At 44.0% G+C, this 136,866-nt stretch overlaps 4 protein-coding genes across 6 annotated transcripts; 2 read left to right on the top strand and 2 right to left on the bottom strand.

Annotated features, from left to right (window-relative positions):
* The first annotated feature begins 42,289 nt into the window (after positions 1-42,289).
* Positions 42,290-44,966, top strand: SP9 (Sp9 transcription factor). Its single transcript, XM_079991164.1, has 2 exons — positions 42,290-42,519; positions 43,367-44,966. Exons 1-2 carry the CDS (start codon positions 42,499-42,501, stop codon positions 44,717-44,719), a joined length of 1,374 nt encoding a protein of 457 aa, XP_079847290.1. The 5' UTR covers positions 42,290-42,498; the 3' UTR covers positions 44,720-44,966.
* Positions 44,967-56,925: 11,959 nt separating this feature from the next.
* On the bottom strand, positions 56,926-79,351 carry CIRSR (corepressor of RBPJ and splicing regulator). Its single transcript, XM_079983826.1, is given in 11 exon segments — positions 56,926-57,162; positions 57,165-57,826; positions 59,589-59,674; positions 61,728-61,834; positions 72,941-73,058; positions 73,217-73,265; positions 74,577-74,632; positions 75,155-75,166; positions 75,169-75,244; positions 76,194-76,288; positions 79,216-79,351. Coding segments are annotated over 11 exon segments (1,383 nt in total). The 5' UTR covers positions 79,288-79,351; the 3' UTR covers positions 56,926-57,112.
* Positions 79,352-79,550: 199 nt separating this feature from the next.
* Positions 79,551-101,861, top strand: SCRN3 (secernin 3). Of its 2 annotated transcripts, none has more exons than XM_079980978.1 (8): positions 79,551-79,667; positions 81,294-81,465; positions 82,092-82,273; positions 83,728-83,927; positions 85,648-85,860; positions 90,856-91,018; positions 92,364-92,544; positions 100,249-101,861. In XM_079980978.1, the coding sequence occupies exons 2-8, from the start codon at positions 81,295-81,297 to the stop codon at positions 100,402-100,404; spliced, it is 1,266 nt and encodes a 421-aa protein (XP_079837104.1). In that variant the 5' UTR covers positions 79,551-79,667; position 81,294; the 3' UTR covers positions 100,405-101,861. The 2 variants fall into 2 exon arrangements, with proteins under 2 accessions (XP_079837104.1, XP_079837105.1); XM_079980979.1 differs by lacking the exon at positions 79,551-79,667 and adding an exon at positions 79,824-80,041.
* Positions 101,862-102,059: 198 nt separating this feature from the next.
* GPR155 (G protein-coupled receptor 155) lies at positions 102,060-135,048 on the bottom strand. Of its 2 annotated transcripts, none has more exons than XM_079977732.1 (16): positions 134,898-135,047; positions 131,464-131,971; positions 123,917-124,316; positions 122,712-122,877; positions 120,250-120,405; positions 118,402-118,485; positions 117,074-117,194; positions 115,536-115,620; positions 115,352-115,442; positions 113,295-113,508; positions 112,871-112,978; positions 110,463-110,596; positions 109,249-109,344; positions 108,578-108,642; positions 107,556-107,690; positions 102,060-103,907 (listed from the first exon to the last, which is right to left on the bottom strand). In XM_079977732.1, exons 2-16 carry the CDS (start codon positions 131,933-131,935, stop codon positions 103,667-103,669), a joined length of 2,568 nt encoding a protein of 855 aa, XP_079833858.1. In that variant the 5' UTR covers positions 131,936-131,971; positions 134,898-135,047; the 3' UTR covers positions 102,060-103,666. The 2 variants fall into 2 exon arrangements, with proteins under 2 accessions (XP_079833858.1, XP_079833859.1); XM_079977733.1 differs by having other exon boundaries at positions 103,768-103,960; positions 134,898-135,048.
* Positions 135,049-136,866: the final 1,818 nt, after the last annotated feature.

Raw genomic sequence — 136,866 nt, 5'->3', positions numbered from 1 at the left:
TCTTGCTGTTATCACTGTGTTTTCACTGGAGTCCATGAAATATTATTAAAAACATTATGAAAACAATCACATATTCTAAACCAATGATTTCTCTCTCTATATATATGTATATATATATGTGTATATATATAATATTTATGTATATGTATATATATGTGTGTGTGTGTGTATAGATGTATATATGTATATATATATATGTATATATATATGTGTGTGTGTGTGTGTGTGTATATGTGTGTGTGTGTGTGTGTGTATATATATATGTGTGTGTGTGTGTGTATATATATACTGAGACAAAACAGCTGCTTAATCCAAAAAAAGAGCAAAACCAGAAGGAAGAATATGCAGGAAAAGGAAAAAATCTAAAGAAGGAGAAAGCAAGAGAGAAGGGAAAGAAAGAAAAAGCTAAAGAAAGCTAAAGTAGAATAAAAAGACTTCCGTCCCTCTGCAGCTACATATGATAGTCATTCTTTAGAATCCAACCATTCTATCTTCTATAAGCCAGCATTTTTTTTCAGTCTTCAAATACAGCTATTACAAGTTCATTTTCTCTTTCACACAAAAAGTCCATAAGGAATTTCCAGTCCTGAACAAACGCTAGTAATTATTTTTCTCTAATTAAACATGCTAAGCTTAGCCATCTCAGCTAAGTCCAATAATTTTATCATTTTGGCTGGACTGACAAGAAGAATAGGAAGAAAAGTCAGTTGAGACTGTGGTGTCTTTAAGATATATGGTTTTATTGACACACATATATGTAACTGTCAGGAGCTTGTCCTACACTCGAGTAGGACCCTGGCAGAGACACATGCCCGACTGGCATGTTCTCTCCCTCCTGGTCATTCATTCGGGAGCTTCAGAAGCTTTCTTCAGCCCAAACATCAGCGAACGATGCCAACAGACATCGGCACACTTAGGGATCCGCAGAGTCTTCGTAGCTTGCGTAACAGACCTCAGCAACTCAGCATTTTGGCTAATCTACTTTATTTACACATAAACACACACGGAGCACTGCAACATGGCTCCCTCTCTTTCTAGCAACCGACAGCAAAGAGAAAGAACAAAGGACAATAGTCCCACTTCACGGAACACAAGCATCCTGCCTCCGTCACTTCCCACTCTGTGGAGTCAAAACATACACCGTCATGTAATAGACAACAATCCTATGACTGCAATCACGGAGCAGGAATTCTAACAGTAACCTGAGCATAGGATGGAGAGACTCAGCCACATTAACTTTCTTCTCCATTAGTCACAGCTTTGGATTCAGCACAGAGCAAGACATGTCTCTGTCCCCAGCTCCTGCAGAATCGCCTCTCCAGCTTCCAGCTGACTCACACAACAGCTTTCTAGTTTAGCACTCGTTTTGTTGCCCTTTTGGTTGCTTCTCACTTAGATGCAGCTATGGCAGGCCTGTTCATCCTTTTGAAATGCTCATCGGGGGCACTAAGATGGCCAACTGGTCTTCATCATCAAATAAAGTTGCCTGACCCATTCCCCAACCTGTCCCAAACTCATAACAAGATGAACCCTATATCTCACCCTCATAAGAAGCCTGTCTTCAGCATTCTGAACCAATGGAAATTTCAAAACAGTATTTAAAGCAGCCTCAGATACAGAATAAAGTGGTGCCCCGCAAGACGAATGCCTCGCAAGATGAAAAACTCGCTAGACGAAAGAGTTTTCCGTTTTTTGAGGTGCTTCGCAAGACGAATTTCCCTATGGGCTTGCTTCGCAAGACGAAACGTCTTGCGAGTTGTTGCGAGTTTGTTTCCTTTTTCTTAAAGCCGCTAAGCTGCTAAGCCGTTAATAGCTGCTAAGCCGCTAAGCCGTTAATAGCCGCTAAGCCGCTAATAGCCGTGCTTCGCAAGACGAAAAAACCGCAAGATGAAGAGACTCGCGGAACGGATTAATTTCGTCTTGCGAGGCACCACTGTATTACAGTAACCAGTACATGTCTAAGCCATGGATGTTCAGAGATAGTTTGGAAAGTTCTAGAAAAAGATGCAGCTGATACTGTCATTGAAATTCTAATCAATAGTGATCCAGAGCAGAACCTCAATGTATAGTTAGCAGAGTAAAAACTTAAACACGTGGCAGGATTCCCAAAAAATAAACCAGAGGCAATTGCACAAATCCAGCAGAGCTTTACTGCTACTGAAGGCAAATGAGCATAATGGTCACAAATCCAATACTATCAGGATTGGCACAGTCCATAAGAAATCCAGTTGCAGCTGACTTAACTTAAACTTACAATAACTTATAACAAGACTAACCCTTAACACTATATACAGAACACCACACCAGAAGGAAAAGAGATTGAAAGAGAAACCCAGGCTCCTTCTGGCCCTCCTTTTATAGTCAGCATGACTGAAAGAGATAAGAGAACCAGTTTAAGCCAGCTGTACTCAACTTCTCTGAAGGAATAACCCAAACATCATGAACCTTCTGCTTGCTTCTTTCACACAGAGAAGCTTCCAGAAGCTTCCAGAGCCCTCTTGAATTCAATAGAATAGGAAAGATCTCTACATATCAGATCACTACATTCTGCACTAAGAAAGGCAAACTGACAGATACACCAGCTTTAATTGTGCAAAAATTCTTCTGGCTATGGAGGAGATCTGTAAATCCAGAGCTAAGGGTGAATCCAAGAGTCCCTGCCCCCAAAATGTGAAGCTGCATTTTCAAATGGAGTGCAACCTCTCCCATTGCCTGAACACCCATCCCATCAAGACACAAACCATTTATAATAATTTGATTTCAAATTATTCTAGCAACATTGAGGACAAAGTGACTCACAACAAAACAGCTCAGATAAGAATTCTTAAGCTTTCTACAGTGGTTCTAGATGATGGGTAGGCAAACTAAGGCCCGGGGGCCGGATCTGGCCCAATCACCTTCAAAATCCGGCCCACAGATGGTCTGGGAATCAGTGTGTTTTTACATGAGTAGAATGTGCTCTTTTTTTTTTAATTGCATCTCTGGGTTATTTGTGGGGCCTGTCTGGTATTTTTATATGAGTAGAATGTGTGCTTTTATTTAAAATGCATCTCTGGGTTATTGTGGGGCATAGGAATTCGTTCATTTTTTCCCCTTCAAAATATAGTCTGGCCCCCCCACAAGGTCTGAAGGACAATGGACCGGCCTCCTGCTGAAAAAGTTTGTGGACCCCTGTTCTAGATGTTCAAAGAACTGATGGACCACCTGCTCCCTTGTGTCTCCTATCTGTTGAGATCTTCTGGGAATATTCTGTTCCATATCCTGCTATTGTCTGAGGTGTGTTTGGTGAATTTGCAGGGCAAGGCTTCTTTGGTGGTGGTGCCGAAGTTCTGGAAGTCACACTCTCAAAAAACTTGTTGAGCCACAGGCTTTAAAAAAAGTTTTGTTTGGATTTGCTTTTTATACTGTCAGATCCCCAGAGGTGTTCTTTTTTATGGTGTTTGGGTAAATTATTTGTTTTTAAAACTGATTTTATGGTTACTAATTGTTTGTGGGCTAATTTTGGGGATCCCAATAAGTGACATATAAATGGGGCTTTCAAAGTAGTATAAAAATATTTAACTAAATTGTTTAATTGCTGGGGATATGCTCACTTTGTCCAACTGACAGATTTAATCTATCACTGCCCATCCTGCTCACGTACAAATGGAGAGTGAATGTGATTGTTTAATTGTTTGCTGATGTTCTGATAGCTCATAGGCTCTGTCGAGCTGAAAAGCAGCAATATTGATATAGATATTGATGAATAAGAAATAAATAAAACAGCACGCAAGACAAGGACAATGCACTGGATGAGATACAGTGGGAAACTTTAAGAAGTGTTTTTTTGTCAGATACTGACATACATCATAAGCAATTAATGAACAGATAAATTGGCTGCCACCCTAAACTAGCCTGAGGAATTTTCTATTGGGAATAATGGTTTGTTGGGGAAAACGGTAACATAAAATACATGTTTTCACCTGCTTTTTCTCCAACAGGATCTTTCAGTGCCTGACATGTCAAGTTATAATTTACAGGGCTCCTGACAACATCAAATTACACATTTGTTGTGTAGGATTTTGTTGTTGCTCTTGTTGAAATCAGAAACTCGTCGAGTGTGACCTCCTTTCTCTCCATCTATGAGGGGACAGAGCTGTCATCTGTTGGGTCATACATTTTTAACATCAGGCATCCAAAATTCTCTCTGAAATCTCTGTGGTCTATTGTCATGTCTGCTTAATGCTAGTTGGGTGGTCAGCTTAAGCAATTTTGTCAGAAGAGTTTCTTAGAATAACTGCTCTGACTCCTACCTTGCTAGCTATCTAAAATATATGTTCAGCCTAATTCGTTTCAAGTTTTAGTGCTTCAAATAGGGGGTCACTGTGGTTCAGAGCCTTAGAAACATTGCCTTTGGTTTGCATTGAAGGTAGAGCCTCGCTTCATTTCATTTTCCGAACTGTGGGTGCCTCCCCATTGATTATAATGGGGAAATAAAAAATGGCCATAACCTTTTAAAAAAAATTATAGAATTTGTAGGCATAATAGCCCAGTCATTAGCAACTTCTGACCCATGAATCCTAATCTGGGGCTGTTTTTCCCAAGCTACTGTCACCTCACCTACACTAAACATCATTTATTGTCCTGCCCCTCATAATCCATTTCTTAATTGCCTTTGACACCATCATGTACAATAAACAAGTAAATATTACTTGAAGAGACACGCACACAAAAGCAGATATCATCAAAACAATAAATTATCTTTGGAGTGCTCAGACAACTACTACACCATACAGCATCAGTTCTATTTCAAAAACCTGCCACTTCTTTTGGAAGAAGTTGCTATGTGAGTCGAAACACTGTCAGTCAATGGACCTGTGACAGCTGCTTGACATTTGCGGGGTTTCTCTACATGTGCTTAACTGGTCATGTGCAACCACCGCCATATGCAGCTTGACATGGTTCCCATGTGTTGGAATCCATGCGCAATGGGAACCCAAAGACCAGGAAAGGAAAGCTGGAGAATCAGCACCTTGGATAGCTCCAAAGTGCACCAATATAAAGTACAAAAGTTGGTGGGTGATGAAGGATTTAGAACTCCCTCCGTCCAGATTTAGCCAGGTGCCACCCAACACTTCTGAGGACAGTGTCTTCTCAAAGGGACAATTCCTGGGCCTTGAGCCAAGTGAGTCTCCACACTTTCTTTGGCTTCTTCCTTGGGTCTTTCCCTGCACCATTATGCCGGCATTGTGGAGTGGGAGGTTCGGCTCCTCTGGTTAATATTGAGGTAGGATAGCATCTTAAAAAGCAGAGACATCACCTTGCCAACAAAGGTCTGTATAGTAAAAGCCATGGTTTTCCCAGTAGTGATGTATGGAAGTGAGAGCTGGACCATAAAGAAGGCTGATAGCCAAAGAATTGATGCTTTTGAATTATGGTGCTGGAGGAGACTCTTGAGAGTCCCATGGTCTGCAAGAAGATCAAACCGATCCATTCTGAAGGAAATCAGCCCTGAGTGCTCACTGGAATGACAGATCCTGAAGCTGAGGCTCCAATACTTTCGCCACCTCATGAGAAGAGAAGAGTCCCTGGAAATGACCCTGATGTTGGGAAAGATGGAGGGCACAAGGAGAAGGGGACGACAGAGGACGAGATGATTGGACAGTGTTCTCGAAGCTACAAACATGAGTTTGACCAAACTGCAGGAGGCAGTGGAAGACAGGAGTGCCTGGCGTGCTCTGGTCCATGGGGTCATGAAGAGTTGGACACGACTAAACGACTATAACAACAACAAAAGTCTGCAAAAGTTCTGGCTCAGAGTCCACAGGCTCATATCAGATCCTTGGGTTTGGCATCACTAGCTTGCTTGTGTTCTTCAGCCCAGTGGTACTGCAAGCCTGGGTATTGCAGCCGGTTGGAGTGTGATGCTAATAACGCCAATGCTGCAGGTTCGAGCCCGGTGTGGGGCAGCTGCATATTCCTGCATTGCAGGGGTTGGACTAGATCAGGAGTCGGCAAACTTTTTCAGCAGGGGGCCAGTCCACTGTCCTTCAGACCTTGTGTGGGGGCCGGACTATATTTTTTTGGGGGGGGGGGAATGAACAAATTCCTATGCCCCACAAATAACCCTGAGATGCATTTTAAATAAAAGGACACATTCTACTCATGTAAAAGCAAGCTGATCCCTGGACCATCCGCGGGCTGGATTGAGAAGGTGATTGGGCTGGATCCGACCCCCGGGCCTTAGTTTGCCTACCCATGTACTATATGATCCTACCATACCCTTCAGCATTCCACGAATGAAAACAGGGATATCCTAAGAAAAAGCAGGACATTCAGAAACCGGGATGGCTTCTCTAAATCCAGGACTGACCCTGGAAGATAGGGGCACTTGGAGGATCTGCTTTTATGTGAACAGATACTGTTCAGAGCTTTTTAAATTATGGGAGCCTGGAAGCGAGGGTAAAGGAGATCAACTTTGATTGGGATAACTGACAGCAAGTTCTGTTTCCTCACACGTAATGGCGGCTACGTTAGCAGTTTTCTCCTCTGAGGTCAAAGGTTTGAGGTTGGTAATAGAGAGTGGGATAACAGTTGCTTTGATGCAATATCGTCCCCTGAAAGAAATCAGGAGGACGAATGTTCACTAAGCATGGCATCTGGGGAGACACCCTCAGATTTCTACATTTGATTTTGTAGAACAACCTGAGCCAGAGGATGTGTACTGGATTAAAAAAAAATTCCTCTGAGCTGAACAAGACATAGAATCATAGAACCGTAGAGTTGGATGGGCCCTTGAGGATCATCTAGTCCAACCCCCTGGTATACGGAGTTGTCCCTTATGGGAACTGAACCTGCAACCATCAGCACCATGCACTAACCAGCTGAGCTGTCATACCCACACATACCTGTCATGGACTGGCTGGATGCAGAGGAGGTGTGGGGAGAGTGTAGCTTTAGCATTTAGGGCCTCGGTTCAGTATACTTGAAGGAGCGTCTCCACCTCCATCGTTCTGCCCAGCCACTGAGGTCCAGCTCCAAGGGCCTTCTGGCGGTTCCCTTGCTGCGAGAAGCCAAGTTACAGGGAACCAGGCAGAGGGGGCCTTCTCGGTAGTGGCACCCACCCTGTGGAACGCCCTCCCATCAGATGTCAAAGAGAAAAATAACTACCAAACTTTTAGAAGACATCTGGAGGCAGCCCTGTTTAGGGAAGCTTTTAATGTTTAATAGGTTATTGTATTTTAGTGTTTTGTTGGAAGCCGCCCAGAGTGGCTGGGGAAACCCAGCCAGATGGGCGGTGTATAAATAATAAATTATTATTATTATTATGATATAGGGTCTTGATCTTATGTGCAGTATGCATACTGTTGCTCACAATATAAGACATTTTTCTTTATATATCAGCTACTTTTGCAGTAGTAGTAGTAGTAGTAATAATAATAATAATAATTTATGCCCCACCCACCTGACTGGGTTTCCCCAGCTACTCTGGGCGGCTTCCAGCAGGATATTAAAAACACAATAAAAGATCAAATATTAAAAACTTCACTACCAGGGCTGTCTTCAGATGTCTTCTAAAAGTCACATAGTTGTTTATTTCCTTGACATCTGATGGGAGGGCATTCCACAGGGTGGGCACCATTACCAAGAAGGCCCTCTGCCTGGTTCCCTGTAACCTTACTTCTCACAGTGAGGGAACTGCCAGAAGGCCCTCGGCGCTGGACCTCAGTGTCCAGGCTGAATGATGGGGGTGGAGACACTCCTTCAGGTATACAGTGGTACCTCAGGTTACATACGCTTCAGGTTACAGACTCCACTAACCCAGAAATAGTACCTTGGGTTAAGAACTTTGCTTCAGGATGAGAACAGAAATCACGCAGCAGCGGCTTAGCGGCAGCAGGATGCCCCATTAGCTAAAGTGGTGCTTCAGGTTAAGAACAGTTTCAGGTTAAAGGAATGTTAGAAGGAGGCTGGAATGAAGTTATGTGGCTTTAGCGGAAATATTATAAAGGATTAAGTAAAAATAGATTGTTAATGGATGAAAGGAGGAAAGGTAAAGTTACATTATATTAAGATAAATTATAGGATAAAAATTGGGAAAGATGGAAAGGATTTGCTGAAATAGCTAACCGAACTAGAATACAAAAAAAGGGAGGTATGAGGAGGTCAAGGAAACAAGTAAATGAAAGATAAGTTATGGGAAGGTTCGTTGTGTTTTTTAATTGTTTCTATTTTTCTGTTTTTCTGTTTTTTATAAAAAAAAAATTCTATTCTCTTCTTTCTTTATTGTGATGTGTTGTTAAGTTTTTGTTTAATTTGGAATTATCTCTTTCTCCTTTTGTAACATTTAAAACTTTAAAAATATTATTTAAAAAAAAAAGAACAGTTTCAGGTTAAGAACAGACCTCCGGAATGAATTAAGTACATAACCAGAGGTACCATTGTACTTGGCCAAGGCCATTTAGGGCTGTAAAGGTCACTTTGAAATGTGCTCTTTGAATTGTGCTCAGAAACATACTGGGAGCCAATGTAGGTCTTTCAGGACCGGTGTTATGTGGTCTTGGTGGCCACTCCCAGTCACCGCCTAGCTGCTTCATTCTGGATTAGTTGTAGTTTCTGGGTCACCTTCAAAGGTAGCCTCACACAGAGTGCATTGCAGTAGTCCAAGTGGGAGATAACCAGAGCATGTACCACTCTGGCGAGACAGTCTGTGGGCAGGTAGGGTCTCAGCCGATGTGCCAGATAGAGCTAGTAGACAGCTGCCCTGGACACAGAATTAACCTGCACCTCCATATAATGCAACCATTATATGGCATACATTTTCACCTGTTATATTCAAAGATGTTTAAATATTTTTTGAATCGGTATCTAACAATGAATTATTGCAAGGAAGAAAGACAAATGCATGATAGCATAGCTATGTCTTTTATGAATTTCATTATTATCATCATCATCATTCTTATAACACACACATTATTTTTGTGTACATGACACAGGCTGTGTGCTCTGACTGTTGCATGCACATTTGAGAAAACCCTATTATAGCTGCCTCCATTTGTTCATAGTGTATACACACACACACACACACACACACACACACACCATTATTCAAGAAATTTAAGAGCAGCAATGATGGAAAATCACACAGGAAGAAAAGGAAAGAAACATGGACTTAGTCAGAAATGAGGGCTACATTTTTCTTCAAGAGGCCCATAATGACGGAAAATCACAGTGACAGGCGCAGACAAAACAGAAATCCCATAAAGGACACGACATTTCCCCACGGGCACAAGTAGGAGAAGAGTCTCGGCGAGCACGTAAAAACAGAGAAAACAAAATTAACGAGAGAAGAGCTGAATGAGACGCCGAAGCGCAACCCAGAAACAAATTGCCGCGCGAACAGCAAAGATTAATTTCGACAAATCTACTGCCAAGGAAGCCGGGGAGACCAGGCCCATCAATATTAATGAAGCTGAAATAGAACTCCAAATGGCCGCGAACACAAAGTGGTACACAAGGCATTTTCTTTTAAATAGGTTGTAGATTGGCTCACAAGACCATCAGGAAAATGAAGGGCATCCATATAAACACACACACACACACATCATCATCACACGGCAACAAGCAGGCTCATAAACAATTACAACATAAATCTGAAAGGTAAACAGGAGAAACAGAAATTGCCCCTTCCACCTCCCCCATCCCAGCTGCTGTGAGTGAAGTGGGAATAAGCAGGGCAGGCAGAGAGGCCCTCCTCAACCCATTGACTTACTTTTGTGCTTCCCTTTCCCAACATTTAAAATGTGACTGCCTTTTTAAAGGAGTTGTGTAGCTGTCGCGTTCAGGAGCTTGATCTTAAGCCAGAAGGCATACTCATGGGAAACTCTGTTGCCCTAAAAAAAGTATTGCCCGAACTTACCAAGTGTGTTAAGTTGCCGTATTTTTCGCTCCATAAGACGCACCTGACCATAAGACGCACCTAGTTTTTAGAGGAGGAAAACAAGAAAAAAATATATTCTGAATCAAATGTTGTACTAAACTATTTAATAAACAACCAAAAGGTTTCATCAGGATTCCCTGAACCTTGAAGATACTTATATCACACACACACACACACACACACACACACACACACACACACACACACCACACACATTCAAGGAAGCTGCTAGGTAGGAGATCAGGACAGACAAAAGGAAGAACTTTGCGCAATGTATGGTTAAAAGACAGAACTTGCTACAAGACTGAGCGACAGCTACTAGCTTGGGTGACTTCAAAAGGGGATTAGACAGGGGGCGCTGCGCAGCTCTCCCTCTCTGTGCAGCGCCTCTCCAGCGAAGCGAACTTAGAAAAGCAAGAGGGATCGCTGCGCAGCGAAAGCCCACCAAGCCTCTTCAGAGCAGGGGGAGCGTTCCTCCCATTGCCCTGAAGAGGCTTCATGCAGCTATCACTGAAGTCAGAACAGCAAGAGGGATTGCCGCTTTCGCTGCACAGCGATCCCTCTTGCTGTTCTGGCTTCAGCGATAGCTGCGCAGCCTGCATTCGCTCCAAAAGACGCCCACACATTTCCCCTTACTTTTTAGGAGGGGGAAAGTGCGTCTTATAGAGCGAAAAGTACGGTATATACATAAGGAAGGTTCCATTGGACTGAATGGGACATGGGATCCTAGCGGCCGCTTGAAATGTCCACGCCTGTCTCCTCCCTGCCTGTGGCCAGCCACTGCTTGAAAAACTGCATTATGTCACAGCCATAGTGGAGAGTACCCATGCCCTCCAAGTGTCCCTATTTCCCAGGGCCATCCCTGATTTACAGAAGCTGTCCCCATTTCTAATTTGATCCCAGAATGTCCCACTTTTCCTTAGGATGTCCCTGTTTTCATCGGAGAAATGTTAGGGGATATGGAGTTATCTGAAACCCCCGAGTCATCTGAAGGCAATCCTGTACTGGGAAGTTTTTTTAATGCTTATTTTTAAAGTTTTTATATATGTTGGAAGCTGCCCACAGTGGCTGGGACAACCCAGTAAGATTTGTGTGGTATAAATAGCAAAATTTCCATGATTAGGGTTGCCATATTCCTAAAAGTGAAAATCCAGACAAAGTTTGAAGGTGGAGTTGAAGTTGGGAACACTTCCCCCAAAAAACATTTTTGGGGGGCTTTTCTTTGATTTTTAAAGAATTTTTTAAAATTAAAAAATCAACCCTACTTGCTATATGTCCGGGTCTTCCTGGACATTTTGCAGATTCAGCAAAAACCTCCCGGACACCATTTTGCTGAGTGATTCCCAGATGTATCCAGGAAAACCCAGGCGTATGGCAGCCCTATCATTATGGAATGGGAGGTCCTTATTTTCATCGGATAAATGTTGGAGGGTATACATTGATGATTATCATAATGCACACATAGAAATATGAATCTAGCATCACACGCAGAAAGCTGCTTGCACACACGGACCTCTTTTGATGAATCAGGACAATTGTGTTTACGATCCTAGACTCCTCCACCTTCCTCCTTCCGGTCGATGTACTTTTCACAATACAGTGGTACCTCAGGTTACATACACTTCAGGTTACATTCACTTCAGGTTACAGACTCCGCTAACCCAGAAATAGTGCTTCAGGTTAAGAGCTTTGCTTCAGGATGAAAACAGAAATCATGCTCTGGTGGCACGGCGGCAGCAGGAGGCCCCATTAGCTAAAGTGGTGCTTCAGGTTAAGAACAGTTTCAGGTTAAGAACGGACCTCCGGAACGAATTAAGTACTTAACTCGAGGTACCACTGTACAAAAGTTAACCCCCTTCACCACCTCATGACCAAGGGGGCAAGGGGCAGGGCTAAGAGTCTTTGTGGATACCAGGGGAATACTCTAAGGGCATCACCGAGACCACAGGAGCAATGATGGCAATCCCTGCTCTACTAGCTGTGCATACACCTGAATAATACAATTCAGCCTATCTATTTCAGCCTCTCAAACCATAAAGGCATATTCGGGAAAACCCTTCTCCTGCCTACAGATCCAGAAAGCCACAGTAATATAAATGTCCCTCACTGCCCCCCAAAACGTAGTAAAGTTTTCCCTCAAACAGTATTACGTCTGTTTAAAAAAACAAAAACCCAAAACTCTCTCATTCTAACCCTAAAACCTCTATCCCAGTTAGAGATAATGATCCTCCAGTCAATTTGCTATTTTAAAGCAAACTTTGGGGCTCTCCTCTTTTCTGAGGTAATATAATGGTTCTTTGGCTAGGACTGCTGCCAGATCAAAACTTTTAAAATAATGGATTATATACTGTAGATCTACAATAATTTTTTATTCAATACAAGATTTCATTCAGCGAAATTCTATGGAGTTGAACTGCTTGACATCTCTTAACAATACAGATTACAGAACGTGTGGCAAATCTTCCCCCCTGGTTGCGACTTGGATGTGAACAGGAGCTGCCTTCCTCATTCATTTGTGAGTAGTCTGGTCCTAGATTCCAGATAACACAGGAGGGTATGGGAGAATGTTGGGCCATACCATCTACAGAAATAGACCGGCATACCCTCTGGGGAGGAGCACATTTGACAAGAGTTAGTAGGAAACATGCATCCGGTTATCCGTAGATTCCTGCATCCTGGATTCTTTTACAGAAGGATATACAAGGTGTGACCGTAAAGTCCAGTGAATGGTGACAGAAATCGGACAGTGAGAAATATTCAGGCCTTCAAAGTAGGTCACAGGGAACCAAGCAGAGGGCCTTCTCAGTAGTGGCGCCTGCCCCGTGGAACGCCCTCCCATCAGATGTCAAGGAAATAAACAACAATCTAAATTTTAGAAGACATCTGAAGGCAGCCCTGCTTAGGGAAGTTTTTAATGTTTGATGGTTTTTTTGTGTTTTTAATATTCTGTTGGGAGCCGCCTAGAGCGGCCGGGGAAACCCAGCCAGATGGGCGGGGTATAATTAATAAGTTGTTGTTGTTGTTATTGTTGTTGTTGTTAAACTTGTTTAATTCTCCTTCCGAAGTTGTTTTGGGAATTGTGTTTGGGCAGGACGAGGCAGCTAGCAACCTCTAACAGAAAGTTGCCATCCTCCTAATCATAAGATTCCTTGTGAGAAGCTAAGCCAATTTAATAATAATAATAATAATAATAATAATAATAATAATAATAATAATAATAATGTTATTTATATCCCGCCCTCCCCAGCTGAAGCCGGGCTCAGGGCGGCTAACAATAATAAAATAGTGCAACATTCTAAAACCATTTCATTATAAAAATTAATTAAAATCAAATTGATGGCAACCATTAAGCTAAAGTTCTGTGAAGATTGCCAAAGGAGGGAGTCAGGCTGCACCCTGACCAAAGGCAGGAAATGGGGGAATCGTTTTTATTTAGAGGTGCAGCCACTATTTGATATGACAGAGTAGCAATGTCTTCCATGCCAGTCCTGGTAGTGCATTTGAGCACACAGCAAGCAAAATGGGGGCAATTTTCCTGAATGCAGATCATTTACAACTTGCTGGCTATATATAGATATAAAGTTTGTTCTTGGTATACGCTTTCGTGTGCAAGCTTGCTGGCTAGTTTCTGCATATCTACATATCAGAGCAATACATGGAAATGTGAAATGTCCCAAGAAAACAAACATCTCACTCACAACCACCCAAGTGTTGCTGGGTTGATATGCTTCCTGCATTTAGAAGTAGCATCTTGCTAAATTATCTTAGTAAAATTGGAGTGTTGGTCATCTGCAAACTACAGCGTTTAGGGTTCCACTACAATATCTGGTCAAGCACAAGGCAATTAATGGGTGTGAACAGAATATATTGGGAGAGCCTTATAGCCTGTTTCCATGGGGTGCTTAATTAAGGCAGCAGCTACTGTTTGTGGAGCAGCAGCTAAAATCCAGTGGCACCCGCCCTGTGGAACGCCCTCCCACCAGATGTCAAAGAGAAAAATAACTACCAAACTTTTAGAAGATATCTGAAGGTAGCCCTGTTTAGGGAAGCTTTTAATGTTTAATAGGTTATTGTATTTTAGTGTTTTGTTGGAAGCCGTCCAGAGTGGCTGGGGAAACCCAGCCAGATGGGCGGGGTATAAATAATGAGTTATTTTATTATTCTTATTATTTACAGGATCAGGCTTCAAGACTCGCTGCAATAACACGGAAAAAGCAAGGCTCTTCATTGTTTTTACTCCCCGAGTCCATGATGTCATCTTAGATAGGCTATTATCAATCCCCATACATTTCTGCAAGATGGCATTTAAAAACAAACCGAACTAGCAACCAAAAATAAAGCATAATTCCATGCTGTGAGCCCCTTTAAACTGTACACATCTGCTTGGCCTTATAACTATTTTCAGTCCATATGCCAACTTCATATTGATATCAATGACGGTCGCTTGCATGAATGGCTCAAATGCTGCATTTCATCCTTTGTGTAGGAATCATTATGCTATATCTGGTCAATGGGAGTGCTGCATTTGCACAATTTCAATGACAACATATTGTGCCTTCACAAAGGCCATTTTTTGTCAAATGTAATAACTAGTCAGAATTTGTTTCCGCAATAGAAGAAGCAGTTTGGTTTGGAAAAAAATTTTTTTAAGAGAACACATGTGCAATTTTACCTTTTTTAAAAATAAAATAGTCTCAAAATCTTCCCAAGAGGTTTGTTTCATATCTGATCGCTGAAGATATATCCTTGAAGATATATCAGTGAATTCTAAATTATTATTAACTGAAATTCAATCAAATAGAATATGCAATTATTCCAGTCCCTCGTTTGCTGAGTACATTTGCCTTTGGCAGAGTCCCAGGTAAGAGACTTAGGCCAATATTTAGGTCCAGATTTCTAAATTTAGGCCCTTGAAATCTCATTCCTAAAGCCAGTACTTGATTGCAGCAAAATTAACCACTGTATTAGCCGTGCTTAGAATCACAGCTTTTGACACTGCCTCTCGCCGTTCTTGTTTTATAAATCACAATCGAAGCTTCTCACTTCTCTGAAAAGTGGGTTTTCACTTTTTAGTTTATGCAAGATGGACATAGTACAATATTCAGATACAAAAATAAGATCACAGGATGGTAAAGTTGGAAGGGACCCTAAGGATCATCTAGTCTGACCCCCCTTGCAATGCAGGAATATGCATTGATACAGGGATCAAACCTGCAACCTTGGGGTTATCAGAACCATGCTCTAGCCAACTGAGCTATCCAGGTTGATTGACAGGCACAACATACTTGCTTTGTTCCTTTTAACTATTTAAACTCGTGGTCAGTACCTGAAGCCACAATTCAGTACGAACTGAAGAATGAGAATAATAATAATAATAATAATAATAATAATAATAATAATAATGAATTTTATTTATACCCCGCCCTCCCCGGCCAGAGCCAGGCTCAGGGTGGCTAACACCAGTAAAATTACAGTAAAAACGTAATAGGGAAAAAAACCAAACCAATTTAAAATACAGGTTAAAATGCAATTTAAAATGCAGCCTCATTTTAAAAGTAGCCCATAGATCAACACCATAAGGGGAGGGAAACATAAGGGTCAGATTGAGTCCAAACCAAAGGCCAGGCGGAGCAGCTCTGTCTTGCAGTCCCTGTGGAAAGATGTCAAGTCCCACAGGGCCCTAGTCTCTTGTGACAGAGCTTTCCATCAAGTCGGGGCCAGTACTGAAAAGGCCCTGGCCCTAGTTGAGACCAATCTAACCACCTTGCGACATGGGACCTCCAAAATGATGTCATTTGTGGACCTTAAGGTTCTCCGCGGGGCATACCAGGAGAGGCGGTGCCATAGGTACGTGGGTCCTAGGCTGCATTATTACTGCTATTATTGACTAATTTGTGTCCCACCTTTCTGCAAAGTATTTGGCTAGGTATGTTTACCAAAAGGAAGGAAGTCTTGCTGAATTTAGTAGACTTATTCCCAAATAAGTATGAGTAAAGCACAGTATAATGGTTAGTACTCTGCATTGTGTAAGAACTTAGCCTTACAGAGCAAGCTTACCTTTGAGTTACGCCTACTGCCTACACCTCAAAACCAGGACATCCCGTTTTTTTCACACAAGAGCACAGCAGTAATTTGGGGGCGCCCCAATCTCATGCCCCAGTCTCACCCCCCAAAAAAGCACATATTTCAGGGCCGCGATCTTGCACAGGTCACGTGACTTGCGTGGGAGAAATATCTGTGTCCCAGTTTTTCGCCTCAACGTGTTGGAGGATAGGCTTTCTCCTAATGTTTAAACCCGGACTGTCACTGTTTTGTGGGAGGCATTCAAGCACATCCCAGAAATTCAGGTCTGTGCAATTACAGTGGATTGAAGTGCTCTGTAGCTTTTGTGCAACAAACCACTTGTTGCACAGTGGTACCTCGGGTTACAGATGCTTCAGGTTACAGACGCTTCAGGTTACAGACTCTGCTAACCCAGAAATAGTACCTCGGGTTAAGAACTTTACCTCAGGATGAGAACAGAAATCGCGCGGCAGCAGCAGGAGGCCCCATTAGCTAAAGTGGTACCTCAGGTTAAGACCAGTTTCAGGTTAAGAACGGACCTCCAGAATGAATTAAGTTCTTAACCCGAGGTACCACTGTACCACCTCATGAGGAGGTTAATTCATGTCCTGATCAGCACCAGAAGCAGCATGCCTTTAAACACCAGTTCCTAGGGAGTGCAGGAAGAGAATAATCCTGTTGCACTCCTGTTCTGCTTGCAGGCGTCCCTTGGCATGGCCACAGTGAAAATGGGATGCTTGACTGACTTTTGGTCTGACCCAGCGGGCTCTTTTTATGACAAGTCTATATGGGAAAGTTCCTTGAGAAATGGAAAATGACTAATATACCATTGCATGTAAGTACTGTCAAACATCTGATGCCATTGCATGTCAGCTATCAAATACTGCCTCACATGCTAAAATATAATTTTATGTATTATTAGCTGCTTGACAGTGGAACAGATTGCCTTGGGGGGTAGTGGGCCCTCCTTTGCCGGCAGCCATCTGTCAGCGATGCTGCGGTTGTATTGAACAAGGGGTTAGACTCACCTCCCTTCCAACACTATTATTCCTGGCACCGATGATGCAAAACCTTCCGCAAATATTTGAGCAGGCAGAGAGACCTGGGTAGAAATATATACAGTGGTACCTCGGGTTAAGAACTTAATTTGTTCTGGAGGTCTATTCTTAACCTGAAACTGTTCTTAACCTGAGGTACCACTTTAGCTAATGGTGCCTCCCGCTGCCGCCATGTGATTTCTGTTCTCATCCTGAGGTAAAGTTCTTAACTTGAGGTAGTATTTCTGGGTTAGCGGAGTCTGTAACCTGAAGCGTCTGTAACCCGAGGTACCACTGTACAGTGGTACCTCGGGTTATATACGCTTCAGGTTACATACGCTTCAGGTTACACACTCTGCTAACCCAGAAATAGTGCTTCAGGTTAAGAACTTTGCTTCAGGATAAGAACAGAAATTGGGCTCTGGCAGTGCGGCAGCAGCAGGAGCCCCACTGCATCTGACATTTGCCATTTACAAATTCTTAGGAGGAAACAAGTTTCTTTTTTATGCCCAATATTTTCATTTCTGTGGGAGGAAACTAGTTTCTGTTCCAGCCAGTAGAACTCCACAAGCCCTGCTATTATACCAACATGGCAAAGCTTTGTCTTGACATCGTAGGTGGAGACAGGGGCACGATTGTGGGAGATTGCCAGAGTGGCATGAAACACACACAAGCAAGCAAGGCCCACAGAATCAGCTCTTGCCGATGTTGCATGGAGGCAGTGAGATAGTACGTTCCACGTAGGAGATGTATGTGAAATGCAAGGATGGTGCCAAAACAGTAATGATAGGGAGAAATTAAATAGAGCCATGTAGTGAAAGGTCAAAAGCACACACCATTAAAAAATCATTGGTTCTCCACCCACTAGTTATTCCCAGTGGACCAGATGGATGGCTATGACAGCACTGGTCGCTTTTTCAGGGGAAATGAAGGTGAACTGTACTATCAGGGCTGTTTGATACTCTGTGCAAGGTCCAAGGAAGCCCTACATTAGCCCCCTTTGAGGCTGAGTGTGGTTCATTTTAACCCCGCAGCTGCCACCAACAAGTTCGTAATAACGGAGGGAAGAAATCTCTACACAGAAAGGTGTGTCACAACACAGAAGGCCACAACACAGAAGGAAGACCTACTTGCCACATTCAACCTACGACGGAAACATTTGCATATATCTGAGGTTATGAATGCACAAGATTGTAACGCTGTTTAAAGAGATCAAAAACACCGATTTTTTAAAAAATCAACATTTTCATTTGGGGAGGGATGTTTCTGTCCTTTCTGGATGCACAGAAAATCTTTCGGATGTAAATAGCTCCGGTAATTAGTTCCGTTGAATATGTAGTACTGGGGAAAGTAGAGTTCATGAAATTTTCATATCAATGAGTAAACTATATTTGACACTCCCCCCCCTCCCAAATGTGAAATTATCACGTTTGTGTGCACAGAATGCAAATGGGGAAAGGAAATACAAAATTGCCCCATTCTCCGCCAGCACAATCCTAAGCCTTGCTTAAATGTATAAGTGAGAGATTAGGATGAGATGCTGGAGCAGCGCTCTACTATAGAGAGGTTCGCATCAGCCCAGAGTCGTTCAGGATTGGGTTCCACGACCAAATCATCCTCCGCTTGGTCCTAAAAGAAGATCAGATCAAAACTCTCAGGTTGAACTCCGTCATCATATTTGCATCTCTAGATAAACACAGCTGCGACGACGGTGCAAAACCTGGCTGGTTGCAATCCATTCTGAAGAGAGGGCAGATTGGGTATAGTCTCAGATACATGTTTCTAGAATTGAATCCCAGGAACACCGGTGGGACCTTCATCCAATCAATGCATTTATGGTGAAGAGGTTAGTGTCTTAGGAAACACAGCGGCAGCTGTGATGTGACCAGGGTAGCTGCATGTTCACAGTTTACATGTGTGCCCAATTCAGTTATTGAGCACGAGACACAGTCTTAGGTTTCGCAGCAAAAAGCTGTGTGTGGTTGAGGGGAGCTGAATCTTCTTCCTTTGCTTCCCTGCACTCAGGCACTCATCTCGAAACCTGGGCCCAAGAACGCTCAAGGTAAGCAGTGGCGAAGCTGCATGCTCTGCTACCGGGGGCAGGGAGAAGGCGGGGGCGTGGCATGCACCCCGGGGGCGTGGTACGCCACCTGCAAGGGTATGGCAAGCGTTCTGGGGGCATGACATGCCGCCTGTGGGGGCGTGGTGCCAGGCCCATGGGGGGGGTGCGCAGCTCGTGACCGGGGGGCCGCCACGATACCTTCACTGGTGGAGGAACGGGAGTGTGGAGGGAGCAGACTGCCCCAGCATCACTATTCCAGTAAGGGTTAGTCCTGCTGGCCACATGACCCGGAAGCTGTACGCCGGCTCCCTGGGCCAGCAAAGCGCAACCCCAGAGTCGTCTGCGACTGGACCTAATGGTCAGGGGTCCCTTTACCTTTTTAGGTAAAGGTAAAGGTAAAGGTACCCCTGCCCATACGGGCCAGTCTTGACAGACTCTGGGGTTGTGCGCCCATCTCACTTAAGAGGCCAGGGGCCAGCGCTGTCCGGAGACACTTCCGGGTCACGTGGCCAGCGTGACATTGCTGCTCTGGCGAGCCAGAGTCGCACACAGAAACGCCGTTTACCTTCCCGCTGGTAAGCGGTCCCTATTTATCTACTTGCACACGGAGGTGCTTTCGAACTGCTAGGTTGGCAGGCGCTGGGACCGAGCAGCGGGAGCGCACCCCGCCGCAGGGATTCGAACCGCCGACCTTTCGATCGGCAAGTCCTAGGCGCTGAGGCTTTAACCCACAGCGCCACCTCAGGAGTGTAAATGTGATCTGCAGGGACGCAGGTGGCCACAGAGCCTAGGACTTGCCAATCAGAAGGTCGGCGGTTCGAATCCCCGCGATGGGGTGAGCTCCCGTTGCTCAGTCCCTGCTCCTGCCAACCTAGCGGTTCGAAAGCATGTCAAAGTGCAAGTAGATAAATAGGTACCGCTCTGGCGGGAAGGTAAACGGCGTTTCCATGTGCTGCTCTGGTTCTCCAGAAGCAGCTTAGTCATGCTGGCCACATGACCCGGAAGCTGTACGCCGGCTCCCTCGGCCAATAAAGCAAGATGAGCGCGCAACCCCAGAGTCGGTCACGACTGGACCTAATGGTCAGGGGTCCCTTTACCTTTACTTAAATGTGATCTGCAGAACAATTCACAAGACACAGTGACCCCCATAAAAGTTCAGAAGTGTGGACGTTAGAATATACCGTAATTAGACTGATGACTAATGGAGAAGTTCCCTTATTGCATCGCTTTTTGGAAGAGGAGAATTCCGTGATTGGTTCTTTTTTATTTTTTTAAATAGCATGAATGAAACATATGGATTTAATCAAAGCAATATTGAGATGGTATTCCTACAAAAGGAATCCTTCTGGGTATTTATGTACACTAAATTTGGTTCAACCCTATGGTCTGAATGAAAGGCTGGCTTCAATTATTTTGTGGAACTTGTAATTAATACTTTCGGTGTTAGATCACCCTTAATCCTGCAAAGTTTTCCCTTGCAGTTTCTGGCTAGCACAACTGGGGACAATCCTGAGTTTTATCATTGCTTTATTTCATTATTTCATTTTTACTCCACCTTTATTTCATGATGAAATTCAAAGGTGGCACGTATGGGGCATCTGAGAGACAGGCACAGTCAGATTCCTTCACACCTTAGCCTTGTCACCATATAATAATAGCTGTGATTAGAATTGTTTCCTCCTATAAATCAAGGAGAACATTTTGATATAAAGATAGATAGGTTGGTAAGCAGGTAGGTCGATCTCTGCACACAGACACATAGAAGTTTGCCAGCTATTTTTTAAACAAACATGTCTCGGCCAAACTGTTTTCATCCTCAGTTTTAAGGAGGAGGAGGAGGAGGAGGAAGAAGAAGAAGAAGAAGAAGAAGAAGAATAGTAGTAGTAGTAGTAGTAGTAGTAGTAGTAGTTTGGATTTGATATCCTGCCTTTCACTCCCTTTAAGGAGTCTCAAAGCAACTAACATTCTCCTTTCCCTTCCTCTCCCACAACAAACACTCTGTGAGGTGAGTGGGGCTGAGAGACTTCAGAGAAGTGTGACTAGTCCAAGGTCACCCAGCAGCTGCATGTGGAGGAGCGGAGACGTGAACCCAGTTCCCCAGATTACGAGTCTACCGCTCTTAACCACTACACCACACTGGCTGGGCTGTTCCCCGATTGGTTAGAAACCTGTGGCCCTCCCAGTGTTATTGGCTCCAGCTCCCATCCGCTGCAGCCAGCAAGGTCAAAGTTCAGGGATGATGGGACATAGAATCCCAGAGAACAACATCTGGAAGGCTATTGGTTCCTCATCCCTGAGTCAGAGATTCTTCAAGGTGGTTCTTAAAGCAGGTGGTTTTAGTATTATTTCGTTATCATGCATAAATGTACTGTATGATAAATGTTTATTCACTCAAAACCTTCATTTTACAGTCCCTACAGCCCTGTGAGGTAGGTTACATTGAAAATGATGATGATGAAAATGATGATGATGATGATTTATTTATACCCCGCCCATCTGGCTGGGTTTCCCCAGCCACTCTGGGCAGCTCCCAACAAAATATTAATAATAAAAGCGATAAAAGATCAAACATAAGAAACTTCCCTAAACAGGACTGCTTTCTAAAAGTCAGATAGTTGTTTATTTCCTTGACCTCTGGTAGGAGGGCATTCCACAGGGTGGGTGCCACTACCAAGGCCCTCTGCCTGGTTCCCTGTAACCTCACTTCTTGCAATCAGGGAACTGCCAGAAGGCCCTGGAGCTGGACCTCAGTGTCTGGGATGAATGATAGGGGTGGGGACGCTCTTCAGGTATACTGGGCCGAGGCCATTTACCTTGATTGGCCCAAGGTAAAGTTTGTGAGGGAGTGGGGATCTGTACCAGGGCCTCTCTCTCTCCAAACTGTGATACTTAAAACTCTGATAACTTTAAAAGAGGGTTAGACAAATACTGTACATGGAGGATAAAGTTACCACAGATGGAGGTGGTTTGCTTCTGAATACCAGTTGGTGGGAACCACAAATTGAAGAGCACTGTTGCACGCAGGTCTCACTTGAGAACAGGATGCTAGACTAGATGGGCCACTTGCCTGATCCAGCTGCAATGAAACGTGTCTCTCCTGTATTGGTCTCTACAGCCGCAGCAGGCACTACGATTCCCCAGCAGTTTGGTTGGAGCACTCTTCCATCATCTCCCAAGAGAGACGGATGCCAGCAACAATTATTCACTGTTCAAAAGGAAGTTCCTTTGGGGTGTTGCAGGGCATGCTCCCAGATAGATGTGTCTCAGACTGCAATCCTATGCTCGCCTTGGAGTAAGTCCCATTGAACTCAGTGGCCTTACATCTAAGACATGTATAGGATCTGATCTCCTTGGAGAAAGTGCATTTGGAATGGGTCAGCAGATCAGTGTCCTGTTGGAGTTAAGAATGACTTTGAAGTACAGTGGTACCTCGGGTTAAGTACTTAATTCATTCCGGAGGTCCGTTCTTAACCTGAAACTGTTCTTAACTTGAAGCACCACTTTAGCTAATGGGACCTCCCACTGCTGCCACGCCGCCAGAGCACGATTTCTGTTCTCATCCTGAAGCAAATTTCTTAACCTGAAGCACTATTTCTGGGTTAGCGGAGTCTGTAACCTGAAGCGTATGTAACCTGAAGCGTATGTAATCCGAGGTACCACTGTAGTTCGAAATTAACAGCTGTTGTCTTCAGAGAGATCTGGCGCTTTGTTTTAATAACAAATACTGGGTCTTGGAGAAAAGTTTCCTCAGAAAAAAACATTTCCAAAAAGAAAGAAAGAAAGAAAGAAAGAAAGAAAGAAAGAAAGAAAGAATTGCATATTGTAATTACTAACAGAAGATAATGTGTTTTACATATTTTTCTTCTTAGAAAAATATATGTAGATAAAAATATATGTAAGATCTATTGGCAACTTGGGAGTTTTTCTATATACATCCATCATAATATTACCATTTCTGCTTAGTCTATTTTCCATAAGCTGAGGAAAGGCTTTGATAAATGTTGCTACATTTGTTCTGATTTGCATATGAAATAAAATCATACTACACTATGTAAAAATCAAATATTTTAACTTTGCCTTTAGCTAATTTAAGTTGGTATGTCAATTTTACTGCTTTAGCTTGCTTGCTTACTCCGCCAAACCTTTATTAGGCACTACAAATATAGGCCATCATAAAACACCCATATATAACATTTTAAAATATATACAAATAAACAGCCATGTAAAAATACGTAAAAACAAGGATTTTCATGGGGGTTTCTTCCTGCTAAATACTGCCCTTCACCACTCTAAGAGATACTATTGATAAAAACTCAGCCACCCTTGCAGTTAGGTAAAGGTACCCCTGCCCGTATGGGCCAGTCATGTCCGACTCTAGGGTTGTGCGCCCATCTCACTTAAGAGGCCGGGAGCCAGTGCTGTCCGCAGACACTTCCGGGTCACGTGGCCAGCGTGACGAAGCTGCTCTGGCGAGCCAGCGCAGAACACAGAAACGCCGTTTACCTTCCCGCTATAAAGCGGTACCTATTTACTTGCACTTAGGGGTGCTTTCAAACTGCTAGGTGGGCAGGAGCTGGGACTGAACAATGGGAGCTCACCCCGTCACGGGGATTCAAACCGCTGACCATGCGATCGGCAAGCCCTAGGCGCTGAGGTTTTACCCACAGCGCCACCCGTGACCCTTGCAGTTACTTCCAGGTTAATGTCAGAATCTGATAGCTGGTTGTACAATGGACAGCAGAAAAGAATATGTTCTACTGTGTCCAGCACATTCAAAGAACATCCGCAATGTCTATCACTTCTGGGGATGTATAAATAACTGCCCTGGACAAAAGCTGAGGGAGAAACATAAAGGCATTGGACTGGAATTATTAATTTTGAAATTTAAGTGACCCTGTTATCTGTTATATTTAAGCCATAGAACTTGGGGGAGTCAATGTCCAAAGTTCTGCAGTCGTCGTCCCCCCCCAAAAAAAATTCAGTTATTACTCTACAAGAGTGTGGTGTAGTGGTTAAGAGCGGTAGTCTCGTAATCTGGGGAACCGAGTTCGCGTCTCCGCTCCTCCACATGCAGCTGCTGGGTGACCTTGGGCCAGTCACACTTCTCTGAAGTCTCTCAGGCCCACTCACCTCACAGAGTGTTTGTTGTGGGGGAGGAAGGGAAAGGAGAATGTTAGCCGCTTTGAGACTCCTTCAGGCAGTGATAAAGCGGGATATCAAATCCAAACTCTTCTACAAGCTGAGATATCACTTTCTCATTTTGTTCCTCCCAATTTGTTAAAAGAACTAATGCTGATATATATTGACAGTTTTATATGTAATGTCTTCCAGTTCTGCAAACATCATATTCCAGAACTGTGATACAATAGGACATAGCCACCACATGTGAACCTTTCCGATTACAGTTTCTCCAACATTTCATATTATTTGTATCTGTTATACTTACCAGACATGCTGGTGTAACATAGTAATGATGTAATAGTTGTGAAGAGTTGTTGCAACCTTTGACCACTGCATAACATTCCTATGAAATTGTGAAGGCAGAGACTTAAAATCTCACCCATTGCATGAACTGTACAAAAATTACAATATATTGGAGACATTGTATAATATTTTCTATTATTTTATTTATAGAAGCCATGATTTCAGGGATGGGGGGTGGGAATAGGAAGAAGAAAAGGAGTCACTATTTCTATCACTGCTACAGTTACAAAAGTACCTTTGGTTAGCATCATTTTGATTTAATGAGGTTATCCTTTTCTCTCTCTGTGAAATGAAGCCCACCTCACTCCGTCCCACCTGTTTTTTTTTTTTTTATAATAATTTTTATTAATTTTCCACACAAATAATAAAGAACAATATAAAACAGTATAACTTCAAGCTCATCGGTTCATGCCCTTTTTTCTTTGACTTCCCCATACCTCCCCAACCCTGCATCCTTATTTAATAATTCTTTAGCAACCCTTAGGTCCATTGTCTTAATTCCCTTTCTTCAAAAATTTCTTAAGTTTTTTATTTACTGCTGCAATTCTTTACTTCTTACCCCCTGACATCTTAACATTCCTCAATTTTACAATTATTTTTAAGATATATTTTGAATTTCTTCCAGTCCTCTTCCATTGTCTCTTTCCCCTGGTCCCGGATTCTGCCCGTCATCTCGGCCAGTCCCATAAAGTCGATCACCTTTGTTTGCCATTCTTCCAGAGTAGGTAGTTCTTGCGTCTTCCAATACTTTGCCAGTAGAATTCTTGCTGCTGTAGTGGCATACATAAAGAAAATCCTATCCTTCCTTGGCACCATTTGGCCCACCATGCCCAAGAGGAAAGCCTCTGGTTTCTTAGGAAAAGTCCACTTAAGGACCTTCTTAATTTCATTATAGATCATTTCCCAGAAAGCTTTAACCTTTGGGCAGGTCCACCAAAGGTGGTAGAAAGTGCCTTCAGTCTCATTACATTTCCAACACTTATTATTAGGCAAATGATATATTTTTGCAAGCTTGACTGGAGTCATGTACCATCGGTAGATCATTTTCATAATATTTTCTTTTAAGGCATTACATGCAGTAAATTTAATACCGGTGGTCCATAACTGTTCCCAGTCAGCAAACATAATATCATGACCGATATCTTGTGCCCATTTAATCATAGCTGATTTCACCATTTCATCCTGTGTATTCCATTTTAACAGCAAGTTATACATTTTTGATAAGTTCTTAGTATTGGGTTCCAACAATTCTGTTTCTAGTTTTGACTTCTCTTTCTGAAATCCTATTTTCCTGTCCTGTTTAAACGTCTCATTTATCTGATGGTAATGCAACCAGTCTCGAACCTTGGGCTTTAGTTTCTCATAACTCTGAAGTTTCACCCTTTCGCCATCGTATTCTAAAATCTCATGATATTTTGGCCATTTAGAATCCATATTAAGTTTTTTTACTTCCCTAGCTTCCATTGGTGACACCCACCTAGGGGTTTTACTTTCCAACAAATCTTTATATCTGGTCCAAACGTTATACAATGCTTTCCTTACAATATGGTTTTTAAAGCTTTTATACACCTTTGCCTTGTCGTACCATAAGTATGCATGCCAACCAAAACTATTGTCGTACCCTTCCAGATCCAAAATGTCAGTGTTCTCAAGAAGTAGCCAGTGTTTCAACCAGCAGAAAGCTGCTGATTCATAATAAAGTCTTAAGTCCGGCAGGGCAAACCCCCCTCTATCCTTTGCATCAGTTAAAATCTTAAATTTAATTCTGGGCTTTTTGCCCTGCCAGACAAATTTTGATATGTCTTTCTGCCACTTCTTGAAACAGTCCATCTTGTCCACAATCTGCAACGTCTGGAATAAGAACAGCATTCTAGGCAATACATTCATCTTAATAGTAGCAATTCGGCCTAACAAGGAAAGTTTCAACCTTGACCATATTTCCAGATCCTTTTTAACTTCTGACCAACATTTTTCATAATTATCCTTAAATAAGTTCACATTCTTGGATGTTAAGTTTACCCCCAGGTACGTCCCACCTGTTTTTTTGCCCATTTCTGTACCCCACAAAAATCTGTGTCAAGTCAGTAACGCCAGTTGAAAGTTTCTCTTTCAGCAACATTGAACGACATGTGCTGTGTATCCTCCTGTCCTCTAAGGGGACAAGCCATGTAGAACTACCATAAAAGAGAGAAGCAATATGTCTCTGAAATGCACAGAGACACACTGCCTGCAGCCAAAGGCAGAGAACTAGCCACACCCTTAAACCTTGCCCCCAAAGAACCTTCCTGTTACCGCTTGCTCAGCCCCACTTCCTGTTACAGTTCTCCAAAAATACCACATTCCTCTTCCCCAATAGCTTCCCAAAAACCCCACACCCCTCTTTCACTTACAGCTCACCAATCCACCACCACTGCAGTAGCGGCTGGTGAGGTGAGGTGAGGTGGGTAGGGCTCTGTTGCTCTCTGTGCTGGTCCCAAGGGTTAACCGTGCGGCGAGGTCCGAGTCCCGTCCGAGGTCGAGGGTGTGGTATGGAGGCTGTCCATCAAGGCTGAAGCTGGGTCCAAGGCAGGGAGTCGGGTGAGGTCAGGAACTCTGGCAGAAGAGCAGGACAGGGTGCAGGTAGGAACAGGCTAACAACAATGTTGCTCCCGCAACCTGGGACTGGCTGGCTTTTATCTGCCCTGAGGCATAGGGCGGCCCCGGTCCACAGGTGACTCACCTCTCCTGGCCTGGAGGCAAGCACTCCTCCTGCGGGAACTTAGTTCCCTCCGCCTCTCTGCCCTGAGCCTCTGCAGCTCAGGAGAGGCTGGAGGGTTACTGGACCCAGAGGCAACCTCAGCTTCCTCTGACGGGGCTGAGAGTGGAGCACCTGCAGGCAATGGGTCCTCCATCACCCCAGCACAGGTGAGGACCCTTCAGGCTCAAGCCCCAGCCCCAGCTCAGCTGGTTCTGGAGGCGGGGACTCCTGTGAAGGCTGGGATTCCTCAGGTTCAGCCTCTGAGTCTGAATCCCAGGCCATCACACTCTCCTGGCTTCCCAACATTGCAGGTCATTGCCACTTGCCAAGAACGGCAAGTGTCAGGCATGGGGAGTGTAGCATATAGCAGCAGAGCCAGTCTGATGCTCCTGCTGCCATGCACTGCATAGAGCTCCTTGCCCCTCACCCCTCTCCCTCTCAATGAGCAAGCCAGAAGAACAGCTGAGTTCCACCCGTGCCACTTTACTGGGCATTATTGCACAGCTTGTCCCCCCCCCAAATCCCTCAGCTTGCCTGGGCCACCACTTTTCTCCTGATCACCCTCTGACACTTAGGGGTTTGGAGAGAGGGAGACAGTTACATCATACTGTATTTCACAGAGCCATCTGTTGGCAGCTGCGTGAACTGCAGCGTGACGACATTCTTAGATGTTTATCATATGCGTAAGATACACACATATATTAAAACATCAAAGGGAAATGCCAAACCAAATAAACACTTGGAAGTTAGTCATAGTTTCTCAGCCTAACCAACCTTTCACAGGGTTGATTTGACGCTAAGATATGGAGAGGGGAGCCATGGATCAAGTTTTGAACTCAGTGCAAGAAGGACAAAAGAATGAATTATTATCATCATCTGCTTAAAACCAGAGGCCTGATTTTGTCTTGATTTTGTCGCAAAGTTTGTTTTACATCTCTTCCCATATATTCCAATAGAAAAAGTATAATGAGAACGATTGGAAGTTTTTCACAGAAAACTTTATTGGATAAGACATGATGTTGTATAAATATGTGGTTCTTTTAATTGTCTTTTTTCCTCTTTTTTGTTACTCTTAAACCTTTTTTCAACCTTTCTGAGGTGACGAATCCCTTTTTTTCTTCTTTTTTCTTTTTTGTGCTTAATTTTGTTATACTTACCTTTACTGTATGGTTGTATTTTAAATTAATGAAGATTTATATTTTTCCAAAAAAAAAACCAGAGGCCAAGATTTTAAGATTAATCAACTTGCAGAAGTTCGCGGAAGGAACATTATCTGTCCTCCCACCACCACCTGAAACCACCTGACACTTCTCTGGTGTGTTGGGGAGGCGGCCCTCTTAAATGATGTGCTGTTAACAGCTGCTGGGAGAAAGGGAACACATGTCCTCTGTTTGCACCAAGACCTTCTTCCCTCACGCTGCTAATTTAATTGGAAAGGTGCAAGGTCTGATGCACCAGCAATTGGTGGGTTAGCCGAGAGCATTACTGCCTGCCTCTGAAAATAGTTCACTAACAGATGTAACAGATTCTGTTACGGCAAATACCAGAAAGAGATATCCTTATGGCACCTAGGAAATGAACATGTTTATTGTAGTATATAAGGGATGTGGATGGCGCTGTGGGTTAAACCACAGAGCCTAGGACTTGCCAATCAGAAGGTCGGCGGTTCGAATCCCTGCGACGGGGTGAGCTCCCGTTGCTCGGTCCCTGCTCCTGCCAACCTAGCAGTTCGAAAGCACGTCAAAGTGCAAGTAGATAAATAGGTACTGCTCCGGCGGGAAGGTAAATGGCATTTCCGTGCGCTGCTCTGGTTCACCAGAAGTGGCTTAGTCATGCTGGCCACATGACCCAGAAGCTGGACGCCTGCTCCCTTGGCCAATAAAGCGAGATGAGCGCCGCAACCCCAGAGTCGGTCACAACTGGACCTAATGGTCAGGGGTCCCTTTACCTTTACTATTGTAGTATATGGGGTGTTCTGGTAGGCCATGTGGGGGATCCCCCCTAAAATTCACACGCCTTGTGTTTGATGCCCCTGATTTAAGAGTATCAAGCAAAAAGCAGTGTTCTGGGGGTGGGGAGAAACAAAAATCCCAAGGCTGTCTCTGAAGGTGTGCCTCTCAGGTCCAGCCACAGAAACTGTGCAAAGACGCCTGCCAGGAAATCCTACCCGTGACTAATATCTTTGTGTAGCTGTCAAATCTGCCTTTTCTAGGTCAGAAGGGGCCAAAATCATTTCCAGGTCTATTTTTCTCAAAAAGCCATTTCCCTTTAATCTGTCTTTTTCCAAATGGCAAGTTTAATGAGAACTTCAGGCATATATCTCAAGCGAAAATGTGTTGGCGGCTTTCCCCCCACCACCCCACCCCACCCCACCAACTTTCCTCCCCCCTTTTCCGTTTTTCTTCCTTTCTATTCCACCTTCCCCCTCCCCTCCCCCGCCACCCCGCTTTAAGCCTCAGTGTCTATGTATTCAATTCAAATGTATTTCAAATAAGCAACAAACCTGGACACTATTGAAACACTCTTGGAGTGCCGCTGAAATAATAGGTGTATTCGCCAAGGAAAGCAGCTTTTCTTTTCAAGTGACTGTATGCATTATTGCAGCTTCTCCTGATAATGGCTCATTTAACGGCAGGGCCAAGATGCAATCAATCTTTTCTCTCTCTCTCTCTCTCTCTCCCTCCCTCCCTCCCTTCTTGGTGAATTGCTGTGCTTGGTTGCAAGTAGCTAGCAAGCTTGGAGCTGCTAAAGTTCACCAGAGGTGGAGTGGCTGCTACTTCTTGACCTCTGTTCTCTCTCTCTCAGTGTGTGTGTGTGTGTGTGTGTGTGTGTGTGTGTGTGTGTGTTTTGTTTTTTTTCTAGAAGAAAAAAGAGGGCAGTTTGCAACAGAGAGAGATCCTGGGTTATGCTAAAGTGAGCAGTTTTCTCTTCCTCTGTAATTAGACCCTCCCTGAACTCTTTACAGTTGACTTAAGTTACTCAGCCTCTCCGCTGTGGCTGCCTGATTGGCTCCCCAAATCCATTGATGAAATACTGCATCTATTCCACCACCACCACCACCCCCCCCAAAAAATAAAGGGTGGGGACAGAGATTAGTAAAAGTTCACTTGATCACAATGAGACGGTTGATCATTAAAGGGCAATGCAAGCCATATGTAACAGAAATGTCTGAGGAGGCCGGCAGGCTTGCAGCTACAGAAGGGGACATCTTCCGATCTTAAGAAGGCTGGGCACAGTTTGCCCTGTATTTCAGGTCTTCTCTTTCTCCCTCGCTCTCTGTCAAATGCATGTGTTTAAATACACGAGAGGTCATGGATTTAAGCTCTAGGTAGCCAAGCACAGCCAGATTTACAAGTGTGTGTGCGTGAGAGAGAGAAATTCCAGAATGACCACCCTGTTAGGCTGCAATTGATTGTAATGGATGGCTTTGAAGTCACTTCAGCACCAGATTGGGAGATGGAATCGCCCCCCAACAGCCCAGCTCAGCCCTGTCCTGTATTTTGCCAGAACAAAGGTGGCAGCCCTAGCTGGGCAACATTAAAGGTAAAGGTAAAGGGACCCCTGACCATTAGGTCCAGTTGTGGCCAACTCTGGGGTTGCGGCGCTCATTTTACTGGCCGAGGGAGCCGGCATACAGCTTCCGGGTCATGTGGCCAGCATGACTAAGCTGCTTCTGGCGAACCAGAGCAGTGCACGGAAACACTGTTTACCTTCCTGCTGGAATGGTACCTATTTATCTACTTGCACTTTGACATGCTTTCAAACTGCTAGGTTGGCAGGAGCAGGGACCCGAGCAACGGGAGCCTCGAACCGCCGACCTTCTGATCAGCAAGTCCTAGGCTCCACCCGTGTCCCTCCAACATCATGCCCAATGAAATATGGAGTGGAAGATACACAGGAAATACACTAGCAAGACTTTAATAGAGCTTTTCTTCTGACCTGGGGGAGGATATGCAGGATCTGTGGCCTCAATGGCACCTGGCCCTGTAACTCAAGAATGGAGAGCCTGTGCAGTCCTCCAGATGCAGCTGAACTACAACTCTCATGATCCCTAGCTCTTGGGCCATACTGACACGGACTAGTGGGAGTTGAAGTCCAATCACCCTGAAGCCAGCGCTAGTTTTCTAGGGGGGAGGAGGCACTGGAACTCACCATGAATGGCAATGGTGCCTGTGACTTTAACACATGAGAGTGCTGGAGGTGAAATAGTTAAACAAGTTACTCAATCAGAACCCAGGGGGTGGAGTCAGAGGGACTATAAAACCAGCTCTGGGAGGGGCAAAGGGAGGTTGGTTGGAGTGGGAGTGAATTGGGATAGAGTCTGTGGTAGGTTGAGTTAGTGTAGCGAAATAAGCTGAGTCAGGAACAGTTAGGGGGTAGAAAGACAAGTAAATATCTGAGAGGTGGTTTAGTGAGTGAGAGCAGGCAGTGGAAGTTATAGGTCTGGTTAGGCACCCCATGATTGTAATTGACTGATACCGTTTATGAAACCACACACTTGTTAAACTGCAATAAATAAACAGAAGTTTATGTTCCAATTTAACCCTGACTGGACTCAGTATTGTACCAGGTAGGGCCTGGGTGGTGGCAGCGAGAAATGAAGTGGTGGCACATGGATCAATAGACGGTGAAACGTCCGGGGACCCTGTGTGAATGCCACAGTGCCCACCAGTGCCAGAACTATGTTCCAGCTGAAAAAAGCCCAACCTGAAGTGTTACAGGGAATAGCTTAAAATGTTGACCAAAAGAGGGGAAAGGAAGACGGGGCCACCTCAACCTGGGTTTACACAGAAGGGGAGATAAGGGTTTTCCCACCCCTCCCATGAGCATAGAAGCTGGCTGAGAATTACAGGCTGGCTGGATCTAAAATTGGCTGAAATCAACCACAAGATAGTGATCAGTTTGCAATCAGTGTAGAGTGCATTGCCTTACCTACCAGTAATGGACCAGTCTCTCTCTCTCCCCTAACCTGGAAGAAAAGGTGGATTATAACTATAATAAACACATTCTTGAGGTATGAACTGAGGGCACCTGAGGCTGCTATCGTAACTGAAACAACATGTTACGGGTTCCATCCTGGAAGGACGGTGAGAGATAAGTTTCCAAAATAAATAAGGAAAACATGCAAGTCATACCACTACAGCATCTATCCTAAAAGGGAGCTAAAGACAGGTCTGTAAAGTGGCTTAACATAAAGGGTCTAAAAAGGAGACTGGGCAAGCCGTCACAGTCAGTGTGCAGAGGCTGTTTTGCACATGATGCACAGCAGCAAAGCCCTGTTTGCCACTGGATGTACTACACTCATCAAAAAGGGGGTTGCTGAAGGCAACCCTGTCCGAGACAAGCCTCTGCAAACACAGGCTTCTCACATTCACCTGGCAACCTTCAGGAAAGTGCAGTTCTCACAAAAGGCAGGTGAAGGGATAAAACCTGCACAGGGGCTTGAGACTGCAAGGAGCAGGAGTCCTCACAAAAAATGAAATACACTTAAAACACACACACACCTTGCACACTGAAAACTAGCTGGGGGGGGGGAGGCTTGTAGCTTTGCTGTCTCCCTAACATGCTCCTTTTCTGGAGGATTAACACACACAATTGAGTTCCAATTTGAAACAACACAATCCAGAATCAAATTGACCATTTCATCTCCTGTTGGTGATTCCTGAATTCCAAGGCAGTGGACATGAGATGTAAGCAACAACAACAAAATGCTTGGAGAGGTTGAGAGATGGTAAGGTAAAGGTAAAAGGACCCCTGACCATTAGGTCCAGTCGTGGCTGACTCTGGGGTTGCAGTGCTCATCTCGCTTTACTGGCCGAGGGAGCCGGCCGAGGGTGGCCAGCATGACTCAGCCGCTTCTGGCGAACCAGAGCAGCGCATGGAAACGCCATTTACCTTCCCGCCGGAGCGGTACCTGTTTATCTACTTGCACTTTGACATGCTTTTGAACTGCTGGGTTGGCAGGAGCAGGGACTGAGCAACGGGAGCTCACTTCGTAGCAGGGCAGGGATTCGAACCACCGACCTTCTGATCAGCAACTTCTAGGCTCTGTGGTTAAACCCACAGCGCCACCCGCGTCCTCACTGAGAGTTGGTAGTGCCCTGTAAAAGGGTCCATGCAACACCCTCCTCCCCAAGAGGTCCAATCTGGATCGAAAAGCAAACTGGTCTACTTCCACATAGTGGTGCTGTTATAAGCTTTGCTGCTTCTGGTATCATATGTAGTCTACACACAGAGAGCTCTGTTTGGACTTTGTGTTTAAATCTCGACCCAAAATAAAAATGAATATTGGCACAGGACTTACAGCATATTCCTGTATAGGTATCGTGAAAATGCTTAACCCCTTGTATTCAAGGCTGCTTAATTCCAGGTAAGGAAGGACAGTATATATTTTTCCCCTTTATGGCTTTCCATTCCACAGAACTCCCCACCGCTGAAGGAACGGCTGCCGCCAGCTCGGAGCGCGCTTTTGTGGCGTCCCCATCCGTTTCCACTTTGGAGAGTTGAAAGCGCGGTTACTTGCGTGTTTCCTTGTTTGTTTCTCTCCCGCTCCCCCTGCAGAGAGCGTCTTCGGAAACTTGGCTGCCAGTCCAGGGGATTCGCTTTGAAACTCGTCGGCCGGTCTGCCTGCTCCCTCGTTAGCTTTCGGGAAGCGCCCACGAGCCTGCGCCTTCAGGGCAGAAGAAGTCCAGCAGGGAGGGACACACACACACCCCATCATACGGAGCAGAAGAGCCCCCAGACGCCGCAAGAGGGAGGGAGTCTGGAAGCGAAGACAAGGGCCTTGCCAAAGGAAAGAGGGCGAACGCCACAAGGCCAGTCTTCCAAGGCGCTAAGTGCGCGCCCGCCAAGCATGCGCTTTTACGCAAAATGCCCTCTGTTTGGAATCTCAGGGCAGGACTTTGGGCACAACAGAGGCATAGCTCAGTTGGTTAGAGTGTGGTGCTGATAACACCAAGGTTGCAGGTTTGATCCCCAAATGAGACAGCTGCATATCCCTGCATCTCAGGGAGTTGACGACATGATCCTCAAGGTCCCTTCCCTTCCAACTCTACGATTCTGTGATGAATTTCTATTCCTTCGTGAGTTTTTGCATTGCAGTCTAAAGGGAAGTTTGGGCTCAATCCCACACGTGAAATGTTCGCGCGACACATTTAAAGCACGTGGCTTCCCCCGAAAGAATTCTGGGAACTGTAGTTTCTTAAGAGTGCTGGGAATTGTAGCTCTGTGAGGTTCTCCGGATTCTTGGGGGCGGGGATGTGTTTTCAATGTCTGGAGCGTGTAAGCAGCGTCAGAGGAAAGAAACTCAGTTGATCTCTTGCCCTCAAACGTCCTTGGTTCCCCTTCCTCTATAGAGAGGAATCCGTTTCATCTGCGTGCATATGGGAGTTGCAGACACAAAGCCAGCTGCACCGGCAGCCTTAGCAGATTCTGCAAAGGACTGCAAGGTTTCTCTTGTCGGGAGGAGAGGTTCGACGTTTCCTTTCAACAGCTCCGAAATAGGCTACGCGGGGCCTCCGAAGCATCTGCGATTTGATCTGCCTTTGAGCGTGTGAACACAAGTACACGTGGGCTCTGTATCCCTCTAAAATGTACTTTCTACGTGTCTACTGCAAAGTAGTTTCCATTGAACTCTATGGAATTCACTCCCTGGTGACTGGTTCTAGGAGAATTAGGGTGGTAGCCAACGTGAGTCCTACTCAGAGTAGTCCTACTGAAAACAATGAGTACGATTAAGTTAGGCCCATCAGTTTCAAGTGGTCTATTTAGTTGGATACGATCCATAGTCATGTGTAGGAAAACTTTTACACTCTCTCTCTCTCTCTCTCTCTCTCTCTATATATATATATTCATTGGCGAATAAACCACGCCCACACCCCAGAAGAGTTAACGTTGAAGCCGCCTCCTGATTGGTTGTAAGTGAGAAGGCAGGCCGTGGTTGGTTGGGAACTGCACCATTCGCCCTGATAGGCCAGCTTCCCTCCTTTTATCAGATGGGAAACCGAGTTTCCTTCGTTCCCGTGTCTTCTCCCAAGCCCACCATTCTGTCTAAAGGGGCCTGGTACAGAAAGATTCTGGCGTTGCAGGGGTTAAGACGAGATTACCCTCGTACTCCCTCCATAGAAGGTTTTTAAGCAGAAGTTGGATGGCCCTCTGTCATATCTGCTTGAGATTCCTGCATTGCGGGGGGGGGTGGACTAGATGACTCTGGAGGTCCCTTCCATCTCCAAAATTCAGTGATTCTAAAACTCTGGTATCTTGCAAGATGAACAATCTGGAGAGGCAGATGATTTCCCCGCCCCTCATCGTCTCTTCCCCTGGTTCCTTCCTTGTAAGTTTTCTAAACAGCCTTCTGTTGTGCAAAGCTTGATGGATGGTGTCTCTCTCTCTCGCTCCCCCCGGCTCTGGGGTGGTTTCGGGAATATTACAAAGGGTGTAAGGCGGGGGAATTGGGCAGGGAGAGAGAGGGAGGGAGAGAGAGAGAGAAAGAAAGGGACTCCTGGCCGTATAAATCATGCACATTGTTTAAGGTACATTGATCAATCTAATGGCTTGTAATAGACTCCTAATTATCAGGAGGAAAACGCTTCTGCAAACGTCCCCACCGACGGCGCAACGCTTCGTGATCGGAGGTGAAATTCACCTTAAGAAGACGGCCGAGCTTAGGGAACACGGAGTTGAGAGCAAAAAATGGGCGAGGAAGGAAGATCTGGTGTCAGGAGACAAGGTCTTCCTCACTGCTGCAGCTCATTCCACTGAGTCCTGGGGCAAATGCCGCGATGGTCCCCTGGGGTGAGCTGAGATGCTCAGCAGGTAACCCCAAGCGACTACCCCCCCAGCCAGCATGAAGGGTGCGGGAAGAGAGCTCCCTAACTCTCATCTCAACCTTCTGGGCCGTTTAATTTAAGCAAAGACCAGGACAAAAAGCTGAAATAGCGCAGCAAAACCGAGGGTAATCACAGCCCCCAAAAGTGGATCTTGGGGTCTCTATCTCTCTCGGGTTTTGAGTCCTCCGTGGAGGGCAATCTGAGAGTAAGCGGAAGGGCCAATGTCACTCCTGGAACTGGTGCGAAGCAGACGCCTCTAACCACTTCGCCACACGGCATCACCTCGCCGCCGAGGCTGGAGCAGGAACGCCAAAGGTTCGCCTCCGTTCCTCTGCCAAGGAAGGCCCAGAGGATCGGGCCCTTTGCATGCTTACTTGGGAGTAAGCCTCCTTGAAACCGCCGGAGCTCCCTTCGAAGCAACCATGTGCCCAGGGTTCAAACTCTTAACAGCGCAATCCTAGCTACGTCTACTTGGAAGTAAGTCCTAAGGACATTCGGTGAGGTCAGTGGGGTTCAGGTTGCAGCCTGGATCACCTTTAGGCATGCCCTAAACTCAGGTTTGTTTTGGGAAACCACTGGGTGGATTATCGATTTGAATACTGGGTTTTGTTCATTTCTCCTGTAGGGATGCAGATTGGCTTCCTCACGCTTCAGGGTTGGAAAGGACTGATTCTTCCCCACCCCTTCAGAGAAGGCGAATAATCCCAGGCCCTGTTGTGACCATTCCCCCTGCGCGTGGCCCGAGGCTCCACATCTGCCTTCTTCACCTACAAAATGTGGCCCGGAATTATTACATTCTACCCACGCGCGCACTGTTCCTCCAAGGAGCTCGTGGCAGCCTTTTAATCCCCACTTAAAAAAATGTCCTCCCAAGAACCTTGCGAGGTAGGCTAGGCTGGGAGGGAAGGATGGAGGAAATGCAAGCGTGTGTGGCCTTGGTCCCAAGATCAGTTAGTGAGCAGCCGGATTCGAACACGTGGCCTCTGGAAGCCCGGCGCGCAGTTCTGGAGACTGCATAGGTGGGCGGGCGTGTGTCGCAGGTAGTGGTGGGTCTGGATCCGCTTCCGGCCTGTGCTACTGAAGAATGGATTAAACCTCGCCGTCGGCACCCTGAAGCCAGCAAGTCGGTTAGACTCCCCAAAGGGCTACTAATATAGTCTTAATTATCTGCTTCTGCTACTTGGCCGCGAGTGTGGAAACAGAAGCAGCCACGACGGGCTTCTTCCTACCCTGTTCGGAGGCGATCCGGAGTGACTCCGGAGCGAGCGACTCCGAGACCCGAGGTCCTCCTCCAGCGTTTGCTGCTCGCCTTGGCGCAGAGGGAGCAGTCGGTCAAGCGCCTGGAGATCGCGACCCTGCCGCCTTTGCTCCCGGGGCCCACGCCGGGCAGGTGGCGCTGCAGCCTCGACGGCGCATCTTTATTTTTCTTCTTTTCCTTCGCCAGCGGGGTTTAAACAACCCCTTTCAGGCGATGGTCCCTTCGACGTCCTTCTCCTGGCGCTGTAAACAAGCCTAAAGACGTTTTGTTGAATAATCCCCCGTAATTGTAGTAATTAAAATCATCATCCAGTCACCTTCCTTTGACACAACAGTGTCTTCCCTTTTAATTGTTCACGTGCCTTCTGCGGAAGAGGGGAGAGGAGGAGGAGGAGGAGGAGAGACAGACAGAAAGAAAGAGAAAGAGGGGGGCGTCGGGGGCCACCCCATCCCAATCCACACAAGCTGAGATGGAGAAAAGGAAGAGCTCGTGGGTGGGTAGGGCGGCCTTCGAGGGGGCGCACATTTGGAGAGGCACTTCAGAGAGAGAACGGATCCGTCCGCTTTCCCCTCCGGAGTCGTCCGAGCGGCGCCTCCTAACTGCTGCTGCCGCTTCCCACACCAGGCAGAGATGAAAGCCCCGTCCATCAAATGCTCCCGCATTAGAGGGGCTTTATTTGCAGGGGTGGCAAGGGAAATGAGGGAGGGGGGCTGCGTTAACAAATAGAAAATGAAAGCTCAGGCCGGTGGGGGGGGTGTTGGGGAGTCCCATGATTTCCTCTTTAATTTCCAGGATCCGTTTGATCCCCGGATTGCTGCTTCTTCCTGCCCCCCCCTCCCCGCCCCGTCTGGTCCTTGTTCTTTTGAGTAAGCAAAAAAAATAGCCACGCGTCCTTCGCCTCTTCCAAACAACAAGCCCAGCGAAAGGGATTAGGCTGCCAAGGACTCTGTGCTGGGTGAACCTGGTCCTCACTGCCCTCTTCCCCCCCCCCCAACAACCCCACTCATGCAAGCTCCCTCCCCACTTTTTTTTTGTATCAAGATTAAGAGAAGCCTTTTCTTAATCGAAGTTCCTAATTCGTCCCCCCTCGGAGCGTCTCTGGTAAAATGTGGTTCTGTATCATGTAAATGAAAGGGGTAATTAAGGCAGGGAGAGGAGGGGGGAGCGTTGTTGCTTTTGGATAGGGGGGAGGAGGAGAGAGAGAGGAGGGAGGAGGATGCAATTATTTGAACAAATGTTTTGGGGCAGGCTGTGTTTTCCCCTTCTGAAAAAGAAGTACCCCTGCAGTCCCTTGCGCGCAGACCAGGACGCACCCAGCAGTCGGGCAAACTCGGTCTCTGGTATATTTGACAGCAATTGCTCTTCAGTCGATGGATTTAGAATTGCTTAAAAAGAAAGAAAGAAAAGGCCCGTCGGTGCAAAAGCGCCATTTAATCGGAAGGCTCTGGAGTGTGAACCCGCGAAGCCTTCCCCCCCTCTTCCAAATCATCTCTAATGAACCAATTGTTTGGCGCTTCTACCTCCCGAAGATTTGCAACTTTCGGAGTTGGTGCGGATCAAAGGGGCCCGTGGAAATGCGGGGAACCTCTGGGAAACTGGGTTTGCTGGAAGGAAGGAGGGCTGTTGCCTTTAATTAGCCCATTCTTCTTTATTAGTATTCATATTGAGATTTAAAGGGGGGAAGGAGGGGAGAGAGGAGAGGGAGAGATGCATGTTGATTTAAGCCCCCGTGTATTTACCATGTAAATATATTCCGAGACAAAAAAAACGTCACGGATCAATTGTAAAGGACCCGGATACATAATTTTAAAAAATCAGTTTCAGTTTATATGAGGTTCTCACCCCACTTTCGCTTCTTAGTCGGATTTGTTTATGCAGAATCGACATTTAATAGTGCTAATTGCACTCCAGTTAAATTGCCCTGATTGCAGAAAGGGAAGCAATTTTCGTGCTCTCTGTCTGGGTTTGGAAGAAATTGTTTTATATTCACCTCTTTATAAAGAAGTAGAGATAAGGCACCGAGCCTCTGCACAAATTGCACTTATGGGCTGACTGGCAGCATTCAGGCGCTATAATAGAGCATTATTTGGCCGTTTTGAATAATGTAAAGCGGTTGCTGAAAGCCATTCTCCTGAAAATTGCTTTAACTTTTAAAAGGGTGATGATTCACTCCAAACCAGGGCCCTTTGTTACATTGTCATTATCCCCCCCAAATGTTTTAAGTCAGCTCAACACTTCGGCATAACACGCTGATCTTTGTTTAAAAACTAGGGTTTTTGGAGTATGAAGAAATCTGACAGAAAACGCTTGACCCCCTCTCAAGATTTGGGAGCAGGGATTTCTCCGGCTCCTCCAAGCGCTGAGTTGATTCCCTTCTTTTCAGGCGCGCACCGTCGTCGTCCTTCCCAGCCAAAATCCCACTTTACTTTTATTTACTTGCAAAGACGCGGTGGATTAAAGACGCGCAGCAGGAGGAGACGACGCCCCTGCGCGTTGCAAAACAGGACCCGGGGAGCAATCAGCTTGGAGGATATGCGCGGGCTGCGCGTTTTGCTTGTTTAGGAGGCGCTGGGTGGGGGAATCTCTTGTGGGTGCCCACAGACGTCATCTTAAAACGAGTGATTAAAACAAAAGAAAACACCCATCCACACCCCTGCTCTGTGAATTGGCATCAATGGGGGGGGTTTGAGGGAAGAGAGGGAGAATTATTATATTTATCCTTTCGTCAGCCTTATCCTTAAAGAGAGGGTGGGAGAAAGACTCTCCCTTTCTCCTCCCCGAACTGCCCCCTGGCTAGCCAGAAACGCCTCGCCGCCACTTAGCAATCCACCTCTATTAGCAAATGCAACGGCGGCTTTTTTTCTATAAATAAACAGGGGAGCTCACCTCCCTCCCTCCCTCCAGATACGGGTGCAGGAGGCTGTGTCACCTGTTGGATGAAGGATTCTGGCTACGTGGCCCTCTGGGGCTCCCCCCCCTACCCCACCCCCTGCTACAGCTTTGCTGGGAGGCTGGATTTCCACCCCAAGTGCACACACACACGCACAATCGTTTTTCCATAGCTGCCCACCTCTAGCGCTTAAACGCTCCTCTTTGGCAGTCTTGGGATAAGCTTCCCTGGCGCACCTTTTTGCTGTACGGGCACCCCCAATGCCTCTGCACTGGGGGCAGCAATCGTGGGCACAGATTCCCCCCCCCCATTCCACAATTCTAGACTTTTGTTGACTCCTTTGCCCCACTCCAGCCGAAGCAAAACAGCACTGGCTGTAAAGCATCATCATCATCATCATATGATAATAATGGAGCTCCACTGAAGCCAGCTTGTTGATTGCTTTGAAAGTGTATCGGGACACAAAACGGGGTTCTTCTTTTAATGCATACTTTTGTGTGTGTGTGTGTTGTTTCTCTTTTCTTCTTTAAATGGTGACAGAAGGAAAGCTCTGTGTGTGTGTGTGTGTGTGTGTGTGGCGAGAGAGGGGGGGAGAAGGGAATCGTGATTCCCCCCTCCTTGCCTTTGAACCACGTGTATTCTGCATCTGCGAACTGACGAGGTTCGGAGGTAGCAGATGTTGGCAGAAATGGAGATTTAAGCAGGAGGAAGAAACCTAAGTTTTTTTACCTCTCTGCGCCTCCCCCCCCCTCCCCGTCCCTCCAAACCGCAGCGAGGATTAGACGGGCAGACAAAAAAAACAACAACGATGGGATAATCACAGCGTTGGAGAACATCTGGAGGGTTTGGAGACGTGTGCGCTCGTGTGCTTTCTTTAAAAAAAAGTTGATCTTTCGCCCGGCCGCGGGAAAAAGGGTGAGTTTGACGCAATTTCTTGAAGGTCCTCCGTCATCCTTCGCAATGGCCTCCCAAAAGCGGCTGGTTGACGAAGTTCCCCGTATTTGTCACATGCAGGGAACGGATAGAAAAGTCTCTGTAACTTCTCGGTACGTGTGGAAGGGAGGGGGCGAGAATCTGTCCATGAATGCTTCTTACTTACACACACACGCACAGACGCAGGAATTCGTGGGGACTAGAAAAAGGTCCAGCGCAGACTCTGCAAACTTGGTCTTGTCTTTCTTTATCCACTCCTTTAAAGGGGGACATTCTTGCACTTCTCTGGCAGAGGAGCGCTAGGAAACCACCCAGATGTCTGTGAACTAGGATAATAAAATACTTCCCCTCCCCGATGTTATATAATCCAAAGACTGCATTTTTAAAATATTTAAATCTTTTATTCCAAACGAATCTAGCAAACGTATAAAAGCATTGCCAATGACTGAGGGTTGTGCGGTGTGTTGGTGTTTTTTTTTTTTAAAAAAAATGTGAACAGGCTTTTTTAATCGTTTAATGTTCTGCAAACGCTTTTCTTGGAACCCGTACGATGCTAGACATCCCTGCGCCCTGCAGAGACCAGGGTGACAGTGGAGGCCTGTAGGGGTAAAAAGTCTGCCTCTTTATGTGGCACGGCGTGACACACCTAGTTCGGTTTAATGAACGAGGGGAATTAATGAGCTGTGTAATGTTCGGGATAGGAGGGGGGGGATCGAAAAGCGACGGGGGGAGGTTTGAATTGGAAAGAAAAAAAGCAGTTTGCATTCTCCCATTCTTCGCTGCCCCTTACGCCCCTAACCCGAAATGGGAGAGGAAGTGTCATCATGTTCTCTTCTGTCACAACCTTGACGATGTTTAAACCTAGGCTTTATTTATTTTTATTTTTATTTTTTTTTAAAAAAAAAAGTTAATTGCGATATAATGCTTTTAAAAGACCCCCAAAGCCCGCTGGTGCGATTTCTTAAACGCGCCCCCCCCCCATGCCTTGAGCCCGCCCGCACCTTCTGCCTTTGACTGGCACGCGCCCAGAGCCCTGGCTCTTACATCTCCAAGTTTCCTGATTGGCTGCGGAGCAACTCCTGCTCGCTCTTTCTCCACCCTCATTGGGCGAGAGTCTCAGCCAGCGGTACTTCAAAGCAGGCGCTCCCCACACTTAGGCTGAGTTTAGCCGTCCAGAGACAGGAGTGTACTTAGCGCAAGTGGGGGAAATACAGCGGGGAGCGCCGAGGACGCTCGCGCCAGGCAGAGCCCCCTTCGGATCCCGCCGCCCAGCCGGGAGACTTGGCTATGGCTACGTCTATACTTGGGGTAAGTCGGGAGGCGCTTCCGGGCTTGAGGACCTCGGCTTTCGTTGTCTTCTTTTTTTTTATGGGCGAACCTTAAAACTGTTGCTGTCGCCGCAGCGAGCAGTTTGTGGTTGCACGTCGGGAGAAAGGGGGTAGAAGCGTAAAGGTAAAATAAAGCTTGCTTACTTTCGATTCCAGTTGCTGTAAAGAAGCAGCTCGTTTTTGCTCGCCGATCTGATTTGCAGCCCTGCCATGTTTTCCTAAAATTTCTGCGCGAAGCCCCCACGTAGGCTGCTCAGGTTTTCCCGGTTCGTAACCCATATCCCGCTGGAGGTTTCTCTGCAGCGTAGTTTTAGACCTTTTGGAGAGCGCATAGTTTTTGCTCTCGGGATCTTTGCCATTAAGGCCGATTTGTTTGCCCCACCACCGCCACAAAGGGGGGGCGGGGGGAGATGAGAAAAATGCCTCGACTTCATCTTTTTTTGAAAGAAAAAAAAAGCAGACGCGCGATTTATTTCCGTTCTTTCTTTCTTTTTTTAAGCGTGGTTTTCTTTCTGCTTCTGTCGTGGCTGCTCCCTAAACCCTTGTCATTTAAAAACATCGACTCCCACCCTTTCCTGCTGCTGGATGGCGGTGAAAAGCACGTCCAAATAATAAGATCGGCAACAATAATAAACCCAGCTAGGCGGGATGCGATGGCCCGGGAGTCTGATTGGTTTCGTTTTGTTTTAAAGGTCGAGTAAATTGCGCGGAACTTTTCGCCAGGACGCCGTTGCCGTGGCTTTCGGGGCCTGTTGCGCGCGCCTTTCCCCGGGGCTTGGGCGCGAGAGGCTGACGGGCTGGTTTTTGTGTCTCCCTCCCCTCCACAGGAAGAGCCACGCTTCGGGACCACGCCTTTGGCCATGCTGGCCGCCACCTGCAACAAGATCGGCAACACCAGCCCGCTGACCACCTTGCCGGAGTCGAGCGCTTTCGCCAAGGGCAGCTTCCACCCGTGGAAGCGCTCCACCTCCAGCTGCAACCTGGGCTCCAGCCTGTCCGGCTTCACGGTGGCCACGAGCCGCGGCTCGAGCGGGCTGGCCAGCGGCAGCGGCACGGCCAACAGCGCCTTCTGCCTGGCCTCCACGTCGCCCACCTCGTCGGCCTTCAGCAGCGACTACAGCGGCCTCTTCTCCAACTCGGCGGCGGCCGCGGCGGCCGCGGCGGGAGTTTCCCCTCAGGAGGCCGGCGGGCAGTCGGCGTTCATCTCCAAAGTGCACAGCTCGGCGGCCGACAGCCTGTACCCCCGCGTGGGCATGGCGCACCCTTACGAGTCGTGGTACAAGTCCGGCTTCCACTCGACGCTGGCGGCGGGCGAGGTGGCCAACGGCGCGGCGTCGTCGTGGTGGGACGTGCACACCAACCCGGGCTCGTGGCTGGAGGTGCAGAACCCGGCCGGCGGCCTGCAGAGCCCGCTGCACTCGGGCGCCCCCCAGGCCTCCCTGCACTCGCAGCTGGGCACCTACAACCCGGCCGACTTCAGCTCCCTCACGCACTCGGCCTTCAGCTCCACGGGCCTGGGCTCGACGGCGGCGTCGCACCTGCTCTCCACTAGCCAGCACCTGCTCACGCAGGAGGGCTTCAAGCCCGTGCTCCCCTCGTACACGGACTCCAGCGCCGCGGTGGCGGCCGCCAGCGCCATGATTTCCGGCGCCGCGGCGGCCGCGGCAGCTGGGGGAGGCTCGGCGCGCTCCGCCCGGCGCTACTCGGGCAGGGCCACCTGCGACTGCCCCAACTGCCAGGAGGCCGAGCGTCTGGGGCCGGCGGGGGCGAGCCTGAGGCGCAAGGGGCTGCACAGCTGCCACATCCCCGGCTGCGGGAAGGTGTACGGCAAGACGTCGCACCTCAAGGCGCACCTGCGCTGGCACACGGGCGAGCGGCCCTTCGTCTGCAACTGGCTCTTCTGCGGCAAGCGCTTCACGCGCTCCGACGAGCTGCAGAGGCACCTGCGGACTCACACGGGCGAGAAGCGCTTCGCCTGCCCGGTCTGCAACAAGCGCTTCATGCGCAGCGACCACCTCAGCAAACACATTAAGACGCACAACGGCGGAGGAGGGGGCAAAAAGGGCAGCGACAGCGACACGGACGCCAGCAACCTGGAGACGCCGCGCTCCGAGTCGCCCGACCTCATCCTGCACGAGGCGCGGGGCAAGGACTCCACAGCGGGGCCCAACGACTCGTAGTAGGGGCTGGGGAAGGGCGGCGGCGGCGGCGGGAGAAGTTTTGGCGGGACAGGTTTTGGCGGGAGAAGTTTTGGCGGGACACGGACGCGCCGAGGAAGAGGCCGGAGGAGAGCGCGCGCGCGAGGAGAGGAAGCGGCGAGCGCGGGAAGGGAGGGGAGGGGGACGCCAAAGGCAAACCCCACAAACAGCAGCAGCAGCAGCAGCACCGCCACTTTGGCTCCACTTTTCCAGGAGCTTTCGAAAGGGGGGGGGGAGTGGGCGAAAAAGGTGAAGCAGAGGGCGCGCTTTTTAGACCTTTTTTTATATATATATAAAGACTGTTGTTGGAGAGACTTGAACCCGGCCAGAAAGGGCAGAGACGCAGACAAAACAACCATTCAGTAAACAATAAACCACGACCTTATCTTCCTGGCGAACAGCAATAGAAGCGGCTGGAGATCACGCGCAGGCTCCCCTCTCCGAAAAGAAAAGGGGGGGGGGAATCAGACTAAACCAAGCAAAATTTAAAGGGGGGCAAAAAAACCAAACAAACCATGAAGCAAACGAAACAACAACCCGCCACCCAGGACCCCACCACGCAGCCCTTTTGGAGTGGATTATTATAATATAGCTATACGTATAAACCTACTGCAGACTAAAGCAAGTCGTAATCGACAAAGCAATCAACCACGACGCTTTTTCTATTTAAATATTGGAAAAGGAGAAATCGTCCTTTACACACACACTCAGACACACAAACACACACAGAGGCTTAAGGTGAGAAATTAAACTGGAAAACGGTTGAGACAGTTTATCTCTGTATCATCAAACAAATGTATAAATAGGGTTTCAAAACACACACACACACACACAAAGGATCGCGTTCTCTCTTTTCCCCTTGTAAATGTCAGTTCTAATAGGGATTTTTTTTGGGAGGGGGTAATTCCTGAAATTCAGGGGAGTTTTTTTTTTTTTTTAAAAGAAATTATTATGATTATTATTATTATTTCTGATGCACTTTGTGGAGGTCAGTATATATGTAAGAGATATTTAACATGTTGAGTTAACATTTCACTCACACCAGTAAGTTAAGGTTGTTTAAAGGAATTAAATGCGTTTATCTGTATTGGGGGGGGGGGACGACGACACTTGGCATAATATTTTCATTTTGGTATTATTAAAGAACTCTGAACAATGCGCTCTGGGGTTTCATTTCCACCCCGCCCCCTGCCTCAGCCAAAGGACTTTGCATTGCGATCTGCCTTCCTCTTACTTAGATCGTTTTATCTCCAGGTACATGGGATCGGATTAGGCTTGCAATTCTATACACACTAACTAAGGCACCAGGGGCCCATTGAATTCCATAGGATTTCCTTCGGGTAAACACGCTTCCGGGTTGTGAGTTTCATGCGTTCAGGCCGAATGAAAATGCTGAATGCTATGAATACTAAGGATCTGGTGTCAGCCATGACCCCTCAAGGACAATAGATAATCTGAATAAACCAAGTCCCCTTATTTAGGATTGTTGTTCGTATCCTATTGAAAGGTCAGCGACAAAAATCGCCCGTTGATTCGGATGGGCTGCGATCCTAGAGCGCCTGGCAGCAGCCCAGTGTGTGAAAACCCAACTTGTTAAAGCGACTTATTTATTGTTTAAATGATAGACATCGCCTCCCCAGAAAGAAATAAGAGACCCATCTTCAAACCCCATATCCGATCTTGGGAGATTTTCATAAATGAATTGCCTCTTATAAAGAGTTTAAAGATAAACCTGGGGCCGAGCAAGTATTTACTGTGTTAAAAAGCCTGCAACGCATCCAACAAGGTTGCTCAGGTTAGAGAGTGAGGCAGCCCCGAGGGAATAAATAGCTAGAGTCAATACTCCGGAAAAGACATTTCATGCCTAAATGAAAATCTTGTTAAATGTTATTAATTTTGACTTGGAGCACAGAGCAGCCCCCTGTGCCTTGTATTCCCTTATTAGAGATTCATGTCTTATCAAATATCTAATTAATCTCCTAGACATCATTTGTTCTGGCCAACTTTATCTCAGCTGGTCCGCGGGGAAAACCCTCAGAATATTCTCGGTGACAAAGCTTCCCTTGAAGATCCTTTTAATTGTCTAAATTAACTGCGCCGAATTTGCATGTCAAACGGCTAAGGGCAACCTGAGATAAAATGTAAACGTTTTAAAAAGCTTCCCCCAAACCAAGCACTTGATTTGATAACTGGTCCTTTTTTTAATGCTAGGGAAGACAACTGGCTCCTTTCCCTTTTCAAAAGACAGTTGATCTATGCAAATAGTGAATTGGAAATGCTTATGTCTCCCCCATGCAGTCAAATGGTCCTCGCCTGTTATTTGAATATCAGTGGCTCTGCTATTGAAAAGGTTCAAGGATGCTCTCTGACTTCTTTGTGATTACGCAGTGCAGCGTCTTATTCTAAAGGGGGGTGGAAAAAAACCTCAGGAATAATTAAAGCCTGGGATAAGGCCTGGGAACACATTTGGGACAGGAATCTCATTTAGACGGGCTCTTTCAAAATAAGGCACAGTTAAATTGACCAGAAGGCAATTATTGAAATGAAAATGATTTTCACTCCTTTTGTCTTCTGACCACCAACTTAACAGTCGCAGGATACCTTTTTTTTTTTTTTTTTAAAAAAAGGGAAAATCGTTCCAATGAGATAATTGCGCTACTTTAAGGGGGAAGAGAGAGACTCTGCGAAGGAGCAGAGAGAAAGAGGTTACATTGGGGGGGGGAGGGGAGAAAGTTAATTTAGATTGCACGTTTCCAGAAAGAAAGGCGAAAATATATGTGAAGCCCCTTTTTTATTTTACGAAATTGCGCGTGCAAATGCAAGCCACCCAGCCGATCCGATCCTATCCTATCCGCTGGATTTGCTGGCAAAAGTAGGCGAAAGAATCCCTGAATAAAAACATCTGTTGTGTCTAGCAGGGCTCGTATTTAGCTTCCCTCGGTAATTGTGCTGAAATGCAGCCGCTGAAACCGGGGCTAGATTATAATGTCTCCAGCAGTATTGTGAACCCGGAGTCTTTCAATGCAAAGCTGAGAAGGGCTGGCAGAAGCTTATCTGCAGGGAAGGGGCAATTTCACTTTGAGCTGTTTATCTGTCTACCGGTGTCGGTGGTGGTAAATAATACGATCCTTATTTATTTTATTTGTTTCGCCCGACTCAGGGCGGTGTCGATAATGGGCTCCTCTCTCCCTACTCTGGCAAGCTTAATTTGGGAGGCGGTGGGGAGGGGAGCGCTTGCTAAGTGTATGAATCTCTCCATGCCCCAGGCCCAAGTCTCCACAATACATTTGTGTTGTTTATATTGGGGTTTTGGGAAGGAGGAGAGGGAAGACAACGGCAGCTGGGGGGGGGGCAGAGGACACGCTTGAGGAAGGGGCAAAGTAAACAGAAAGCTTTATGAGCTATGCAGGATACAGCTTCCCTCCCTCCCTGGTCAGTTGTGCTGTTGTTGTGTGGGGCTTGCCTAAGGAATGCGTCCTGGCTGGGTTGTTTGGGAAGCAGGCTGCTTTGTTTGCGATCTGTAATAAAAAAGAAACAAAAAAATAAAATAAAACCCAGATCAAAGGGCTCCCCGTCCAGGTCCCACTTTCTGCCAGGCCGGGGTTACAATTCTCAGCTCAATGATCAAGGACCTCTTTGCATTCCTGTTGCCCCTTCGAGGTCAGGAAACGTCCATCATTTACAGACTCCCCAGAAACGGAGAAGGGGAAAAACTTCAGAGCCTGGCCGAGAGGGGAATAAGAAGGAATGCTAACTTTTTTTTTTCCTCCCCGCGGAGGAGGGGGATATTTATCCAATAACCGGAAACAAATCTGATCATTGTTAGAACTCTCAGATTTTCGCAGTCCCATATGTTTGTGTGTGTGTGTTTATGCACACATAAGAAAGGATGAGAGCAGAGGCAAACTCGCTCCCTCTTTTCCATTTGTTTTAGTGGAGAGACACCCCCGCCCTCTTAAAAGGGGATTTGGAGAGCCTAGACAAGGCACCAGGAAGGGGAATATAGGCTGGGGCGGTGTGTGTGTGTGTGTGTTTATGGCTGAGCGGGATTGTGGGGGAAGAGAAAACTGCTTTCACTGGATAGCACTTTACGCATGAGGTTCACCCAAACGACTACAATATTTGTACTTTCTCTCACCCCGGTATTGTTACTTCCGGGGGAGGGGGACACACAAGTCAAAAGAGGGCTGGTTTCAGCACGCGGTTTAGATCGGCGGGCACATCAACGCGAACCCTCCGGGGCTGCAACCCAAAATCTGGCTTCCCTAGGCTTGCTGCTAAGCAAAAACAGCAGAGGATGGTGCTTTAGGTGGTAGAGACTGAAGTGGGGAGGGATCGCCCACTGCTTACCAGGGAGGGAGGGTATCTGAAGCCGATCTGTTGTCCTATTCAACCGGATCTCGCCCCTTATTTCATGCATGCTCCTTGGGGTTTTCTGCTCAAATGCCTCTCTGTTTAATTTTGTTCTATGAAGTTTATATTTGCGCGCGCGTGTGTGCTCATCCTCGTATAACCGCGACAGCTGATTATTTTTCACATCCACCCACTCATACACGCAGCAAGTTTATCTTCTAATTTATTTGCAGCCGTTATCTGTATTCACCCAAGAATCTTTTTCCGAGCTCAAAAAAAAAAAAGCAGATGAGGAATATGCTGCAGAAAAATCCGGCCTATTTGGGTAATTGGTATACTAAGTGTTTATTTTAAGTGAGAATAATTTAGCTACAAATTTCCTTAAGGAATAACATTCTTAACGTATTAAAAAAACCCCTGAAAACTCTGATTTGCTTTTATGTTTGACAGTCACTTTTGAGTCCTTGGAGAAGAGGAGAAGGAGGGGAAGGAACCGGTGGGAGGGAAGGATTCTGGTAATTTCTGACTCTTTGGCGCCATCTAGAGCTCGTCGCGGGGGAAGAGATTCCTTTCCGATTCATTCCGAAAACCGTCTTGTGTTGTATTCTCTGTAAGAGAATTGTGGTACAAACCTCCACTTTTCCCCCTCCCTTTTTGGCCAAGCCGGCACCTCCTAAATCTGTCTACAACGAAGCAGCTAGGACCGAATGTTCAGCAGATGCCACTTATATTGAATTCGTGCATTTGTGAACACTAATAATAGTACATAAACCAAAAGGAGGAGAAAAAAAAATCTTTCTGACTCTGGGAGTCAGGTCATTGTTCCGTTTTTCTTCTCCTCTTTATGCATTCCATATATTAGGGGCATCGATAGGAGTCTTCCCATGTTTCTGAAGACCCCGGCACGCGATGGCTGCAGCTAAGGCCATTTCCCAAGAGGGACTAGGTTTGGACAAGCGCGGCGTGGCCAAAGGCTCTTTCGCCTCTGTGCGCCACGTGCCGAGCGGTGCATTTTATTTGCAAGAGAGAGAGAGAGAGAGAAAGGTTGCAAAGCTCCTTCCGTCCTTTCTTTGGCCGAGGACCTGAGATCGTGGCGTTGCAGATCGATTTCAGACCTTGCGCGCAAAAGCTACGGATTAAGGGAAAGTGGCCGTATATGCCGCCGCCACCTAGGTATGGTGACTCCGGCTCCGCCGCCTGCTGCCGCTCCCTAGGAGCAGTTCGGAGCCTGGCGGCGTTGGTGCTTAAAGCCATTTCTATCCGCTTTCGCTCTGGCACAAATAATGGGGTGCTAATTCCACCAGAGCAAGGCAGTTTGGAAACGAGAGAGTTTTTTTGGAGAAACGCCGTAACGTGGTGGAAAAGGGTTGCTTGGCTCGAGATCAGACCTCCTGTCGTCCCCGTCCCCCCAACTTTCCCATTGCGCAAAAAAATAAAAATAAAAAATGCTTAAATTTCCCCGTTCAAATACTTCCAGTTCCTGGCTTTTAAGCTTGCATTAGACGGCGCAGGAGGCGCAAGAACCACTTGCAGCTCTTTGCGGCGCACTGTAAATATAAGGCTCAAGGAAGGAAGAGAGCAGCTTGGGAAGATCAGAGGAGGAGGCTGACTTTTTTCTTCTTCTTCCCCTCGCTCTATCTCTCTCTCACACTCCCCCCCCCCCGCCTCACCCCGCTTCGCCCATTTGGAAAAAGCCAAGCGGACGGAAACCTTTGATTCCCCCGCCGCCTGGCCAAGAAGAAGGGCAGGCCTGCGGGAGGCCCGGGCGTTTTGGTGCGGTCAGCTATGTAAACGTGGCTGCTCTTCTGCACGGCAGGCTCCGCCTCCCCGCCGCCATCCTCTCCCTCGGCGCAGCCCAATGAGTTTGGGCTTTTGCCTCGCTTGCTGCCGGTTTAATATCCGTCTCCCCGCGCTGCCTGTTTCCAAGATCTGCTAATTACTACTTGGATAGCAGGGCCCCCAAGTCCTTGTCCATTACCCTACTACAAAGTAGGGCTTTTTTGCTTGGGGGGGGGGGCGATTTTTTTTTAATTATTAAAAAAAATGCCTTTCAGCCTAAAGCTGCCTTACCTGAATGTCATAATTACAGTAATTATGTACATCCAAATTACATGCTAATTAAATTAGAATCAAATCGTTCTAAATCGAAATCAAATGAGGTAGCGGGAATTAATCAATGACAACATAAATAGAGAGCTTCCTTAGGGGATATTTATTGTAACGATCCAAGAGGGAATCTGAGCCGAAAAGTCACCTGTTTATTTACTTTTCAATTAGTAATAATTTATGCTTCTTCGCCGTCTAAATTTCGAAGCTGTCGGCTGGTTCCCCGTGCCCTCCTCCCTCCCTCCCCAGCCTCTATAAATCAAATAGAGCATCAGACTGGGATGGAACCGTCAGAGACTCCCCCAGAACCTCTCTGAAATCCGGGGACATCCAGGCCAGCAAAAGGGAGCCCTTCTCTCTCGTTGCCCCATTGAGCCTATGTAGGAGCTATAGCAGGGCACCCTAGGTTTTTCTGTACCGTCCTATTAAGACTGAGCTGGAGAGTTGCGGAATGGAAACACGCGCGCTATTACGCACCAAACACACAGACACCTTCGCCCCTCTCCCTCCGCGTTCGCACCTACTCCGTGCTGCAGAGAGATGAATCAAGCGGGTTTCCACCCAAGAGCCCAATTCCACTGGGAACTGGTCACACACACACACACATCCAGATTTTCTCGGCCAAGTACACGACTGAACGCCGCTAGTGTTTGTGCGCGCTGCGATCCACAAACCGTTTTCAAGTCGTTAGCCGCCATCCACAGAAGTTGGACCGGGCGCAAGTGCACAGGGCCTCCGATCGTTCTCCAGCAGCTCTTCAGTGCAGGATGGCGTGTGTAAAATTATTATGGGAATAGCGTACCCCAACCTGGCTCGGACCCTTTTCCAGGTCCAGGCTTTTCACATGGGGACACTTCTCCCTACCCCACGTTCTTTCCCCAGTCACCTCGGATCATCAATGACATAGACTTGATGGTGCAAACCTGGAATGGCGGGGTTTGCGAGAGATCCCGGTCTCCCTCCCCCTCCCAATTATGTCCCCCCCTCGGGCCTTGGCATGCCCTAGAACAGTGTTTCCCAACCTTTGGTCTCCAGCTGTTTTTGGACTACAATTCCCATCATCCCTGACCACTGGTCTTGCTAGCTAGGGATGATGGGAGTTGTAGTCCAAAAACAGCTGGAGACCAAAGGTTGGGAAACACTGATCTAGAAGACGGCAGCCTTGCAGCGCCATCCTAGGCAGGTCTACTCAGAAGTAAGCCCCCGTGAGGCACCAGTAAGACTGGGAGACGGTCGTCGTTGGCTCAGGCTGCAGTCCCGTACGCGCTTCCCTGAGCGTAAGTCCCGCTGAACTCCGTGGGAATGACCTCTGAGCAGACCTACCCACGGTTGCGCCTAGGCGCTAATAAACCGGCCCTGTTCTTTTCTCGCTAAGCGCAGCAGCCAGCCACCTCTTCTTGCTTTCTGCCGCCAGGCGAGCTCCAATTGCCGCCGGGCCGTGTTTGACTGTGTGCAGCAAATGGAAGGACGCGTTGCTCTCCAGGCTCCTCGTCTTTTCTGCCGCCTTTGGCTGACTCCGTCTCCCACCTCGTCCTTCCTCTCCACTTGCTTAAGTATCTGACCCGCCTCCCCGGAGAGCAGCAGCGGGCAACTCGGCCCTCCTCTCGGGGGAAATGCCAAGTAGTGGTGGTAATGAACCATTGCTTGTTTATTTTATTTTTATTATTCCCCTTCTTCCCCCTCCCCCCCCAAAATTATGCCTTCGAAGGCTGAGGGACAAGGCGCCTTTTATTTTACAACCAGGTAAAAAAACAGCCGGGTGAGTGTGTGTTTCTTGTGGTGAAAACACACCACGCTGGGCTTCGACCGGTTGAAGCGAGTCTCCTCAGAGCAAGCGGTTCTGTCAGTGGCGGGAGAGAAGCGCCTCCTGAGCATAGCTGTCAACTTCTTGCGAGGAATCCTATTCGGAATAAGGGAATTTCCCTTTAAAAAGAACGTTGACAGCTATGCTCCTGAGTGTCCGCGGGCGCGGGCGCACACCTGTGGAAACAGGAATCTCCTGCGCGCGAAACCTATCGCTTCAGGCGAAATTCACGTGGGCCGAGGCGAGGGGATTCGCCACTCGGCCTGGCTATAGAGGGCTTCGGGTGCTGCTGGTTTGAGGAGGAGGAGGAGAGCGCGAGGGCCCAGCTTCTCCCACGGAGTAGCCCAAGCACCCCCAACCTGCGGCCCTCCAGATGTTTTGGGACTACAGCTCCCATGATCCCTAGCTAACAGGACCAGTGGTCAGGGGTGATGGGAATTCTAGTCCAAAACATCTGGAGGCCCGCAGGTTGGGGATGCCGGTAGCCTGTCAGGGCAATGGCGAGTTGGTGTTTTTGCAGCAGCAGGCAAGCCTCCTCCCTCAGAGCCTTGATTCTCCCGCAGGAAAGAGCGGGACGTTCCTCACAGGAGGGAGGTTTATAATGGCGCAGTAGTTTGCAGCTGCCCCTTCTCTGCGCAACTCTGGAGCCCAGCTGCTGAGGATGAGGGAGGGATGCGCGCGCAAACGACGCGCAGAGTTGGGGAGGCGTCGCGGGGGTTTATTTGCTTTCCGCGGCGGCGACGGCGGCGTCCCGGACCATTTGCAAACCAACAGCACCTCCTGCAGGGTTCGCTTTGCCATCGTCCAACGAAGGTAGGCAGCAAGACTCAGAAACCGTTTGTTAGACGCAAGCCCTGAGGTTCATTTTTTTTACAACTTCCCAAACTTCATTCTCCAAATCGCCTCCCCCCGATTCACCACGAGACAGAACAGACTGGGTTAGGGACAACACATTTCTACAAGGGTGTTTTCTTTTGTTTTTTTTGCGGAGGGTAGGAGCTGCAGCCACACTTTTATATATATTTGGGTACATTCTTGCCATATCTGGTGCAGTTCCAGTGCTCCCCCCCCTAAAAAATGTTTAGGGGTACTCTCATTTTCCTACTCATATTGAAATACTGCCCCTCAATGGGGCCAAACTTAGATTCACAAAATGTTTAGGGGTATGCATACCCCTGCGTCCCCCCAGAAAAAAGCACTTTGCAGTTCTAAAAAGGTAAATGTGTTAAAAGGCAGAGAATTTGGTGTAGTTAATGTGCTTTTCCAAACTCTCTTGCTATATGCTGGGGCTTTCAGGATTATTGGAGCTTCCGCTTCAGCAAAATTAAGCTGATCCTTATATACTGTGGAGCTCCCACAGGATGAGCAATGGCAGTAAGAAAGGTTTTCATCCATAGCCAGTTGCTCATATGACACTGTTCACAAGGGCAAAATTTTAGCCTTGATTGCAAATCTTCTGCCTTAAGCCACCCAATTCTAGTAGCTTTCTGTATTTATTTTTTTAAAAAACTGTGAATAAGCTGAAAGCTTTCTGCTCATACTTCAAAATGGTATTCAAAAATGTTTTAAGGGCAAAACAGCAAGATACGCTTTAAACTTGCTCTTGACTGTTGCTCTGTCAGAACAGGCTGATCTGGAGATACAGGTGGCTGCTCGATACGATCTCAAAATATACAATCACAGAAACATTCACCATAAGCTTCCCAGCTGAATATTCTTCATGATTGCATCAGTCTGAGATACATTGCAAAGAGGCAATGAGCAGTATTAGGGTCCACTCTGCATTGCATGGGTCAGGTTTAGACAAATGAACAGAAACAGTTAAAGGCCTTTCTATTCGACCAGGAACACAGGAGAAAATAAATAAATCAAGTCACATGTTTGTGGTTTACCTTGATGAACTGCCCTAACAGCAACGAAACTGGAGCACATAGAAATGCTTACTAAAAATAGAGAAAACACATTTCTCTCACACAGGAGGATTAAATGTAGCAACAGCAGCAGCTGGGTGGCAAGCTGCCAGCACAGACAGGCTTGAACCAATGCCCCTTTTCTATGTGCGACAAAATAGGCCACTGTTGTTGTTTTTTTGTGGGGAGAGACTGCTCTTTTCAGAGAAAAAAAGATGCCTTGTACTGCTTATGTTATTCTGAAGGTCCTTTCCAAGTGGGGTCACAAATTTGACCGGGCTGAAAGGCATTTTCAAATGCAGACTTAGTGCCAAAATTATGTCCTCTTTTCTTTGTTCTCAAGCATAAACTCTGAAATTGTAAGCCCTGGGCACTTAATATTAAGTTCTTGCCCCGTGTCAGCTTAGAAACAAAGAACACAACAATGTTGGGATTTTGTGTACAGGTATAAGAGCATTGCTTCTCAGAGCATCTAGTGAAGACGGCGACATCTTATCGGGCAAACCAGCATAAGAGACTGCCTTTTCCTCTACGCTCCAATGTAATAATTAAAATGAGTATCCTTGAAACAGTACCATCTTTGGATCAAATATAAACAGAAAGCATAAATGCAGAAGCATTATGGATGAGCACTTTATCACTGTAGAAGGCACTTTCAGTACTCTCTCTAAAGCTTAAGTCAGAAGTGCTGTAAAACCTGTGTGTTTTAGCTTCTGATGTGGGGTTAAAGTGCTTTGTAGGGTGGCAAGATGGTAAACTATTGTAAACTGCAATAGCCATTTTGTATACATAATTTTTCTGTTAGCCACATGGACCTTTTGGCCTAGAGCCAGCTAGAAATGTAAGCACAATTTTGGAATGACAAAGCTGCTAGGTGTACTAGATTTACCATTATTCAGGGGTTATCCTGCAATCGTTTCTTTTTTCACCACTCAATCCTATGTGTGTTTTCTAGGAAGGGCCACTGAATTTAATGCGTCTTATTTCCAAGTAAGAATTCATGGCATTTCAGCTCTGGTGCCATTTAGTTTATTTCTTCTAATGACAGCATTGACAAGCTAATGCAGTGTGCAGTCACACCTACTTTTAGCATTTGATACTTCCATTATCTTTTAATCTCTTACGGTAACACTCATAGGAAGGTGGGAGATGCATCAAAGGCTAAGCTTTGAAAGGCAAGGCACCCCTACTGGACATTTGATTTCTGTGATATGCAAAAGCTTCTGCTTGGTGGTAGAAAAACACACCAGAACTATAGCAGAAATGAAGAAGCAGAAACACTCCTTGTCTGTACCTTGAATTCAATTGCACTTCTTAGTTTTCCAACTCCCTTGTTATCTGCACCTTTAAAATAGCAGAGATATCCCAGAGAATAAAGTGAACATTTTTTGGGGGGGAATCAAAGTTTATTTAATGTAGTTCATCCCTGAACATCTGTTTAAAAAACTACAACCCAAACCCTAAAGAGAAATCTACTGTCTGACAAGGTTAAGACTAGAGCTGACACAACATTCCTACAGCACACAATATCTACAAACTGTTAAGGCAGTAAATATTCTTCCCATGTCTTGAGAAATAACTTGACATTGCGGTAACATGTACTGTACCAAGAAGGGCTCAAGATGCTTAGATAGCCTTGATCAAGTTATACTCCACAGGTCAAAAATGTTGGCTACACAACTTATGTTGCTGTGCTGTTCTAACTTAAGAAATTGACCTCTTAGGGGGAACTTGGGGTGTGGGGTGTGGGAAATGCCTTGCTTCAAATATAATTAAGCATTTTGTTGACCATAAAAGTGATTTTACCCAGATACTATTAGGATCATTTAATGTAACCTGGAACCCTTGCTCCGTTCCTCACAAGAGTATTTACATCTATCACCAAGCAAGGATAAATTTTATTTATTTGTGAAGCTCCCACTCCTACAGAGGATTGCAAAGTACTTTTGCACGTGAATTTCTAAAACAAGGGACAATAACCTCCACTTACTCCCCACCAAAATAAAATCACATGGTTTCCTACACAAACTGAAGACACGTTTATTTTGTTAATAATTCCTTCACGTTTTGAAGCCTGTACATGTTTGCAACATATATACAAAATGCAAAGGGTTATTTGAAGTGAGACAGAAAGACAATTTACTGAGAACAGTCTATCTGAAAGAACGAGAGGTGCATGTGAGGAGCCCTTACTAAAGGAGTTCAAAAAAAGATGCAAGCAGTACATCTGCCACCCACATTATCTATTTTTGCCTCTCTCTGCTCCTGCTTCTCTCTCTGCGCTCCATTTTACTGTATTTGTCTCTGTAGCTCTCTCTGTGTTGCTCTCTGCGCACGTCTGAGCTGCAGCTTTTCGCTTCACTTTTCCTGTGCCGCTCCTCATTTGGGCTAGAAGTCCTGTACCTCCTGTCAACGTCTCTCCCGCTCCTTTCCTCCTTGCTCTGGCTCCTGCTTCTGCTCCCATACCTTTCAGATTCTCTTCTCTTCTCTGTGTTATCATTTCTGCTTGTTGTGGGCTTTCTTCTGCTCTCAGAGGAGCTCCATTTGTTGTTCCCTCCAGAACTATCTTGCTTTAAAAGTCCACACTTCTCTCTATCTTTGTCCTTGTTACCATGACTGCTGGAGGGATCTTCATAAAGTTTCCCCTTAGTCTTCGCCTTCTCTTCAGAATCACTGCTGCTAGCCTCTGAAAACTTGGCTTTTCTTCTTTCCTTAGAATCCATCTTCTTTTGTGCTGCTTTATCTCGGCTGTCAGTCTCACTATCACTGTTGCTTTCTGAAGAGTCACTGGAGGATGGGGAAGAGGACCTGCTCTTATGTTTCCTGTGTTTACTTTTGCTTTTTCTCTTCTGCTGCTTTTTCTTCTTTCTATCTCTCTTCTTCTTCTTCTTCTTTTTCTCCAGGCGATCCAGTTTCCTTTTATTTTGAGCATGGAAAAGCAGAGCAATTAAGCAGAGAAGTATGGCAGGGGAATAATGTTATATTTTAGAGGCCAGACCTTACGCAATATCAGACTGTGACGAGTTTACTATTTAAAAAATAAGAACACACTCTACTCCCAAACTTGCCACCTGCTGATGAAATGTAAGGGGCAAAGGGAGCAATTTGCACCTGGGCCATAAAGGTAGTTTTGCTTTGGGTTGTTTTTTTAAAAAAAACAGACATGTTCTAAATATTTTTAAATAAAACATTTCTTCCAGTGTTCTAGGATCTAGATACCTTATTTACCTGTGAGTAATATTATTTTTTATAAAAAGTTTGAGAGGCACAGTATCATGGCTCCAGTCCTGTCAAAAGGGCCAGGTATGGAAAAAACGGATATGGTAGGATGCTTTTTGCCCCCCTAACACTGCCTGGGGCACATGCTTCTTCCCCTCTAAGCCTGAAACCAGCAAGGGGCCATGCAGGAACAGGATCCTGCTTGCGTGGATGGGGAATTGTATGTGCATGCCTAATTCTCAGCCCATCCAGCAGCAATGGTTGCACATCCATAGCCTTGCCTAATGATCAGTGACGGTGCAAACACACTGTTTGGAAGAGGCAGAATGGCTGGGTTGGATTTAGAATCCCTTCCTCCCTGCCAAGCATAGCTGCTGATTGTCTGAAGGTGCTACATGTGCCCCCTCCAAGATGCTGTGAATGCAGATGAGTGTGTTTTATTTAAAATTATAGTCTTGACTTTAGACACTAGTTGCCCAGGGCAGCTAGCAATAGTAATAAACAAATATTTTTTTTAAAAGACTCCATCCACAATGAAATGCAACACTGTTGGAAGAAGTAAAGTTGTTAATAATAATAATAATAATAATAATAATAATGGCATTCTGCTGTTTTAAGAGGCTCACTTATGTGTAAGTCCTAGTTTCCCAAAATTGTTGTGGCTAATTTCATTAATTATTCTGGATTAAAGAGTACAGTTAACATTTCATCCAATAAGAACAAGTATCATTTTTTCCCCATATTGTATATATTTTTCAACTGAACATATTTACAACTGTAGAAGGTTGTTGCCATATATAATTCATTCATTTTATGTTATTGAGAGAGTCCTTCTGTCTGCCCTTGATGAAATATATAAAAAGACAGCATTCAGACTTAGAAAGAACTAGCTGAAACATCACCTCCATATATAGGCCTAAGAGCACACTATAGACAAAGTAAATAGAGGGAAAGGTATTTCAGAATTTCAGTTCCCCAACCTTGAGAGCTTCTACTGAAAACATGGGAAGTGCTCCAAAGTGGTGCATATAATACTGGAGCAAAATTTATTAATTATCACCAATATCGCTTAGGATTCATCCACCCCCAATATTATATAGTGGTGCCTCGGGTTACATATGCTTCAGGTTACAGACTCCGCTAACCAGAAATAGTGTTTCAGGTTAAGAAATTTGCTACAGGATGAGAACAGAAATCGTGCTCCGGTGATGTGGCGACAGCAGGAGGCCCCATTAACTAAAGTGGTGCTTCAGGTTAAGAACAGTTTCAGGTTAAGAACGGACCTCCGGAACGAATTAAGTACTTAACCTGAGGTACCACTCTGTGTGTGTGTGTGTGTGTGTGTGTGTGTGTGTGTGTGTGTATACATATGTGTGTACACATATGAATAAAAAAAACTTTGTGGTGTCTTGTTGGTAACTTTTAAAGAAGTACTACTATCTGTTAGCATTATAGTTACCTCAGAAGTTTCTGTTTTTGCTTAGTTGTCAAGGATTTCAAAAATTCCACTTCTGGATCATCTTCCCCTTCACTTGCAACAAATTCCTATACAATGAAAATGGGAACAGGTTGCTATGGAATACAAACAGAAATGGCAGCACTTATCTTATGCCTTAATGACCAGGACAAACAATATGAATATTATACAGTCGTATTTTGGCTCCCAAATGCCTTGCAAGTCGAACGTTTTGGCTCCCGAATGCCACAAACGGTTTGCAAACGTTCTTTGGAACCTGAAGGTCCGACCCGGGTTCCGCAGCTTCCGATTGGCTGCAGGAGCTTCTTGTAGCCAACTGGAAGCTGTGCCTTGGTTTCTGAACATTTCAGAAGTCAAACGGACTTCTGGAACAGATTCCGTTTGACTTCCAACGTACGACTCTATTATATTAGGATAACATCATCTTATTTTATAGTTGACTGAGTAAACACACGGCTTTTTTGAGAAGAAAATGAGTTAAGAATGCCACAACAAAGCGTTCTACGTATTTGGATAGAGGTTTTTAAAATTTACTTAAATGAAGTAGCTTTGTAAAGTCATGATAAAAAGGAGACAGTATGGGAATAAATATTCACAAAGTCCCAATAATTCTGAACCAAGGAAGACCATACTCTTTATGGAGGTATTGACTGGTTGAATAGTTTACTTCCCGATCTTAGGCTTTCCCCTTTTCAAACGATGTGTTTCCATTTTAACATTTAAGATCCTTTTATGTGCTTTGGTTTCTCATTTCTTGCACGCTGGTCGGAGCTCAATTTTTATGAAGTACAACTCAAATTATACATAAAATGCACACCCCACACTGAGGGGCCAAGTTAGATGTGACAGCAGTTGGTCCATGTCTTTAAATGCAGGACTTGCATGTAGAAAGGAGAGGGTGGAGATGTCCAATTTTAAAAACAAAGGTTGCGTGTGAGTGAGAGGAGCAGAATCCTCATCCCTCCTGAGGCTTATCTCCATGCAGCACTTTTATCTCAGCCAGGCACACATCTAATATTGGAGTCCCCATTGGGGGGGAAAGTGTCTGAAGAGGAACTACAGGGAGAAAAGCCACAGGGGTCACGTCCTTTCACCTGTGTGCTTTTTTTAGCATTTAAAATCAGAACCGCTCTCCATTTTTTATACGTGACTAGGGCAGGCTTCCTCAAACTTGGCCCTCCAGATGTTCTGAGACTACAATTCCCATCATCCCTGACCACTGGTCATGCTAGCTAGGGATCATGGGAGTTGTAGGCCAAAAAACATCTGGAGGGCCGAGCTTGAGGAAGCCTGGACTAGGGCAACTCTGTGTTTTAAACACACAGATCTGCAATCTTCATGTGTAACTTGTCCAAGAGTTTGAGAAGAGATTAGGTGATGCATCTGAAGGTCTCAGTTGACAACTAAGTTGCATTCTGGAGCACATACTCTCTGGCCCTCTCAGCCCAGGTGAGCCCCAGTGATACCAAGGATCCAGAAATCTCATGCACTTGATGCTGTACTTCCATCCAAGAAGCAGCTTTAAAAGCTTTCTCACCAGTAAATGCAAGCCTAGATGGCTCCAGTTGTCTCCTTTGGATGCCACCAATGAACAGGGGAGAGCCAGTGGAAAGACCACAGTGGCAGACCCTTTGTCATCTCCCAACCCCGGTATGCCTTGACTTGCTATGTGTTTTCCAAACTTGCCTGTACCCTCTTCCTGGAGCACCCAAGGGAAGTGTTCTGGATTGCACCTTCCAAACATGGCATTGCCTGAAGGACATTTTCATTATTTCCCCTCTGGCTTCACCCACTGGTTGCTCTGGCTAAGGCAGCCTCTTAGGATAAAGCAAAGGTAGCAGAAGCTAAAACTATTTCCTCTGGCAGGTATTAAATCACTACTAACCCACAGGAGGCATTTCATTTATTAAACTATGGGTTGGAAAAATTATTTTACTCCTGTCACTCTGGATAACAAAAAAAGAAGTGGAAAACACAGTAAGTTTCAGGACACACATCCCTTGCTCTATCTATTCAGCTTTCCCATGGATATGCATATTATAAAAACATTAAGTAACAATTCACAAGCAATCACATTTAGATTTACAGACATTTTCAGCTTACTGATAAAAAGATCATTACCTGTGATGGATCATTTGCGGTCAAGTTTCTCCCCAGTACATTTTGTTTCAGTGCAAACCCACTGTTTCTCATCTCCGCTATTAGCTCCGAGGGGTGCATTGATGGCCCTGTTCACCAAAATCACAGTTTGAATGTATCATTTATATCTCTCTACCTTTTTTGGACTCCACAGTGGGAATTCGGTTGAAGCTTTGTTAAGTAAAATCACAGCTAAATCAACTCAATAATCTTCTGCTGAGCAAATAATCAGATATGATTTTCTAAAACAGCAGTCTGGAGATTCAGATGGAAAATAATTGCATTTTTCTTTAAGTGCAAGGGGATTCTCTTCTTATGTAACTTTGTCATGTTGAAAACAATATATTTTAGGTATTGTCTGCCTGTAAGCTTTTGATAAAAGTACAAAAATAAAATAAAAAAGCAAGCTTTGAAAGCCATGCCAAATTTTAAGATGCAAATGTTTTCTGATACCAAGAATAAATACGAACACATACTTTTAAGAGGGATACTTTAAAGATGTTAGAAAAAATAGTTTTCAGAAAATTAAATGTTGTTTAAAATGCTTACAATATAAATCTCAAATGAGAGCATGCAAGTCACATGGCCCGTGATTTGTGGAAGGTCTACAGAATCACAAGAATTAGATGTCTTAAATATTTTATTTTTATTCATAAAATTTATATACTGCTTGACTGTAGAAAAACCTCAAGGAGGTATTGCTATGAGTGGATACAAATGTAATGATTCCTTTCTCCTCACTGTGATTAGTGGCTCAAAAATCGGATTGCTCTCTTCCCCTCTCTGCTATGTTTGCCCAACCCAGGAACCTGCCTTATTATTATATCTGTACCAACATGAACCACATTTAACCTTAACCACAGCATACTTGGCATGTATAGGATTGGACTATAACTACCTTTTTGCTCTTCAGGTGGAATTGCATGTTAAAATTGTTCTTATTCTGTTTCCCTCCCCCCAACCTGGCAAAACGCCAGTATGTTACATTAGCCTTAAGTATTTTTTAAATTTGTACTTCCAAACGATATTCTGTCTCATCAGCATGATGGCACATTCATTATGGAAAAAAGAGGTGGTTTGCTGCATTTGGTACTGGAAGCCTCTTAGCATTACTATGAATTAGCTAGTTATTACTTATCAACTGATAGTGTTCTTGTTGTCAGTAACAACAACTTAGCTTCATTCTCACCTTTTGCTGTTTCTATCTGCTGTCATTCATTTATTAGCCAAACTTTTTGTTTAAAGCAGCTCTCAGAAATTGTGTGAATGTGCCCACAACATGCTTTCACAGCACAACACCTCTGCATGCTCAGGTACATGTTCATCTCTCACAAGGGCACGCTCCCAGCCCAATGAAAGTTGGGGTGCCAGAAGTTGTAGGGATAAAATATTGAAGATCGGTTTTGGAGGTTTCGTTCAGAGAACTGAGATATTTTTAAGACTCAACACATAATGTTTCCTGCTTGGCAGGGGGTTGGACTCGATGGCCCTTGTGGTCTCTTCCAACTCTATGATTCTATGATTCATAAAGTACTCCTGTGCTGCTAATACTGTCTCTTGCTAAATGTCAGCTGAAGTTATTTCCAAATCAGTGCGCTTATGATTTGCCTGCCTTAGAGGTTGGGTGTGCATATAGGATCATATAAGGATAAATGTTGTCCACAAGCAAGGCACAAAAGAAGATGAACTTTGGATTTTTAACATCCCGAGTCACCTTCCTTGAGGTTATTGATTTGCCACCACAGGCCCTCTCTTCAGAAGTTGCTGTTGTTGGTATGTGATTTCCTCAGTAGGGTGGGTTTGAGGCTGAAGCAGTTACGGTTTCTAATTCAGCACACTAAACGCCAACCTTAACTGCTCTGTAAAGCTTGGCCCTGTAATCTAGCCTTATGTTCTATGTTTTATTTATTTATTTATTTTTCTAGTTCATCGCCAAACAGCACGATATCTGAGAATCCTAGTGGTTGTTAAGAATGCCTTTTAAAGTGGAACACTTATACAGAGTGGTCTTAGTTGGTCTTTAAGGTGCTACTGGAAGGAATTTTTTTATTTTGTTTTCACTTATACAGAGTTTAACTGCTAGGCCAATGTTGTGTGTGAATGACATAAACATCTCTCCTCCCCCTGTCCAATATAAAATGAAAGCAGTGTCTCAATAGGCTCTAAATCTTCAGTGAAATGTATAAAAAGGCATTATAAGAATACAGATTCAGCTGATGTCAAAGAAAAGAGTAATTTGCAAAAGGGTACAAAACGAGTGTTCGGTATTGCTATAAAGGGTGATCCTTTGACGGATATGTAGAGGTGCTCTTCAAGATGCTACTAATATGTATACATACACACATAGGCTGCAATCCTATACATGCTTACCTGAACTTATGTCCAATCAGAAATGCATAGGATTGTGTTGCTTGAGTTGTGGTTGAAATAAATGCAGGGCATTAGTTTCAAACCATGTTATTATTCCTCAAGATCGTTCCTTTCTCTTAAGGCGATATAAAAGTAACCACATCAAATGGTCTTAGATATACTACTTTTGTTTTAAATAATGCAACTCTTAATTATATCAAAGAACAGGCCTTTGAATCTTGCTTAATGCACTCTGTCCTCTTTACTAAAATCTGAACAGGGTAGCAGTGTGTGGCACTGCAGCTTAAGCAAATCAAAAAATGAATGCTGATTCAAAATTGAAGGCGATTTCTGTACTTCTTCGCTTCTTAAGTTTAGATTTGGATTTCAAGAGGTAGAAAAAGGAACAATAAGCATGACCAAGACATAGGACAAAATGAGGGCAGGGGCAAGTCTGGTTCTCCAGATCTGTTCTGGAGCTGTTCTTATAAGGGGTAGATAATGAAGTACCATATTTTTTTGTCCCATAGGACGCTCCGTCCCATAGGACGCACCTAATTTTTTTTGGGGGGGGGGGATAAAGGAATTTCCCCCCTCTTTATTTACCCCCCAAAACCAGGTTGGGGAACAGCAGGATGGCGGCGCTGCGCCTCCCCGCTGTCCCCCGAGCCTGTGGGGCTGGCCGATGTCTGCCCGGCGCGCGGGGCGCTCTGCTTCAGGGCATCCTGCGCGCCGGGCGGCAGGCTGCTATCCGCAGTGTGGGGAGCCCTGCAGGAACTCCCGCGGGCTCCCCAGGCTTGCTGATAGCTTCCTGAAGCCTGGAGAGCGAGAGGGGTCGGTACGCATCGACCCCTCTCGCTCTCCAAGCTTCAGCGAAAGCCTGTATTCGCCCCATAGGATGCACACAGATTTCCCCTTCATTTTTGGAGGGGAAAAAGTGCGTCCTATAGGGCGAAAAATACGGTAACAGGAACTGTAATTTAGGCTGTTCCCATAATGCAGGGGTGGGAAACTCTCTGGCCCAGTAGGCCAGATCTTTATCACGCACCCACCCCATCCTCACAGGCCACCTCTGACAGGAAGGTGGGACTACTCATTTAGTCATTTGATGTCAGGTGATTGAAACCTGTCAAAATGCAGCACTTTGTACAGAGCTTCGAAAATGCCTGACAATCAACAGGTTCTTGGGTGCTTGAGAAGTGCTGCAGGAGAGTGCTGCTCTATGCTTGGTCTTGGGACTTGCAAAGCACTTTGTGCAGCTTTCACCGAATGCTTGAAACCAGTTGATTGCTGGGCTTTTGGGAAGTGCTGTCGAAGGGGCTTTGACAGAGTCCACAAAGCCCATTTCAAAGCTCTGTCCTTCCCTGCCCCACACCTGTTGTCATATATGTCATCACGTGTAAGGCAGGTGGATATGGCTTTGCTTAAATTTGGCCTGCGGACTGGGGGTTCCCCAACCTGCTATAATGTCATGTTAGTGAAGGGCCTCATTCTCCAAGCCCAGTCCTTCTCCTCCTTTGTCAAACAGCCCCTCTGACAAGGGAAACCTGTAAAGATGCTTTGGGGGAAATATATGTACAGCCAAACAACAAAAATGTAATTAGAAGCATTTCAGCAAGGACAACAAATGGTAATATATTAAAAGTGTGAGTGTGTTGTGTTAGAGTGGAAAGGTCAAGAATAGAGAGAGAGAGACAAGGAGATTTCATTGAGTCCTGCATACAGAGTTCCATCTTGAGGTGGTTAGCTTTAAAGGCAACCCTCAGAAGGAGACAATTTTTGCACAACTCAGTTGCTAATAGGAAAATGCAAGGTTGCTATCGGTGACTAAAAGTGAACATGCTGCCCTCTAGTGGCTGGCTAGGATACATTCTGAAAAGTGACAGGTAAATCAGAAACCTCTACAGCACAGGTGTCAAACACAAGGCCTGCGGGCCGAATCCGGCCCGCCAGACCTCATCATGTGGCCCGTGTAGCCGCCGGCGGCCACCAGCCTTCACCTTTTATTCTCGCCTTTTTTTTTTTTGACACAAGAAAGCCGCCTCTTCAGCGCATGCGCGGCAGCCTACAAGCCAGAGAACGTCTGCCCTCTAGTGGCGCCGCGGCCCCCAATGAATTTGAGTTTGACACCCCTGCTCTACAGTATTTAAAAACACACACTCTCTCACACACACTCTCTCTCTCCTTCAAGCTCATGTAAGGTGGTAAAACTTCATTATGATTTTTTGAAATGTCTCTGGGTTGTATCTTCATGTGGCAGCCCTTTTTACTGGTTGCTTATGCTTATTATGTCATCATCCAAATGGCCAATGCCATCTTTCTCTAACTTTTCTAATTTAATGTGTGAACAAAGTGAACCAAACAAGTATAACATTTTAATCTGGACTCTGCTGAGAGGACACACTGCACAACAGTACAGTGAACAATTCCATTTTTTCCTCTTTGCTAGGACTGATTTTGTCATGGTGTGTTGAAACGCATCAGGGGGCAACCGATGTCAGTTTTTGGTATGCCACGAATTCTGTCAAATTTAGAATATTTAAAATAGGAATTGATTTCCCTGCCTTGCTGCAATAAAGTATGTGCCCACTGACCATTAAGTACGGATGGTTAGCTATTGTAGGAAACACAGGTTTAACCTGTATTCATAGGGCCATTCTTCAAGCAGGTGTGTGCAAACTTTCTTTGCACACACCTCAGTTTACAATCGATGCTGACAAATAACCATTCTATTTCCGCAGCTTCTAATTCTTGTTGGCTTCATTTTAAAAACATTTTCCAATATCTGTATTGTTTTTTATACAGTGGTACCTTGGTTTAAGAACAGCTTAGTTTATGAACAACTTGGATAAAGAACGCTGCAAACTCGGAAGTAGATGTTTTGGTTTGTGAACTTTGCCTTGGAATAAGAACATGTTTCGCTTCCTGTTGAGTGTGTTCCATTTGAAAATTGAGTCCCCCGCTGCTATGGGAAAGCAAGCCTTGGTTTAAGAACGCTTTGGTTTAAGAACAGATTAAGTTCATAAACCAAGGTACCACTGTATTTTGTTTTTGTTTTGGAGTCAGTATTTTGCTTTGCATCCATGATAGCACCACACAGACACATAGATATGGATTGAATGAAAAAACCTACCCTAAATTTTAATGCCCTGGCTGCATTTTGAAGTTGCTCTAGATCGCACTTCTAAACCTATCTACTTGGCCGCAAGTCGCACTGTAATTAAAAGGATTTATATTCCATCTGAAAAGAAGACATGATATTTAAAAGGTGTAAATCTTAAACAAACCCTGACTGAGGGCCAGACAGTAAATTTTAAGATAGCAGCAATTGTCAATGGCAACCATGTTCTGTTGCTACCTGTTGTACAGAGAGTAAGATACAAAATATAAAACTAAATCCCATGATAAAACTAAGCTGATCCCATGATATCACTAAGTTCTGCAGTTCCCTGCTCTTGTTTTGTGTCAGAAGAACCCATTGGCAATGGGCATGGTGGAAGAGCACAATGTGGAACATTGTTTTGTTTTAACATGAGGCAAGTTCTACTGTAACAGAAGGAAAGAGGGAACGAGTTTCCCAGTAGCCATATTTAGTGGTAGCCACACGTTTCTTGCAATGTTAAATCTGGCCTTCAGAAGAAGCAGAAGTAATTGTGCCCCTCCAGCAGTTTTGTCATAGTAGTTCATCAATGGTATAAATAATTAGCATTTGCTGGTCGTTAACTAGAAGACAAAAAAGCTAGATTAACATTAGGGATCTTTTGGATGCAACTGACCACACCTTCAGGAAAATACACAGTGCCAGTTCACCTCAACTGATAAGAGTTTTGCATTTAATTGCTACCTTATATTGATTATGAACCTGGAAAGTTACAATCAGTGGGGAAAAATATTTTTTTAAAAATCTAAAACCAGCTTAGCCTAAAGAAGCATTTTGATTGCCTAATTTAACTTTGTAAAGGCTGTAGTAAAGCTTATAGCTGGTCTCGGTAAACCTCGCAGCTGGAATATTCTCACACTACCATGTAGCTTTCCAGTGATCAAAGTAAGTTACTTTATATATCAAACTAAGATTTCATAATGGAAATAAATGCAACACCGGGGGGGGGGGTACGCAGTTGTCATGAAATAATTACACTCCTGGGAGATTACAGACAAGGCTGTACCCCAGGGGTGTGATTATCCCATGATAACCACATCCAGTGAAATTGCCTTATTGCAAAAATAATCTCCATTCACCAGCAAGATATATTATTCAATAGGAGACTTGTGAAAGCGGAGAGATTATATTTTTTTAAAGGTCTGAATCACCAACTGGATTAGTACTATGGTCTGTATACAAAGGGAAAAATGAAACCCACACAGACAGAATGCATGTTATTTCTTCTGTCTGCTACAGTATAGAGCTGTGCTGTTTTGTATTGTTAAAAACAGACACCCATTCTTAAGGAACAAGGCACTCATCAGCACCAAACAGGGGCTTTAAACTGTATGGGTGCAATCACCCTGATGTTATTCTGTACAAAGCAGGGGTTGCTAGTCCAGAAGGGCAAAAGAAGCGCAGCGACCCACCAAATGCAGCCACTTCCCCATAACAGCCCCAGTCTCCCTCCCCCTACTTAATCACAGTGCTTTACCACCCCACCCCACCCCACACAACTTGCACACTAAAATCACCCATGGCCTATCTTTCTGCTTGGAATCTGCACTGCTGTCGCCTGCCCCCCAACTCTCCAGAAAGGGGCAAGTGAGTGATAAAAACACCTATTTCCGCAAGCCATTTCCTATAGAAAAACAGTCCTCAGGCAGGGCAACGAGACCCACTACTCTAAATAGCCTTCTTTCCTTGATTGGAAACACCTAGCCAATCAGGACACAGCTATTTGCTGCAATTTACATAAAGTAGCTTGTTCAATCAATCAATACCCACAACCAATACATCAGAAGTACTTCAAAAATATTCTTTCCCCCCACCACCCCGACCCACCCACAATTTTATTCTGATTCATTTAGGATAAACATTGCTGCTGATGCAGTTCTGTGCTGAGAGAGAGCAGCTTAGCAAACACACCACTTCAGAGGTTTGGCAGGAAAACAGCAGAAGGAGCAGACAGGCTTTGCTGCTTTGGTTTAAAGCAGGGACAAGAAACGCCGACAAGAACGTTTGGTTTATGTGCTGCACTGGGAGTAAAAGCTCTCATTTCTCAGTGTAGCACACACAAAAAGCTCTCGCCCAGCCCTTAGCCTCACTGTTTCTGCTCCTCCTACCCGCTAACCTTGCTTTTTCCCTACCTGTTCCTAGCCTATTTATTTCTGCCCCATCTCTTAAGCACAAGGAGCTGCTGACTGTGAGACTCCAAGATCGGGTGGTAAGTTGTAATGGAAGAGGAAAGAGAGATAAATAAATCTGCCCTCCCCATCTTGACAGCTCCACCAGCCCCAGATGCCATCTGGTTGGGGCAGATCAGTGTAGGATGTGAGTGGAACCAGCTGCAGTTGATTCCTGCCATGCAGCCAAGAGCTTTGAAACCAGCACTGCTAGGTGCAGTGTGTTCTTGCTGGAAAACCATCCCTGGATGGCACCTTCAAGATTGTGACAAGGGTGAGGTTGTCCCACCTTTCCTCTAAAGGAGGCTCCGGTATGAAACTTCCCAACTGGAATTCATTAGCAAATCTGATACTGTGGACTCAATAGAGAATTGGCTGGCTATCTCACTGACTTAATTTAGGTGTTGATTTCCACTAGCTTCCTATGTCAATTCATCACCAGTGGCTTTTAGGTAGAAATTGGTCATACACACTGTGATGGCATATGGCATTCATCTGTGCAAAGTAACAGGATGCATCTACTGTTATGTCTTGGACTGATCGACCTTTAAGCTTCACTTTGGTACCTCTGGTTGTGTCTTGGACTGATCGACCTTTAAGCTTCACAGTGGTACCTCTGGTTGTGAACGGGATCTGTTCCGGAGCCCCATTCGCAACATGAGCAGAATGCAACCCACGTCTGCGCGGGTTGCGATTCGCCACTTCTGTGCATGACGTCATTTTGCGCATCTGCACATGCACGAGCGGCGAAACCCAGAAGTAACCCTTTCCAGTACTTCCCGGTCGCCGCGGGACGCAACCTGAAAACACGCAACCTGAAGGAAATGTAACAAGAGGCATGACTGTACTGTACTGCAACATACCTGTTAAGCCTAGTATTACGCAGGACTCTTTGCTATTTTTACTGCAGCAGATGATCAGTTACCCCTCTGGAAATTATTTCCAACATACTAACAATGCCCAAAATTTTACTCCAGAGTTTTAACAGAGGGTGCTCCAGAGACGTCAAAAACTATGAAAGTAATCTGCAAACTGCTGAGGTTTAATAAGCAATTCACAAGGATAGACAGAAGATAGACCATAGCTCATTAGCCAAAAGTGACAAGGGTAGCTTTTCCAGCCACTTCATGGCCTGCCTGTGCAGGCTGTGTCTTTGTGAAGTGTATCTGTATGAAAGAGAGAGTGATGCATCTGTGTCTGTGGTCTATAGGTGTGTGATGAGTGCCTGCATCTGCATGTGGAGTGGTTGCATGGTAAGGGAAAATAACTGTACTTGTTATTAGACAACAACAGCATCATTGTGTGTGTGGAAAAGTCAATACAGTCATACCTCTGGTTGTGAACGTGATCCGTGCGGGAGGCACGTTCACAACCCACAGCATTTGCAGCCTGAAGCGCTGCGTCTGCGCACGCGTGTGACACAATTTGGCGCTTCTGCGCATGATGTCATTTTGTGCTTCTGCGCATGTGTGAGCACCAAAACCCAGAAGTAACCGGTTTCGGTACTTCCGGGTTTGGCGCGGTCTGCAACCCAAAAACACGCAACCCACAGCGTTCGTAACCCGAGGTATGACTGTACTGTGTTATTTCCAAAATCAGGACCAGCGGGACACGGCTGGCAAGCATGAGGTTGTCTGGTGGAAGGGGTAGAGGGAAGCAGCAACGAGTGCACATTCTCTCATTCTGTGTTGTGCTATGTCCCCAATGGCAGCAACTTTGTGACTGGCACCCACAACACTTAGAAGTGGAAATGTGCCCAATGGCCAAAAAAAAAGTGACCGCTATACTATAATGCGAGGTTATTGCAGAAACCAAAGTTGTTGAGTGCAAAATACTGATGACAACTCTAAAATGACAGGGTTGAATCACGAATGCTACAAAGCAAAGAAAGTCACACTTTCTTTTCTGGTACACAGGGAAGCCTTCTTTCCCTTCCACTGTCAATTACTATCACTGCCAGTGGTTACTGGAAAGTTTCTTTTTTAATTCTAAAAGCCCCAAGAGGACCCCCTCAGCCTAAGAGAATCCAATTTGTGAAAGAAGGCCTCTCTCTCTCTCTCTCTCTCACTGATATGAATAGATAGCAACACAGAAGATCACCAGGGGAGGTGAGAGAAGAGCAGGGATTTTAACTTAAGTCTCCTAGGCCTAAGGATATATATTTGTTATACAAATAGAATGGATATACAGTGATACCTTTGTTTAAGAACAGCTTAGTTTATGAACAACTTGGATTAAGAACGCTGCAAACCCGGAAGTAGCTGTTTTGGTTTATGAACTTTGCCTTGGAAGCAGAACATGTTCCACTTCCTGTTGAGTGTGTTCCATTTGTAAATTGAATCCCCCACTGCTATGGGAAAGCATGCCTTGGTTTAAGAATGCTGTGGTTTAAGAACGGATTTCCGGAATGGATTAAGTTTGTAAAGCAAGGTACCACTGTATTTAAGTTTAAAGAACTGAGCACAAGAATATCTACCATTTGAACTATTAATAAAGGCAAAAAAAAAATCACAACTCAGTTTGTAATATTAGAGAACTAAAGAACAGTACTTAACTTGCTGGCAGAAGCAAAAAAAACTCCACCGATTTCAAGAAAGAGATAGATAAATTTAGGGAGACTATTTGCACTTGTCCACAATACACCAAAACTTCAGATTATTTTCTCAGTTCCCTGAATGCTACCAACGTGGCATGTGGCAATGTGGTAGAATGTGCAGATACCCAGTGGAATGTGTTTGTGTCTCAATACAACTTCCTTTTGTGTAGGGGTAAGGAACCTTGTTGAGCGCGAGGGAACCTTTTGGGGGCCGCATGCCAGTGGTGGATAGGGCCAGAGGCAAAAGTGTATGTACAGTACAGTACTTTGTACAGTAGGCTAGTTTCTAAACACCTTCTCAAACCCTTCTCCATCTAGACAAGCAAGAGGCATTAGCAGAGTTAAAGCTCACATTAGCTGAACAAGAATATTCAGGGTGCAAAACAGGGCCAGTGACAGATGTGGCCTGGGACTCCCCAGACGGAGAGGACTAGGGAGCCTCATTTGGTCCCCTGCTCCTGATTACACATTTCCTTCTCAAGCTCACAATCCTATGCACACTTATTGGATAGTATGTCCTCTTGAAGTCAGTGTGGCTTGCTTTTTAAGTATAGGATTGCACTGTTAATTTTTTAAAAAATGTATATTCTTAATTAGCTCTGAGAGCAATGGGCAGGTATCCTCTCTGTGCAGTTCCAGAGAATACTCCGAGCATCCTAGTACCCTGTCCTCCTTTTTTCCCTGGTACTTAAGGGATTCCCCTGTGCCTTGTAGCTGTAGTGTGAGTTGTGCCAGGAAATCCAAGAGCTTTCCATCAGGATGATGTCATTGCCCACGTATTGGCAGTGACGGGAGGGGATCAATGCTGCATGGGGCCACAAATGCACCCAGCATATTGCCTTAGTTTTTCAAGGCACACTTCAGTCCCTCTGGCAACATACGTATTTTGATAGAATGATAAAAATACATTTAAAGTGCTTACCTGAGCCATCATTGGAAACAGAGCTTGCGTTAATTCCAGAAAGGCCGAACAAAGGGCATTCTCTGTCTGTGTTCACGTGGCCCCACTTGTGACATTTAATGCACCTCACATTCCTCACCTGAAACAATGCCAATATTGACATAATTTTACTCTTCAGTATCCCCGTCTGTCCAATGAAACAGCTGCATGTTAAAAACCTAGTAAAATATTATGTACATCACTGAACATTTGAAATTCACCATGAAAACAGGAGGGGAGGAAATGCACAAAACTTGCCTGGATGCCAAATGGCTGGTCTCTAATGTTCATGTCATCCTTAGCATATCTGTTAAAGTACAAGAAGATATATAAGTATACATAAGCTCAACACTTACACTATTATTGGGGATTCAAACGATGTAGAATTAAGAATAAAGGAGAGCAGTTTCAATCGTGAAACCTTGGGTTTGAATGACATCAAATACATTACAAGTTTGTGAAATTACAGCATTTAGTCAAAACTGTCATGTTCAGCAAGTCAAGGAGGTTTCACTTGAGGAAAAAACATGTTTACACCCTTTCTACCATGTTTATTATTTTTTAATATTCTAATGATTTCCTGTAGCTTTGAGTTTTCTTGACTGCTGTTTTGTTACTCCTGCTTCTGTTCTGTCATCAAGATGTATATAGTTTTTCCATTTTTGTGAACTTCTTTTTAGACTTTTAACTGGAAAAGTAGCATTAGAACTAATTTAAATAAATACATGCATTGAGTTAGATCCATGTCTTGCATGAGAAGAGAGGCATTTGAGTAAGATTTGAATTTCACTGATTCCCCCATTCTGCTGCAACCCCCCCCCCTTCTGATGCTGTTCTGGAGGCAGGGACCAGAACTCTTTTCATACTTCCCTGAATCTTCCCATTGTGTGATGAATGTCAGTAATACTGGAAGTTTACTCAGCTGAGTTTGGTCAGCATTTTTCTTTATCCATTCACCTCTCCACAAGTTCATGGATTTTATATTTATTTAGATCTGATATATGGGACGCAGGTGGCGCTGTGGGTTAAAGCCTCAGCGCCTAGGGCTTGCCGATCGAAAGGTCGGCGGTTCGAATCCCTGTGGCGGGGTGCGCTCCCGCTGCTCGGTCCCAGCGCCTGCCAACCTAGCAGTTCGAAAGCACCTCCGGGTGCAAGTAGATAAATAGGGACCGCTTACCAGCGGGAAGGTAAACGGTGTTTCCGTGTGCGGCTCTGGCTCTGGCTCTGGCCAGAGCAGCGATGTCACGCTGGCCACGTGACCCGGAAGTGTCTCCGGACAGCGCTGGCCCCTGGCCTCTTAAGTGAGATGGGCGCACAACCCCAGAGTCTGTCAAGACTGGCCCGTACGGGCAGGCGTACCTTTACCTTTACCTTTTTAGATCTGATATAGGAGCCATAGGGCTCAGTTGATCCACTTTTGAAAAACAAGTCAAAGATAATACCACTTGAGAGGGCCTTTTTCTGTTGTTTTATTTAAAGAAGATTTCAACCTTGAGGAACTAGGAAAACCTTTTCAGACTTAAGACTTCAGAACACATACTTTTCAGACTTAAGAGCACATACTTGAAAATAAACTCTGCATACGGCATTATCCAAATAAGAAAGGGATAATTCTTACTTTTCACGTGGAGCTACCTTCTGCCATTCAAATTTGTACTCAGTCTCTCCTTCTTGCTAAAAACAACAAATATAAAGTCCTGTTAAAAACACCTGGTTTAAAATTTATGCCCAATATTGGGGGGGGGGGAGAAATAAATTTCAAAATTACCTCTTTGCTCTCTTGTTTCATTATCAGCATAGAAGGAAAAGATAAGACAAAACATTAGAAAAGACAAGTAGATATCAATATTGCAGGCAACATCCAGATAATAGGATATCATGCATCTCTAAAAATCATAGAGCACTTATTAAGTCCAAGTATTTTCCTTATTTTAAAAAATGCACATTTATTTGCAGTCATGTAAACCCCAAGGTCTTATTTTTAGACTCATAGCTGAGGCTGCAATAATACATACTTCCTTATGAGTAAATCTTATTAAACTTAGTAGTATTTACTTCTGAGTAAACCTGCCCAATACTCTGCTTTAAGAGTCTTTTCATAGTATTCAAACCTTAGATACAATGTAGGATCAAGTTCTATGAGCTACTATGCAGGGTTCCAAGCTCAGCAGAAAGGGATAATTTATATATTTGCACTGATGTTAGGAATTACCTTTCTTGGCTCCTGGTGGGGCCTCATACATAAAGTTTAGACCATTCTTCACACGCTCATCACCCATAAGCAATCTATACAGAAAACAACAAGAATGATCACAAAGAAATAGGAGATGGGTGTCTTAGATACTAAAACATTTAAAAATAAATGTTGACAACAAATAATGGTTCTGAAACAGATCATATACTTTTAAAATGTTTACTTTTATAGACATCTAATACAAGAAGAACATTTTTTAATAGTAGTAGTTGTGCTTAAGAAATATCCACAGACTTTTTGGTTACATTAAAATATTTTAGCTCAACATTCTAATTTTCACTGTATAAGCAGAGATAAGCATATCCTTCATAAAGTAATTACCGTATTTTTCCGTGTACAAGACTAGGTTTCCCCCCTAAAAAATAATGTCCAGAATTTGGGGGCGTCTTATACATGGGGGACATCTCTCCCCATTTTCTTAAATTGGAGTCCCCCCAAATAGATGGAAAAATACAGCAATACATTTTAAGTGCCATATTCTGAATGCAATGCACAAAGTACTGGAATTCTCCACTTCAACTGAATCATGAAAATTCAAAGTACTATTATTAATTCCAATTGTATTATTTGGTTTTGACTGTACTGTACTTTGATAAGCTTTAGGAATGGTGAAACTGGTCTGACACCAGATCTGTGGGAAGCAAGCTAAGGAGCTAGGTAGTGAACTGCAGACCTGTTTCAATCATGCCAAGTTCCATCTATAGGCAACTCCCCATTTATGTGTGGGTTACGTTCCAAGGCTTAAGGGTTTAAGGGCAAAAAGGAGAGGAAGTACAATACTGTTGTATAAGTGTTCTGGAATCGCAATGGCTTCAGTGAATACCAACTTACCATTTTTCAAATAAAAGTTTGAGACTCCAAAAGAGATTAGTAGTATGAGAAGTCCCAAACTGAAATGCTTATATCAGCTAGATTTTAGGAAAACAAAAAGAATAGTTTATTTTTATCTACTAAAATGTAAGATTAAATGTTGTTTCTCACCTGTTATCATAACATTCCTGCTCTTTAAGGTATTGCTGCATTAACTCTTCTTGTTTCTTTTTGTCGTAAGTTATTTTCTGCTCTGCCATCCATACCTAAAGGGAACAAATATGATATAAGTATTTCCACTTTATATGCAATCCGTACTGAAATTCTGTAATCCAAATAAATTAGGAAACACTGCCAGCATATGTGTAAACACAGTTACATGGTTTAAGAGATTAGATAATATTATGACTATCTGGTGTGCTGGTGGTGGAATTTGGAAAATCCCACATTATCCAGAAATTGCTTACCAATACACTAACTTTGCAGTTCAATTTATTTCAGCGGTATTAACTTCCAAGAAAATAAGGTGTTAACCACATATTTAGCATTTTGTCCTCATCTGTAAAATGCCCAGCTTTCAGGGGTTTGTAGCGGTAGCGGGGCACCTAAATAACCATCAGATAAAGATGACAAAATGTTAACTTTTAAGCTTCACCATTCTATCATGTCTTTATACCCAGCCTTTTCCCCTGACAGGGACAGTTTAAGATATAATCTGCTCTGCCCATGCTAGATGGCATTCCCCCAAGTGTTCTTGAAGGACATTATTGATCTCTTAAGTGAAATATATAACTTAACGTTAAAGTCAGTATCCATAGTGGAGTGGATGATAATAAGCAACGTAAAACCCATACGTAAACAAATAATCCAAGGGGACCCATGTAATTACACACCTGTCAGCCTCACAGGTACACCCTTCCTCAATATGACCCAGGTAGTTGGGTGACAATCAAGAGCAGATTGAGGGGGGCAGGCTTTAGGGGACAGAGAGGAAGGGGAAGTACCTGCATGTAATACTGAACATCACCCACGGTTTTCACAATGACAGTTCTCAATGGCCTGTATCAAATTGGCGCTTACTTGCTAACCTTGAGAGTAAGACCTATTTAGCTCAGTTGGGGCTTACTTTCGAACAGGCATATATAGAATTGCCCTGCTGAACAACAAGGCACAGAATACGAAATATTTTAAGCGCTCATCAAGGGCATATAGAACTGTAGAGTTGGAAGGGACCCTGAGGATCATCTGGTCCAACCCAAACCAATGCAGGGATATGCCACTTTCCTCTACAGCAGGGGTCAGCAAACCTTTTCAGCAGGGAGCTGTCCCTCAGACCTTGTGGGGGCAGACTATATTTTGGGGGGGAAAATATGAACAAATTCCTATGCCCCACAAATAACCCAGAGATGCATTTTAAATAAAAGGACACATTCTACTCATGTAAAAACACGCTGATTCCCGGACCGTCTGAGGGTCAGATTTCGAAGACGACTGGGCCTGATTTGGCCCCTGGGCCTTAGTTTGCCTACGCATGCTCTACAGCAGGAATGTACAACAGGTCGATCGCGATCTACTAGTAGATCTCTGCGATGTTTTGGTAGATCATGGTCGATCACTGGCTCCCTTTCCTCTGCGTAGGTAGATCTGACTCCTGCCCCGCCCTCTCCATTGTTTGAACTCAGGAAGGGAAGACAGAGCTCCCTCTGAGTGGCTGTTTTCATCCACAGTGACGCTATTGTGAGTGAGTTAAGTTCCCCAACTTCCCTTGCCTTCCTCCCAAAAACGGAACTCCCCTTCCCAAAGAAGCCTGCACCTTAACCCCGCAAAACCGGTCTTTCCTCCTCCCCAAAAAAGCTCAACAACTTTGAGCTGAACCCCTAAAAAAATGGGGGGTAGATCACTGCCAGATTTTAATTCTGAAAGTAGAAGCAGTCTCTTGGAAGTTGGCCACCCCTGCTCTACAGGGATTGAACCTGTAACACTGGCTTTATCAGCACCATGCTCTGTCCAGGGTGAGCTATCCAGGGTGATTTAATTTTAAAAAGTAGTAAGAGGACAGATGCTCCACCAGGGTCAGCCCAAGACATTTCGGCAACTGGGGCAGACCCCAAAATGGTAGTTTCAATTCTACCTCACCCACCAGGGAAGAAGGGGTGTGAGAGGATCTGCATCAGGAACAAGAGGGGAAAGATAATATTTACAGGTAAATTGCAAACAGATGAAAACACTGGCAGGATTATTGTAAAAACCTGCAGTTACATAAGAGTATATATTTAAAGAAGGTAAATAAATGAGCAAGTTAAGTGAATTTGGATATGCAGAAGATATTAAAAATAAATTTAAGGAACTGCAGAAAGAGGGGGAAGGAAGTCAAGTTTTAAAATGTCAAAATGACTGTAAAATCAGTGAAATGTATAATTTTTTTTTTAAAGGAACAAGAGGGGAAAGAAAGCTGGGCATCGGGATCTTCTGCCCCAGCATATGGATCCAACTCCCTCCAGCCCCCCCCAATAAAATATTTGAGGGGGCTGGGCCCCTCCAAAGTTGATGGGCATTGCCATTCAATTGATGCGTGTGCACCATAATCTTGTGATCCAGGGGGAGCGGCTTTCCTGATTCCTCCGCCCCGTATTTTATTCAAACTGGCCTCCCTGCTGTAGCCAGAGGCAGTCGCCCCACTTTGCCTCTTAATCCCCCCCCCTCCAACGTCCCATGGCTCAAGTGGTCACAAAACCAGGGCTGTGGATGCTGGGATGACAGAAGGGATGACCTGAAAATATCCCAGGCTGTGAGGGTTCGCTTTGTGCTAAGAGGAACCCACCCCCCAGAAATCCGAGAACCGTAGAGTTGGAAGGGACCCTCGGGGGTCATCTAGCCCAACCCCCTCATCTCTAAAGCGCCCATGGCAGAGGGCCATCTGCTTAAAAACAACAACACACCTCCGAGGAAGGAAAAGCCCCCCACCTCCAGAAGGAGGCCTTTCCACTATCGAACAGAAGAGAGAAAGCATCTCCCACCATCCACTGGAAGTTAAAAAGGGGAGGCTTCCCAACATACACGCCGATTCTACCACGTCTGAACGCGCCATGGGTGTATTGGCGGTGTGTGAAGCGTTCGCACGCAGTGTGTCGGCTGGGTTGGGGAAAAGGAGAAACCCGCTGGTTCATCTCCTCCTCCTCCTCCTCCTCCTCACCTTTTTGATATTGGACTTGGAGGCCGGGTGGAAGTCCTTCTTGCACATGAAGTTGGCGAATGATTTCCCCATGATGGCGGCGGCGGCGGCGGCTTCGGCTTTCGGCCACCGGGAATTCGGGCGGCGGCGGCGGCGGCGGCGGCGGCGGAGGACCCTTTTTTTTACCTCAGGAATGTGACGCCTGCCTCCTCGACCGTAGTATGAACGAGGCTACGCGGGAGGCGAGCTCGTGTTTACGACCCGGGTCTTCCTGGGCAGGCGCCGGCATTTCCTGGAGGAGGAGTCGGAGGACTCGGCTGGGGGCCTAGGCCAGAGGACGGCTCCTCCTCCCCCTTCTGCCCGTTACTCCGCCTCAGAGCTGCGGCGGGGACGCGAAGCGGGCCTGAAGCCGGCGAGGCCGAACGAAGCCAGGCTTGTGAGGCTGAGGCGGCCGCCAAGGCCTCGCGCGACGGGTAGGCTCCGCTGTAGCTCCTCGCTTGCCGCTTCGCAGCAGCGTTACATCCCCGCTTGTCGGGCCCAGCACGTGTGAATTGAATGCCGACCGGGTCCCCAAAGCGTATATATATATATATCTCCCAAAAGACAGTTTCTGGAGAGGTAGCCGCTCGTGAACATGAAAAAGCAAAGAGCCGTGAGGCGTCTTAACCCGTTTCCTTCAGACGTAAACAAATCCCTGCGCTACGGTCACAGGTGAACGACGTGTGGAAGTCGCAACACGCGTGTTTGCCTTCACGGGGAATTGGGAGCTTAGTTAAGCACATCATCTTTTCCGTGACTCTTTGCGCTTGTGTTTTACAAGCGGCTGTCTCTCGTAATCTCAAATTAAGTAAACGTCAACCTAATTTTTGAATGTTGGGACGCTTTCCGAGTTAGTCTGGGGCTAGCTCAAGTCTGCACAGGATATTATTATCTGCCGCATTTCATTAAAAAAAGACTCTTGAAGTGCCACAACCACTTTTTCTTAACCCTTCTCATCTTTTTGGATAAAATCCGGACTACAGGATAATCTGAAGCCCGTGGCATTTTAGCCTGTTTTATTATGTATTTTGTGCTTTCTGTATTGTAATTTTATGTTGTGGACTGTCCTGAGATCTACGTGTATAGAGTGGTATACAAATTTAACAACAGCACAGCAGCAATGTTTTTGTGGACTTACATTGGTCTACAAAAACGTATGTCATGTTTTTTGTTGCAACAAATTTAACAACAGGTTTATTGGGGTGGTGGCATATCCTTTCTGGGAAACCCAGCCAGATGGGTGGGGTATAAATAAAAATTATTATTATTATTATTATTATTATTATTATTTTATGTACTAGAAGCTACTTTGTCAGATGCATCAAATGTTAATCTTCAACAGGCAGGTTAGATGGAGGAAAACATGTATTTGGTGGTGCCAAAAGGCCACACGAGGTACCATCTGACCTGAAAGCCACCATTTCCCAACAACAGCAAGAACAACAAACAACTTGAAAGGGAGCCTCAAAGTCTGAATTGTTGATAGAGTTTATCAGTAAATTTGATGGTGGTGTTTAGGACTCAAATCAGTTCCAAGGTTTTTTTTATCCCACTACAGATTTAGTTTTACGAAACTAATTTAGGAGGGTTATGTTATCACCAATTACTGCTGTTATGCATGGTCACTGTTCTTTCTATATATGCGTAGGAATGTCACAGACTGTACCTATTGAATTTTATAACTCATCAGACCCACATTTTACAATCCCATATCCTATTCCCATATGCACATGGATTTGATTCACTTTTTACAGAGTCACAAGACTTTCCATTGGTTTTGCTACAACAGACTATGCTTCCAAAAGTCTCATGTGCACACATGATTATTTGTGTCCCCGGTTCCAAATATTCTGCACACAGTTATGGGGAAGGCCATCTGATCTCCAGAATGTTGATACTTCTCCATAATAGTGGGAATTGTGGGGTTAATATAAGTGGCACCATCATTTGGGGAAAAGGAACATAACATTCTATACAACCTTGTGCTTTCATTGAAGTATTAGTGTTCCCCATAGTTGTCCTCCTTCACTGGTCATTTATCATATTACATAATTTTCCAGGATGGCTTCCGTGATCACTGAACCTTCCTCCTGTGATACTTTTGTGGCTCTGCCTCCAGCCACAACTGGCAGCAGGATCATCTTTGGAAAAAATTCAGATAGGCCCTCAGATGAAGTCCAGGAGATTGTGTACTTCCCTGCTGCAAGTCATGGCCCAGGAGAAAAAGTTGAGGTAAGATCAAAGCATTTTGAAAAATAACACAACCAAATTGGGATGCTTTTTCTATACTTTAAAGGGTCAAGTAGTGGAACAAATATTTAGTTCCGCCAAAGAAAAATCTCATGCTGATGCATCAACTGACTGGAATTGGTAGCCATTCACAAATGTCAGTTATGAAGTTTAGTGGGAGTGGACATAGTATCTCTTAAGACAGGACATTGCTGTATAAGTCACACCACAGGCCAGTCTTGCTCTGTACTGCCTACTCAGTGGCTCTGCCAGATTTTAGATGGGAATTTCCCAGCCCCATCTGGAGAGGCTAGGCATTAAAAATGGAACTTTTTGCATGCAAGGCATTTGCTCTACCCCTAAGCTGTGGTTTAGCTTTCAAAATAATACTAGGCTCAGTAAAAATACTGAGTTGGAATTTGAAGAACCTGATTTTTACTTATTCCCTCCTGACATTGCAGGCTCCCATCTCACACTCAGTGCTATTCGATTGTCTCCCAACAATTTGGAGAGCCTTTTTGGGAGGCAAAAAGTTGGGAAGTCCACTCACATCAGTTTAAATCCAGTCCATTGTGTAGAATTCAGGAAGTGTTTTTTTTATGTGTTTTCTGGAATTCTTTTTATTGCAGTGTACTTATATAGAAATTGAACAAGCACCAGAAACTTATGCAGTTGTTCTGAGTCGCCCCTCCTGGCTCTGGGGTGCTGAAATGGGGGCCAATGAGCATGGAGTCTGCATTGGGAATGAAGCAGTGTGGGGGAAGGAGGAAGTCTGTGACGATGAAGCCCTCCTAGGCATGGATCTTGTCAGGTTTGCAGACAATATGATTTAAATAAGCTGTATAAAACACAGTTTTGAAATGTAAAAAGCGAGACTTGATGGACTGATTCACACATGAACTGATCCGTCTTCATTGTCTTTAATCAACATTTGATAACTTGTGTAAGCAATCGCCTACACTTTCACACAAGCAAGTTGTAATCTTGCTGTTTCACATATGATACAGTCATTTAAAGGAATAGATCAAGCATAGAACTTTGGAAGGGATGTGGGTGGCGCTGTGGGTTAAACCACAGAGCCTAGGACTTGCCAATCAGAAGGTCGGCAGTTCGAATCCCCGTGACGGGGTGAGCCACCATTGCTTGGTCCCTGCTCTAGCCAACCTAGCAGTTCGAAAGCACGTCAAAGTGCAAGTAGATAAATAGGTACTGCTCCAGCGGGAAGGTAAACGGTGTTTCCGTGCGCTGCTCTGGTTCGCCAGAAGCAGCTTAGTCATGCTGGCCACATGACCCGGAAGCTGTACGCTGGCTCCCTTGGCCAATAAAGCGAGATGAGCGCCGCAACCCCAGAGTCGGCCATGACTGGACCTTTACCTTTAGGACTTCGGATAGATTAGGCCTTGAAGCGGAATGCTAGGTCTACTGCTGTTGCTAGACAGGAAAACAAATGTGTTACCTGATTATGGAACAGATTCTTTTTGCCTAGTGTAGATACTATGAAGACTATTAGCTTCTTAGAAAGACACCCTGCTGATATCAATAAACAATAGAAAGAGTATTGCTGGGAAAATCCTGCTTAATACTAAAATTAATAAGACAGACACATACTTTTTGGTGATCTACTCATCTGTGTAGTGGCAGCAGAACACCCTATTTTGTGTTGCTGCTCTCTGGAAGTAGGCCCCTCATTCTAAGTGTTTATTTACTAGTGCAAAAATCTTAGTGTTGTAAGAGCTTTCTTCACTCTAGATTTGGCTCAGATCAGTTCTTAAGCAAAGAAATCTCAGACATACCTCTTCCCCCAATGGAGGACCTATAGTCCAATGGTCTAACTAGCTGTCACCACTGGTTTTCATTTTGCCAGTCTAGTCAGTCACAACTTATGGCTGAGTGTAAGAAACATCTGCTTTGATGCAACTGTAGCTCTAGCACCCTGCAGAAAGGCAGTCAAGACTAAGCTGCCACACTTGCCTTCCTAACCTGTTTTAAACCATCTTTTTAGGCTTAGGCTTTTTTTGGGGGGGAGGGGAGAGAGTGGCATACATACTAGGTGGACAATGACAGTTCTGTGGGTGCTAGCAGCCTCTTTGTGGGAATAAGTATTTTCATCATAAAAAAATTACATTAGCATCCACTGTAATAAGCCTTATCCAGGACATGAGATACATGTGCAGCTTTCTAACTCATTGAGTAAATGTGCAATAATATGCAAATTCAACATTCATAAGAATTTCCCCAAAAGCTAACACTTCCGTATGGTTTTAGGCTTGGACTGGAAAGAGCTAATACCGCAGAAAAAGCTGTTGGTGTCATTGTTGACTTGCTGGACAAGTATGGTCAAGGTGGAAACTGTATGGAGAGTCATATGGCATTTACATACCATAATAGTTTTCTGATAGCAGACAGAAAGGAAGCTTGGATACTGGAAACCTCTGGAAAGTATTGGGCTGCAGAGAAAGTAGAAGGTAGGTATGGACAATTATCTTCACTTAATTAAATTCTTCTCCGATTATAAGTGTATATAACCTGTTTGTGCTGCTTCAACATAGAAAATTTTGGTGATAAAAGTGGTATAACTGGTGCTAGTGTGATTTCATAGAAAGGCAACTTAGTTCCTCATTCAAATGAAGTTATTTTGCTCACTGATAATCTCTTATCTGCCAGCAGTGATTTAACCAAACAAGATGAAACTGGTGGATCATGGTGGTAGTAAGAATAAGAATAAATACATGAAGGTCAGCTTCAGATGTTGTGGCAAACATTGTTGACTGCCGGTAGCAAGCTTTGGGCTTCCTCTTCCCATCATGTACTCCAAATCCCTCCTTCAATTATTTCAAACCAGGAAGTATGTATGCTTTGATGTTAGAATTGAACATGCCGTGGTTACTGCAATTCTGTTTTTGAGACAAAGTATGCTTAGTAGTAGCCAGACTTGCTGATCAGAAGGTCGGCGGTTCGAATCCCTGCGACGGGGTGAGCTCCCGTTGCTTGGTCCCAGCTCCTGCCAACCTAGCAGTTCGAAAGCACGTCAAAGTGCAAGTAGATAAATAGGTACCATTCCTGCAGGAAGGTAAACGGGTTTCCGTGCGCGGCTCTGGTTCCCCAGAAGGGGCTTAGTCATTCTGGCCACATGACCCGGAAGCTGTACGCCGGCTCCCTCGGCCAATAAAGTGAGATGAGCGCCGCAACCCCAGAGTCGGTCACAACTGGACCTAATGGTCAGGGGTCCCTTTACCTTTACCTTATGCTTAGTCGTAACGATCATTTGCTCAATTTGCCACAGCAAACTATAGCTATCATGAACTAGAAAGTGAAGGAGGGTATTAGAACGTGTCAAGGGAAGGAGAGCACAAGCATGAGGTTCAAATCATAGTTCAGTTGCAATGTCTGAAACATGTTAAAGAGGAGAGGTGAAGAAATTCATTTTTATTTACCGTAGCTGATTGATAACCTGCTTTTCAAGAAAAAAAGTCTTGTCCATGCAGCTTACAGAATACACATCAAAATCATAATCAATAAAATACAGGCTTAAACAATTTAATACACCTATAGCAAACTATTGCTAAAGAGCCAGCGCAAAAACAATACTACAGCACCATTCAACAACCTCTTAAAACTTTAACCACTAAAGGCCAGAGTAAAAAGATGGGTCTTTAGGCCTGTTTTGAAACTAACTAGGGATGAGCCTAGCTTGATCCCACGTGAAACTGAATCCCATATTTGCAGGGCCAACACTAGGGAAGGGGGAGAAATTTGATTCGGTTCGCATTCAAAGCAAAATCTATCAAATTTGCACTTTCTGATACTGTGTTAGAACTGAAACATAGCCATCCCATGAAATTTCTATTTATTCAGATTTTGCAATTCAGTTCTCCAACCAAACAATGGAGACAAAAATGCATATATTAAGAGAATGTGTGCTGTATGGGACAATAAATACCACAAGAGCTGGGGAATGAGGGGCGGAAGCAACTGTTTCCTATGAGGATGTTATTGACGCTAAACCCAAATGCCTACTAGTTTGGGGAGGCCTTTTGGGTCATGCTAAGGGGCTCCTTGGGTAGTAAGGTCAACAGTACAATCCTATGCATGAAAAAGTCCCACTATAGTTCAGCAGGCCTCCCTCCCTAGTATGTAGGTTTTATTATTGCAGTCTAAGATACTGTTTTCACCACTTTTCAACAGAAGGAGTACGGAATATTTCCAATCAGCTATCAATAACAACCAAGATTGAGCGTGAGCATCCAGAAATAAGGAATTATGCTATAAGCAAAGGCTGGTGGGATGGAAAAAAAGAATTGGATTTTGCTGCTACCTATTCATACGTGAATACTGCCAGGATGACTACTACCAGAGGCAGATACTGTGAAGGCTATAAACTGCTGAAGAAACATGAAGGTACTTTTGTTGAGTCATGAGTGACTTTAAATGCTTAGAGAACAGATTAAAACATCTATGTCCTTGTAAAATAGTACGGTACATCATTTGATGATGGAGATGCTTAATTTTACGAGTTATTAGATGAACACGTCTTCAGAATATTAGATCTGTTAATTTCTTTTTAATTGAAGTGAAAAGAGAAAAAACACATTTCAAGGATTTTATTTTACAAGGAATAATTCTTTCTGCTTTTCTGCACTAAAGGCACGTAAGATGTTAACTTTTTTTTTAGATTGAGGTTGCAGTTTTAAGTTGAGTTTATCATAGCAGGTCCATCACCCACAATATCTTTCTAGATCAGTTCTTCTTTTTCTCCTTAGTATTATTACTATTACTATTACTATTATTTTATTTTATATACTGCTTATGTGCCAAAATGGCTTATAAGCCGTTTACAACTGTAAAATCAATTATTAAATAAATACCTAATTAAAATACACAATTCCATCAGGCATTACAATATCCCTAATTAACATATACAACAGAACAAGCCAGTTTTATTGTATGATGATTAAAAAAAATAAGATCAGAAATCATTTCAGGGGAATGCTTTCCTAAACAGCCAGAAGCACCTTGTCCATATCCTGAGGCATCAATAGCTGGGACGCACTGGATGTCTCACTAGAGACTACGTATATTAACAACAGTAGCAGCAGCAGCAGCAAAATCAGTATGAAAACGAATTATTTTGTCCTCAAAGTGCCTAGCAAGCAGCAGGCCTTTTGATAGCTCGAATGCACCATTGGCTGGAGCAAGTAGTATCAACTTTATCACCGCTCAAAAGAGCTCTTCTGGGTGGCTACTTGAGGACATTATGGAAACAGTAATCTGGGCCTTTTCCACTGCCACAATCGGTATGTGATAGTTAGGGTTGTGCATTCTGAACAGTTTTCACATTGAGTCATGTGTCGGCTTCATTGCTTAGAGCTCTGAAGAGAACCAAGGAATTCAAGGAGCCCTGGAGTATCAGACAGAGCACTCTGGGGCAATCATGTCAATAGCCCTTCTCATCTTGATGTTCCACAGTGGGGCAATGGCCTCAACAGAATCACCAACGTTTGACCTTTATGGTCTCCCCTTCTCTCTCTCACCAGAAGATATTTGTAGCAGGCTTGTGATCCAAGAACCACATGGAATATTTACAGTGATACTACTAGGATAGAAGAATAGCATTTGCAACATCTTGCCACGTACCCGCAAAGAACAGGGTAAAAAAGCTTGTCGGCTTGAACAGGATTCTGTAGTTGGCTTTTTGGCTCAGCCAAGGCCTGTACAACAGCTGAGCAATTTAGGCCATACTTGTCCCTAGCTCAGGGACAGGGAACTCCTTTGTAGCCCAAGAGTGACATTACCCTCTGGGCCACTTCCTGGGGCCACATGCTGGTGACAGGCTGGACAAGGTCAGTGGGCAGAGCAACATATGTGAATTCTACAGCAGGCTAGTTTCTACACGTGAGACATCCCTCTCTGTTCTTCATTCAGGAAAGCAAGGAGCATTATCAGATTTCAAGGACACATTTCAGTCAGGCATAAGTGCTCAGGGGGAGTGAGGAGCAGGGCTTGTGCAGGGTGTGGTCTGCAGAGTCCTGAAGGCCAGGCAGGACTCATCTTTTCAAGAATGGCTCATCTCATGCTTTGAGGACTTTGGCTTTAGAAAAACGAATATAACACCACAGGATACTAGAAGAGCGCATTTGAACACCCCCCCCCCGACTTTTGTGATCTTTATAACAGCCATCACTTGATATTGTTTGCTTATTACACGTGTATCAAAATTTCATGTAGTCATGTGTTGAAAAAATAATAACATAAACCCAAATAAAATTGCACTCATCTGTTTCAGTATTCATTCTGCTGAGCCCTGCCGCCCCCAATTGTAGCAGTTATTCTGTGCTTCCTAGTGGATTACCTGAAGCTATAATACCCCTGTGATCATGCAAATCCTACATTCATTTGGGGAATTGTAGGTTCTGAATACTGAACGTGTTTAATACCTGTCTAATGTGATGGCCTTGTTGAGGTTCTATCAGTGCCTTCATTCTAAATCCCCATTTTTTCAGATACTTACCTCAACCATTTTTAAGTCACACCAGGTGTTCAAGTTATCAGATGCAGTTTAAGCTGTTTCTTTTTTACATACCTTGAATGAGTCATTATTGTAACGCACTAGTCTCTAAAAAATTTCAGTACTTTCAGGTGTTTTTTTTTTTTTTTTAAAAAAAAGATTTCCCAAAATTGGTGCGGAGGATTTATTTATAATATTGAGATTGTTATTGTAAAATGGCCACTGGGTATTCTGAACTACCAGGTGGGCAATGATGGAAATCTAAAGTGGAAAAGTATTTTTATGTAAATAGCATAAAACAGAGATAGATGCATTCATACACATCAAAGAGGCCGGTAGCCAAGTATTTGGCTGCTTATTTCTAGTGAATAGATAAATTCCAGCCTTTCTCACCTTTTCGATGCTTGGCCATGTGTAGTTCTCCTCTAGCCCAATTTTCATTCACCTATTAGACTTGTCCTCCCTCTTTCCATCAAAACCTTTTATTCTTCTGGAGCACTCCTTTCCCCAGTCTTACTTTCTAATGCTCCTGCTTATTCTGCCCTATTTCTCCTGGGACAGCAGCCAGAAGCCCTTCTGACTTTTGAGTTCTAGCAAGCAGCTAAGCCAAACATTGCTAGAGACCTCATTGAAATAACAACCCTTGCAGTACAGATAATAGAGACTTCCTGGTTTTGAGAGTTAACAGTAAGCACCCTGAAAGAGAAGAGCATGGATGGATCTCTTCCCACACACTTCACTCCCCACCAAAAGAGATGTGCAAGCTCCTTTTCTGCTCAGTACTTCTTCATGCTTTATTGCTATTATCTTTAAAATGCATTGTATCTAATTTTCTATTTTAAATACACTGCTTCGCATCTGTGTGCTTAATTCTAACTAGAATTTGAGTTTGGTTTTTTTTTAAATAAAAAAATATATTCAACGTAGCACCATGCAACTTGTTCAATCAGCAGAAGGATTTCTTCTTGTACAGTGGAATGTTCTTCCTCTCTCCTCCCTAAACCTGTTGTGGGGTTTCTCCCAACTCTTGGAGCAGATTTGGGGACAGCAGTGAGAGGAGAGAGGGGAAGTCCTGTTGCACTGGTTCTAATCCTTGCACTAGCTTAATTTACCGTATTTTTCGCCCTATAGGACGCACTTTTTCCCCTCCAAAAATGAATGGGAAATGTGTGTGCGTCCTATGGGGCGAATGCAGGCTTTCGCTGAAGCTTGGAGAGCGAGAGGGGTCGGTGCGCACCGACCCCTCTCTCTCTCCAGGCTTCAGGAAGCTATCCGTAAGACTGGGGAGCCCGCGGGAGTTCCCGCAGGGCTCCCTAGGCTGCGGATATCTGTCCAAAGCGCGGGGCGCTCTGCTTCAGTGCGCTGCGCGCTCCATGCAAGCAGGCTGCTATCTGCAGCCTAGGGAGCCCTGCGGGAGTTCCCGCAGCTGGGGGGAATTTTTTTTTTCTTTATTTCCCCCCTCCCCCCAAAAAACTAGGTGCGTCCTATGGGCCGGTGCATCCTATAGGGTGAAAAATACGGTAATTGGATATCACCTTACATTTCTATTCTTCCCCAGAGCACTGAAACTTTGTTTCCTTGCAGAGTGGTAGTTCCCCAACAAATTTAGTATGGTTCTCTTCATTTTTATTTGCAAACTCCCTTTTATGCTGGCTGACTGGGATGGGAAATGGAGCACAGAAGGCTATACATAGTACATTGACATGTAGCCATCCATTTCATTTTATTTCTCCAATATTAAATTTAAACTCTAAAGATGTCATAAAGCAGTATTTCATGAGAAATATATATATTAAAAGATTAGAGCCATCCATTGTTTTGTGAGATTCTTCAGGGAATCCAAAAACGTAGCAGAGAAAAATAATTTCCCCGTTCTCTAGCTGGTACAGAAAATGACAACAAAAAAGATTAAGAGGCTGGAACACCTTTTTGTGCTGAAACATTTGGTCAGTTTTCTTTTAGTCCAGCAAAAAAGGTTAAGGAGTATATAACAACTTTTATATTACACTAGAACTTGAATTATCCAGTATCATTAACTGACAATAAATTTAGGAGACAAAAAACTAAACAAACTCCACAGTGCGTAATTCATTTAAACTATTCACTGAAGGAATAGTGGCGCTGTGGGTAAAACCTCAGTGCCTAAGACTTGCCGATCGTATGGTCGGCTGTTCAAATCCCCGCAGCGGGGTGAGCTCCCGTCGTTCGGTCCCAGCTCCTGCCCACCTAGCAGTTCGAAAGCACCCTTAAGTGCAAGTAGATAAATAGGTACCGCTTTATAGCGGGAAGGTAAACGGTGTTTCCGTGTGCTGTGCTAGTGCAGGCTCGCCAGAGCAGCTTCGTCACGCTGCCCACTTGACCCAGAAGTGTCTTCGGACAGCGCTGGCCCCCAGCCTCTTAAGCGAGATGGGCGCGCCACCCCAGAGTCGGTCACGACTGGCCCGTACGGGCAGGGGTACCTTTACCTTTACCTATTCACTGCCAAATATATGATAGCCATTCATATATTATTTTGTCAGCTTTTCAGAGGCTGATTTTCCACTATTTGAGATAGGATGCCAGACAGATGAATTCTTTGTCTCATACAGAAGGGCGCTTAATGTAGAAAGAAGTGATTTCTCTCTGGAACATTTCTGGAAAATCTTGTGAGGCTTGAAACTGGATGACTCTTTAATGTCTCAACACTAATTTTTAGTACCCATGGGAAATAATATTTTTGGACAGTGTAATGGCTGGGCCCTCTTTGATTCTGCCATTCATGTTTCACTTACCATTTTCCTAATTGTTCCTTAGTTTGAAACAGACATGCATGTGGTTTTCAAACTGGTGCTATTAAGTAAACTATGTTAAATATGCATATGAAACGAATAATGTTTTGTCTTGCATAGGCACAATAACAGCTGAGACAATGATGGCAATCCTTCGGGATAAAGAGAGCGGCATTAATATGGAAGGAGGCTTTATGACCACTGGAAGCATGGTTTCCATACTTCCTCAGGAAACCAGCCTCCCTTGCATTCATTTCTTCACTGGAACTCCAGACCCTGACAGGTGACTCTTAACAATTTATCATAAAGACTAAATTCCTAGCCCTATTAACTTTCCTTTGAGCAACTTATTTATGATCGACCTTTAACAATGTTAAACATAAAACCCCAAATTTCATTGAAGTCCAAAATAGAATCCATAATGGATGAAACTTTCACACACAGAGACAGGACCAAGAAGAGCCATAAAAGAACTCAAGCACAAAAAAGGGCTGGAGATTAAGGCCTTGTTTTGACATAACACTAAGCTTAGTGAGGGGCGCGGGTGGCGCTGTGGGTTAAACCACAGAGCCTAGGACTTGCCGATCAGAAGGTCAGCGGTTTGAATCCCCACTACGGGGTGAGCTCCCGTTGCTCAGTCCCTGCTCCTGCCAACCTAGCAGTTTGAAAGCACGAAGTGCAAGTAGATAAATAGGTACTGCTCCGGCGGGAAGGTAAACGGTGTTTCCGTGCGCTGCTCTGGTTCGCCAGAAGCAGCTTAGTCATGCTGGCCACATGACCCAGAAGCTGTATGCGGCTCCCTTGGCCAATAAAGCGAGATGAGCACCGCAACCCCAGAGTTGGCCATGACTGGACCTAAGGGTCAGGGGTCCCTTTACCTTTAAACTTAGTGAGAATGGGCAAGCATACAGGTACCCAAGGAGAAAATTGTGACCATTTTTCTCCTTTGGTTTGGTTTAATATTGCATGCAAAAACAGCCCCCAGACAAACCACAAAGGGTAAACCAAGAACAAACTTTGGTTACAGCTCGTTGTTTGTTTGGAGACAAACTATGACCCTGGGTTCAGGTGTAACACGATACCATAGTTTAGCTCTGCGTCATGCAGCAGTTGCAGTAGGACCAGAGGAGGAGTGAAGCAGCCACAATTTTCTTCCTGAGTACCCATATTCTTGCTCATTCTTACCAAACCATACCTTGGGCTTAAGTGTTACATGTGAACTGTCATATTTGTTAGTCAAATTGCATCCCACCCTTCTTCCTGAAGAAGCTGAATGCATTTTGAAATATGTGAGACTTCAGCAAGTCTTATGAGGAAACATGAAAGATTTCCCTTGAGAAAAGGTAGTCTTGAAACATGCTAGAATCTCTCTTCTTTCTTCTAGGCACTGCAGCCATTAGTGGACAGTGCATCCTGTCTGATTTTAATAGAAAATACTCCTGAGTACATCTGATTAAAACGAGTAGCTCGAGAAACTCTCACTTGTAGACTGTATGGAGTAAACAGATAAGATATTGTAATGGCTGTGTGCTAGGAAATAGTTTAACCTTAACGTCCTTGGTGGAAAGCAGCATTCATTGTGCATTTGCTAATTTTCTTTTCACTTGGTGTTTCAATTTATTCTCTAGGTCTGTCTTTAAACCTTTCATTTTTGTGCCAAATATTACGCAGTTGCTAAAAACCAGCTCCCCAGTGTTTGGTCCCGAGGATCCAGTTAAAAAGCAACCACGATTTCAGACAAAGCCAGACAGAAGACACGAACTCTACAGAAAACATGAAAGTGCAGCTCTTGTGATGGAGTCTTCTAAGGTGTGTTAATTTAAGTTAAATCTCTGGGGGTATGAGGGGTATGGACGTTACATAAATCCTTACACTGATTTTTATTTTAATCTGTTCCATTGCAATCATCCTGATGTAATTTAATACTTCAGTCTCCGGATGGAGAGAGACTGCTCTGGCATCTAACCTTTCAGTCACAGGGCCAAAACATAGTTCTTGAAAGGTCAAGAGGATATTAGCATATGCTACTTGATCTTGTTTCCTATGCTCAAGCAAAGCCAGCTAAACTCAAATACTCTTTGAAAGTCTGCTCCCAGGGAGAGAGGGAAGAGAGTATTGATGCTTACCAGTTCAGCCCACTATCTTTATGTGGCAGGTTGTGGGTGGACGATGCAACTGTGTGACTTACACCAGTCTTGCAACAAAATAACAGTCGTACCTCAGACTTCCGGTCGGCGCCAGCGCTTAATGGCGGTCCGAGCCTCGAGCTCCGAGGCAGGACTGCTCCGTTAGTTCGGGTCTCACCCGCTACGGCAAGCGGGGGACCCCTAAAATCACAGGCGCGGAGCCTGTGAACAAAGGAGATTCGGTGGGCACCCTTTGCGCCCCCCGGTACTGTGAGGGAGCCTTTTTAAAGGCTTCTGAGCGGCATCGGGGTAAGCGCGGTGCTGAGAGTCGTCACCCAGCTAGCGGAGTGAAGCCGCGTTGCCATGAGCGGAGAGCGCCGATTCCTTCCTGCAATTGGAATTTGACCACAACACCCGTGAGTAAGATTGGAAAAGCAACGGGACTTTTAAAAAATAAATTTGGCTGAAAACGGGAAAGGCAAAAATTAAGGAAGTCTGCCTCCCCGGAACTGCAGAAGGAATAAAGCAACGAAAATCAAGCTGCACTTAAAGGGAACCTTTCTAATTTTTTTAAGCTGTCAAACTGACATCGGACTTAAAATCTCCCCCCAGACTGGCAGGAGAAGGGGGGAAGGGATTGGAATGTTGTTAATCTGCTGGAAAATTAATGGAAATTAAGACCTTCCATTGCCAAATCCCCTGGGGTCGGGCTGCCCAAACAAGACACCTGGGACGTGGACTGTCAAACTTTGAGAAGCGGGGACTTGTTTGCAAAAAAGTTATCGGACCTTAGATGTACTTTGCTGCATTTTGGCCACATAGAAAAATAGAGACTTTATAATTTGGACATTCGAAACTTTTGGCTACTGTTATACTCCCTTGCTTCTTTGTTTTTTTCCATCTTTGCCATTTGGATACAATTGAATGCTCCCTCTAGAGGGCTCTATCTGAAACTGTTGCACTTGAAAAAGTAACAGTGGGATTTTCCACTTGGGAATCAACTCTGTGAAAACGACCTTGAGGATATGAGTGCCCCTACAGAAGAGATAGTAACAAGGCAGAAGGCAAAACAATCTCACAAGAAAAGGGCCTCTATATCAGGAACTGCAGCTGTGCAGGAAAAAACACCAGCTTCTATGGATCCTATGACTCAGGCTCTACTTAAAATAAATCAATCCCTGGAAGCATTGACAAAACTTTCGACAGAGAATTCTAAAAAATTAACAGAGTTGACAACAAGGTTGGATGTGAATACGGCTAGTGTCGCATCGAACACAGATTCTATAAATAGATTAATTCAGGAAAATTCAGAAACACGAAAGATTGCAGAAAGTGCAAAAATAACAGCTGAAGAGACAAGGGAAAAATTTGGGCCTATTATTAAAAAAGTGAATGAGCATGATGCAGCCCTCTCCTTACTGGAACTTCAACGTAAAGAGAAGAATTTAAAATTTAGATTGGTGCCTGAAGTGGAAGGGGACAACCTTGTGAAATTTCTCACAGAGAACATCATAACTTTTTGGCGGGAGGAATGGGAGGAAGATGAGGAACTTGAGATAATATCAGCCTTTCGACTGGGTAGAAGGCAGGACAAAAAACCAAGGGACTGCCTAATTACATTGAGATCAAAAGAAGAAAGAGATAGAATATTGAATTTGCATTACCAAAAGGCACTGGTGATTCAAAATTGTCAGATACAGATTTTTAAGGACATTCCTAAATACATTTTAGAGGTGAGAACATATTACAAGAGTTTAGTAGACCTGCTGAAGAAAAATACTATACCATTCAGATGGGAATTTCCACAAGGATTGTCCTTTAACTTCAATGGAAGGAAGATTAAAATAAAAACAATTCAGGACAAAGAACTATTTCTAGAGAAGTATCTGGAGGATTTGCAGAAAGGAACCGTGGAGGAGAGGGAACCACCCGATATAGCAAATTTGTCATTTGGACTTTCATTACCACCATCGGAGGAAGAGCAGAAGCTTGGAGCAGTTGGAGGAACAGCTACCTAAATACAAAATGTCTCTGCAACTCCTTAGTTGGAACTGTAATGGTTTGAACCTTCCTCGGAAAAGAAGACAGGTTTTTCACATTTTGAAGAAAGAACAATTAGACATAATATGTTTGCAAGAAACCCATATTGCCAGGATACACAGGAAATTATTAATAAATAAGAGACTCGGTCAAGAATTCATTTCATCAGATAAAGTAAAGAAAAGAGGTGTGGTGATCTATGCAAAGGAAAAGTTGGTTCCAAAATTGATATTTAAAGATGAACAAGGAAGATACCTGGCAATTGAAATACAAATTCAAGGAGAAAAGATATTAATTGTGGGAGTTTATGCCCCAAATGAAGGGAAGGCTGAATTCTTTAGGAAGTTGCATGAGACATTAGTTGACTTTTTAGATTATAAAATCCTAATGATGGGAGATATGAATGGAGTTGTCTCAACAAACATGGATAAAGCACAGAGACAAGTGATCTCGAAAGAAGGGAGACTACCAAGGATCTTTTTTGAAATGACTGAAACAATGGACTTGATTGACATTTGGAGAACAAAGAATCCTTTAGAGAGAGAGGGAACTTTCTTCTCAGAAGCAAAAATGACATGGACAAGAATAGACCAAATTTGGATTTCTAGCAGTCTGGCGTCAAGAACAAAAAAAGTAGAAATCTGCCCAAAAACGTGCTCCGACCACAACGCGGTTAAGATGGAGATGAAACTAACAACTACTGGTTCCTTTAGATGGAGAATGAATGACACCCTATTTAAGGACGAAGAGATCCACAAGAAGGCCCTTAAAACATTAAAAGATTATTTTGAGATCAACAGGAAAACAGATGTGGAAAAAAGAATAATTTGGGACGCAAGCAAAGCCGTGATGCGAGGTTTCCTAATTCAACAAAATTCTATTAAGAGGAAGCAACAAAATGAAAAGAAGGAAAAAATTTTAGAAAAAATAAAAGAAGGAGAGAAGAAGTTGAGGTCCAAACCAAAGTCTCATGAGATTTTGAGAGAAATAAAGTTTCATCAGATGCAATATATGGAACTCATGAACCAACAAATAGAATGGAAGATAAAGCAAATGAGACAAAAAACTTTTGAATCAGCGGATAAATGTGGGAAACTTCTGTCATGGCAATTGAAAAAAAGGCAGAAAATGAATACGGTAACAAGTTTAGAAATGGATGGAAAGATTATCCACAAACCCAACGAGATCAACAATTGTTTTCAAAGCTTTTTTAAGAAATTGTATGCACAAGGGCCAACCAACGAGCAAGAAATAGAAGAATTCATCAGAAAATACGGTTTACCAAAAATCTCAGAACAAAGTAAAAGGATCTTAAACGAGGAAATAACAGAACAAGAAATAGAGGGTACCATTCAAAATATGAAACTGGGAAAATCACCAGGACCAGATGGCCTGACGGCCAAATATTACAAAATGCTGAAAGAATGGCTGATACAACCATTGAAGGAAGTTTGCAATGAAATTTTGAAGGGGAAAAAGGCACCTGAATCGTGGAAAGAGGCTTTCATCTCACTTATACCGAAAACAGAGACTGAGAAGAACCAAGTTAAAAACTACCGCCCTATATCTTTACTCAATGTGGATTACAAAATTTTTGCAGACATTTTGGCAAAAAGATTGAAAAGAGTGTTGGTAGAAGAGATTCATAAGGACCAAACAGGCTTTCTCCCAGGTAGACATATGTCAGACAATGTGAGGAACATTATAGACATTTTGGAGCTGCTGGACGTTGACATTAATAGGAAAGCAGTTTTGATTTTTGTGGATGCGGAGAAAGCCTTTGACAACATTTGTTGGACTTTTATGAAAAAGAATCTCCAAGGGATGGGGGTAGGTCAAGGTTTTGAAAACGGTATAGGTGCAATATATTCTCAACAAAAAGCCAAATTAATTGTAAATAACGTGGTAACAGAAGAAATACCTATAGAAAAAGGTACACGACAAGGTTGCCCAATATCCCCTTTACTTTTTATATCAGTCCTGGAGGTTTTGTTAAACATGATCAGAAAGGACCAGTTGGTTAAAGGAGTTCAGGTCGGAGTTAGACATTATAAATTAAGAGCATTTGCAGATGATCTAGTATTGACCTTGCAACAGCCAGATACTAGTACTAAAAGAGTTTTAGAATTAATTGAAATATTTGGTCGAGTAGCAGGTTTTAAATTGAACAGACAAAAAACGAAAGTGTTGGAAAAAAATTTAACAATGGAAGAAAGAGAGAGTTTTCAGAATGAAACAGGCTTGGAAATAACAAAAAGGGTAAAATACCTAGGGGTAAACTTAACATCTAAGAATGTGAATTTATTTAAGGATAATTATGAAAAATGTTGGTCAGAAGTTAAAAAGGATCTGGAAATTTGGTCAAGGCTGAAACTTTCCTTGTTAGGCCGAATCGCTACTATTAAGATGAATGTATTGCCTAGAATGCTGTTTTTATTCCAGACGCTGCAGATTGTGGACAAGATGGATTGTTTCAAGAAGTGGCAGAAAGATATATCAAAATTTGTCTGGCAGGGCAAAAAGCCCAGAATTAAATTTAAGATTTTAACTGATGCAAAGGATAGAGGGGGGTTTGCCCTGCCGGACTTAAGACTCTACTATGAATCAGCAGCTTTCTGCTGGTTGAAACACTGGCTACTTCTTGAGAATACTGACATTTTAGATCTGGAAGGGTATGACAATAGCTTTGGTTGGCATGCATATTTATGGTACGACAAGGTAAAGGTGTACAAAAGTTTTAAAAACCATATTGTAAGGAAAGCATTGTATAATGTTTGGATTAGATACAAAGATCTGTTGGAAAGCAAAACCCCTAGGTGGGTGTCACCAATGGAAGCTAGGGAAGTAAAAAAGCTTAATATGGATTCTAAATGGCCAAAATATCATGAGATTATAGAATACGATGGTGAAAGGGTGAAACTTCAGAGTTATGAGAAACTAAAACCTAAGGTTCGAGATTGGTTGCATTACTACCAGATAAATGAGACGTTTAAACAGGACAGGAAAATAGGATTTCAGAAAGAGAAGTCAAAATTAGAAACAGAATTGTTGGAACCCAATACTAAGAATTTATCAAGAATGTATAACTTGCTGTTAAAATGGAATACACAGGATGAAACGGTGAAATCAGCTATGATTAAATGGGCACAAGACATAGGTCATGATATTATGTTTGCTGACTGGGAACAGTTATGGACCACCGGTATCAAATTTACTGCATGTAATGCTTTAAAAGAAAATATTATGAAAATGATCTACCGGTGGTACATGACCCCAGTCAAGCTTGCAAAAATTTATCATTTGCCTAATAATAAGTGTTGGAAATGTAATGAGACTGAAGGCACTTTCTACCACCTTTGGTGGACCTGCCCAAAGGTTAAAGCTTTCTGGGAAATGATCTATAATGAAATTAAGAAGGTCCTTAAGTGGACTTTTCCTAAGAAACCAGAGGCTTTCCTCTTGGGTATGGTGGGCCAAGTGGTGTTAAGGAAGGATAGGACATTCTTTATGTATGCCACTACAGCAGCAAGAATTCTACTGGCAAAGTATTGGAAGACGCAAGAACTACCTACTCTGGAAGAATGGCAAACAAAGGTGATTGACTTTATGGGACTGGCTGAGATGACGGGCAGAATCCGGGACCAGGGGAAAGAGACAGTGGAAGAGGACTGGAAGAATTTCAAGATATATCTTAAAAATAACTGTAAAATTGAGGAATGTTAAGATGTCAGGGGGTAAGAAGTAAAGAATTGCAGCAGTAAACAAAAAAAACTTAAGAAATATTTATGAAAAAGAACTAAGACAATGGACTTAAGGGTTGCTAAAGAATTTTAAACAAGGATGCAGGGATAGGGAGGTATGGGGAAGTCAGAGAAAAAAGGTTATGAACCGATGATTATGAAGTTATACTGTGTTACATTGTTCTTTATTTTATGTGTGGAAAATTAATAAAAATCATTATAAAAAAAAAACAAAAAAAAACAGTCGTACCTCAGTTCTCGAACACCCTTGAACTCGTACATTTCGGGTCCCGAACAATTGAAAACCAGAAGTGAGTGTTCCAGTTTTCTAATGTTCTTTTGGAAGCCGAACATCCGGCGGGGCTTCCGTGTCTTCTGATTGGCTGCAGGAACTTCCTGCAGCCAATCAGAAGCCATGCTTTGGAAGTCGAACGTTTTGGAATTCAAACAGACTTCCGGAACAGATTCCATTCGACTTCCAAGGTACGACTGTACACTGTTTTCTTGCAGGTAGAGGTGGAGCTAAAAAAATTTTTCCACCAGGGATGGGTAATCTTCTCCACCTAGCAGGCCAAATCTTTATCTGTTTCCTCTCCTGCAGGCCAACTCTGACAGGCAGGTGGGACAATCACCTGATGTCATTATGGGATCAGATGACGGACAGGCGAGTTGTTCCTCCAACCTGCCAAAGTCCCTTGTGCAGTGCTTCCCTACAGCCAACTTGGGAAATGCTACCTTCAAGCAGGCTTAAACTCCCTGCCCACAAGCTAATAGGCAGTAGGAGCACAACTTGCTTCACTAGCGTGAAGTGCTTTGCACTGAAACCGCCACAAACACAGGAGGGTAAGAGCTCCATTTTGGTAGCTGTTTCAATGCAAACCACTTTAAGGTTATCAGAGCAAGATGCACTGATGAGTGGTGGGAGATCACTTTCACCCCCCCCCCGATTATTCCTTTGTAGCTATGTCGGCACCCAACGCAACAGATGGCATCAGGTATGGGTCAGGTGGGTGAGCTTTTGGATCCCTGCCAGGCCAAATTTGGCCCGTAGGTCAGAGCTGCCTATTTTGCAGCAGCTAGAAGTCATGTAGACAGTCTGAGCCTAGCAGGTGTCTTATCACCAAGCACAGTTGAGCCCCGTAATTTTGAACCCATCAGTTAAACAAACTGGCAGAGAGGAAATTAACCTGCTTGAACTCCTACAACAGCAGATTGTAATATCCTAGGGACAGACATTAGTTTAGGGGGTAGGGAGCAAGAAATGTGTGCTCGAAGGCTAATAAAATCCCCCCCCCCAAGAAGTAGCAGTAAAGCACTTAGCTGTCCACCCTTAACCTAGTCCTTTAACTCTAACGTAGTGGGAAAGACAAGAAAGTTATTCCCTATGATTTCCAGACAGCAATAGGCTGCTTCCTAGTCTGCTGGAAGCCTGTGAACAGAAGCAGCACTTCCGTTAGGGAATGCACTGCTACATTTTGTGTAGGTCTTCACCACATAGGGGTAGGCTGATATGAACCTCTTAATGGTGGATGAAATAACTTTTAGAAGAGTTCATATGTTCAAGCATTACATTGTTACTTTAATTTAATTTAAATTTTTTTTAATAGGAAAAGGGGGACATGATATTGGAACGGATCCGAAAGTTGGAGAAAGAGAAGATTAAGGAAATGGAGCATATTCTACAGAACAGGAGCCTTGATGCTGATCAAGCAGTTAATCTTTTCTCAAACTGCACAGAAGATGAAATCCAGGCATATGCGTAAAATAATACTGGGTAATTTGTTTTACTTCTCAAAGTGGTTTTGTTCTTTGCACATCTCCAGCTCTGGCCAAAAAGCATATTATAATATGGGTATAATCAGACTAGAAAGCAAGGAAATTTTAAATTAGGTTTCAGGAGTGTAACTGACTGTGGCGTTTGCACAGGGCCCCCGGTCGTTCCACAGACTATTGACCTTGCACCACCTCGGCTTATCTCTTCCACTGCCACCAGCCAGGTTTCCCCGGTAATATATTCAGGTGGTAACGTATTAACAAAGATTCCAGTTTATTGTGAACGCAAACAAGTTTTAAATACTTTGAAACACTGTAATCCGATTCACTCTCTGTCTCTAACTCACTCTGACTCCTATGCCTCCCACCCACAAGAAACCAACCTAACTAACTAACTAACTAACTGCCAAAGCCCCTGTGCTGAGCCTTAAACAGTTAGGCTCCACCCCTGGGATTTCTTATTGGTCAGCCTATTAACCCTTTCTCTCCCTCCCCCAGTACATCTTCATAATGAGTGGGCAAACGCCACACTGTTCCTCTTCATATATTCTGCACTGAAACTGGTGTGCGTTTCTCCCCATCGTAGCACTACCGTCACCTTCTGCCCAGGCTGGTAGGGTTGTAGAGATGGGACTTTTGCCAGAATTTTCTTCCATCCCCCATTGGATTGCTTTACTATAAGAATACATGCATTGTGAAATTTCAAGGGGGCGGCAAGTGTGTAACTTCCCAGCTGAACCAATGCAGTTGTGATTTCTCGGTATTTAAATGTGGAAGGGCCATGGCTTTCTCTCTTAACTCAGGGAGTCGGTAATGTGAAAAATACCAGTTTCACTTTATAGTGTGATATTATATTAATATATTGACCCTCAAGATGCTTTGTAGTGCTAGAAGTCCTGTCACTTCAAGTAAAAAGAAACACCCCAGAATGTAATTGTGAATGGTTAATTTTTAAAATTGACTTGCTAGGGAAGAACAAGTCCTACAGAAGTTAACTGCACGAAGTCCCATTGAAAACAAGCAGCTTTAGTTTTTGTGACTAAAGTTTCATTGCTTTTGTTAGATCTTTTCTATGGCTGAAATTTGGCTGTGGTGGATACAGATTTTAAGTGCCCTTATGTAGCCACGTGTGTTGAACTTAGGTTAAGAATAATGGTAGAATCCTAAATGAACCAACGGAAAATTAAGGAATAAATTCTTAGTTATTTCAGGTGAAAGCCACTAAGGTTCTGTAAATGATTGTTTTCGATGCCCTCACTTCATTGAGGGGCCTGTTTACTATTTCTTCAAACAAAGGTACGCTATAAAGCTAAAATTATGCAACAGAAATTCAAAATAATGGAAAGATGCTACTTTTTCAGTTTATATATGTAGGAAATGGCACTGCTGCGTTAAAACACGAATGCTTCTGCTGCCAAAAAATAAATTGCATATTCTGTGTAGAGAACCAAGGGTGCTCTGTAATTGGTTGTTATACTTGGGTTTTAATGTTTTGCTTTGGGTCACCTTTGTGAGAAAACTCCCCCTCCTCTGGAAATAACTACTGGGTGAGTGTGCAAAATAGCAAGTACATAATTATGTTGGACTTAATTCTGCAGGCAGCAACTTTATTCAACTATGAAAAGGAATGTACAGAACACCAAGGTTAAACATCTGGATTTATTGAGAAACTGGAGCACAAAAATGCAGAAATGCCAACTACTTCCAAAACACATTTTTCCATAATTCCTCCCAAATTAGACAAAAGCATGATTGGCCACAGAAATGTAATTGTAATGCATTCCTGTCATTTCAGCGGCAGATCAGATTAAAACCACACTTTATACCAAACACAGTTTTCTACATTGTGGAAGATAGTGTTTCTTCTGTAACATATACAAACAGGCCTGTCAGTTCATGTGTAAGGTTGACATAAAGTAGATTACACGTTTGACAGCAAAAGGAAGTGGTTTATTTGTACATTTTGCATGCATATTCATGCAGTTGTGGCTACTGAAATGTTGACTAGGCTGCTAGCCCCGACTCCCTACTATCAGAGGCGAACAGCCACAAGTCCAAGAATACCCTTTCGATCCATACCTCTATAAAAATAAAGCACACACATCACTCATCTGGCAAAAAAGGGTTAGGCAACATAACAGATCTCATGACTGTAGGTAAAGAAACAAAAGTCACATGGCAAATTGTTCCTTCCAGTGAATTAAGTTTATATAAAATGGTCGATAAAATGACCACTCTAGTATCTACTTAAAAAATAAAGGGCATTATTTAAAATACAGTGTTACTTTATGTAGACAACCATAAAAAATAGAGAAACTAATGAGAGGGTTTATTGGCATTTAAGTGAGCAGCACTCATTAAGGGGCCTTATGAAGACGAGAGAGTCCTTCAAATCAGTATTACAAGGTTATCCAACAAACTTAAATAACTCATTTAAGTTGCATATTGAAAGTAGTACCCAAATCTAATTCAAGTATTTGGTCTTTATAGGCTATTGGTCTAATTTAGAAGTGCAAAGTAACCACAACCTCACAGACATCAGAATCTGTTTATTACTTTAAGGTTTGTAAAAGCAAATGGCTCAATGTTCAGAAGTTATAAGCCAACCTCTTGTTTCAGAGCAATTTATGAGGCTAGGAAAACAAATCATGCTTAGGCTGCAAGTGCTGCACAGAGGCCACTTTAAAATCCCACTGATTTCAATTGAATTTGAGCAGCTTGGTGGTGCACAGGATTGCAGTCTACTTTTTCATTCTTTAAAATGATTGGCTTGTTCACCCAAGAACTGCTAATGGCAAAAATCTGCTTATTTCCCAATTCTAATCCTCAGACACCACAACAATCTTCACAGTCTCATTTATGTCGGCACAAATAGAGGATTTTATGTTCAAAAGGGAGTAACAGACTGGCCAAAATGTGTTGAGTAACTATCCCTTGCTGTTTTGCCAGTGCATCGCAATTCAAAAACAGAATTAAACTGGAGAACACAACACGTTCCTCAAATACAGACTTTTGCAGAGTACTGTTTGCACAGGCAAGGAAACTATTGGGAAGCGGTTCATAGTTCAAAAATCAAAAATATTTTAAATAATTCCCTGAAATGACTCATTAGTCAGTATTCAACACATGAGACGTTAATTCTCTTTGGGTAGGACACAAACAGAACCATATTATCACTAAGAGAACATCACAGAAGAGTGTGAGAACTAGGGGGGTCAGGAAAGAGTTGGGGCAACTCTTTTTTGGCTAGCTTCAAAGTGCATCCTCATTTCCATGGCTTTCTACTGCCACACATCTCCGAGGCACAAAGCGATAGTACAACTGCTCGTCCCGGAACTCAAATTCATCGGCAATGTGCTGGATGATGCCTCCCTTCACCAGTCTTTCTCCATACACCACAGCTCCCCCACGGTCTAAGGCAAGGCCAACTTCCACGAGCCAGTTCACCAGGTCACAGCCACAGAAGACCCCGGCCACAGTCTTTGTGCCACACCTGTATGTCAAAGGAAGGATTCACCCACATGCTCTGTAAATCTCGTACCACCACTGTTTGATGGGTGAAGACAAAGGGGGAAAAATAGAGGGAAACAAGGAAAGACAGCATGACAGTTAAAAGAATTGTTAAAAAGGAGGTCATGTGTATAGTAAAGCATGGTTGTGGGTTTGTTTGTTTTTTGCAAACCTGGATTATCTTTTTTCTAAGTCACAATCAACATGCATGCACAAGTCATTTGAAGCAAGCATATGCATAAAATAACACTCTATGTGGGTTAGTATAGCATGAACTACCACTGGTTCAACATTCATAGTGGTACGAACTAAGATCTCTACTCCGTGTAACAAAAAGGATGGAAAGAATAGGGGAAATCCACGTTTCAATCAATCCGATTGCTACCTAGTTCATACAATATACAGCAGAAGTGGCAGTAAACCTGTTCTTGGACTGTACCATTTCAGACTGCAGGGGGAGGATTGCGTGCCTGCATTTGAAAAACGGAGAAACATTCAAAGTTGCTTTAGACCAAGTCAGGGTCCAGCTAGGCCATGACTGTGGACACTGACTCTCCAAGGTTTCCCCGCCCTACCTGGAGATGCTGGGGACTAAAAGAGATATAATTATGCTATCTTTACATGGTAGCAATATATTTCTTTTAATGATTGTTTCCATTTGGTTGTGTATTTTTGATGCGTTTTATTTATTGCTATGACTTTTGTTATGTTGGTAATTGTGTAAATCTTGTCACGTTGTCAACTATGGAAAGGGGGCATACAAATAAAATGATGATGATTCACACAGGCGATCAATCCCCCCTTAAAGTCTAAAGGAGGAACCATTCAGGGACTGTTTTGCCACCTTTCAAACATTCACTAGCACAACGTTTGGAGCAGCATTCTCTTCCGACTGAGAGCCATTTAAACCCGCTGGCCCCTAAGTCAAGGTTACCAAATCAGCAGGAGTCCATTGAAAAGCCCTCTAGCCTAGTTGCTGGTGCAGTTGCGCACAGCACTTGCCTGCAATGCATCTGTCTGGCAGGGTGGTGCCAATCCTGTATGGCAATTCATACAGCAAGGAGCTTTGAAACAGGTGAAGTGCTGCCTTGGGGGACTGTATGGCGACTCAGCTACCTTTTAATGCAATTACGTAACTTGTTTTTCAAGCTTAAATTGAGAATTCTTTATTACTGTATAAGAACAGTAATGGAACTTTTTTTAATTCCCCTAAATTGTCATAAATATGCAAGATAGTGCGAATGACATTTGGAAGAAAAAAAAGATCAAGTTCTATTTCCAATGACACATTGAGAGAAAAACTACCCACGACCACAAGGGTATTGTTCAGAAGTTGACCTGTGATAGTGAATGTTTCTGCTTATCTTGTAAGGAAGCATGTGTTAGAGAGCTAGAGCAAGCCAATATGACCAATTACACAAGGCAGCAAACCAACGTAAAGAAGGAACCCATCAGCATTTTTATTAAAATGAAGAGCAAAAATTTATTTGGATTAGTGAAGTGAAGCAGAGCCAACACACAAAAGGATGGAAGAAGAAGAAACAACAACAGAAGAGGACTGATGCCGGACATTCAACTGAGAAGGAGAGAGGAAAAAAAAAATTAGAAGAAAAACACGTACATGAGAAAGGATCAAGAGAAGGCACATATTTCACCACAGTATGGAAATAAGGATGCTCTACAAATGTACATACTCAAAACAAAACAAAAAAAAAAAAAGCATTTCGTTTCAGAACTTAAAAAACAAAGCCATCTTAGGAATTCCCAAGTACTGTTCTAAAATTCCTTTTCAGTAAGTCTATTATATGCCCCTCATCCCAAAAGACAAAACTTTTGGGAAATATGTGATCCTGAACTGGAAACCTCACTGCTTATATCTGAAAACATCGTGACAAACACAACTCTCTCATTTGGGAAAGGGGGGGGGACTTTCTTTCAGGCCAAGGGCTGCAGCACCCTGGTGAAAAGCTGCTGTGGGGGCTGCATTCTCAGAGTGGACAAGGCCAGACCCACATATAATCATACACCCCTAACACCAGACCCAGACCCAGAGACACACACACACAGAGCTATTGCCCCATGGACACAAGATCCCATTTTCTCCAAGACCCTTCCTCAGTCCTGACTGTGCAGGTGAATGAGCATCTAAACAATGCACAGTTGGGACTGCAAGCCTTGCCTTACAGCTATTCAGAGCGTCAAACTTAATAATGAACTTTGCATCCCAAAGACTGCATGCAAGAAATTGCAAGGTGTGTGGACAGCATTTTGAATATCTCTTAAGGAATGTAAGTACCTTTCTGCTGAGATATACCCACCCGGGCTCTCTGCTTTGGTCTCCTTGCAGCTGATTTTGCAGAGTTAGAAGCCACAATTACACGCTCTGGGACACACAAGTAAGTCCCCTTTTGCTAATCAGCTGCTCCTTCAATGAACAGATCCCCACCCGATTTAGGACTTCAGGTACATAATAAATTTTATCTCTAAAGTGATTAAAAAAAACACCACCAAGTCTTCCAAGAGTAGCATCAGTAAGAACTCCATTTGATGGGAGTTTTAAGCCCAAGATTTCTTGGTTTCATGCACTACTACGTGGAGGATGACAGGTTAGAAAACAGTAGCTTCCTCCACCTCTACTTTTGAGCTCTTGCATTAAATGTTTGAGGTTCAAATGTTTAAAATAAGACTTTCTAATGGTTGCAGCTTATATATTGATTGCACAAAATGGGAAGGGTTTGGATTGTTTGCAGTTGCCTGCTTGAAATCAAAAAGGCTGGAAAAGCTGACTAAACAGTTAAAAACACTGAATAGGCAACAAATGGAAAACAACTTTGTAGAAATAGGACATGCCTTTATAACATACATATCAGAAACCAATTTCATCCAACCTCTGCCAATGCATGCCAAACTGTAGTGGGATATATTTGGCTGAACTCTTTACGTTCTCATGAGGAGGGGCGGGGTTATATTTATTATATGGGGATTTTTTGCGTGTTATACTGGAAAATTAAATAAAATCATTTATTAAAATGTATTTTAAGGAGATGTACCATGAATTGTTTTTGATCAGCATGCAAAATGACTGGCTATAATTTGAGCATGCTAGCATGATCTACTATATATTTTGGAAAGAAGTTTGTTCTCTAGGCATATAGAAGATCTTTTAAGGTATCATAAGCAAATTTTGTATGATGGTTCCTGAGATCAAGGAGCAGATTTTTGCCTTGAGTTTCAGGATACAACAGCATGCCATTTTGAATCAACACACCAAACTTTTCAAGACAGCACTCACTTTAATCACTAATTTCAAAACTGCACTGAATTTTTGGTTCCTTAGAATCCCTCAGCAATGCCAGCCACTTTCCACTAGTCTGACACTATGTGAACTCAGAAAAAGAATCTTGAAAATGATTTCCTGTCGTTTTGGTTTAAGACCAAGCATACCTTAGTCAAGGAATTAGAAAACAAAACACAAGTCTAGAGGCTTTCACATGCATATTTAGTGTTATTCGGAAGTGTTTCCAGCACAAAACACTCAAAGATTAGGACACCAGAACTGATTGCAAAGTGTACCCATCATCCAAGAATAGAAACAGTTTGAATAAATCTTTACATTGATATACAGCCCCACCTTCTGTCTTGGACAATGCTCCTGACACACATCTCTTTGTGGTAGTTAACAAACTGTTGGCACGTCATCCGGATTTCCTCCGGTACAGTGGATTCCCTGCGCTCCGATGTCCTGTTTCCCCAGAGGAATTCAAACCTGGAGAGAGAAAAAGTCAATCTGAAACAAGCCCATTGAAATATTACAACAAATAAAAAGAAATAGCAAATAGGAACGTCTTATTATAAATATCTATGTACATTATCTTTCTATTATGTATAGATGAGTTATCACATCAGGTCTTTGAAAATAATTAGTTTCAAGGGAGAAGCAGTATGATAATTTTTTTTGGTTTTTTTGCCTTAGAAAAATTGTGCATGGAATAGAAAACGGGACAAATAGGTGTGAATTTCTGCTCCTGAATTCAAGTACAGTCATACCTCGGAAAGCCAAACGTCTTGCGAGACAAATGTTTTGGCTCCTGAATGCCACGCGAAACTGGAAGTGAGTGTTCTGGACTGCGAATGTTATTTGGAACTTGGAACGACCGTCACAACTTCCGCGGCTTCCGATGGCTGCAGGAGCTTCCTGCAACCAATCTGAAGTGCCTCGGTTCCTGAACAGTTTGGAAGTCGAACGGACTTCTGGAAAAGATTCTGTTTTACTTCTGAGGTGTGATTGTACCCTTTGGGCTGATTTATACACACTTGTTCGTCATTTGGTGACTATAGCTTGGATCCTAAGCTGCTCTGTTCATGTAAGGAGGACAGCAATTTGTAAACTCCACCCCTGCTCACCGTATTAATATCTCCTACCATCCTCAAGCCCCCCCCTCAATCCCATATAGCAGATTCTCAAGAACAGAGGGCCACACAGAGAATGAGTTGAAGAGAAAGCCCCATTCCATGTATGTGAATGTTGTTTCGTGAATGGTACAAAAGTTAAGAGCTGCACAGAGGAGCAGGCAGAAATAACATTAATTGGGGGTTAAATCTGAAAGACAGTTGGCATTATTAACACATTCATATACTTATTTGGAAAATTACCTCCGTTTGAATGGAAGAATAATAAGATGTTTGTCTAAACCAAAAATTCCAAAAGAAATGAATCCCTGAAAAAGAATGGATTGTTATTATTTTTTAAAAAAGAAACATTGATAAGTAGACCATTAAAATCCAATGAATTTTAAGGTATCACAAGACACTTTGTGGCTTTTATTTTACTTCAGGTTATACACGCACGTTCTCACACACAAGTGTGTATGTGGTAACAGCAGCAGGAATTAAAATAAGTGCTACTACAAATACCTAAGTTACAAGTTAATGACTACTTTCAATAATGTGCACTAATTGAAATCTGCAGGCCTTGATGACAGTCAGCTGATAATGCTGAAACATCCATCCATCCTCTGTCTTGGTGACAGATGCTAATGAAACATCTGTCTATTGGAAATGAGTATTTCCCCCCTTCCTTTTAAGACTGGTACAGCAGCCAGGAACCCAGTGCAACTTGTCAGAGCGCATTGACAGAGCGAGTACTTTCAACATAATTTTCTTCAAGTTCATAATAAGCAAAGGAACAAAGAGGGGCCCCTTCCTCCCTTCCTGGCAAACTCTTTTTATCCCAATCTTCTTATGCATGCTAACTGGGTTCAGTGAGATGTTGTCTCAGTTAAGTGAATGTAAGATCAGAGATGTGATGTCAGAGTCAATATTACCTGACCAAAATTAAATACAGCGCAAAAGAATTGTAGTTCCACATAGAGTCTTCCAGGTTCTTGGTTGAACAACCACCACAAACAGCTGGATAAATTCTGGGGGAAGACAAGAAGAACAAATATTTTTAAAGCTTCACGTTTTTTGTGTGTGAATTTTGTTATTTTTATTGCAATCCACTTTAGGGCTTGCAACGAGGTGGAATGCACTTCTGTTTAACAAAATGCTTTTCCAATGGAATAATATAGTAAAGCCATGGGTTGTATGTATTCAAAGTAGAACTAAGGGGGAACAGTCCATCAACACAATGATTTGTCTCTGTGCAAGAGAATGTTCTTCCTACCCATCCCAGTGCACCCTCTTAAATCTGTTCTGGGGTTCCCACTACCTTATGGAGCAGATTTGGATATGGTGGGGCACACAGGGGAAGCCCCAATGTCCAAACACAACTCATTTGGACTTACAAAACTGTTTGGTTGAGTACCACGCCCCAAGAATTTAATGAAATGTTCATTTCACTAAATACACAGCTGATGGAACCACCAGCCCATCTCTTTGTCATCACTCCAATGCTGTCTGCTGTTATACCAACACTTGAAAGCATGATAAGAAAGCACGACTACAGGTGTGGTAGCCTATTTCAGAGGTAGACAACAGGGTGTCCTTCAGAGGTTGTTAAGATTCAACTCCCATTGGACCCAGTCAGCAAGATTAGGGACAATGTAGCCCAGAACATGTGAAAGACGCCATGCCAGCCACTCTTTGTGCAATACCTCTTCATTACACCTCAACAGATGGCATATCACTATTTAATGCAGGTCACTTCAAGATATCATTCCATGCAAAGGATTTATGCAATGTTCTTATATTAACACAACTAAGGAGGAGTAGATAGGAAACTGACAATATCACATCAGACCACTGGTCCACCTACTGTGAACCAACGCTGTGCATTGCTGAGGACCTCTAGAATTTCGATGCAAATGCAAGCAACCTACTTGACATGAATGTTGTGAAGATAAGATTGGGGGTGGCGGAGAATGATGCAGTGAGCTCTTCAGAGGAAAGATGGGATGTAAATGCAGCAAATAAAAAATGCTGCATAAATTATAATGGCATTGAAACTTTCCCCTCCCTGCACTGACTTCCCTAAACATTGGTGTGAATCAATGAACTAAAACAGTTATCAGAAGAGGTGGGAAAAAAAGCAATTTACAGCAAAGAGGCCCACAATGAGAAGCAAGCACAGCAGCACATGTCTAGCCAGCTGCTTGTCTCCAGTTTGCAGAAGCTGCTCTTCCTGGACCAAGGCACAGCTCTGAGAACTGCATGGACTTAAGCACCGATTTGCTGAAAAACATTAAAGTGCGACATATGTTAAGTTTTTCATTTTGCCCAATTGATATGTAATTACCATTGATTACTATCATATTGATTACTATCATATTGTTAAAGCAAAAGCATCCCCCCCCCCTAGAAAACACTAATCAGAAAAATAAACTGCATGTCCTTTCTTTTCCATTGCATTCAAACACGCCCCGCCCCCTGCTTGTGAAAGACTATATTGGCTGCTTGCATCAAGGAGTGAAAGCCTTGAGTTTTGACCCAGGCCAACAGCTACCCTATTTCTGTGACCTTACAAAGCAACAGGGGCAGTTACCACTTGAATGGCTTAAAACAGCACAGCACTAAAGCGATTCACTGGAACAGGCTTTTAATCCAGCATTAAATTTCCTGGTCAGGTGTGGGGAGGAGAGAAACGAGAAAGGAAATACTGGCACTAACGTACCAACCCACAATGCTTTCTACATGGTATAGCCTTATTAAGCTGAATATCAGCATGCTGGCATTTTATTTCTTCGGCCCCACATCAAATTCCATAGGTGAAACATAACGTAATAGAATTTAGGGCGGGGTTCAATGAAGTGTGCAGTAGGGCTTCCCCACAATCTGCTCTAGAGGGTTGGGTGAAACCCCAGAAAAGATTTATGGGGTATGCAGAGATAGCTTTTTTTCAGCAGGAACTCTGTTCCAGCACCATTGCTGTTATAAGAGAACAAGGAAGGCGTTCACAGCAAGTTCCAGCACCTCTTTTTTAGAAAAATAGCACTGGCACTGGCAAGTGGACCTCGTTTCTCATATACATCAACAGCTAAGCACTACAATGAATTCCACTTCTAAAGTTGAATTCGGTGTATTTATAGAAAGCGTCAAAAGTTCTTGACCGCAAAAATCGTTCCTGCCACCAGATGGCAGCAAGAGGTCAACAAATTCCCATACAGGGAGCTTGCTGCAACTGAACACTGGATTCCTTTCTGCTGCCAATCTTAGCAGCGATAGTTCCTGCTAACTTAGATGAGTAGTTCAAGAGGCCTAGGCTCCTTTCCTCTTCCTTACTTGTTAACCAATGACACACACTCTAGTCTCTCTAGTCAAGTCGTTCGCTGTGCCAAAGAATATGCTGCCCTTCTTGACAAACAGGTGAAATTATTTTCTTCCTGCTACTGCTTCCTTTGTTGTGTGATCCTCTATAGACCCACAAAGAACATAGGGAGTTGCTGTCCCCAAACATTATGGTTTTCTATCCATCCCATATAAAGCCTCTTAGAATTTTCTCTGAAGATTGTGGGATATGGTGCAGCGGTAAAAAAAAAGGTAAAAAGTTAAAGGACCCCTGGACAGTTAAGTCCAGTCAAAGGCAACTATGGGGTTGCAGCGCTGATCACGCTTTCAGGCCGAGGGAGCTGGTGTTTGTCCACAGACAGCTTTCCGGGTCATGTGGCCAGCAGGACTAAACTGCTTCTGGTGCAACGGGACACCGTGATGGAAATCAGAGCGCACAGAAATGCCATTTACCTTCCCGCCACAGCAGTACCTATTTATCTACTTGCACTGGCGTGCTTTCAAACTGCTAGGTTGGCAGGAGCTGGGACAGAGCAACGGGAGCTCACCCTGTTGTGGGGATTCGAACCGCCGACCTTCTGATCGGCAAGCCCTAGGCTCAGTGGTTTAGACCACAGCGCCACCTGTGTCCCTACATGCAGAAAGTGCAAAGGGGCTAGCGGGATGATGCCTTGATTTTCCAGCTGTCTCAAAAGCAAGCTACGGTCGTCGTCCCCCGCCATTCTAACCCTCACCCAAATTGTAACAGGAGGCAGTGAATGACTTCCTACACCCCTACTGTCAAAAGTTACTTTTGGGCTTATCCATTTTTTCACTCACTGGAAATTAAGCTTGCTATAAGTTTGGCCAGAGTTATCAAATAATTTTCCGAGACCCGTGTGGCAGTACATGAATACGAAGTACACACATGATGCTCTGAAGAAAACACACACACACACCGACCAAACTCAACCATAAGAGCTCCCTTTATGTATTAACTGTGCAGCTGGAAGTCCACACATAGAAAAGAGCAATGGCCACTGGCCCTCTCTGCCCTTCCTGCGCACAGACCCCCTTCACAGGACTGATATGTGAAAAGGTTTGTAACTTGAAATGTTGGTGGTGTACTCTCGGCCGTGCACATGCAGGCCTCTTAATGAACACATGTGCAATTTCACATGCTTCCGTTTTAAAACTTGTAAATGGGCTTGAACGTCACAGGATACTACAGCTGTGCTTCACCTGTCTCAATCGATGTCGTGCAGTTATCGCGGGCGCTGCTACTACTGGATCCTGGCTCTCCTTCAGAACAGCATAACCTTCTATTCGGTTTTTGGCACTCACAGCACCCTAGAGGAAAAATGGCAGATTAGAAAGGTGTCTATTTTTCTAGAGGGCATTGTGACACAGCAAGACAAAATTATGCTCTTTTAAATGGGCCTGCAATGGGTTTGCAATTCTACTGCAGTACATTATTTGAGGCGGGCATTCAGACATCACTGCCAAGGTGAGCGGGGGATCGCAAGTGGCAATGTCTACAAGTTTAGGTGTGGAATATGCATGCCCGGGTCGAAACAAAATGGAAAACAATTGCCTGACAGAGGCCTTAGTATGCCCTATTGCCATCAAAGGTAACCAGGCTTCTTCTATTAAGGATTTATCATACCTCTTTCCATTGAAGGGTCCACTAACGAACGAGAAGAACTGTCTGGAGATCTACTGCGCTCGTTAAATTCCCTTTCTGTTTCCTCTGTTTGACTGTGTTGGGAATCTTGGGTCAACACCTCATAGCTGGCTTCCATTCCAGATCTGTTCATACACATGAGTGATACACCCGATATCAATATGCTGATGGATACGATAACTGCTGTGATAATCATCTGCAAAAATGGGGGAGAGGGAAAGAGAGGCAGGAGTTCAGTAGGTCCCTTGTCATTTGAAAGAACCTATGCAAGCTATGCGAAATACAGCATCACTGTCTCTAGAATACTGAATAAAACAAATGCTATTCGCTTATTCGAGGCTTTTAAAGTCAAAGGCTGGGAACAGATGTTTGTATTACAGTACAAGTCGCTTTTTGAGGGGGAGAAAGGAACCAAAAATACAATAGTAATGTTCCATTTGCCACACACCTACCTCAGCTTTATTTAGAACTTCCTGCTGAGACCTGTGCCTCCTCTGGTTCATACTGTATACCAGATGTCAAGTTTAATGTCGGCTTTGCAACTTCTCAAGCAAAATAATCTAATCCTCAGTACTTTGCCAACATCCCCTTTCTCTACCCAGCACCACACATATAATTCTGTCAAGCATATAGAAATCTCGGCTGCTAAAGCACTCTTCAAGTATTGCTTTTAAGGGATGCGGTCAATTCTACACCTTGTTTCTTGGAAGTTGTGTTTCTTCCCCCCCTGTAAAAGTGAATCCAAGATTACAGTGGTACCTCAGGTTAAGAACTTAATTCGTTCTGGAGGTCTGTTCTTAACCTGAAACTGTTCTTAACCTGAAGCATCACTTTAGCTAATGGGGCCTCCCGCTGCCGCCGCACCACCACTGCACGATTTCTGTTCTTACCCTGAAGCAAAGTTCTTAACCCGAGGTAATATTTCTGGGTTAGCGGAGTCTGTAACCTGAAGTGTATGTAACCTGAAGCATATGTAACCCGAGGTACCACTGTATTCTGAAGCTTTCAGGACAACCACTTTTGCCCTGTACTGTCTTATACAATTCCAAGACTGTTTGCCACTGTATAAAGATGGAAAGTGCATAGTAGGGGTGGGAAAGCCTAAGGATGAGGGGGGCTGAACAAGGCCCTGCAGGTCAGGCTTCCTCAACCTCGGCCCTCCAGATGTTTTGAGACTACAATTCCCATCAACCCTGACCACTGGTCCTGCTAGCTAGGGATCATGGGAGTTGTAGGCCAAAAAAAAAATGTGGAGGGCCGAGGTTGAGGAAGCCTGCTCCAGGTCTTCTAAGCAGTCACTGTGATTCTCCTCAGGCCATACATCACTGCCCTTGTTTCAATACTGCTTGAAACTCCATTTGTTTGCCTGGGTAGAGGGGTGTGCCGTCTGGCTGGAACATAGCTTGCTGTACAAAAAGGTAAGAACTGTTGGTTTTGCAAGCCCCCTCCATAGAGGCTGGCCCCTCTCACTGTCCTCGGAGCTTGCTTACCGGTAACCTCCTCTGGCTGATATCCAGACAGACCAGGGAGATTTTGATAGGCGACATTTTCCCAAGCTTGGGCAAAATGCACAACCCCTCCCTCCTGCTTCCGCAGGGGAAAGAAAATAAGTCAGAAATCTATTTACATGATGTTTATTCCTGACATTACAGCACTAGAGAAAAACACGTCCTTTCAGTTCAGTTCTTCCAGCAGGTCTGACAAACTTCCTGAACATGCGCACACAGAAGGTTTCAAGTTACACTCTTCACAAAGACTTATCCAGCCTGTGAACGTCCTGGGAAAATCTTCTTTCCCAGAGATAAGCGCATCATGTGGTGTCAACCATCTGGCTGTCTGCAGCGGTGATGTTTCCATATACTGACAAGAACTACATCAGTTACGGCACCAACTTTTGCCTTATGGCCCTCTGTAAGGTTGCCCACAAGTAAATAAGCCGCTTGGGCTGAAAGGATATCCCTCCCCTGGAAGGCAGAATTCACGAACACTGACTATGGAAGGTCAACTATTAAAAGACAGGAGCGGAAGAACCTCCATACCTGATCTTTTCCATAAAAGAACGCAGAATCAATGATGTTATCCGAGCGTTCACCAGCGATTAACAGGATTCCCACAAGAACAGCTGGGATGCTGCAGTAAACAAAAAAACCAAGATGAACCACACAGGTCTTTAGCTTCTGGCTTCCTGTGTATTTTCTCAGTAAAGAGCCTCTGCCAACATACCCCCAGCCAGCTATAATGATAAATCCGACAGGGATCTTTATGGCTTCTCTTCTTTTCAAAAGCAGCAGAGAGAAAGATAAGAAACCTGATAACGAGAAAGTTTGAAACTTGGTTTATTTCTTTTTAAGGAAGCAGCGTCCCCCCCCCCCCCGACCCACTAAAGTGGGATGCCTCATCCCCTTATAACCACTGAAGGTATTAAGAAATAAGGATACACTGTAGGAAACAGGAACATAGGAAGATGCTGCACACAAAGTAGACCACCTCAACAGCTCTGTTGGTAGAGCATGAGACTCTTAACCTCAGGGCGAGGGGTTTGAGCCCCACAATGGGCAAAAAAAATCCCGCATTGCAGGGGGTTGGACTAGATGACCCTCGAGGTCCCTTCCAACTCTACAATTCTAAGATTCGATGAAAGGCAGACCAAACTAGCAGCAACTCTCTTCAGACAGGAGTCTTCTCATCTCTATCTAGAGATTCAGGAGACTAAGTCCCAGGATGCAAAGCATGTGCTCTTTTACTGATCTAGCACAGACTTCTAACATATGCAACCATCCAGCTGGCAGGCATATGCAGGATAATCCAGACTAGGAAGGAAGCTGTTGTTAGCGTAGCGACTAACAGAAACGAGATGCAATCCAGATCAATTCCCAGCTCAGCCACGGACTCAACTAGGTGGTTTGAGGCAAGCCACTTTCCTACTCAACGTCCAATCTGCAACATAAAAGTTACCCTATTTTTTGCTCTATAGGACACACTTTTTCCCCTCCAAAAATTAAGGGGAAATGTGTGTGCGTCCTATGGAGTGAATGCAGGCTCCTTGGCTTCAGCGATAGCAACGCGAAGCCTCCGAAGCGCAGAGTGAGTGCTCCCTCCTCGCTCCGGAGGCTTCGCGTTGCTTTTGCTGAAGCCTGGAGAGCGAGAGGAGTCGGTGTGCACAGAGCCCTCTCGCTCTCCAGGCTTCAGGGATAGCCGCCTGAAGCCTTTGGAGCCCAGTGCGAGTTCCCGCTGCGCTCCAGAGGCTTCGGGTTCCTTTTGCTGAAGCCGGGAGAGCAAGACTCTCCTGGCTTCAGAAGAGAGGGAGAGCTGAGCAGCGCCCCTTCAGCGAAGCAGCAGGAGAAATGGAAGGGGCTCCGTTTCTCCTGCCGCTTCGCTGAAGGGGGAGAATTATTTTTTCTTGTTCTCCCCCTCTAAAACAAGGTGCGTCCTATGGTCGGATGTGTCCTATAGAGTGAAAAATATGGTAATACTGGCCCTTCCTTACAGGGATGTTGTGAATATTATGATGATTCTAATGTGTGTGATGTAATTTGCACACAGAAAACGCTATATGAATGCAAAGCATTCTTGGCACCCCAGTGACAGGGGTGAGGCTGGACACCCCAGGAAAAACAGACTGACTTGGCTTGGAAGAAATAAAACGTACAGGCCACTATCACAAAGGCGCTATTAATTAAGAGGGGAAATAACTTGCGAGATCACCATAATGCACGTGGAGTTGCATTATGGATACCCCATATTACTGCTTTTTAGCTTACCTGTCCACAAAAAAGCACTGTAAAGCGCACTGTACAGGAAGATGAACACAAGGATTTGCAGAGTGATGCTTCTCTCTTTAATAGTGAAATTCCACATTACCATTCCAACACAGGCTACAAACTGAAAGGTAAAAATCAGATTTATTTTTAATTCACTTTACGGGTTCGCCATGCAATGGAAGACATCTCAGAAATTAAAATTCACGTAATTAATGGACTGATTGATTAACAGGTTAATTGTAGCTTTCCCTTTGCCCTGTTACTTTGGGGTGGGAAGGGGAAGAGGTGGAGCGGTTTTTCTGTTTCCCTTCCATGGCCTATAATAGAGATAGTATCAGAAAAGAGCTTTATTTTATTTTAGATTATACAATGCTTGTGCCAGAGAAGACATAATCTCGGAAGAGGCATGCTTGCCCCCTCTTGTCAGAATGGGTAATGCCTCTAAGACAGGGTGGGGTATCCCACTGTTGAGTATCCCAGCAGGCCAATCTTGCCCTGCAAGGCCATTTCCCCCAAATGACATCCATTTGCCCATCAGCTGACACTACTTGCAATGGATGGCAGGACAGGGTTTCGTCCTGCATTGGCTACATGCACTGTTTCTAGCAGACAAGCACAGAAATTTGCACATTCAGCTTGCAATATTGTGAAAGGACCAAGTTTGCATATACAGTGGCACCTTGGTTTATGAAATTAATCCGTTCCGGAAGTCCGTTCTTAAACCAAAGCGTTCTTCAACGAAGGCGTGCTTTCCCATAGCTGCAGGGGACTCAATTTACAAATGGAACACACTCAACAGGAAGCGAAACATGTTCTGCTTCCAAAGCAAAATTCACAAACCAAAACAGCTACTTCTGGGTTTGCAGCGTTCTTGTTCATAAACTAAGCTGTTCTCAAATCAAGGTAATGCAATGCTTGGGGCAAGGGGAATTTCCCAACCCTGCCTTTTCATTGCAGGTGCCTCTGAAAGATTTCCCCAAGTTTCTCTCCCCAGAGTCTCATATTCTACCCAACTCTCAGGGAAAACTTTTGTTGGAGTACGCAGAAAGCTGCAGTGGAGAATTCCCCTTGCAGAAGCAACTGAATGTATCGATTTATCTCTCATTGTTCATATTCTTCCATATGAACACAAAGCAACATACATGGGATTTCCAGGTTATCTCCTGGTTACATTAGCCAGGCCTACTTGGTTTCACTAGGATGGCTGTCTGTGGCACACGCCTTCAGAGCTTCAGCAGAAAACAAAACACTTCCTATTCATTATTACTTTCAAAACCATCCCTTTTACAAGAAATGTTCCATATGTTTACAGTCCACGTTATACTGACCTGAGCAATGAGTAAGTTAGTTGTAAGCATGTGAGGAAGCTGCTTGTATTTTTTACTTAGAAGAATAACACCAAGGGACCAGATCTGAAATACAGGTAAGAGAGTCAAATTCCAGTTTCTTTACAAAGAAGGGAGCACATCAAATGCATGCATGTGTTTGGTCAAAACCTGTCCCTTGTGAGAGTCAGCATTCCGATTTTTACAAGCGAGTTAATTATCAAGCCCCTTTAAAATGTTCCGTTTGCTTAACAGGCAGAAACCACCACCGACTCTCGACATGCTTAGCTACCCTGTCTTGTCCACTGCACAAAAAACTTTGAATGCAGCTACAGCTAGCCCAATCAAGAGATCAAGTTTTTCCATTTTGGTTTCAAGCACAGAAGACTTCAGTCTGAAATATAAAATACCCTGAAAACAAGGATTCTGTAGATAGAGCTAGGTGGTGTGCAGTTTCAATGCAGCTCCCTCTATTTTGCAGCCTTTACCAAAGGTGTCGAACTCAGGACGCAAGGAAGAAATGCGCTAAGAGGAAGGCATGCTTGGGAAATCTACACTGCCCGGAAACCAATGTCCCCACTGTGGAAGGACGTGTGGATCCAGAATTGGCCTCCACAGTCGCTTACGGACTCATTGCTGAAATCGCGTTCATGGAAAACAATCTTACTCGGCTACGAGTGATTGCCAAAGAAGAAGACCCCCTTCCCCCACATGAAAATATTCATGTACAGTTTTCACCCACAGGGTATAAACACATAGGCTGTATTCAACATAGCACCAAGGAGATTCCTCTCCTGAGCAAGGAGAAATTCTTGCACTGGCAGAACTCTCTCTCCCCCCACTGTAGGATGTTCTGTAGAGTTCTCCTGACCCTTCTGAGCAAGACTTGGGGAGGGCACAGAAGGAAGTCTAGCAGGAATCCTTGGCACTGGCTTCTGCTGGCACAAGTTAGTTGGACAGAGGCCATTCCCCACCCCACCCCCCAAATACAGACATATATATGAAAATGTAATTTTCAGACATATATATGAAAATGTAATTTTCAGACATATATATGAAAATGTAATTTTCAGACATATATATGAAAATGTAATTTGTGAAACAGTCCTCAGTCTGGAACAGCACAGCACAAGAAGTGCTTGGTGTCTTATTCATAAAACAGGAACATCCATAGATATACGTGTAAATAGGGCTACCTGTAAAAAAACCCCATCTGACAGCGTAGGGGGGGAGGGAAATCTATTAATAAGTCTGGTACAGTGGTACCTCGGGCTAAGATCTTAATTCATTCTGGAGGTCTGTTCTTAACCTGAAACTGTTCTTAACCTGAAGCACCACTTTAGCTAATGGGGCCTCCTGACGCCGCCGCACGATTTCTGTTCTCATCCTGAAGCAAAGTTCTTAATCCGAGGTACTATTTCTGGGTTAGTGGAGTCTATAACCTGAAGCGTCTGTAACTTGTAGCATATGTAACCTGAGGTACCACTGTATTCTGAAGCTTTCAGGACAACCGCTTTTGCCCTGTACTGTCATACAATTCCAAGACTGTTTGCCATTATCACAAGCTTGTTAACGTTACAGGTAACCTTTTAACAAGAAGGGTTAGAATTTCACATAGCCCAGATTGTCAGCTTCTATTAACCTGCAAGTCTTCCAGCAACTGGCTATGGTAGAAACTGAAAACCCAACACCATGCATGTTTACTTGGAATTAAGCATGCTGTGTTCAATGGCAATTACTTCCAAGTAAGCATGCTCAGGTTTACACTGTCAGGCTTACATGTTTGAACATGCATGTTTACATGCTTCATTCCTCACCCCCCAAACGCAGTTTCGAAAATTTAAAACTCACCAAAGAGACAAGGCTGACGATACTGATATCAAAGCTAACGTTTTGGATTGCAGATGCCAGTCTAGTGGGATCCATAGATGGAATAGTCAACAGCCAGGCAGAAACATACATGATGGGGGCAGAGACAAAAGTGCTGATCACCATACCAGAAGTTATCTACAATCAGAAATTAAGGTGACAGCAAGAACATATGACTTCAACTGCAGATCAGGAGAGGAATATAAATGGGTGAAAACACAACTATAATGATGTGTGAGCTTTGTGGATCAACATCATCTGATGCAATTTATAAATGGAAAGTATTAAGCAAGTAAAAGCCCGCAACACCATTTTAATAATTAATAATCAAAATCTTATTATCAAATTTGTATTCCACCCTTCAATCTAAAGGTTTCCAAGGGAAATATGCAATATTAAAATACACAGCTTAGTACAAGAACCATAAAACAAACAATATACAGTGGAACCTCGGTTTTCCAGCGTCTCGGAAGCTGAACACCCAGAAGTAATTGCTTTCATTTTTGAACGTGCCTCGGAAGTCAAACGGCTTCTGAGGCACGCTTTTCATTCTTCCCCCATTGACTTTGCAGCCAGCCCACTGATCCTCGGTTTTCAAATATTTCGGAAGTTGAACAGTCTTCCAGAACAGATTACGTTCAGAAACAGAGGTTCCACTGTACAAAACATCAAGAATGAAGAAATTTAGACAATCTATAGCATAACCCTCTTGCTTCAACCAAATCCAATGCAATCCGTAATGTATAATCCACAAATGGGTTAAAGCTGCATGTATGAAAAGGTTGAAGACCACTGGAGTGATATTTTATTATTTGTTTCATAAAATTTATATATTGTTTACTCTTGATTCTAAAAACAACAACCAACACCCCTTATTGTAAAAAAAACAAAAAACCCCAACACCTTTACCTTTGCAAAAAGGCAAAACAGTAAAATCGAGATTCACAACTGTGCTTTAAAATGTACAAGAGTTAAAATACTAAAACAGACTAAAATTATCTCAACTTGTTAAGCATCTGTGCAAGATTTTCCAAACAAGGATGTTTTTAGCAGGTGCTGAGAATAGCCCAATGAAAGCGCCTGGCTTGATATCAATGGGAAGTTCCAAAGGGCAGGGGCTGCCACAATGAACGGTGGAGTTCTTACAAATGTGGAATGGGCATTACGAGGCACCTGTATTAGTGCAAATTCCACTGATCGAAGCGGTCGAGTGGGCACATGTGGGGAAAGGAAATCTCACAGATAAACTGGTCCAAAGTTATATGCCAATAGTAATACCTTGAACTTATTTTTAAGGCGTTTCAAGCTGTTTATATTGATAATTTCAATATTTCATGTAGATGTTTTACTACAATCAAGTGGTATTTAAAGTTTGTTAAATAAATAATAATAAAACTTAACCAGTTAAGTGACCCTTGAACATCTGCAAAAAGCATGAAGTAGAAATAACCAGTACAGTGGTGCCCCGCAAGACGAATGCCTCGCAAGATGAAAAACCCGCTAGACGAAAGGGTTTTCCGTTTTTCGAGGCGCTTCACAAGACGAATTTCCCTATGGGCTTGCTTCGCAAGACGAAAACGTCTTGCGAGTCTTTTCCCTTTCCCCCCCTTTTTCTAAGCCACTAAGCCGCTAATAGTCGCTAAGCCGCTAAGAGGGATGCTTCGCAAGACGGAAAAACCGCTAGACGAAGAGACTCGCGGAACGGATTATTTTCGTTTTGCGAGGCACCACTGTAATGTTTCATTACTATGAACGAAACGGATTACTGTGTATGTAAGCCAAAATCTGACACATAACTAAATGTTCTTAGGCACACTGAAATCAATAGGCACAAGTGTATATTGCATTATTATTAACTGTGGCCCTTAATCTCTGAGCAGGGTTAAGAAGCCAGGAATGCTTGTATAAGAAAAAACTGTTGGGAGTAACTGGACACGAGAAGGTGTTAATTTTCTTCGTGAGAATAAACCACCCCATGAATGAGCTAATTGTGGGTGCGGTGTCAGCCAAGCCAGTTGCCATGGTAATAGCCCAGTGCCCTGACTCTGTCTGTGATTAATGCATGTCTGCTCAGCGCTGTGTCTCTGTAAGTCAGTTAGCTGGTTGTCACTTGTCCAATGTTACGTCTTGAATTTCTGAACTTATATAGAGCAACTGAGATACTTTGTACTTGCGTGTATCTGTAAATATCTGTATCGGCAAAAGCCTAGAGGCTGTATCTATAGCTATATCTATATCCCTATCTATATCTACATCCAGAACTGTTTTACTAAGCCTTATCTTCTGCAACAGTAACCTATCTAAACCTTTCTCAGCTTCTGTGTGATGACTGGTACTGGGAGCAACCACTACTGTGTGGATATCTCACCTGAGATTCCCAACAAAATCAATTTTTAGGTCTGCCCTAAGTTTACATTTGTTCACTAATTGTTCAGGAGACATACAATTTCAACCTCCATGTTGAACTGAGTTGCAAATATAGCTACACCAGGAGCTGATGGAAAGACACCATACAGAAATGCATAGTTTGATAAACTGGTGTGGTTGACCACGCTGTCGCTCTTGTCAAACAGTTCCACCATTTCCCTGCATAGAAGCGGCATCAACAGCCTACAACAAAGAAGGGGAAAAGGAAACACAAATTACCCAGCGCCAATCTTAATATTTTCCAGTCTCAAAATGCAGCCGTAAGGAATACTGGAATGAAACAGCAGGAAAGGACAAAGACATCTTTTGAACACACTACTTGCTACAATTCAATGCAAAATTACACTCTTAACACCCATTGAGACTTAAGTGTCATGCTGGAAGACATATAGGAATTCTGCTTTAAATTTTGCCTGTGTGTTTTAAGTAGTCATGCTTGTGAAAATATTAGTTAATCAGATGATTCATCAGCTGCAGCTGCAGCTTAAGATGTAGATGTTGAGTCACCTACAGAGTGATCTCCTTAATTACAGTTTACGGATGCTTGATGAATTCAATCATTTTGCCACTTCCTCCTTTTCTTTTACAACCTTCACTAGCACCTCCACTGGGGGACCTTACACAACCATGTTGGAGGAAGTGCTGGAAGAAGGTTGGCCAAGAAGTCATTCTCCCCACCCTTCCGTCCGCAGGATCCCTCTCTACTGGATCAAAAGCTCTCTGTGGATGGAAGGCAAAGTATAGATACAACCCCATGGGTACAACAATTCCCCCCCAAACAGCATAATATGTACCGTATTTTTCGCTCTATAAGACGCACCAGACCACAAGACGCACCTAGTTTTTGGAGGAGGAAAACAAGAAAAAAAAATATTCTGAATCCCAGAAGCCAGAACAGCAAGAGGGATCGCTGCGCAGCGAAAGCAGCGATCCCTCTTGCTGTTCTGGCTTCTGGGATAGCTGCGCAGCCTGCATTCGCTCCATAAGACGCACACACATTTCCCCTTACTTCTTAGGAGGGAAAAAGTGAGTCTTATAGAGCGAAAAGTACAGTATTCCCAAAATGCTAACAGTTAAACAGGAAAAATATGCTAACAGGAAAAATAAATGTTGGAGACCATTCCTGCACCAATTTCATACTGCTTCTATACTATGAGAGAAGCTATGCACCCAATACTGAAAGTAACAGAAACACAAATGATTGAAAGGGAATCAAACTTACAGTTTAGCTGTGATGAGAAGAATCAGTGCAACAAATGTACCCTTTGTCAGCTTCTTTATTTGGCCCACCATTGTGAGGCCCAGATAAAAGAGTGCCGAGCCAGAAAACGAGCTGCCAAGTCCATCAAAGAAGTTTTCCAAATATTCGGGAATTTTTTGCTTAAGAATGAAGTTTGAGCCAATTCCTATGAAGACCATGAATACAATTGGGTTCTGCAGCACTCGAAGAAGCCCAAGTCCCACAATCTTGATTTTGCTGTGAGAGAGATTATGATTGTCTCGCGATTTCTGGATTTCACAGAAGATAAATCCTAAGGGATTTAGCATCATAAGAGATATTGGTGCAACCAGGTAAATGTACTGGAGATACTCTGGATATGTGGTTTGATATAAAGCTTCAACTACAAGAGAGAGAGATGGAAAAAGAATTATTGACAAGGATTTTAATGGAAATGTTTACACCCCCCACATCACTCTATTCTTAAATATATGCAGTTTTTGAAAGTCACATGGGCCCAGATCCAAAGATTTTCATCCACAATCTACTGTTCATGCAGGAGAGCTCTCTTAGGCAAGCAAGCAAGCAAGCAATCATTATATGTGCGTTATATGCATATATGTGTGTGTGTGTGTGTGTGTGTGTGTGTGTGAGAGAGAGAGAGAGAGAGAGAGAGAGAGAGAGAATATGAAGTGGGTGATTTTATCTTGCACAGCAACTTCAAAAAGTTATTTCGACTGCGCGATTAAAGAAATCAGTTGATTTAACTGCTTGACTAAAATTGACACAATTAACCGATTCAAATGTAAAAATAGTTCTGAAACAAACAAAAAACACAGAGTTTGTTTTTAGGTGCAGGGAAAAAAGTGTTGACAACATTGAATGGCTTAAAATCTTTCCATACTAGATTGCTCTTCCAGTAAACTGATGGACTACCTTTGCTCAGATCCTGAAGATTGTATGCAACTAAGTCTAGTGTTAGAAATCCCACAGGCACCAGGCGAGTTTTGCAACTGGCGTGGGTCTAATTGTGATCACATGGAGCTCTCTAGATGCAGATGTCAGACTGGCAACTGCCATATCTATCTGGCTGGCCCCTCCAGCTTTCTGAAGCAGGCAAGCAGAAGAGCTTATTGATTGCATTTCTATCCCTTCCTTTTCTCCAAGAAGTACATGGTTTACACACCACCCCTGGCTTGGTTAATCCCTACAACGACCCTGTGAGGTAGGTTAAGAGGCTGTGCCTGCCCCAAGGTCACCCAGTGAGCTTCATGGTTTAGAGCGGATCTGAACTCAGGTCTGAGTCCAGCAATCTACACTACCCTGGCTTCCTAGAGTACTTCTGCTAATGGAGCAGCTATATGAATTAAGTAGGTGAATAAATATGGGGAAAGCAAAATGTCACTTAAGAGAAGGATCTGAAATATTTGCCTTGAAGCTTGGATTTGTTTTATTCTAGATTGTTTTAATGTGTTGTAAACCACTTTGAGATTCTTTTTCTTTATAATAATAACCACTTTCACTGGGGGGGGGCGGCGCCTAGACATTCCTTTATGGCGAACGTAACCCTAGTTTAAGGGGCCATTTGGAAATTAGCTTATATATCCGAGTTTCTAACATTGACTAAGTCCTACTCAGAGCAGACCAACCGAAATTAATGAAGCTAGGTTAGCCATGCACAGTGAACTTCAACGAGTCTATTCTGACCAGGACTAGAATCAAAGAGTTGGAAGGGACCACGAGGGTCATCCAGTTCAACCTCCTGCAATGCAGGAATATTTTGCCCAACGTGGGGCTTGAAAACATGACCCTAAGTTTAGAGAGTCTACTAGCTTTGGGTACCGCCCCCTGAACTTTGCAAAACAATCCAGCACTCACATTAACTTGCTCCCATTAGGTCTGCCCTCATTCCATTGTTGAAACCGCATTCACATTGTGCTACACTCAGGATGATAATAATAATAACAATAATAATGTATTATTTATACCCTGCCCATTTGGCTGGGTTTCCCCAGCCACTCTGGGCGGCTCGCAACAGAATATTAAAAACATGATAAAACATCAAACATTAAAAGCTTCCCTAAACAGGGCTGCCTTCAGATGTCTTCTAAAAGTCAAATAGTTGTTTATTTCCTTGACATCTGATGGGAGGGCATTCCACAGGGTGGGCACCACTACTGAGAAGGCCCTCTGCCTGGTTTCCTGTAACCTCACTTCTCGCAATGAGGGAACCGCCAAAAGGCCCTCGGAGCTGGACCTCAGTGTCTGGGCTGAACGATGGGGGTGGAGACGCTCCTTTAGGTATACTGGGCCGAGGCCCTTTAGGGCTTTAAAGGTCAGCACCAGCATTTTCAATTGTCTCAGAAAAGTACTGGGAGCCAATGTAAGTCTTTCAGGACCTGTGTTATATGGTCGTGGCGGCCACTACCAGTCACCTGTATGGCTGCCGCATTCTGGATTAGTTGTAGTTTCCGGGTCACCTTCAAAGGTAGCCCCGTATAGAGCGCATTGCAGTAGTTCAAGCGGGAATAAAATACCAAGTGTTGGACTGTATCCCTCCCATTGCCATGAACAAATAGTCACAATCTAATAGAATGCTTTCCGGTACAAAATGCAATACCCGCAGGATCTCCTGCCTCCTGCATGTGTGAATGCCATCTTTCAGATTTAGGTCCATACAAACCTGGGACACATCAATGAGGCCCTGATCTTTAAACCAGACGTCTGAAACTACTACTAAGCTTTAAGGAAAGGGCCACTTGGCTTCTGTCAACCACATCTTCTTTATGCACCCATCTGTACATTCAAGAGTGCTACCAGACTGTAAAGAGATTGGCAACTGAAAAGTCCTAGAAATTTTGCTGCCTTAGCTAACTGTTCACAACCCTGTTTAATCTACGGGCAGAGTTCAAGCGCTTACTGCTGGCATATTAACCTGTGACTCTGTTGCGGGTCCTTATCTGCAGGGATTATGTGGTGGCAATAAAAGATCCCAGGCAGTTATTCTGGTGACATTAAGCGCTTGCAGGGAAGAGCTTTGCAGGACACCTGTTAAAACGCTACAGGTGCTATTCCAAAGCTGGTGCAAGGTTAACTGCAAAACAACAGCGGAAGAAGTAATATAAAAGACAGTATGAAGCACACTCCGAGTCTGAGATGAAATGTGCACTAGGGAGCCCAGTTACACAGCATGGAGAATGGTGATAGGCTGTGCTATCAGCTGCTGTTCAAACACACAAAGAAGTGGTAAAGCTTCACCTTGAACCGGTTGAGAGTAAGGGAAGCCTTGGGCTAAATAAATATAGCAATGCATGCAGCCTGGCCCTTTTAAGGTGCCACCTTAGAAGCATAGGAGACAAGGAGAAAAGGGCATCTATGGTAACAGAACATGCTAGCAAGCCACATCATGGCATGAAGATGACAAGCGTCGGCCCAGAAACTCTCGCTGCTTTCACGCTAAGGTCCTTCAGGAATACATGATGCTGAAAGCATTGACAGAAAGCAAAATGCACCCCCCCCAGCTAAAACCTAAATAACATTTTTTACGGTGTCACTGAACTGCAACTGAACACTCAATGTAACTCACAAAATATTTAAAGGAAACAATGCAAACATATTAAAACTGTTCTTGTGGTGAGGGAGGTGTCAAAAATTCCTGAAAGCAACAACAGATCCACAGCATACCTCCCTAAGGAGGAAGTAATTTACACAAATGTGACACTACCACAGAGAAGGCTGTAACAAACGCCAAGGCCACCCCCTCGAGCTGCCACTGTTTTATATGAGAGAGGACATTTCTATAGGAGAGTCCTATAAAGAAATAAAGATTGTGCCTGAAAACTACCCAGCAGTCCATGAAGCTTTTCTAGCTATCACAACAACTTTCCATCTACATTTTACACTCCTGTATAGAGAAAAGAAGGTGTATGCAAATTAAAACCATTTGCATGCATGTGCTTAATTAGTTGCAAGGTGGTATTTTGAGTGCAAAAGTCAAGTTGCCACCTAATTTAGATTTGGGGTGAATGCCCTGATACAGTCAAATGCAAAAAGGAAGGAAAGAGAAGCAGCAATGGCAAAGCAGCGACTTGGTGTCTTTGTGAGAGCCAGCATGGTGTAGTGGTTAAGAGCGGTGGACTCATAATCTGGTGAAGCGGGTTCGCTTCTCCCCTCCTCCACATGCAGCTGCTGGGTGACCTTGGGCCAGTCACACTTCTCTGAAGTCTCTCAGCCTCACTCACCTCACAGAGTGTTTGTTGTGGGGGAGGAAGGGAAAAGGAGATTGTTAGCCGCTTTGAGACTCCTTAGGGTAGTGATAAAGCGGGATATCAAATCCAAATCCAAACTCTTATCCCTCTTTGTAAACACAGGGGGGAAAATCCCAGGTGCTCCCCTATTTGGTAGAAGAAATCCAGAAAAGGAAGCCACAGGGATTCAAACCACACTTCTGTTCATAGCAACAGGTTTCATATCTTACAAGTCGTCTGCATATTCTCAAACTTGACACAAACAACTTCACTGGGAATTGTTGGAGAAGAGGTCAGGCCCTATATGCAAAAAACAAAAAACCTCACCTGCCTTGAAAAAACTCCCAGCTGTATTGGATTTCTAAAATACTCAAAACTCCATTTCCCCTCAGAAAGTCACATGTTCCATTTTGTTTACAATTTCTCCAGTCAGCATAATTAGAATTACTCATGGTATGTGGTGCTTAAAGGACACCTAACTAATGTTTAACTATCTCCTGTTAAGTCCCTTTTAATGATGGGAGTCAAAAACCACCAGGATTTGCAGAGCCAATGTTTTCTGCCACATTGCGCCATTCAAGGACTCTCAGCTTACCTCTCCCAGCCGAGAAGCATGATCTCTTAAAACTGATTAGCTGTTATATGCTCTTAAATCAGGGTGGGGCAGAGAGAGAACATGAGAACTGGTCCTAAAACGTTTTGCCCCCTGCATGGACCACTTGAAAATTGCAGAGGGGTATTAGCAGAGCACAGAATGAGCTGCTTTTCTTCTTCAACACTGCCTTTGTCAAAACCAGCACCATGTTATGAGAGTCACAGAGGGGGCTCGTTCTCAACTGCCAGAGAAAATAACTACAGAGCCACACAGATTCTTGAGTGTTCCATCAGTGCTCCAGAGATCAGCCGAGTGGAGCATGTGGACCACTGCTTGATGGTCTCTGTCTCAGACCATCCCAGGGTGCAAGCCTGGGCAGTGAGTAAGGCGGTCTTGGGCTGGCTAGATGACAGGGCCTTGCTAATGTGGTCCAAAGGAAAGCAGAGCAATGTGTTTGGCACCAGTGTGGCTTTAGGAGTTGCCAGAAGGAGCCAACCAACTGCCTTAGGAGCTCCATTTTGAATTTGTGCAGGGTTTCCTCTGTAGTCTTTTCTTGTCCTAAAGATATTCCACAAGGCAGCGGAATACCAGCCATCTAAATCAAGACAGTCTTAGAAAGATTGGCCAATGTTCTCTCTCCCCATCACTAGCAGGTGCAGGAACAAATTAGGCATACTGACTTCATACTGATTTCTAAAATTCCCTATCATTCTGTCTCATTGATGACCACTCTGCTGAAGTGATTTAATCACATTCACTTAAACTTAAGCATTAATGGCAACTAATCCAACTAGCTGAAGGGGAAAACAAACAAACAAACAAACAAAATCCAAAAACAAAAGAATGAATTGGAATTAACTTCAAGCTTCTTTGATCAAAACAGTCAAGGCTCCACACATCCTGGGTCAATCCACTTTGCAAGCCTTGTTTTGGTTCTGCTTTCTTAAAGCAAAACACAGCTGGTAGGATCTGGGCACAAGCAGAAACATTAACCTGCTCACTAATCCAAAAGCCTCTCAAACTACAGTTTTATATGCAGGCATGCTGCCGAAATTGCATCAAAGTCAACAGGGATCGATCAATTTAACTGTGTCAAGGCCATTCACAAAAAGCAGTCATCATCTGAACTGGCCCCAAGACAGCCTCTTTCTGCTGGATCAACTGAATATTGCCAACAATGGTAAAATTCCAATCCTGAGTTATCCCCTAACAAGGGTTTTCAGTGAGGCATAATGACTTCTCCAACAGTATACAGCACCATAGGCGCATGCATGAGTTGTATCCAAAGGTGCGCAAGAATTTTTGCTGATGGAAATATTTGCTTTACTTGTTCTAGAATATTGCACAACAAAAATGAAACTACATCCCAATATATTAATCCACTTGTACAGCAAGTTGTACAAGCTGGGCAACTTCCTGCCCAATCAAAAGCATGAGAACAGTTATAGGACCTTCCTATTATATCACCGGATAAGCCTTTGTGTACATGTTTGCAGAACAGTGCAGAACAGTTTCCAACCCTTGCTTGTGGTTTTCCTTTTCTTTTTTGGGGGGGCATCCAACCAATTCTCTGTGACAGTGAGCCAAACATTCTCAATCTTTGTATGTGAAGACCTTAGATGCAAACAAGCATCACAGCTAGTTAAAGTAACTGCTGGGTAAAAAATAATTGCCTGAACTAAATTACTAAAGGGTGATCTTGGATACAGAGTCTAAAAGAAAGAACTCTTCCCATTTTAGCCATATTAACATAGATTTGGATGGAACACCGCTTCTGGAAGAGGAGAGATGGCTGTTTCAGCTTCCCTTCTTTCTGCAGACCACTCTGCCACCTAAAAACATGCAGTTTGAGGGTCCTCTGGAATGGCGTGGGAGGCTGCGGGGGGGGGGGATCACCAAAAACGACTTCATTTTATGCTACATTTTAATATTTTAATGTTCCATTATTTTAATGTTGTATTTTATTTTTGTTTTTAAGTTGTAATCATTCATCTTGTTTTTATTATTGCTTGTAAGCCGCTCTGAGCCCGGCCTTGGCTGGGGAGGGCGGGGTATAAAAAAATTATTATTATTATTATTATTATTATTATTATTATTATTATTATTCTCTTTCTATTAGCTGAAGCTTCCAGAGAATGCAAACTCTTTCCATGAATGGAGGGGGTTCTCCTAGTAATTCTCACTGGGAATGTTTAGTCTGTCAACCTACTGGTGGACATTATTGCCATTCACCCCAGAAAATCAACACAAGAACTGGAAAAATAAGAAGTATTCAACTGGATCAATTTTTGGTGGTAAAGAAATGAAAATGTTCTAGTGCTGCCAAGAGCACCTTACACTGAAAACATGCCTTCTCACTGAACAATTCTGGGTGAAACTGACAGACAACAACAACTACTTGGGTAGTACATGGCTTTGCTTATTAGAGTGACTGGGGTAGCTCAGCCAGATGGGCGGGGTATAAGTAATAATAATAATAATAATAATAATAATAATAATAATAATTTCATCAGTTCTGCTTCATGCGACTCACAGTGCAACAGAATGTGCTCTTTCTCAAATTCAAAAACACAAATTGGCAGCTGTAACAACAGTGCATGCATTGTGTACATCATCAATGCAAACAAGTCACTATGCATTCCTAAGGCACAAAGTGTTATGAAACAATCTCATTACAAACAAAAAAAATACGTAAATTTGTTTCTTACCTATAGGATAGCCCAGTGCAAAGTCATTGCTCTGAGTAGCAAAAATAGGAAACAGTCCAGCTCTGCTAAACCGCCTCTCAGGAGTAGCTATCAACAGTGTTAAAATGCAGACCAAGAAGAACACTGATGCTTTGGCAACAAGGATGCTGTATAAGAAGGACCAATTGACGTTGGAAAAATTCAGTACAACCATGTTTTTGAACAATAAAGCTGGGAGTGCAAAGCAGGAGACAAAGTTTCCAAGTCCTTTGGCCTGAGTTGATGTGATTATGTTAACTCTTCCAGCTATATATCCACAAAGGATTATGCCAAAGCATTGTAACAAGGCTGGGAAAAGCTTACTTATTGACATAGAAGGAGAATTGCTGGTGAAGTTCAGCTGGTACCCAAATCTGCCTGAAAGCAGATTGGACATATTGGCTGAAGAAGAGAGATTCTTTGTGCTGACATACGTGTAAATATCCATATTCATTCAGCGCTTCTGAAAACGTAGCATGTGGATTCTGATCTGTAAAACAAGGAAGGCAGCGTTCGTTATTGTATTGCAGTGAGATTGAGAAAGCCCCTCACATCGCAGTAAAATGGAACGAAAACAGGAACCCTAAAAGGGAACTGGAAGTAGGAGTCAGGGCCAATAGGGAGCTGAAATAAATATTATTCCGTTGAAAGAAAATATAAGATAGCACATCTAAAGGACTGTTATTCTAAAGAACTGTTATCCTTAAGCAAGATGACACAACTTCTCCATAAGAAAAAAAAGTTTGTCTAGATTTTATTTATGTTAAAATACCATTTTCAGAAGTTTATTTTTTCTTCTGTTTTCCTAGAATCAAACTATTTCAGCAAGTTTTATGATTTCAATCATTTCTAGATTTGATGTCAGGTCACTGAAGCATGCCATATTGAAGAATCAAATTCGGTGGGTCCAAGGAGAAGGACTCTGGACTTCATCAGCAGCAGAAGCCATAATACAATAATTTGTAATGCAGTCAGTGTAGCGATAAGATCATCTATCACATAATAAAAGGAACATTGCACATGTTCAGCCACACATGCATCTCCAGGGCAAACAAGAAGATGCACTGGTCATCCAGTTCCAATGGAGTCGCAGTATCAGCAAGATACTCACAGAAAATGCAGAAAACTTGCCATTCCCATGATGCACCTGGCTGGCTAGATGCTAGGATTCAAACCGCCGACCTTCTGATCGGGAAGCCCTAGGCTCTGTGGTTTAGACCACAGCGAAAATAGGACCGCAATAAGTCATGAGTGCCAAAAAACCTAGCTGGTCAGACTACGACCAAATTCATATCCTCAATTGGCCATAAAAAAACCAGAGTGTTCAGTCAGTCACACTCTCATAGACTATTCTGCTTTACAAACCAGGCACAAGGATGATGATGATGATGATATAATAATAATGGATGGGATTGAATTACAGATTTTTTTATATAAAAAAGGTTCACAACAGCAGCTAACAGTAGTTAGTATAAATACCAAACCTTCTGACGATTATTTTTATTGCTATTTTCATTAACGGTAGTGCTTTAACAATAGTGGACCAATCAACAGGACAAATATTTTTGGCCAGTCAAATGCAAAACACAAGGTGATCCATATTCTAAGCCAGCCACCCGCCTCAGTGCCTCTGCCCCCAAATAAACATAATGATTCAATTCCAGTAAAGATAATGGTTAAATTCCTATTTCTACTTTGCCACTTGAGAAAATAGGCTGAACTGAACTGGGCTGACAAAAACAACCATCCTAAAAAGATTTGCCAGTTCTATGCACTGTATCCAAACAGTGCCAATGGACCAGATGGTGATATGCTGTGATATTCACAAACAGCCCTGTTTATGATCAAGCATGCAAGTCTCACTGAAATCATGCCACATTAATAAATAAATAAAACAAAACACCACCTAAATATCTGAAGTATAATATCACAATGCTATCAATATTATTCGTAGGGCTGCTGCCTAGTTAAGAAAGAATGGTTGATTGATTATATGAACTTTAATTGGCTGCCCAATTAAATCCAGATATGCATACAAAGGAGGGTTCTAAAGAAAAATATGATTGTTTCATTTTTAGATGAGGCACACATGCACCACTTCAAGCATATTGCCTCACATATAGGAAGGAATGCTTGTCAAGGTGGTATATTGTTATATATGGTTTATGCAGCATCAAAAGCAGTCAAACATTTAAAAGTCTAAGACACTACCCTAAGACCAAGTAACTGCAACTGCAGTTGCAGTTTGGAAGAACTTAACAAAATATTTTACTGCATGTTAACACCACAGTTATGACTAAATGCTGCAATTACACCTCCAAAGTGGTGAAAAACACCTACTCAACCCACCAAAAAATCATCTGCTGATTTAAATAAGAACAGGATGCACCTAACTTTCTGTCGACTTTAAGAAAACTCATTTTCCCCCTCAATCTGTAAAAGGGGGAACCGATATTCACCATCACCTTATGGAACCAGATACCCAGCTGTTCTCTTCTTGCAAAAAAGAAAAAGAAAAAAGAAACACCACTTCGGTTGGTTTCAAACGCAGATAGGGCGATTTAAAGAGAAACCGCACAAATGCCTTGTAAATTGTCCCCCACAGCCCACGACTTGGCTTATCCGGTTTGCAACGCGCGAAAAGGCGGGCCGAGATGCAAACAGCTGCCGGGCTGCGATTACTTGATTTAAAGGGAAAGGGTCGCCGCCAATCCGCCCGCGGCAAACCCCTTGCACCCACCCCGAAAGACGCGCCGCAGCCAATGGGATCCTGTTTACCAGAGAGGGCGATTTGCTGGTGGAGAGTTTGAGCCAGACGCGGCGCGGCCCTCGCGCGCCGGCGGACGAACCCGAAGGGGAGACCCCTAAACGCAGGCGCAACACGCGCACGCAACCACATGGCAACCTGAACCTGAGGGCAGGAGTCGCCCCACAATTGCACCGACCCCAATCAAAGCCCTACACACAGACACGTCCCAGAAACCCCGTAAATGCAAAGTCACCTGGCAAATGCAAAGTCATACAGTCCCAAGCCTTTGCGCGCTGGCTCCTTTGGGGTGGCTTCACTTTGGGGCGGCCCCGCTGGGTAATATTATTATTATTATTATTATTATTATTATTATTATTATTATTATTAATAATAATAATAATATGGTCCTAAGTGTTCGCAGGGGGCTCTGCTTCCAGCCTCCCCTCCCCCAGCTCTCTCAATCTCCCATTGCCCTCGTAGTAGTGGCTGCCGTCCAAGGTGAACCTGGCGCGGCGTGTGAAGAGGCGAGCGGGGTCTCCCTGTTGCTGCTGCTTGGGAGCGGAGTCAAGGCGCGGGCGAGCAGCGGGGGTTACGGAAGGAGAAAGAAGGAAGGAAGGAAGGAAGGAAGGAAGGAAGGAAGGAAGGGGGTCCCCTTCCCCTCGTTTACCTGCCCTCGCCCTACGGCGGCTGCAGCAGCAACGGCAGGCAAAGCAAGGCGGGCATCTCCGGCCCACGGCGCCGTTGTCGGCTGGGCGCCCGGGAGCAGCGCGCGTGGGACGGAGCCGGCGGCGCGTGAGCTCAGCGCAGAGGCGGGCCTGCCCGCCAAAACCCGCCCCGCCGCGTCCCAGGCGCAAATGGCTCTTTTTAAAATGGCGGCGGCGGCGGCGGTAGCCGAGGCAGCAGCAGCAGCAGCAGCAGCTGCTGTGTTTTCTGTTGTTGTTACTGCTGCAGTAAAAAGCAAACCAGAGGCCTTGGAGATTCGCGTCGCGCACCAGCCGCTTGCTCGCCTCCAGGGCACCTGGCGTCTTTTCCAAAGAGCTCTCTGGTTTAGTGGCCAAATGAAGGTGTTTTTGTTCTTTCTACGGAAGGAGCCGCCTTGGGCTGCACGCGCTTTTCTCTGAGGGGGAAAAAAATCCCGTTTTCTTTAGGTAACTCGCTCCTTGGGTAACACCCGCAACCTCACGGCAGCACAGGGTTGTCGGAAGGGTGAGGAGGAGGAGAAGCATCCGTGCGCCACCCCGAGCTCCTTCGAAGAAAAAAGGCCCAGAAATATAATAAGTAAATAAAAGCACATGGCTTCTCCCTCGCCCACTCACAAAGGATCATGGGAACTGTAGTTTAAGGTCTCTGGGAATTGTAGCTTTGTGAGGGGTCAATGACTGGATTCCCAGAGGCTTTAGATCAGTGGTTCCCAACCTTTTTGGGGGGCCATGCCCCACCTAAGCATCTCTAAAATCCTGATGCCTCCCCCCACCCCGACATATACCTAATTCTTCTTATTCAAAAAGTGAACTCCTATTCACGTGGAGGAAGCCTAAAAGGCCCTTCACTGTTAATAACTCATTCTCGAACTGCCCCTCTTAAAAATCAAATTGCCCCCTTGTGGGAATCACAGCCTTAGATTAAATGAGCCAACAGCCTGTGTTCACCAGAAACCCCTAAATTTATGGGCCATGAGTGTCTTAAATCTTTACCCCTATTTTCAATGCTTTTTTTCTGGAGGTACTCAAGGGTAGTTCTACCGGCACCTTTTTAAATATATGTTTAAATATATATATATATATATATTCATATATAAGAAAAGCACTGGTTAAAAGTGTGACAGTAGCAACTTCATGGTGAGCACCGACACCTTTTTCTGGAAGAAAAGCACTTACTATTTTTATTTGGGATGCCTTTTTAAGAATTCACATTCTTCTGCTGAACCGCTAGGATATTAGCTCTCTAGCATTTATAAACGAAAGTGCTTTATAGGCAGAAACACACAGGATAAAGGAAGTGGCAGCATCTGCCCACCACAGCATCCCATTATGGATGAAAGGGAGATGGACACAGAAGATCCCTCTCCCAACAGCCAGACTGCTGCTACTGGTTAAGAAACGGGCTTGGGGGCCTTCCGGCCCCTTGCTTACCAATCTCTGTCCTCTGCAGATCCAACGTGGCAGCCCTTGTGTGGCAGGGTGAAAAGTGAGGAAAATCCCCCAGTTCTCCAGATCTGACTCTAGCCCTCATTTGCCCTGCGTACCATAGCCTGCATGATAATCTATCATCTGTAGGCAAATGACTTTCTGTGAAATGCATTATGCAAAGCACAACCAGGTTTTTGGTTTTTTTAAAAAGCAAGACGCTAATATTCTGATAGGTATTAGGAAGGCTGCTATACATTACCAGAGATAAGCTACTTAAATAAGGATCTGGGCAAAAAAAATTGAGAGGAAGAGAGACTGAACGGGGCATTACATATGGAGAAGGCCGGTGGTTTCTGCAATTGAATACCTGCATTTGGGTAGAATAAGGCAGTCTCCTAAGATTTAGTTAAATTAAATGTAGATTTAATTTAAATCATCCAGTAAATAAAATTTATTGTATTTTTAACCATGGGTGGATCCATCTGGCGTTGACAGCTCAATATCCAA

Source organism: Podarcis cretensis (assembly GCF_951804945.1).
Source record: "Podarcis cretensis genome assembly, chromosome: 1".
In the NCBI taxonomy this organism is placed as follows: Eukaryota; Metazoa; Chordata; class Lepidosauria; order Squamata; family Lacertidae; genus Podarcis; species Podarcis cretensis.
This window is presented reverse-complemented; position numbering and strand designations above follow the sequence as displayed.

Bases quoted from the DNA above. Each gene is read 5' to 3' on its own strand.
- SP9 (XM_079991164.1), top strand. From the start codon at position 42,499: ATGGCTACGTCTATACTTGGG. The intron at 42,520-43,366 runs GTAAGTCGGGAG...TCCCCTCCACAG, and splicing joins TGGCTACGTCTATACTTGGG to GAAGAGCCACGCTTCGGGAC.
- SCRN3 (XM_079980978.1), top strand. From the start codon at position 81,295: ATGGCTTCCGTGATCACTGAACCTTCCTCCTGTGATACTTTTGTGGCT. The intron at 81,466-82,091 runs GTAAGATCAAAG...TTTTTATTGCAG, and splicing joins GCCCAGGAGAAAAAGTTGAG to TGTACTTATATAGAAATTGA. The intron at 85,861-90,855 runs GTACTTTTGTTG...TGTCTTGCATAG, and splicing joins ACTGCTGAAGAAACATGAAG to GCACAATAACAGCTGAGACA.
- GPR155 (XM_079977732.1), bottom strand. From the start codon at position 131,935: ATGAATATGGATATTTACACGTATGTCAGCACAAAGAATCTCTCTTCT. The intron at 115,443-115,535 runs GTATGTTGGCAG...TGTTTACTGCAG, and splicing joins ATCATTATAGCTGGCTGGGG to CATCCCAGCTGTTCTTGTGG. The intron at 113,509-115,351 runs GTATGGAGGTTC...CCATTTTTGCAG, and splicing joins TCTTTTATGGAAAAGATCAG to ATGATTATCACAGCAGTTAT.